General features: G+C 44.2%; 4 protein-coding genes and 2 non-coding genes across 10 annotated transcripts; 3 read left to right on the top strand and 3 right to left on the bottom strand.

Moving 5' to 3' along the window:
- Positions 1–4,600: 4,600 nt before the first annotated feature.
- Positions 4,601–14,620, bottom strand: Taf13 (TATA-box binding protein associated factor 13). Its single transcript, XM_076933144.1, has 4 exons — positions 14,555–14,620; positions 13,230–13,308; positions 8,603–8,700; positions 4,601–5,687 (listed from the first exon to the last, which is right to left on the bottom strand). The coding sequence occupies exons 1-4, from the start codon at positions 14,579–14,581 to the stop codon at positions 5,517–5,519; spliced, it is 375 nt and encodes a 124-aa protein (XP_076789259.1). The 5' UTR covers positions 14,582–14,620; the 3' UTR covers positions 4,601–5,516.
- A 10,138-nt stretch (positions 14,621–24,758) lies between these two features.
- Positions 24,759–30,467, top strand: Tmem167b (transmembrane protein 167B). The gene is made up of 3 exons (XM_034500857.2): positions 24,759–24,917; positions 26,599–26,730; positions 27,887–30,467. The coding sequence occupies exons 1-3, from the start codon at positions 24,908–24,910 to the stop codon at positions 27,967–27,969; spliced, it is 225 nt and encodes a 74-aa protein (XP_034356748.1). The 5' UTR covers positions 24,759–24,907; the 3' UTR covers positions 27,970–30,467.
- Positions 30,468–32,274: 1,807 nt separating this feature from the next.
- On the top strand, positions 32,275–32,692 carry LOC117708062 (small Cajal body-specific RNA 2). Its single transcript, XR_004606776.1, has one exon.
- An 8,449-nt stretch (positions 32,693–41,141) lies between these two features.
- Positions 41,142–47,170, bottom strand: Cfap276 (cilia and flagella associated protein 276). 2 transcript variants are annotated; one of them, XM_034500966.2, is made up of 5 exons: positions 46,958–47,170; positions 43,212–43,328; positions 42,284–42,399; positions 41,714–41,838; positions 41,142–41,287 (listed from the first exon to the last, which is right to left on the bottom strand). In XM_034500966.2, the coding sequence occupies exons 1-5, from the start codon at positions 47,036–47,038 to the stop codon at positions 41,217–41,219; spliced, it is 510 nt and encodes a 169-aa protein (XP_034356857.1). In that variant the 5' UTR covers positions 47,039–47,170; the 3' UTR covers positions 41,142–41,216. The 2 variants fall into 2 exon arrangements, with proteins under 2 accessions (XP_034356857.1, XP_034356858.1); XM_034500967.2 differs by lacking the exon at positions 43,212–43,328 and having other exon boundaries at positions 46,958–47,166.
- A 908-nt stretch (positions 47,171–48,078) lies between these two features.
- Elapor1 (endosome-lysosome associated apoptosis and autophagy regulator 1) lies at positions 48,079–125,096 on the top strand. 4 transcript variants are annotated; one of them, XM_034500154.2, is made up of 22 exons: positions 48,079–48,303; positions 89,934–90,054; positions 92,893–93,085; positions 98,767–98,914; positions 99,379–99,459; positions 99,897–100,002; positions 100,141–100,290; positions 107,425–107,513; positions 109,575–109,752; positions 110,424–110,552; positions 111,068–111,158; positions 112,515–112,620; positions 112,850–112,987; positions 115,006–115,269; positions 117,286–117,459; positions 118,632–118,812; positions 119,467–119,563; positions 120,010–120,111; positions 121,963–122,089; positions 122,179–122,357; positions 123,458–123,623; positions 124,774–124,953. In XM_034500154.2, the coding sequence occupies exons 1-22, from the start codon at positions 48,151–48,153 to the stop codon at positions 124,813–124,815; spliced, it is 3,015 nt and encodes a 1,004-aa protein (XP_034356045.1). In that variant the 5' UTR covers positions 48,079–48,150; the 3' UTR covers positions 124,816–124,953. The 4 variants fall into 4 exon arrangements, with proteins under 4 accessions (XP_034356045.1, XP_076789257.1, XP_034356044.1 ...); XM_076933142.1 differs by lacking the exon at positions 124,774–124,953 and adding an exon at positions 124,537–124,673; XM_034500153.2 differs by having other exon boundaries at positions 48,080–48,303; positions 124,805–125,096.
- Positions 83,902–84,024, bottom strand: LOC117708058 (U6atac minor spliceosomal RNA). The gene has a single exon (XR_004606772.1). It is a non-coding gene; the product is annotated as a U6atac minor spliceosomal RNA (small nuclear RNA).
- Positions 125,097–135,696: the final 10,600 nt, after the last annotated feature.

The raw sequence follows: 135,696 nt of genomic DNA, 5'->3' as shown, positions 1-135,696 counted from the left end.
ACTAGCAGGAGGCACGAAGATCAGAAAATCAAGGCCAAACACTTATACATAGAAAGTTACCAGACAACCCAGGCTACCTGAGACTCTGACATAATTCTTTCCCTCTCACCCCAACCTCCCCCAAACAATCAAAAAACAAATGTCCATGGATCTAACCAAAGCTCCTTGACAAAAGCTTAAATTATACATGTATGATTAAATCTAGTTTTAAAAATACATCATTGTTTCAAATAAAGACATTTATATTTATATTAAGTAAATATGTGAGCATTAGTAAAAATAATTTTGTAAAAAAGAAAAATCAATATTCTAGGGTCCATAAGATGGCTCTGCAGTTTAAGGCACTTGCCACCAAACCTGATGGCCTAAGTTTGAACCCAGGAACCTACTTGGTGGAAGGAAAGACCCAGCTCCCATAAGCTGTCTTCTGATCTCCACATGAGTGCTATGGCACATATATTCACCTAGGCAAACACACACAAAATAAATAAGTATAATAAAAAATAAGGAATGAGTTTGAAGCCCTTCAGTAGAACTTTCTATAAAGTCTGGACAAAGAGTGTCTGCTGCATGTTGTAGCTGCTGCTTTTTTTTTTTTTTTTTTCTTTTTTTAAATCAGTGTGACCAAATACCTAACAAAAGCAACTTAGGAAGAGTACATACAGTTCCTAATTATGGTGGGAAAGAATGAACTCTAAACTCAATATTTAAGTAAGTTAGATATTCAAAGTCATGTTAAAGAGACAAGCAGACACGCATGGATAACTCTTGCTGATGACTGTAACACATCAAGCTACATGTCCAATGTCAGCAACAAGACAAAACATCTGAGGGCATTTCCCAGGCAACCACCCCTCTGTACTGTTCAGACCTGGTGAGCTACTGTTCCCATTTCTACATTAATGTTGTCCTCGCTTATGATGCTCTAGATGAATATTGCTAGAATTTCCCTCACGATTTACCCTCACACTGCTGTTGCTGTTTCTGTGTATGTCTGCCTAGAAGCAAGAAGACAAGTTTTACTTACATTTGAAAGCTGGTATTCACTCCCTTACATCAGTCTTCTACAGCTGCTCCACTTTGTGAGATGGATGTATTCTGCATTCACTGATGAAGTTGATTTAATACTACTCTCAGAAGACAAGTTGGCAAAGAACTGGTTATTTGTTGAAGCTGTGGCCCATTATGCTTTCCTATTATACTGTGTGTGTTTTAGTTGTGGTTTCACTGTGGTGAAGAGACAGCATGAACAAGGTAACTCTTAGAAAGGACAACATTTAATTGGGGCTGGCTTACAGATACAGAGGTTCAGTCCATTGTCATCAAGGAGGGAGCATGGCAGCATCCAGGCAGGCCTGATGCTAGAGAAGGAGTTGAGAGTTCTACATCTTGATGGAAAGGCAGCCAGGAGAGACTGTCTCACAAACAGTTCCTAATAGTGCCACTCCCTGAACCAAGCATATCGAAACTACCATACTGTGTTTATGCAAACAGAGGAGCTGAGGAGGGAGCACCTGTGCCCTCATCGTTCAAAAATGTTTTTTTCTGTGAAAATGGAAACCTGTTAAATCAGCTCTATCCAATGCTATACCAACTATTACCATGGGGTTGAGAACCTGAAATACATCCAGTACAACTGAGAAACTAAGTTTTCAATTTTATTTATTTTTAAGTGAAATTGCCACATGAAGCTGATGTCTAGTCTACTTAAGTAGATGTTGGAAGGTAGCTATAGTGTCTCACTATTAGAACTCAAAATTAATAAACTCTGCCTGTAACACCCCCAGCATGCGGGAGCTGGAGGAGGATCCTTGAGTTCAATCATGGGCAGGTGGATAATAGGCTGTATAGTGAGATTGTCTTGTAAAGAAAAGCACAGTTGTGAATCAAATCACTGTTCATCTGTTGTCTATCCAATCTCCCTTTCTTTTTGCTTTCCAGGCCTACTCTGTGCCATTTTTCTTGGTGTGTGTGTGTGTGTGTGTGTGTGTGTGTGTGTGTGTGTGTGTGTGTGTGAAGGATCTCACGTATCCCAGGCTGACCAACTTAGTACTTCTGATCCTCCTGCTTCTATCTCCCCTGATCCAGATTATAGATTTGCACTATACTAGGTTTATGAAGTACTGTGGACCAAACCCAGGGCTTTGTGCATGGTTGGTAAGCACTCTACCAACTTAATGACATCTCCACCACAGAGGTAGGGCAGGAGGTTCTGGATACCACACATGTCTTTCTGGCCAGAGCCAAAACAACAGTTAACTCTCACTTGGAATTTTCTATTCAGTCACTTATTGCTGTGAGGACACACCATGACCAAAGCAACTTTTAAGAGAAGAACATTTTATAGGAAGCTAGCTTACAGTTTCAGAGGGTAAGTACATGATCATCACGCTGAGGAGCATGGCAGCAGGCAGGAAGACATGGTACTAGAACAGCAGCTGACAATGTATATAAGACCTGAACAGTGGAGGCAGAGAAACAGAGACAGAGAGACAGATGGAAATAGGAAGGGAGAGAGACAGACAGGGCAGCAAGGAGGGATGGAGGAAGGGATGGGAGAGAAGAGGTAGGAGGGAAAGAGGAAGGTGACTGGGCCTAGTGTGGGCTTTTGAACTATCAAGCCCAACCCCACTGACACACCTCCTCCAACGAAGCCACACCTCCTAATCCTTCTTAAAACAATTCCATTAACTGAGGACTAACCATTCAAACATGAGCTTATAGGGACCATTCTCATTCAAACCACAACTAAGTAGCACAACATTCTCAAGTTAAAAATGGAACTCTGGGGCTGGAGGGATGGCTCAGTGGTTAAGAGCACTGGCTGCTCTTCCAGAGGTCCTGAGTTCAATTCCCAGCAGCCACATGGTGGCTCACAACCATCTGTAATGGAATCTGATACCCTCTTCTGATGTGTCTGAAGAGTACAGTATACTCACATACATTAAACAAACAAACAAACAAACAAATCTTTAAGAAAAAAGAATGGAACTCTAGAACTGTCAGCCATGTTTAAGACCATCAAGAGTGTAAAATCCAGGTTAAGATACAAGATGTAAAATCCAGGTTAAGATACAAGATGGAGATAGTCTTGATTCTCCTTAAGTACCCGGGACCAGTCAAGCCTGAAGTTAGCCCCATTCCTTCTTTCCCATGTTTCAACTAAGTAAGCCAGTAAGATCTTTTTCTTCTTATACTAGCTTAGCTTTACATTCTATCACTTGGCACCTTAAAAGGAGTTGAGATTAAAGACACAACAAAAAGCATACAGTGACATTGGTACATAAATGTAATCCAGCACTTGGCAGGTGGAAGCTCTAAGATGAAGTCCAGCTACAGGGTGAGTTGGTTCAAGGCCAGCCTACACCGTAAGGGACCATCTCAAAACATCTCCTTCCCCCAACAAACAACAAAAGCCCAACCAGTGCTAGATTAGTTCAGCAGTTTAGAGTGCATATAGCACCTTGGGTACATGTACTCTTGTGGGCATACTTATATACAGATACACAAATACACACACACACACACACACACACACACACACACACACACACATATATATACACAAATATATATAATTTATTTATATATATTTATATATATTTATATATATTTGTGTATCTGTATATAAGTTGTATGTGTATATATGTGTGTGTGTATATATGTTATATAAACACTAAAATTATCACATGGGCCTGGGTAGTCAGCAGGATAGTAAGACACTTAAAATGACTAAGACACTGGGTCAATTCAGGGTGCATACAGTTTTCTACATAAAGTGGGTAAAAATTGAGTAGCACTCAGTATTTATTCTTTAGCACACTTTTCAGAATAAAACAGGCCTTGATTAGCAAAAATAGTGACAGGCAGCTACTGGTATATGCCTTTATTCCCAGCACTGGACAAGCAAAGGCAGGTAGATCTCTATGAGTTTAAGGTCAGCCTGGTCTACATAATGAATTCTAGGACAAACAGGGTTATGTAGAGACCCTGTCTCAACCCCATCCCCTCCCTAAAATAGTGTCAGATATTATCCCACTGCCATGCTTTTTTTGGTTTTTTTTTCGAGACAGGGTTTCTCTGTGTAATCCTGGCTATCCTGGAACTCACTCTGTAGACCAGGCTGGCCTCCAACTCAGAAATCCGCCTGCCTCTGCCTCCCAAGTGCTGGGATTAAAGGTGTGCGCCACCACTGCCCAGTGCAGCCAATATTCTTAACCTCTGAGCTATCTGAGCTCTCTCTCTAGCATCAACTGTTTTGTTTTTTTAATAAAATGATCAGCCCAGTTATGCATTAAGTCTCATCAACTGAGGTGTAATATAAAAATAACATTTAAAAAAAAAAACAAGAAAAAAGAGCTAGGACTATCATACAGTAATAGATGCAGTATCCTGAGAAGGGGTATAAATCACAAAATCAGCAGGGTGTGATGGTACATGCCTTTAATCCCAGCACTCAGGAGACAGAGGCAGATATATCTATGTGAGTTTGAGGCCAGCCTGGTCTACAAAGTAAGTTCCAGGACAACCAGGGCTATACAGAGAAACCCTGTCTCATAAGAACCATACACAAACAAACAAACACAAACTCAAGTATAGGTGTGTTTAATTCCTCATTCTTTATTCCTTGTATCAGTAGGTTAAACAGGTAGTATTTCCCCAAGTACTGATTTAGAGATGTTAAGAAGCACCAGTAAGTTTCAGAGTAACATTCTAAGCTCTTTAAATGCAATTTTAATCCTTATTGTAAGCTAAGCAGAATAATAATTTACTGCAGTAAGCGAACTACACACAAAGCCTGCATATCCTGAACTATGAAAATGGTTTGCACAGTCACACATGGGTTTAACCAACTATACATTCTCATAATGAAAGGACTTAAATTGACGTCACTAGAACACAACCGGAAATACCTGTCCTGCATCAGCTTTGTAAGCCTTGCCATTCCTACTACTGAAGGCATTTGGTTTTGGAAGCTTTACAGTCAGTAAGGAAGACAAGGTCTGTTAACACTTAGCAAATATAAGTTTCTTTTTTAAAAAAAAGTGTTCTTTAGAAAATATTAAAACAAATGATCTATTAAGACAAACATTCTGACAAGAATTTAGTTTCTTAAAAAAAAAAAAACCACCACAAACCAGCTCATTATCTTTAATAACTTCTCCCACCACAGTCATCTAAAAACTTGAGATACATAAAGCACAAGCCTCACATTCATAAAATCAAAAGGACATTAAGATTGCATATTATGCAGCAATGGTATACAGCTAGGAACACACACGTCTACCTGAAGAATAAATACTACTTCCCCCCTTTCGGATGGAACTGCATGGTTTGCAATACTTTAAGTTAGGAGTTAGGCCAGTAATTAAATATGGTCAGATAAAGACAGGCAAGGAGAGGCTCAAGTTAAAGACCTCTTTCATTGCATGCCTAGCTATTATGATATTACTGCAGACAACAACAATGTATGGTTTCCACAGAAAATACCAAAATCTCAGGAATTAAAAACGGTGTCAAGATCCATAGTTGGCTTCGTCAAAAGCTTTTCTAGCCCGTTTCAATTCTTCATTCATAGTTAGTAAGTCTTTAACTCTAGCAAACTTCCTTGGATCCTTTCGGATTAGGAAGACAATATCTTCAACTTGCACTCGACCTTGTCTTCCAATCGACATTGCCTTGTGAGTCTATGACAAGGAAACACATTAATTTTTAAAGGTTAAATATTTTTGTGTTTTAATTTGCTATTAGTCATGCTGGTGTTTACGTTTGTGAACCATCTGTCTGGTCATCTCCTTATCCTTTTTCCTTTTTCTTTTCTTTTCTTTCCTTCTTTTTTTTTTTTTTTTTTTTTTTGGTTTTTCGAGACAGGGTTTCTCTGTGTAGCCCTGGCTGTCCTGGCACTCACTCTGTAGACCAGGCTGGCCTCGAACTCAGAAATCCGCCTGCCTCTGCCTCCCAAGTGAAGTGCTGGGATTAAAGGCGTGCACCACCACCACCCGGCCCTTTTTTTTTTTCTTAAGGATTTATTTCATGTATGTCAGTTCACTGTTGCTCTCTTCAGACACACCAGAAGAGGGCACTGGATCCCATTACAGATGGTTGTGGGCCACCATGAGGTTGTTGGGAATTGAACTCAGGACCTCTGGAAGAGCAGCCAGTGCTCTTAGCTGCTGAGCCATCTCTCCGGCCTCCTTATCTTTTTTCTTTTGCATAATTAGCAATATTTCTTTATTTCTTTATGCTTCATAGGCTTTTTTTTTTTCATTAAAAACATTAAAACTACGAAAGTAAGCTGGACAGTCAGAGTGATGCATGCTTTTAATCCCAGAACTTGGAAGACAGAGACAGACAGATCTCTGTGAGTTCAGGATAAGCCTTGGTCTATAAAGCAAGTTCCAAGCCAGCCAGGGTTACATAGTGAGACCCTGCCTTATAGATAGATAGATAGATAGATAGATAGATAGATAGATAGATAGATAGATAGATAGATAGATAGATAGGCAGATAGGCAGATAGGCAGGCAGGCAGGCAGGCAGGCAGGCAGGCAGGCAGGCAGGCAGGCAGGCAGACCAAAACAACAAAACCTAGCAAATTTGAAGATATTTCTGTTTTGCTGTATGATATATGTGAAGTTTTTTGTTTTGTTTTGTTTTGTTTTGTTGAGGGGTTGTTTTGTTAAGTGCGTTTTAGGGTGGCTAATGAGAGGGTAATAGAGTTTAGGCAAATAACAATTAGGCTTGTAGTAGCATAATTTTTATTATTAATATTATTTTTGTTGCTGTTTTGTTTTTGAGACATGTTTTTGAGTCTCACTATATAGTCTAGAACTCACTATATAGACCAGCCTAGCCCTAAACTCAGGCCAACTTATCTCTGACTGTTTTTTATTGAGACAAGATCCCGGAATGTAGGCTGGTTTCAAATGAGGCAATCCTCCTGCCTCTGTTACAACTTCTAGAATTAAAAGAATGTACCATTATGCTCGGCTTTGTTTTTGTTTGTTGAGACAGGGTCTTACTATGTAGCCTAGCTGGTCTTAAAACTGGGGTACGCCTACCACAGCCTCCTGAATGCTGACCACACCAAAATAACATCTTCTTGTGCCTGGATGATTTGTGTTTGTTTGTTTTTTTTTTTTCCTGGTTTGTTTGTGAGATGTATTTTCTTTCTTTCTTTCTTTCTTTCTCTCTTTCTTTCTTTCTTTCTTTCTTTCAAGTCAGAGTGTTGTTATGTAGCTCTTGATGGCCTAGAACTTGTTACAAAACCAGGTTGGATTTTTTAACTTGTAGTAGATCCTCCTGTCTATCTCTGGAATTCTAGAATTACAGGTATGAGGCAGTATGCCAGACTCTGCCATTTAATGTAGTGTGGGGACTGAACCCAGGGCCTTACACATGCAAATTAGCATGATTTAGCACTGCTATGGCTAATGTTTCCCTTGAGCTGAGTTAAACTGGATTAAATACTTGTCATGTGTGCAGGCCCTTACACACACACCAAACAGCCTTTGCCCTTGCTGAGTAATCTTTTCACTTTTATTCTGTAGTAAGGAGATAGTCCAAAGTAAAGAGTGAACACTCATAAGAACTAAAACAACCAAACTCAGTATCCCTGCTAATACATCCAAACAAAAGAAAGGAAGAAAACCATAAAAGCGGTCATTCAAAATGTTAGACTAAGGGCTGCAGAGATGGCTCAGATGTTAAGAACACTGGCTGCTCTTCTAGAGGCCCCAGGTTCAGTTCCCAGCACCCACAAGGCAGCTCACAGCTGTCTGTAACTTCAGTTCCAAAGGATCTGACACCCTCACACATACATACATGCCGGTAAAACCAATGCACATGAAATTTACTGTACTGTACATACTTGAACCGTACATACCTTTAAATAAATTCTGGAAGGAAAAGAACTTAGGCTGGATGAGATTATGGGCAGTATTTTTAATTTTATTCAAGGATATTACGTTTTTACAAATAAAACTCAGGGGCTGTAGAAGTATGCTAGTGCTTAAGAACATTGGTATCCTTCCAGAGAACTGGAGTTCGGTTCCCAGCACCCACATGGCAGCTCACAAGCATCTGTATCTCCAGTTTCAGGGAATCCAACACCCTCCTCTGGCCTCTGAGAGAACTAGACACACATACCACACACAGACATACTTGTAGGCAAAACACCTGTGCATACCAAGTGAAATAAAATAAACTAACTAACTAACTAACTAACTAACTAACTAATTAATTCAGAAGGACTGGGATACATTTATGTAATATCCAGGAACTTGAACAAAGCAGATACTCTAACGGATAGCTTATTTCAAAAGTTCTAGTGTTATCTAAAGCTTAAGATTTCAAATCTTCGGCCGGGCAGTGGTGGCGCACGCCTTTGATCCCAGCACTTGGGAGGCAGAGGCAGGCGGATTTCTGAGTTCGAGGCCAGCCTGGTCTACAGAGTGAGTTCCAGGACAGCTAGGACTACACAGAGAAACCCTGTCTCGAAAAAACAAAACAAAAAACAAAAACAAAAAAAAGATTTCAAACCTTCAATTAACAGTTACAAAAATAAACACGACAAAAAAGTTATAGTTACAAAAGTGTCTTACCATTTCAGTGATGAACTCTATAACAAGGTCTTCAAGAATATCCACAGACTCTGTATAAGGATTCTGGTCATCCCCAAACCCATACATCATACAGCGCACTGTGAGAGAGCAAAAGTGTTGACTCAGAGACTGATCAATGTCACCAGTATACTTTCCATACCAACTAGCACTAAACAAAACTATAACCAATGGTTTAAACACAATACGGCTGAGCATGGTACTACTTGGTTTTTAATTCCAGCGGTCAGGAATCAGAGCCAAGTGGACCTAGTTTGGTCCAGGCTAGTCTATGCAATAAGACAAACAAAATATCACAACTGTGTCTGCAAGTATGGATTTTGGTATAAAAGGTCTAAGCAGTCTTAGTACTGGTCTTACTACTTAGCCTCCATAAATCTCCCTTCCTTCCAAGCTACTAAGCCTAATGTTATTATACACACACACACACACACACACACACACACACACACACACACACACTTTTTGAGACAGGGTTTCTCTGTGTAACAGCCATGGCTATCTGAGGTAGAGCTCACTTTGAAGATGAGGCTGACCTTGAACTCACAGAAATGCACCTGCCTCTGCCTCCTGAGTGCTGAGATTAAAGGTGCCCAGCTAAATTTTTTTTTTTTTTTAAAGAGGAAATTGAAGGGATAGCAAGATGGCTCAGTGGCTAAAGAGGCTTGCTGCGCAATCCTGATAACCTACTTCAAGCCCTAGAATCCATATAAAGGTGGAAGGAGAGAATCAACTTCACAAAGCTATCCTCTGCTCCCCCATGGGTTGTGGCAAACACACACCCACACATACACCAACAGCTTTTTAAAAGACAGGGTCTCACTATATAGCCATGGCTAATCTGGAACTCAGTAAGTAGACCATGCTAACCTAGAACTAGAGATCCACCTGCCTCTGCTTCCCTAGTGCCGGGGTTAAAGCAAGTAGCACATGACCAACTATAATTGTTTTTAAAGGAACTTAGAATATACTTATAAAAAAAAGAAATAAGTACATTAACAATTCCTTTTACATTGTTTTTCTTTTTATGACTATTATCATTATCTAATTAATAATTAACTACTTGAGAAGGAAGGGACTTGAGACAGTATCTGTCCATGTAATCCACACTGACCTCAAATTTACAACCCTCTTGCCTTAGCCTCCTGAGAATTGGGATTATAGCTATATATCACTATATTCAGCCTTAGAATAATTTCTTCTTTAGAAGCAAAAACTGTCAGAAACAACAGAGAATGAATGGGGTAACTTGGAAGCCATTTTGGAGTACAGCTGTCCTGTGCATTCACAATGCCAAGAGACTTTAGGTTCCAACACAGAAGGAAGAAAACAACGATAGGAGCCAATATTCTATATATAGTTTTAAAAGAGACAATTTTAGACTTACAGATGAGTTATTTAAAAAACAAAACAAAAAGAAAGAGTTCCCATATGCCCAGTTCATTTATATAATAAATATTCATCAAAACTCAAAAACAATGCCGGGCAGTGGTGGCACATGCCTTTACTCCTGGCACTTGGAAGGCAGAGGCCTGAGTTCGAGGCCAGCCTGGTCTACAGAGTGAGTTCCAGACAGCCAGGGCTACACAGAGAAACCCTGTCATAAAAAAACTAACAGTAGTACCTTATTCAGATTGTCCTGATTTTTCTACTTAGGTCCATTTTCTGTTCAGGTTCCTTGTTTCTACCCCATCCTCCACCAGAGCATCACACATGCTAGGTGAATGCTCTTACCACTGAGCTACAGTCCCCAGGCCTCCATTTCAGACTCCCATTAGACTCCAGTCTGCTTACTTGTTACACCTCTATAGTTTGCTCCGTCCAGCCTGTGGCAACTCCTTAGCTCTTCCCTGTCTTTTAAGACCTCAGCAAGAATCCTAGTCACATGTTGCAGACTGTTCTGTCTGTTTTCTTGTGATTATACTGAGGTTAGAATGCTTTTACACGATACTGAAAAAATTCCAAAGTCAAGACGCTCTCACATCAGGGGTATATGCCAATGAATCACTGATGATGCTAACTCTGATCATTAGCTAAAGTGGTATGTTATAAATTCCCACTATGAGCTGTTTTTTCCTTAAATAGTTGGGGAAGATACCCATCACATTTTAATGGGCAAAATTCACCTATCTCATTGGGAGTGGAAATTTTATGTTATATATGATGCACATATTTGGCCAAAGGGTTGATAAAGGCATAGACAAATGACAGTAGATGCTTTGAAACTCCATGTTACAATAAGAAAAAGAAACCTGTAAAAGCTGGGGATATGGCTCAGAGGATGGTCCTACCTAGCACTCACAAGACCCTGTATTCCCAGCACTAAATAAAACTGGTCATGGTGGCACACCCTTGTAATCTCAGCACTTGGAAGGAAAGGCAGGAGGATCAGAAGTTCAAGTCCTCTCTGGTTACAAGGCAGCCTAGGCTATATGAAACTCTGTCTCAAAAACAAACCAGCAAGCAAGGACAAACAAAATCAGATATGCTAATGTGGAGCTGAGGAAGCCCAGAAGGCTTCAACTCTGTTCGAAGAACTGCAGGCATAGGCAACTAAGGAATGCTGGGAAAGGGTGTAGTAGTCTTCCCAGAGTTAAGTACACCAACTAGTTGTCCAAACCAATGGTAAGCCCTTGAAAACAAACAGAGCAAGTTGTACTGATATATTTAGGGGAAAGAGAAGAAAGAGGGAGAGGGAGGGGGGGAGGAGGGAGAGAGGGAGAGGGAGAGGGAGGAGAGGAGAGGGAGAGGGGGGAGGGGGAGGGGGAGGGGGAGGGGGAGGGGGAGGGGGAGGGGGAGGGGGAGGGGGAGGGGGAGGGGGAGAGAAGGCGAGAAGGAGAAGAGAATGTATGTACGTATGCATGTATACAACAACAATTAATAAATAAGGAGCCCATGAATTTGAAAGAGCAAGGAGTAGTATATGGGAGGGTTTAAAGGGATGAAAAGGAGAGGGGGGAATGATGTGATAATTAAAAAAGGCCCAGGGAGCCAGCTCAGCACATAAGGTCACCTGCTGCCAAGCCTGAAGACCTGAGTTCCATCACTGGGACCCATGTGGTAGAAGGAGGGAATCATGGAGGCAAGAGAAACAGTAGTTTAAGGCCATCCTGGACCACAAAGCAAGACCCTGTCTGAAAAAACAGCAAAAATGGAGGAGACATGAAGATTCTATTAAGTCAATGAGAGAAGTCTGTGAAGATTCCAAAGTTTTGCCATCACAAAAGTAGAGCAGTTGAAACTGAACTAAAGGTTTGGACAAGCAGCAGTGTCAGTACCATTTCTAGAGTGCTTTGGTGTAAGGACCCTTTTCACATGTCCACATGACAAGAAGTAAAACCACCTACAAATCACATAACTAGCATCAGTGAGATGGAATGGGAAATGGTCAGACTTGAACAAAACCTAAAAGAATTGGAAAGGATTTTCTCTGTTGTTGAGAGACAGTGTCTCATACAGCCCAAGCTGGCTTCAAATTCTCTGAGGATGACCCTGAACTCCAAATCCTCCTGTCCCTATCTCTCCCAAGAGCTGGGATCAAAAAAAGATTCAGACAGTAAAGGCTTATCTTGCAGTTTCTATAGAATGCAGTAGGATCAAAAAATTCTTGCTGCTGCACTTCTCAATGCTCAGTCAAGGAACCTGGGTACAGGGGTGGAGAGTACATTCTCATGGTGCCTTTCAGGAATTAGTCCAGTCATGACAAGAGGAAACAGCTCATCCTGCTGCTGTCCCAAGGGTTAACTTGTCTGCTTAAGGAGTATGATGGAAGGCTAGTGCATTATCATCTCAGTGACACTGCTAGTACCCCACACTTCACCACTTTCTTGCCCTGACTTAGTCCAAAGCCTCAACTTACATCATTTGAAAGATGGACACGAGGAATACAATGGCATGATCATCCTCAGCTATGTAATGAGAACAGGCCAGTCTAGGATACATGAGACCCTGCTAAAAATGAAACAAAAGGGAAAGACAAGAACAACGACAAAAACAGAAAAAGGGGATGGTGATGCAATGAACGAAGCTTAGTAGCAAAGCAGTAGCCTGACACACACAACTAGGGTCAATCCAAAATGTAAACTGGGAATCATGACACATGCCCATACACCTAGAACCTGGGAAACCCGGGAAACCGCCAGTAGAATAGAAGTTCAAGGTCATACTCATCTGCATACCAAGTTTGAAACCATACTGGAATCTAAAAAAAAACCCTGCTTCAACTGGGTAGTGGTGGTTCACAGCTTTAATTCCAGTACTCAGGAGGCAGAGGCAAAAGCATCTCTGTGAGTTGTAGACTATCAGATCGTGACTTATTCTGATCTGCAGAATGAGTTCTAGGACAGTAGGGCTACACAGAAAAATCCCACCAACCCAAAGCTAGCGTGGGCTAAATAGTGAGCACCAGTATAGCCATGGCTATACAGAGCCTATCTTTAAAAAAAAACCAAACCCAAAACCAAACAAGAATAAAACCAGACAATCTCATAGGCTAGTCTGAGAACACTGTCCCTATATGCAAACATACGCAGAACAATATATCTACTCTGAAAGGACATGTTCAAAAGCTCTCGCCACCTTTAATAAAAGCATTGGAAGTACAACTTACGTTCTTTTGAGAAAAGTCTCTTTCTCTTCCCCTGGCCACCTTCTGCTCCTCCTCCAATTTCTTCATTTTCCTCCTCAAACTAGAAATTTAAAAATATGGACATGTCAAATGATTGTAGCGCATGTGATAACTCGCTCAAGCCTCCTCCTACTCGTCATCTTTCTTTTTGGAATGCTGTGAGTTGAACCCAGGAGCTCACGATTCTAAACAGATACTTGATCACTGAGCTATACTCCAGCACCCTTTTCATGTCATCTTTTTTTTTTTTTTTTTTGAAAGACATTTATTATTTACGTGCATTGTGTAGGCCTACATCAATGTACCTACAGTTGCCCGTAGAGGCCAAAATAGGTTTAATCACTGAAGGTTGCCAGATATGACAGTAAATGTTCTTAAGCACTAAGTTCTCTCTAGACTTTTTTTTTTTTTTTAATTTTTTGAAACAAAGTGGTCTCACTATGTACGCTTGTCTACCTGGAACTCACGGAGATCTACTTGCCTCTGCTTCTGAGTGCTGGGATTAAAGAAAGGTGTGTGCCACCATACCTAGTGCCCCTTTTCCATTTTCCAAAGCGATAAGCTAAAGCAAACAGCACAAAATCACGAAAACTTAGCACCAAAGGGCTCTTAAGCCCTAGTCCAATTTTCAAGCCGTGCAAGAAGATTTTTTTTTTTTTACGACTCCTAATAACCCTACACCGCGTGTGTGGTGTGTGTGGGTGTGTGTGTGTGTGTGTGTGTGTGTGTGTGTGTGTGTGTGTAAAGTTCGAACGACCTCAGGTTCTGGGTTTGGTTTTAGCCAATTTAGTTGTCATACTGCTAAGCAATACTACTGTAAAAGATCTGATAGTTTAAAGTCTACTCTCTGCTGTCATCAGAAGCAACATTTACTAAGCACCTGTCAATACAGGGCTAAAAACTTTCCTTCACTGGGCTTGACCCTATCTCACGACAAGAAAACCGAAGCCTTCATAACGCCAAAGGAGAATTTGGATCCCAAGCTTCCTGACTTTAGTCCATCGTTTCTCCGCTATTTTCACTAGTTTTGTTCGCAGCTGGGCGGCTGGTTCCGCGGTATTAGCTTTGACCTCCTATGACCCTCTAGACGTCTCAGTGTCGGGAAGATCCAGATCAAAGGGAGACCCTTTCTACTCTTCCTTCCCGTCCTGCTCCACGCACTGACTTAGGTAAACCAGAAAAGAAAAACACCGCGGAATCCCCGAACTCTCGGCGGGATTCCCTAAGGCACAGGCGGGTCAGACTCTGCCTCCTCTAGTGAGACGGACGGAGTGAGAAAACAGGCTGTGTGACAGGCGCTCACTCACGGTCGGGTCTTCCTCCTCATCTGCCATGCTAGCTGCCCGCCAGCCTTCTGAGCCCGCCCACGGGCGGCCGGCGAGATTTATAAGATGCATGCGTCACTTCCGGCCGGGCCGGAGCTGCGCAGATAGGCGTGCACGCTTGTTCTCCTCAGGCTTCGAGATTGGCTAAAAATCAGTGACGCGCTCTTACCCGTGGAATCCTGAAGAAGGAATTAAAAATTGCAAAGCCAGTCGTGGTCTACTACGCCGGAAAATCCCTGCACTTGGCAGAGACCAGCTCACGCTTCATGAGCCCACGTCTCAGAAAACATAAATGATAAATTTGTGCATACTTATAGACACAAATGCCTGTCATTGCAGCTCCATGGGAATATGATGAATTTTTGCCTCCGGGGCTGATGCACTCAAGTACACAAGCCCACATAGATATACTTTTTAAAAATATATGTAATTTTTATTTTATGTATATGTTTGCCGGCATGTATATGTACCATGTGTGCGCAGCGCCAAAGAGGCCAGAAGAGAGCAACCGATTCCCTGGAACTGGAGTTAGACGATTGTGAACCGCTATATAGGGGCTAGGAGATCAAACTCAAGTCTCTGGAAAAGCTCTTAATGGCAGAGCAATCTTTCCTGCCCCCTCCTCCGTTAATACACATAATTTAATATATATACATATATATATATATATGTAGTTTGGGTTGGGGGGTTGTTTTGTTTTTTTAATTACAAAAGATGTGCTGGAGAGATGGTTCAGTCAGTAAAAGCTCTAGCGGAATAAGCCTAGGCTCATTCCCTGGGACCTATATAAAAAGTGAAAGTGAGAAGGCAGACTCTGCAAGGTTGTCCTCCATACACAATGATAAGTAAAACATTTTTAAATTACAAAAGAGCTAAGTGTGGTGGCACACGCCTTTAATCCTAGCCTCAGGAGTTTGTGGCCAGCCATGGGGCTACATAGTCAAAACAAGAAAACCAAATAACAAACAGAAAAGCAGAGACACTAAATGTATCGGAAAGGTGGCAGCCCAGAGACGGTGGGAATAGGGCATAAAAGAATAAATAAAAAGTAAAGGACTGTGGACAGGACACATATGCTAACAGGCTATAAACTATGAAGCGTAGATAATTCAACCCTCTTAACTCCAACTCCAAAACAGAACCTGGGAAAAAAACAAGCGATGTAATGAGCTAAACAAACATAAAGCACAGTAAACAGATCTGGGAGTCTTCTACAAGTTCAGAGTGGACTCCAGAGTCCAGTCTTGTGTTGGAGGAAAGATGTCAAATGACAGAAAAAAAACAGCTCATAGCCAGTCATTACTGAGGGTGGACAGGGCTCAGAGGGTAAGGACCTAGGGAAATTAGTTTTAGATATTACCACTGTTTAGCCAAAATGAGGGACCTTTACAAAATGGAGTGGCCATGGCTGACAATCATTTGCTATTCTGTTGTTTGTCAGTTTTCTCTGGTTTGAAATATCCCATACAAGAGGGAGAGAAAGGTTCACGTCTCACATATCTGGCAGAACAGAAATGCAGATGATTTTTGAGGGCCTGGCCCCAGCAGCTTAAAGCAGAATCATTAACACCTCAGGGAGGAGACTGACCAGTCAAACTCTTGGAGAGAAGACAGTCACCGGCAGTCCAGCTCCCTGCCAGCTGCACACAGAGTCTCAGGAATGCAGATTTCGTGAGTTACCATCTGTGTTGCAGTGGGCTTTGCTGTGATGCAGCTGCTTTTGAGTCGTCTCCATCCCTCATATGTGACTCCTCACCCATACTCCTGTTAGTAATCCCAACACAATTCAGTCAGGTTACCAGGTTAGACACTGGTGCAACTGTTACTTGGGTTTGTTGGTGGCTCCCTTTCTGACCTAATAGATATGTGAGTCTGCATGAGTTTGTGCCTGTGAGTGTGTGTGTGTGTGTGTGTGTGTGTGTGTGTGTGTGTGTTATTTCCCCAGGAAAAGTGCATCACAAAACACTCTTCTTCACAAATTCTGACATTCTAGTTCTACATGGCCACACTCGGCTATTCATGTAACACATTTTCAAGTGTTTTACACTTACTTGTTTGTTCATTTGCAGTTTGTTGTGTGCATCTGTACATGTGTACCATGGTGCTATGTAAATACCAGTGGACAATTGGCAGGAATTGGGTCCCTCCTCCCACCATGTGGATCCCAGGGATTGAACTCAGGCTGTCAACCTTGGCAGCAAGTGCCTTTATCCACTCACTGAACCATCTCCCAGCTCCCCCCCCCCACCCCGCAACAAATAATTGACAAGCAACTGCCAAATATCTTCAGCATCTATGAAATGACCAATAATGCAAGTGAACATTACAGTGTAACTGGCTAACGAATTTGGTGGCATACACTTTCTAAGCATCTGTTGGGGTAGGAGACCTGATGTCAGAGGAAGCCTCCTTGGAGCAGGCAGAGATTCAGCTAAGACCTGAGGGATGCGTGGAGTGAGCTAGTAAAGAAAGAAGTGCAGTGTGCTCTAGACTGGACTTGAGCTTTCCCTCTCCAGCCTTTGATCACAGCATCTTTCCCACTGGAATGCCTTTCTTCCTATTGAGATGCTGCATGCTTTTCAGGCCCAGTGAATAGTCTGTTCTTTCATAAAGCCTTCTCTGACTGAAGGCAGTGTCTCCTTCACCCTCCGGTGGCACTTGGTTTTCATTTTTGACAACTCCCACTTTTTGCCTCATTTTCTGCTTGTTTCTGTATGTGGCATACCTATATGCGGTTTCCCTAAACCTTAAACTTACTAAGAACAGTCTGTTTCTCATTTATCTCTTGACTCCCTAAGGTTAGCTCATTCCTTACACTTAGACGTCTGGAAACAAATGTGTGTAGCATCCATGAATGCCTGTTTGACGTCCCTTTTCAAATAGTTTTCATTCAAATGAAGCTATTGTTGCAAGCTGTGCCTTCAGGACCGAACTTATTCTTAGGTTAAACCAGAATGCTCTGGTCATGGTCTCAAAGACTGATTGGCATTTACCACAATGACCACAGTGATTCTAACAAACAGGCTACTGTTCTGGACTTGACAGGCATTTGGCAAGAACTGGCAGCTCTCCAGTGTCAGCTGAAATGAACTGACGGAGTATGAATTGAGATGCCCCAGTCCAGCGGGGCTCTATTTATTCCTTGAATTCGTGCTCTAAGAGTCAATGACCCAGGTATTAGCCTGATGAGAAACATGTCTGTTCAGGATGGATGGCACTGAGGCTATCCGGGTGTTCCAGCAAGACAGAAGCACAATGCTTGAGACAAAATCACTAAAGATGGATATGCGTGGAGAGCACAGAACTTGAAGCAATGTGATACCAAACAGAAGGGAGCTTTGAAGCTCCATAGACTTACCTGGACCCCAGCTACCCATAGGCTCTCATCTATGTACCTACTTTCAGACTCTCACTTAATGTTCTTATTTAAAAATAGTCTGTAGATATTCTACAGAATCAAAAATAATGTCACATATATAATGTATATTCTTAAATTTGTTTATTCTTCTGTCTTACCCAGTGTGTTTTGTTCTCTTGGGGGCAGGGACTTATCTTTGCCTGCAAAATCTAGCAAGTGTTCAGCATGTCATAGATACTGGTAAATACTTTGATTGTTTGATTGATTTTGAGACAGGGTTTCCTCCTGTCACTTTATAGACCAGGCTGGCCTCAAATTCACAGAGATCCACCTGCCTCTGCCTCCCAAGTGCTGGGATTAAAGGCGTGCGCCACCACCGCCTGGCTGGTAAATACTTTTTAAGCAAATGAACATCAACAGTGCTAGCAAGTCTTGATGGAGTAATGCTTGCTGTCAACAGTTGTTATAAATAGTAGTTCACTTAATCAAATAACCCTAGAAAGGATCTACCACTTTAATGCAATATTTTTTTAAAGATTTATTTATTTATATTATGTATGTGAGTACACTGTCACTCTCTTCAGACACACCAGAAGAGGGAATTGGATCTTATTACAGATGGTTGTGAGCTACCATGTGGTTGCTGGGAATTGAACTCAGGACCTCTGGAAGAGCAGCCAGTGCTCTTAACCACTGGGCCATCTCTCCAGCTCCTTAATGCAATATTTATACAGGAGAAATCGATCTATATGTATAAACTGACAACATGACTGCTTCCTGGTATGGAAAGGTTTTAGTGTAGATATGAGAGAGAGAGCAGCCAGAGGCATCTGGAAGAGTCCAGAGCAGAGAGAGAAATTAGTAGTCTGAACATGGTGAGCAGACTGGACATAGCCAGGGCAAGGCATGTGGGAGAAAGTAGAGAAAGCATCTTGAGATAGCAGGAGCAAGAACCTAAGAGGAGAATAGTGAAAAATGCTGCATCTCAAGAAGGATGAGTAGCTGTCAAGAGGGAAGATCGTGAGCTAGAGGAAGTTTAGAGAAGGGGAGGTGGTGAGAAGAACTAGGATGTTAGAATGGACTTTGAAATATGTAACAGGTACTTTAATACTGAAGGAGCTTGGAGGCCTTTATGTGCTTTGATTGTTAGGAAATGACTCCCATTGATAAACAGTAGCAGGCTTCACAAGTTTCTGAGGAGGAGTGCTGGCTTTTACCATGTGACTAGAAATCCTCTTATAGTCCAGATGGAGCTCATCTCTAGATATTTGGATTGCCTTTTGGAGTTTGGGGAATTTGGGACTGACATACATATATACATATATACATATATACATCATATATACATCATATATACATATATACATCATATATACATCATATATATACATCATATATGCATATATACATATATACACATATACACATATATATATATATATACTTATGTGTGCATGTACACACACACACACACAATGTTGTTGTTGTTGTTGTTGTTGTTGTTGTTGTTGTTGAGTCAGGATCTACACAGCCCTGGCTGTGTAGACCAAACTAGTACCGAATTCACAAAGATTGCATCATCTCCCAAGTACTGGGACTACAGACATGAGCCACCATGTCCAGTTGGCAAAGAGATAAAAACTAGTTAGGTATTTTTAGGGTAAGACCCCATGCAAGACATTATTCTATTGCTATGAAGAGACATGACCATAGCAACTCTTATAAAGGAAAAGCATGTAATCAGGGCTTTGCTTACAGTTTCAGACTCTTTGTTTATCCTTGTCATATGGGAAGCATGGTGGCAGGGAGCATAATGGCAGACAGGCATAGTGCAAGAGAAGTAACTAAGAGTTATACCCTGATCCATAGGCTGAGAGAGAGACTGTGCCTGGGGTTAGGGCACCTTTTTAAGCCTCAAAGCCCACCCCCAATGACATACTTCTTCCAACGAAGCCATACCTCCTAATCCTTCTCAAACAGTGCCACCCCTTGATGATGACTAAGCATTCAAATACAGGAGCCTATGGGTGTTATTCTCATTCAGACCACAACAGTCACCCAGAGCAAGTAGTTTTTTCCAAGGACCTATTGGCAGTTCCATCATTGTCTGAGACCATGTCAGAAGGGAGATAGGGTTTCCACATTATAGCTCTCCTTTTAAATGAATCTCCCATTTTGTAGACTATGCTTGAAGACCTGAATGAAGCCATGGGTGGGCCAACTGGAGTGACCCCTCCCCAACATCTCAGTTACCCACACTTTAGTTTCGGCCATGATTAAAATCCTCCAGGCTAGCAGCTTGTTGGTAGGTACCCCACTTCCTGGTGTCTGGTCCTGTTGTCCAGGAGTTCTGCCTTCTTTCTCTTAAGCTTCCTCTAATAAAACTTTACAAATCACTCTCTGTGGGCTATGAACTTCATTTGTCAAATTCAAAGGAGAAGAACCTGAAGCCACCGACCCACTGAGCTCCTGGCACCTTAACTCCTGGATTGACGCCCATCTCTGGCAAGAGACAAGGCCTCCAGGAAACTCAAGGGTAGCACTGCCCCAAAATGTTTTTATTGAACATATTTTTTAGAATATATAAATCTTTCTTGCTAAATAGGATATCAAATTATGAATTTTCTATCAAAGTGATACTTGAGGCTAGTAAGATGGCTCAGGGGGGAAGGAGGCTGCTCAGCCTGACAACCTGAGTTTGGTCCCTAGGCCCCACATGGTAGAAGGAGAAAACTCACTTCCTCAATCTGTCTTCTGATTTCTACATGAACACAGAGAGAGAGAGAGAGAGAGAGAGAGAGAGAGAGAGAGAGAGAGAGAGAGAGAGGAAGAAGAAGAAGAAGAAGAAGAAGAAGAAGAAGAAGAAGAAGAAGAAGAAGAAGAAGAAGAGGAGGAGGAGGAGGAGGAGGAGGAGGAGGAGGAGGAGGAAGAGGAGAGGAGAGGGAGACAGAATAAATAAATAAAAAGGAAAGTGATATTTTTAAGCTGTGGAGCAGAATGGGTCACCAATGGAGTTAATAATGAGAAAAATGGGTTTGTTTACATATGCATTAAGAAAAAATGAGAGCCGGGCGGTGGTGGTGCACGCCTTTGATCCCAGCACTTGGGAGGCAGAGGCAGGCGGATTTCTGAGTTTGAGGCCAGCCTGGTCTACAGAGTGAGTTCCAGGACAGCCAGGGCTATACAGAGAAACCCTGTCTTGAAAAACCAGAGAGAGAGAGAGAGAGAGAGAGAGAGAGAGAGAGAGAGAGAGAGAGAGAGAGAGAAATAACTTCTGAGAATGGGAGGAATGCCTTCTTTCTTTGATACTGCTGGGGACTGAACACATTAGGCCTTAGGCTCTACCACTGAGCCACATCTCTGGCCCTTGTTTTATTGAAATGAAGTCTCACTACATGGCAAAGGCTGATCTGAATCTCTCTTTCTCTCTTTCTCTCTTTCTCTCTTTCTCTCTCTCTCTCTCTCTCTCTCTCTCTCTCTTTTACTCACCTACCCACCCACCCAAGTTGACCTCCAACTTGACACTCCCCCAGCTCAGCCTGTTTTAATTGATTTTTATGTATGGGTGAGGGGTTTGACTGCTTGTATGTGTGTGTACCATGAGCTTGCTTGTGTGCCCACGGAGTCCAGAACAGCAGTGTGGGGTTGATGTAGAAGAAACTCAAAGTAATAAAATTGATGTTATAGAGGACTTAGTCATAGATTCTTCACACAAGTAGACTTTAGCTAGTGGAGCACTGCCTCCAAAACACTTAAAGGTACGTAGCATGCTAGCCAGCTTTAGTCAACCTTTTAGATAAATGAAATTTTGGATGTTAGGATGTAAATGTTTACTTATCAGGAATGACCAGGTCCTATTAGGTCATATCTGCCATTAGACATACCTCTAAAGGGGTTGCTCAAGGGGGTATCTCATGGTCACAACCACCACTAAGTCCTCCTGGTCTGTAAGTAGGGTCCGTGTGTTCTTAACAAGAAAGACATAATTCTGCAAGGTAGACAAGATAACCCTGAGCAACAACTATTCAAAAAAGAAAAACACTGGTATACTTAAAATAATCCTGGCAATAGGTAATATTTTTGCTTTGCTAATCTTTTATGAGCCCAAGTGGCCAGACTCGCAGTCTCTTGTTTCTATTTAAATTGATTGAAGTGTAATTTGGGGCTGGGACCCAGGATGACAGTGTTTGTGGAATGCATAAGCCAAAGTGTATATGAGTTAGTGACTTATAGTTTTCATTGCTGTCAAGAGACACCATGACCAAGGCAACTCTTATAAAGGACATTTAATTGGGACTGGCTTACAGGTTCAAAGGTTCAGTCCATTGTCATCAAGGTGGGAGCATGGCAGTGTCCAGGCAGGCATGGCACTGGAGGAGCTCAAGAGTTCTGCATCTTGATCTGACTGCATCCAGGAGAGAGGGTCTAAAAGCCCACCCCTGCAGTAACACACTTCCTCCAAAACGGCTGTACTCCAACAAGGTCACACCTCCTAATAGTGCCACTGTCTGGGCCAAGCATATTCAAACTACCAGTTAGTACAATCCTGTCAAGGCTGACTCTAACTTAGGCGTTAACCACAGTCAGCCAGATCTTTGCCTTCATCTCTAACTTTGAGGAGCAATTTTTCAGTAGGAAGGCATATTATTTCTAAAACAGGATCTCCTGGAACTAGAGGAACATACAGTTGTGTTGGGAGCTGCAGTCAGTATCCGCCATTCCAAGATGGCGCGGACATCGTGTCCCTCCACTAGTAAACAATTAACTGCACAGCTGCAAAGGCAGAAAGCCCGCCAAAGTCACTGGCCAATCCCGAGGCGTAATATTGGGTGGTGAGCAAACAACCAATCAGAAGTGAATACGTCACTCTAGGGTGTATTTAAGCGGTGCCTCTTCCTGTGTTTGGCTCTTCCGTGTCTTCCACGTTTGCTGATACAGAGTAAAGCCTCGTTTGTAGTAACTACCCGAATACTGTCTCTCGTGCCCTTTTTCGCGGGCGAAGGGGACTCGAGAGGCGCGCGGAACACAGTTGTGAGCCATCACTTGGGTGCTGGAAACCTAACAAAGGTCTTAGCAAGAGAAGCAAATGCTATCAGCCACTAAGCCATCTCTACAGTCCTGGATTGCTTTGTGGAATGTTCTGTGTGTATACCCACACATATCTAATCCAAGTGATTGTATTAGTGATTATGTTAGTTTCTTTCTATATATCTTTTGGGTTTTTGATGCTGTAATTTCTTTGTTTGTTTGTTTGTTTGTTTGTTTGAGACAGGGTTTTTCTGTGTAGCCCTGGCTGTCCTGGAACTCACTCTGTATACCAGGCTGGCCTCGAACTCAGAAATCCACCTGCTTCTGCCTCCCAAGTGTGCGCCACCACTGCCCAGCTGATGCTGTAATTTCTTAATTTGAGTATATTTTCTCAAGGACTCTTTCCTACATCAAACATTGTTGTAACTTTTGTTGCTGCTGGTGGTTTCCTCCTCTCAACTTTGTCCATTCCAAACCTGACAGTTTTGTTCCAGGTAACCAGGCAGATCACAGCCAGCAGATGGCACTGTAGCAGGAATGTATGGAATTCTTAGGTTTTTGACAACCACTCTCATGACTGAGTGCAGCACTTTCAGCCAGACTCCAGTAAAGCAGACCCTACTGTCTATAATTAAAGGTCCCAGCTTACAAAGCAGAATCTAAAGCTCTGTCCCCTGCACCCCTACCCCATCATTAGACTGTCATCATCTAGTCAGAACAAAGAAGCCATGGTAAGGCAGATTTCTAAAGAGGTGAGGCCAGCTCAGGAGATAAAGGAAACTATCCTGTTAGTTTAAGGAAAAGAAAAAGCCATTCTAACGAACAGGAAGTCGTCTGAATGCTTCTGACAACCGAAAGCCTTAGGATCTGAAATATGTGGCTTTTGTTATAAAGTTTCTTATTTCGTTTACAAAAGTCAGACTCAGCTTGGCTAGATTTCCGCCAGAAGAAGCCACCTAACAAGGACTGTCCCAAAAGCCTGAGCAACTACTGTGGTATTGCTCAATACCTCCGCACTCAACTCTCATTGGGTTTCAGGTATTACAGGACATAGTACTACTGCAGAACATGGAAGAAAAACAAGACAAAACAAACAAACCGTGTCCCCAAGAACTATACTGGCAGTGGTGACGTTTTCAGCTTGGTGTGGTGAGATAAAGTGACCCTGCTGTAGTGTTCACATGTGTGTCACTTTATGTGCAATTCCTTCGCAGTACAGCCTGGTACCTAATTTCATTACCAGTTGTCATCTAAATAAGTTGGAGGAAACAGAATGGTTTTCTTTTGTTTCTTGGTCATGAATCACTTGAACCTTAACGTTCTGTTCTCAATAAGATAAGGCGGGGAACGACGTGTTTTGGCACACTGCGTGACAGAGAAAAAACATAGTTACTCTCCCTCCATTGAAAGCGGGCTGCTGCACGCGCGCACGCACACACACACAGAGAGAGAGAGAGAGAGAGAGAGAGAGAGAGAGAGAGAGAGAGAGAGAGAGAGAGAGAGAGAGAGAGAGACAGAGAGAGAGACAGAGAGAGAGACAGAGAGAGAGAGAGACAGAGCAACACCCGCAGAGCAACACCCGCAGCGCAAACTCTACAGCCTTTATTTTTCAAACACACTGTCTCGGTCCCATACGTCTAGTTAGACAGGGTCAAGCAGGCAGACATTCGGTTGCCATGACCACAAAGGAAGCCTCGCCCACCACGCTCTCCTCACACTACGTAGGGACGCAGACGCTACGCAGGTAGGGTGGGGCCTTGGCTCGACGATCGGCTAATTACGTCTGACTGAGTTCGGCCTTTCGCTCTCGGCCCTCGCGCTTGCGTACTACGGCTCGTTTCCGTCACCACTGCCCGGATCGGGAAGTGTCAAGTGGGAGCCAGGTTTCCCCGCCTTTGCAGCCGCTACAGCTGAACCCGGACCCCTCACCCCGGCCGGGCACTATCGCCATGACGAACGGTGAGAACTGGGGCTCGGAGCGGAGGGTGACGGTAGAGGACCCGGACCAAACGTGGCGGGCGGGGCTAGACTGACGTGGCCGTTCCCCCGCCCCCTCCCAGCCCGGCCCCCCTGGACCTTGGGGAGCCCCTAACTCCTGTCTGGGATGCTCCATGCAGTTTCTCTTTTCTCAAGCCCATCAAGCTACCCTAGTACCCACACCTGACTTTTCCGTTATCACCCTTTACTCTTTTCTTTCCTAGAAGTTCTGGCCACTGGGGAGGTCGGTCACTATAGAATTAGGCTGTTAGTCCCCAGGGAACAGAAGCTATTATCTAGTTCCCTAAGGTCTGGTTGAGAGGACCTAGAAATGATATCAAATCCCACAGTTTGATGGGGAAGTGTATGTAGACAATCCCCAAAGTTTTTTTTTTTTGTTGTTGTTGTTTGTTTTGTTTTTTTGATTTAAACGACAAAAAAACCCTTCACTTGTTTGACTCTAAAGTCCTAGCTGGGTGGCTTCCATCTGGAGCTTCTGGCTAATATCGCAAAGGGTGGATTTAGAAGCTGCCTTTTATTAATGATGGAGCACTTATAATTTTTCCAGGTTGCCTCAAACAAGTTTATAGTCATGATTTTCAGGTTCTAGAGGATGAATTAAGACCTTTATAGTCAGTCTTACAGGACAGGAAATAAGAAAGCCTTTTTAGCCACTATGATTGGAGAGGCGCAGGAAAGTATTTCTGATAGACTTCCATAGACTCGACACTGAAGACTGAAATGTCATTTCCTTGTGAATTTTGGCACTGTCTATAAGAATTTATAGGAGCAAAACAGTAACACATAAAGGCGTCCATGAAAACTGTCTGTGTGTTGACTGATACACTGGAACTAGCTGTGAAATAGTGTCACTGGAAGGAGATAGTGTGGTCCAGAACTGGCAGAAACTGGCAAAGACCCTGGTTGTATATAATATCTATATGAAGCTTTCTGGGTAAGTCAGTTTTACCACAGTGCGCAAAGTTAAAGAAGAAACATCACCCAGAGGAAGACATAGTGTAAACTAGGAAATAAAATATTCCAGCACAGTGATTACGGAATAAAGTCTGCCTTTATGTAATTCATTTTGCTTAACTGAATAGCACACATAAGAAGCAGAAGCAAGAGCTATCTGTGTTATCTAAGCATCAAATATATTTTTGTTTTGTTGCTTTTGAGAGTGGACTTTGCAGGATGCATTTGGCATGCCTCTAATCTCAGTGTTGAATAGAAGGAGGCAGGCAGACCGCAAGTTTAAGGCCAGCCCTGCCTACACAGCAGAGCCCTGTCTGGAAACAAAAATAGGACATGGTTTCCCTTTGTAATCTGGGCTTTCCTGCACCAGATGAGTGATTTATATCAAGAACAGATGTAAACCTTTATGCTCAGACTCTAAGACTCGAAAGCCTAGTACTAGCATCGGTTACTCCCAAGAGCTCGGCACAAATACACTCATGTTTTCTAGTTTGTAGTGAGGGCAGGGGAGTGGAGTGGTAAAGGGGCTTTTTACAAGCAAGATGAGGAAACAGTGCCAAGGTTGTTGGACCCTTCCTGCTCACTGTTGGCACTGCCTTTGAGGTGATCTCAGCACCGAAGTCTGGGAAGGATCACCTCCCTGGGCTAGAACAGCATCAAAGACTCTCTCTCCTTCTTTGTGCGACAGTGTACTCCTTGGATGGGATTCTGGTGTTTGGTTTGCTCTTTGTTTGCACCTGTGCCTACTTCAAGAAAGTACCTCGTCTCAAAACCTGGCTGCTTTCAGAGAAGAAGGGAGTTTGGGGTGTATTTTACAAAGGTAAGGTCTTATCTGAATACAGAGAGAGAACATAGCTATTTCTGAGCAGTGTGGTTCTGTAAAATAGAAGGCGTAGGGCTGGGGCTATATTTGGACTCATCTTTACTATATGAGTGTGTGCATGATGTGTTGTGGGTGTATGGTTGCTGCTATGCACACCTGGGTAGCTGGGCTGTGAGCTTCTAGCCACATGCCTACTTAGCCTAGAAGTACTGCGAGTACAGATTTGTATTACTCTAGCCATATTTTATGTGGCTTCTGGGATGCTGACTCAGGTCCGTACAATTGTGTGGTAAGTGCTTTGCCTAGGGTCTGCTAATAAGATAGTTAAAGTCGAGGGAAGAGGTAAATTTTAAATTAGCTGTTACTTAAGGCATACTTGTTTGTTTTACTTTGTGTAATTTTGGTGTTCTAGGATTAAATAAAAGACTGATACAGTGCCAGCTGTGGTACACACTTGTAGTTCCCGCTACTTGGGAGGCCAAGAAGTGAGCATGTTCTTGTCCAATGTAGTAATATTTGGTCTTGTCAGGTGAGGTGGAGGTATTTTACAAGTTAAATCTTTTTTTTTTTTTTTTTTTTTTTTTTTTTGGTTTTTCGAGACAGGGTTTCTCTGTGTAGCCCTGGCTGTCCTGGAACTCACTCTGTAGACCAGGCTGGCCTCGAACTCAGAAATCCGCCTGCCTCTGCCTCCCAAGTGCTGGGATTAAAGGCGTGCGCCACCACCGCCCAGCTATAAATAATTTTTTAAATGGGGTAAAATAAGAGCAGGCATGGTGACACATCCATAGAATCCTATTGCATAGTGAGCCTTTGTCTTTGAAAAGGTTGGGGAGGACACAAGAATGGCAGCACACACCTTTAATCCCAGCACTGAAGAGGCAGAGGCAGACAAACAGGCAGATTTCTGAGTTCAAGGACATTCTTGTTCTAGCTACAAATTGGAGGCCAGCCAAGGCTACACAGTGTGATTCTATCTCAAAAACTAAAAAGGGGCCAAGGCCAATTCATGTAGAGCCCAGAGCATGAGGGTATCATTTAAGAACATTTCCAGACCCTTGAAACCCTTGGTTCTCTTTAGAGATTCAGAACGTGGTTCAAAAGCAAGGCTTTTGTGGAGAGCCTGGTATGACGCCTCTTTCTGTTTATCCTCTAGCTGCTGTGATTGGAACCCGGCTGCATGCTGCTGTTGCAATTGCCTGCATCGTAATGGCCTTTTACGTCCTGTTTATCAAATGAGTTCCAAACCATCCAGCTCATCAACTGCCAACCAAGGGGATAAAGATGAAGAACTTGTCGGAAACCTGGACCCAGTATAGGAGAGTTGAGCTAAAACCATCAGTGTCTCAAAGATGACACTGAAGCATCTGCCTGCCATATGTGGGGAACACTCATGGTCACAAACATTATTTTTGCTTCAAGGGATTCCAGAAATCCAAACTTTTTTTTTTTAATCTCTTCGTTAATCGGCCCTCAGCAGCAAGTCTGTATGTCCAGATAAATTACACCCCCATTGATATGATTATGTGTCTCCTGCTTAAAAACCTAGGCTGGGTGCTAGCTCAGTGGTAAAGCATTTGATTAGCATTGACAAGGTCTTGGGGTCATTCCCCAACACTGATAAAACAACCTACAATTGATCATCTATTTTGCTCTTTAGTCCCTCATCAGAATCTTTGAAAACTGAGACTCATTGGGGGGATGATATAGGCTTTGTTCAGACTTCCCAGAAGGGGAGAATTTTTTTTTTTTTTTTTTTTTTTTTTTAAAGAGAGGCACTCTGCATAGCCTTGGCTGTCATGGAACTCTATGTAGAGCAGGCTAACCTCACACTCACAGAGAGCTGCCTGCCTCTGCCTCCTGAATTAAAGGCATGTGCCAGGAGATAACTTTTAAGGCTTCATTTTTTTTTCATTGGCTAACTTAGACCTGGTGGACTGCAGAGAGAGTGTGGCTGGAGGAGAACTAGCAGTTAGGAAAGGCAGAACAATTGTTTGGCTTTTGAAATGTGTTCTTTCTGTGCATCTGGGAACTTAAGAGAGGGTGGTTCTCACTGCAGAGAGAACAGATTGCGGCGTGCTGGCAGCTTGAGGGTTTTCCTAAGAGAACTTGAGTGCATGTGAAATCCAGGGTTATCAGTAAGAAGCAGTGACTGAGCCAAGGCAGCAGACTTCTGCTTACCGGTGTCCCCAGAGGAGACATCAGTCAACCGACTGACAGAGAAAGTGAACCAACTCTCGATGTTTCCTAAGGCTTTTAAACACTTTCTAAGTTACCTAGTGCTATAAATACTGTCACTCAGTGTTAAATACGAATGCTGGGGGAGGGGACTATTGAACAAATAATTGATTAATATATTTGAGGTTCTGGAAGAAGAGATAAGTAAATTAGTATATCCATATACTAGTAAGGTCATCTAGTATTAGAGTTTATTGCAATGAAAATGTATGTAGATGGAAGTTTCGTCATGTTATAAAAGATACAAGCTTGTTCTTCAATCTGGGTTCCAGCAGTTTTTAGTTGTGTCTCTGCCAGCTCTTAGCGTTGTTTATACTGCAGTACTTCACTCTCTGAAGACCATGAGAAACTGAAAGGAGAAAAGCCACCGATGCTAACATTTGGTCAGCTTGTAGAATCCATTAAGAAAATGAGTGTGTTTCCAAAGAAAGAAAAGTGAAGCTCTGCGAGGGAGTGTTGAGGGCTTTTCTGTGGAGTGTGAGGACTCCTGAGCAGGCCGTGTCAGATGACTCAGCATTTGAAGGGAAGGTTTCTCCCCTCCCTCCTTATGCCTGCAAAAGAATCAGCTGGCAAATGTGAAGTCTACAACAGTGGAAGAAAAAAGTAGGTCTGATATTACAATACACACGAGTACACACATACTCAATTGAACTGTGGGTCATAAAGCTTGACAGGACAAGTGCAGGGCTCACCCTCAGAAGTTAAACTCTCCTTGTCTGCATACTGCACCGGAGCAAATGCTGCCTGTAAGCCCAGGCCCTGATGCAGTTGAGTGCTGTGAGGGTCTGCAGCAGTTTAGAACGTCACCAAGTACACGCTACTGCATGTGTCAGCCTCTAGGAATCGGTCCACAGGCAAATTGCAGTGATTGCTGTTTTCTGGTACTTCCTAGGATCCTTCCTCAGGAGAGATAAAAACTTAATGGGTCTGGAGAGATCTTGTGGGTGGGAGTTTGGGACCTGTTGACCAACTGGGTGTCCCTTGGGAAGGAGGCACACCACTAGTTACTTTGTATTTAATGACTTGTTTTCAAATAGGGCTGGCTTCTCCGACTGTGGTCTCGAGGACAGCTTCACTTCCTAAACAGCTTTCCGTCTTCAGCTTCCTTCATGGGTCTTCTTGGCCCAAATGTTTTGAGTTGTTATATTTTGAGACGTTTTCTTATCAGAATGTATCAAAAAGTACGGGAAGAAGCAAATGGCTTATTTCATTTTTTGACTTTATGTAATCAGGTAAATAGAAACCTGATGTACTTATTATTTAGGATGATGTGTTTCAATTTTGGCAAAGAAAATGATAAATTGTTGTAGGGGAGGTCCTTCAGGGATGGAGGTCTGAGGGTAGCAATATTATGACTTCAGATTCAAGCTGGCATCACCGTCAACCCTGTGTACCAGGGTTAGAGGAAGTCGGCTCCTTTTCTATAGTTGAATCAGCTCCTTTTTTATTCACCATTGTTGCCACAAATCCGTGAAAATAAACTTTTTCCCTGTGGTTTTTGCCTGCTTCGTTATGTGTGTTTATTGAACTCTCCGATGCTCTCCCCATGCTGTAACATGCTGACTCACTGGAGTGAGCTGGAGGACACTTGGCCAGCAGGCCCATGACTACTGTTAAAAGACAAGTGTTGCAGCCATGGCAGCACCCGCCTTTAATCCCAGCACTTGGAGGCCACCCTAGTCTACAGATAGTTCCGGGACAGTCAGTGAAACCCTGTCTCAAAAAAGCAAAACAAAACAGAGAAGAAGTGTCATTTGGCATTATTGGTAAAGTTCTTCATTCTGACGTTATCAGGTTAACCACCTAATCCCTTAGGGAGCATCTGAACCAATGGGAATCTGGTGCATACGGTGCGTTCTCTCCTCAGTATTTGTTTATTGAACAGCCAATTAGGACTGGCAAACATACACATTACAGCTTCAGAAATCATTTTCTACCAATTTTTTTTTTTTTTTTTTTTTTTTTTTTTTTTACTTTGCCACCCCTCATCCCTTACAGAAAAGGGACAGGTGGTCATGGAGTATTAATATGGTTTCTATGGTGAGAGGCACACCTACCTAATTGTTATTTCACTCATGGAATTTGAAAATTAGGTTTTGTTTTTTGTTTTGTTTTTTTAAATTTGGGTCTGACTATGTGGCCTTGTCTGGCCTGGAATTTATACTATGTACACTTGGAACTCAAGAGTTTAAACCTGCCTCTGCTTTTCAAGTGCTAGGGTTAAAGGAATGCACCATCAAGCCTGGCAAAAAATCCAATATATTTTAATGGAGTGAATGTAAGTGAAGGCTCAACAGTATGACTTTCAGCATCAAGTTCTGGGCAACCAGGAGGCTCTGTAAGTGAGGCTAGAGATATGCGGTCCCCATTTTACAGATACCCTGTCTCTAAGTACTCAAAAATCCTTTGATTAAATGATACTGTGCTACAAAGTGGTTAGTGGGTAAAGGCGCCTGTTAACCCAAGCCGCCAGACCGCATTTGATTCCAAGACTCACATGGTGGAAAGAGAAAACCGACTTTTGTAAGTTCGACCTTCATGTGTGCACCATGACACACTCCTCAGACTCTACCAATAAATAAATACACATGATAAATGATATTTATCGTCAGGGAGAAGGCACATTTGTAAGAGTGTTCCTTTGATGCTCTTGTTAGTAATAACCTAGGGTTGATAAGTCCATGGTAAATAAGTCAACACATATAAGTCTGAGACTGGGTCATTTCATAGCAACAAATTGGATATCTTTTAATATAGGGCAAAGCAAAGGTCAAATCAGGGAAAAACTACATGAGAATATAAACATTTACACTTTATATAAAACTAATACAGCCGGGCAGTGGTGGCGCACGCCTTTAATCCCAGCACTTGGGAGGCAGAGGCAGGCGGATTTCTGAGTTCGAGGCCAGCCTGGTCTACATAGTGAGTTCCAGGACAGCCAGGGCTATACAGAGAAACCCTGTCTCGAAAAACCAAAACAAAACAAAACAAAAAACAAAAAAAACTAATACATAATAAGGAAGCTAGGCTTTCTGCCTACTTGTAATCGCAGCACCCGCAGGCTGAAGCGGATCTTGAGTGGGATACTAGGTTGGACAACTTAGACTTTCAAACAAAACACAACAAAACCCAAGTCTATTTATGGAAATCAGCCTGTGTGCTGGGACCTCCCAGCCACAAGGTGGCAGAAGAGAATGAATGCTCTGGCTAAACAAGGTGTGTGGGGGCCGCCTGACTACTCTGTGGTTCCTCCCAGGATCCTTTGAGACAAGACCGAGGGTTTAAAAGAGGGTGCAACGGCCACTTCCTCGCGAGAGGGAGCGCGGCTGTGGTTGTGGACTGTGCTGTGTGGTAATTGTGCGGCGTGTATGGTGCATGTGGGCCGAGTGCGAGTACGGATGTGCGAGTGTGTGTGCGCGCGTCTGGGGCGTGGAAGGCGAGTGTGTGTGTCCCCCCACGCCCCTCCCCCCGCCTACACCTTGATCTTATTTGATCGGGTCGTGACCCCCGCCCCGCCGGGCCGTCCCGAAATGAAAAGCAGCCCTCCTGCGAAGCCCCCTCGGTGGGGCGCTGTGCAGCGAGGCCCTCTGGGCGGTGGCGGCGCCGCGGTTCCCGGGGTTCCGGGGTCGGTCCTGCGGGCCCGGCGCTCAGAAGTGATGAATTGATCAGATAGACGAGGCCGGGTCTGTCCCAGCCACTGATTACCGAGGCGATTCTGATCTGAGCCCGGCCCCAGGACCCCGCCGCCGAATCCTGGCTGCGATCTGTAGCCTCGTGTGCTGCTGGAGCGCAGAGGCTCTGGGTGAGAGCCCAGAGCAGACGGCACGCCGCCGCTTGTAGGTGGAGGCTTTGTTCCCGCTGCAGTTCTTCCCACCGAGTGTGTGTGTCTGTGTCTGTGCTTGTTTGATCTCTTTCTACTAACAAGTTTCACCTAGGGCTGTAAGGTACCATGCCCTGTACAGACTGTTGAGGAATGTGTCCGTTGGAGAGCATACATTTACAAACTACAAGAGGCAGGGACATGCTCCATATATAGAATTAGAATGAGCTTAAGGCTTTAAGAGTGGATGTATTATTTTGTCTTAAGGCGAGGTCTCTTTCTATCTCAGGCAAGGGAACTTGACTAGTAACTAAGGATAACCTTGAATACCTGCCTCTACCTCCCGGGCTGCGATTACAGCCACTTTATTAACACATTGAGCTAAAAGGAAAGACTTTTGCAAGTGTGTGGGTCGTGTTTATAGGTGGTTGCTTGTGAAGGCTTAAGGTTAGCGTGATGTCTTTTCCTTACCCCCCCACACACACATAATTTTCTGAAGCAAAACCTCTCCTTGAATGACAAGCCAGTGGCGCAGGCACACACACACACACACACACACACACACACACCTATCCCAGAATTACAGATGCACCCACTAGCCTTTGGAAATCTGAGAGCCTAATCCTCAACCCTGTGGCACTTTATCCACTGAACCACTCTCCTAGCCCTAAAATATATTTTGTTATTTGTTTTTTTCTCAAGACAGGGTTCCTTTGTGTAGTCTTGGCTGTCCCGGAACTCATTCTGTAGACCAGCCTGGCCTTGAGCTCAGATCGATCTGCCTGCCTCTGACTACCAAGTGTTGGGATGACAGGTGTGTGTCACCACCGTCCAGCATCCTAAAATAATTTTAATTGGCACACAAATATACTTAGAGGCCTTAGGTACATTTGCACATTGTGTAATGACTACATAAGGAAAAGGTACCTTAAAAGATACATCATTGTTTGTAATAACCTCACCTTGCAATAGAAGTTTTCCTGACGCACAGCAGTTGGCCCACCTTTCCCCCATGCCCCATCACTATTCTCCCGGCCTGTGGTACTTTACTGTTATACCGACAACCTGTAGGAGAGCAGCTTGTTTAGATGCTCTCCACATGCGTGAGATTGTGGTTTTTTTTTTTTTTTTTTTTTTTTTTTTCTGTGCTCGGCTTATTTAATGGTCCTTAGTTCCGGATATGTTGTATAAAAGGATTTCATCCGTTTTTCATGGGTGTATACTCTTATATTGTGTTGGTTAGTTTGATGTCAACTTTACAGAAGCTAGAGTCATCTGAGAGAAAGGATATCTATTTGAGAAGATGGCCTTCGTTAGATTGGCTTATGGGAAAGCCTGTAAGGTATTTTCTTAATGAGTGCTTGATGGGGAGGGTTCAACCCAATGTGGGTGGTGGTGCTCTGGGCTGGTGGCCCTGCATTCTATAAAAAAGCAGGCTGAGCAAGTCACTAGGCCCCTCCATGGCCTCTGCATCATTTCCTGCCTTCAGGAACCTTCCCTGTTTGATTTCCTGTCCTGATTTCCAGTGAAATGTAGAAATGTCAGCCAAATCTTTTTCTTCCCAAGTTTCTTTGGTCATAGTTTTTCATCAAACCAATGGAAATCTTTTGTTTGTTTGTTTTTTGAGACAGGGTTTCTCTGTGTAGCCCTGGCTGTCCTGGAACTCACTCTGTAGACCAGGCTGGCCTCGAACTCTGAAATCTGCCTGCCTCTGCCTCCCAAGTGCTGGGATTAAAGGCGTGCGCCATCACCGCCTGGCAAACCAATGGAAATCTTAAGACAGTTTGTACATATATAGCACATTTTCTTCATCACACTTGGAAACATTTTACAACTGAACTGTTTCTTCCCACTTTGTTGTGTTTCTATGTGCACACAAGTGCTCATGGGCATGTGAAGGTCGGGTAGCCTGTGGAAGTCATTTCCAGGGATCAAACTCCAGTTGCTGCTGGGTAATTCACCAGACAACTGCTTAGACGTAGGTTTAAACCAATAGGAAGTCTTTGCTAGCTGGCCAACTACTACTCTGGGTGTTCCTCAGTGTAACCTGAGCCTTTCTCAGGGTGAGCTTTTAAGTACAAAAACAAAACAAACAAACAAAAAAACCCATGTCCTGGCTAACAAGAACAGTTAGCCAGAAACAGAATTACAGAAGCCACAAAGCAAGGTTAGTACATTTAGAGACTTCCCCAGAACTATGGACTTTGATGGATTAACTGTTTGTTTTCATTTTTAGCGGGTGGTGCTGTCTACATGAGTCTTTTAGCCTGAATGACACTTCCATCATGGAGTCAGTTGTGCTAAGATCTGGGAGCCCTGTTACATTTGCCAGGCTTTGCAGCAAGCGCTTTTACCTACTCAACCATCTCAGCCCATGTATGATTTTTTTTTTTTTATCCATTAATTCATTGATGAACATTTAAATTAATTCCATTTCTTAGCTGTTGTGAATAGTGTTACAGTAAACGTGGAGAGGTGGATATCTCTTCAAAATACTGATTTCATTTTTACAGACACATAAGTTATAAACTTGCTGGATGAATCCTATGGCTTGGCTTTGTTTCGAGACAAGATCTCTGTGATGTAGTCCTGTCTTGGAATCCCAAGAATAGCTAGGACTTCAAGCAAGCCACCAATCCTGACTGGAGGTTTTTTTTTTTTTTTTTTTTTCTTTTTGAAATAGTCTCACTGTTATAACCTTGGCTAGCCAGGAACTCACTATGTAGACCAGGCTATCCTTGAACTCACAGATCAGCCTGCCTCTCCAGTGATGAGATGGAAGGTGTGTGCCACCAAAGATTTGATTTTAAGCATGCACTTTCACCGCTCCTAGTTTTTATTCAGTGCTAGAAAGCAAGCCCAGAGTTTTATGCATGCTGGACAAGCACTCAACCAACTGTGTTACATCCCCAGACCTGCTACTGGTACTTGGAATTTTTGATTGTCTTAATCCTGTCTGAACTGAAGTGGGGTGATATCTGATAGTGGTTTTGGTTTGCACTTCTCCATGATTAGTGATACCAATCTTTCATATACTCACTGGTCAATTCTATGTTGTCCTGTATTGCCTTCTATGGCTATCATAAACACTAAGACCAAAAGCAGCCTGGGGAGGATAGGATTGATCTCACATTCAAATCACAACAATACCTGAGGGATGTCACAACAAAAGCTCAAGCAGAGCCTTGAAGGTAGGAACTGAAGCAGAGCCCATAAAGGAATGCTGCTTACTGGCTTGTTCTCCAGGTACACATTCAGCCACCTTTCTATACCTCCCAGGACTGGCTGCCCAGAGGTGGCATTGCCCACAATAGGCTGTGCCTTCCCTTATCAATAATCGAGAAAAACACCCTACTAGCCAGACAAAGGCCTTTCATCCCAGAACTTGGAAAGCAGAGGCAGATGGATCTCTCTGTTTGAGGCCAGCCTAGTCTACACAGCAAGTTCCAGAACAGCTAGAGCTATGTGATAGACCCTGTCTCAAAAAATAAAATATCCTACAGATGTGTCTATCTATAGGCCAATCTGATGGAGGCATTTTCTCCCTTGAGGGTCCCACTTTCTGATGATTCTAGTTTGTGTCAAGTTCCAAAACAACCCAGCACAGGGTTTTGTTTAATTTTTAGGCAGGGTTTCATTCTGTACCTCTGGCCTGGAACTCAACTGGTCTGCCTGCCCCTGCCTCCCACGTGCCAGTGCTAAAGCTGTATACCACCACAGTGGCTACAGTGTGTTTCCTTAGCAGCCATGTTGAAGATCAATTAGTTGGAGATGTGGAGGCATTTCTTGGCTTCTTTTGTTGCCCCATGGGTCTAGGTATCTATATTTTTGTCAATACATGCAGTTTCTATTGCTACATTTATGATGTATTAAGACAGATACCATAAGCTCGGGATTTGGCAATGATGTGAGTACATGAGTGTGGATGCATGTATGGGTGTATACACGTGTATGGGGACCAGAGGCACGGTCCACTCCTCCTCCCCTTCTCTTTTTCATCATCTTTTTTTGTTTGTCTTTTGAGCCAGGGTTTCTCTGTGAAACTCTGGCTATCGTAGTACTCACTCTGTAGACCCAGGCTGTTCTCAGAGATCACCTGCCTCCGAGCCCCAGTGCTGGGATAGAAAGCATACACCTCCACACTCTACTTCTGTTTGTTTAAAATTTATGTGTATGAGTGTTTTGCCTGCACGTATGTCTGTGTACCACATGTATGTGGTGTCTACAGAGTTTAAGAGAGGGTGTCAGATACCCTGGAACTGGAGTTACAACTGTTAGCTGCCGTGTGAGTGCTGGGAACCTAACACCCTGGTCCTCCCTGGGAGAGCAGCCACTGCTCTTAACCACAGAACCGCCTTTCCGGGGCCCCCTCCTCAGCTTTTTGAATATGAGATCTGGGATTGAACTCAGGTCCTTGGTTTTGTAAAGCAGCTTGCTACTGAGACCTCTCCTTAGCCTTATTTGGAGGGTTTTTTGGTTTTGTTTGGTGTTTTTTTTTTGTTTGTTTGTTTTTGTTTTTGTAGTTCTATGTGAATCATAGCATTGTCTTTCCTAGGTCTATGAAGAATGTTATTAGTGTTTTGATAGGGATTGCACAGACTCTGTAGAATGTTTTGGACACTTTAACAGTACCGATTCTTCCAATGCGTGAACATGAGATGTCTTTGTGTGAATGTCTGTCCTTTGCAGTTTCTCAGTGTTTACAGTTTTCATGATAGAGACCATTCACATCATGGTTTAAATTGATCACAAATGGGATTGCTTTCTTGATTTCTTGTTTGCACAACTTCCTATTGGTACACAGAAATGCTGCTTTCCCCTAGCCTCCCTTGCTGAAGATCAACCCAGAGCCTTGTACATACCAGGCAGTTGTTCTACCAACTGAGGTACATCCCCACCTCTTTTTATTTTGAGACAAGGTGTAAAATGCTCAGGCTAGCCTGAACTCATTCCATAACCCAGGAAAGCCTTGAAATTATAATTCTTGTGTCTCAGTCTCCTGAGTAGCTGGTTTACTTTCATGTTGATTTTTGTCCTGAAACTATATTGAACTTATTAGCTCTAATAGATTTTGTTAAAATCTCTGATGTTTTCTACCTGTAAGATCATAAGTTTGCTGGGTGGTTGTGGCATACGCCTTTGATCCCAGCTCTTGGAAGGCAAAGGCAGGCAGATCTCTGAGTTTGAGGCCATTCTGGTTTACAGAGCAAGTTCCAGGACAGCCAGGGATACACAAAGAAACCCTGTCTCAAACAACAAAACAAACAAAAAAGAAAGTAAGGAAGGAAGGAAGGAAAGAAAAAAAGAAAGAAAGAAAAAGAAAGAAAAGAAAGAAAGAAAGAAAGAAAGAAAGAAAAGAAGAGAAAAGAGAAAAAGATCATGCCTTTTGCATCCAGTGACAGCTGGATTTCCTACCACCCACCCTGACACCACCCACCCTGACACCACCAGTTTGGATGCTCTTCATTCCTCCTGACTTTCTCTTGCTAGGATGTCAGCATCATACCAAATGTAAGTGGTGAAAGTGGACATCCTTCCCTAGTACAAGATCTTAGAGGGAAAGTTTTCAGATGTCTCCTATTTGGTAAAATACAAAGAATGGGCTTGTGATATATGAACTTGATGTTGGGTCATATCCTTTGTCTTAGTTAGGGTTACTATTGCTGTGATAAAACACCATGACCAAAACAACTTGAGAAGGAAAGTGTTTATTCAGCTTACACTTCCACTGCACTGCTCATCCTTGAAGGAAGTCAGGACTGGAACTCAAAAAGGACAGGATCCTGGAGTAAGAGCTGATGCAGAGGCCATGGAGGGATGCTGGTTACTGTCTTGCTCTCATGGCTTGCTTTCTTCTAGAACCCAGGACCAATAGTCCAGGGATAGAGCTACCTAGGACACCAACCATGGGCAGAGCCCTCCTTCATCAATCACTAATTAAGGAAATGTCTTATAGCTAGGTTTTATGGAGGCATTTTCTCAGTTGAAGTTTCTACCTTTCAGATGACTCTAGTTTGTGTCAAGTTAACATAAAACCAGCCAGGACATCCTCCCACACTTGATTTCTTCCATCTTTATCCTGGGGGGATGTTGAATTTTATCAAATGCCTTCCCAGTCTGGTGAGATGATCAAATGGGTTTTTACTTTCAGTCTGTTGACATGCTGTCTCCTGTTTATTGCTTTTCACATATTGAACTGTCCTTGGTATGAGTCTTATTTGATCACAGAACATAATCCTTTAATGAGCCACTGGGCTTGGTTAGTACCTTGCTGAGTTTTACATTTATGTTTGTCTTATTAGTGTTCCATTGGTGTGAAGAGACACCATAACTAAGGCAACTTTTTAAAGAAAACGTTTAATTGAAATATTGCTTGAAGTTTCAGAGGGTTAGTCCATAACCATCACGGGAAGGAGCATGGCAGCAGGCAGGCATGGTGTTGGAGCGCAGCTGAGAGCTTACCTCAGATCCACAAGTTAGAAGCAGAGAAAGAGATGAGACTAAGCCTGGTGTGGGCTTTTGAAACCTCAAAGCCACCCCCAGGGATACACCTCCTAATTCTTTCAGACCAGTTTCTCCAACTGGGAAACATTCAGTATATGAGCCTAGCTGGAAGAGATGGTACACACACACCCTTAAACCCAGCCTGTCTTTATTCAAACTACCATAATGTTTCTTGTAAATATAGGCCTTTCCTTTTTCCTGATTTAAAAAAAAAAATGTGTTCGAGTAATTGTGAGTGTGTGTGTGTGTAAGGGTATGTGTTTGTAATATATATTTAAGTGTGCATAAGTGTGTGAATGTGTGAGCGTGTATGTGCGAGAACATTGTGGGTGTGTATGTATAAGTGTGAGTGTGTGTTTAAGTGTGTAAGTATATGTGTGTCTTTATCTGGTTTTGTTATCAGGCTAATACTGCCTGAGTAAAGAGATTGTAAGAATTGCTTGTTCAAATTTTCAGAATAATGTTAAGATTTTATTTAGATAGTGCATCATATAAGATATATTAGGCTGGCCCCAAACTCACTATATAGCCAAGGATGACCATGAATTCCTGATATTCCTGCCTCAGCCTCCCAAGTGTGGAAACTTCATATTGTTACATGGCAGCAAATACTATCTGAGGAGACTGGACAGTTTCAATATAAAGGGATACAGAAGTTCCTGGAAGAACCCCCTTTGTATTTGAGTTATAAATAAAGTAATACTGTTAGACTTAATTAAAAATGGGACTTGGTAGTACAATATTTTTTGTTTGTTTAAAATATTTTTGAGACAACATTTATGTAACTCAGGCTGACCTTGGACTACCAATTCCTCTGTGTCTACCTGCTGAGTGCTGGGATTAAAGCTGTATACCACTATACATCTCTTATGGGCCAATATTCAAAAAGTCATTGGGCCATTTCTTGTTCAATCTTTTTTTTTGACAATGGGTTCTTATCAGTGCTTTTTAATTTTTAATTGTTTTATTTTTGTGCATATTTGTGCAGATTCACATTGCCTTTATGTGTACACCTGTGGAGGTCAGAGGTTGAAGTTGGGTGTCTTCCTCTGTCTCTGTCTGACTTATTGTATGTTTGTTTGTTTGTGATGGGGTCTCTCACAGAGCCTGGAACTCAGTTAATTCAGCCAGACTGGTGGCCAGCAAGCCCCTCGGATGTGCCTTTGTCCACTCATCCCTGCCTGCATAGCCCCAGAGTTACAGATGTGCTGGGGATCCAAACCTCAGGTCCTCAGCTTGCACAGCAAGCACGTCATCCACTGAGCCATCCCCCAACCCTATGCCATGTAAGATTAGAAATCATCTTGCTGCATCAAATTTCAGGGACCTTGAAATCTGAACACCAAGTTTTTGAGTGACGATTATGAGAATCGGGTCTATCTGCCACAGGCAAAATTAACACAGAAGAGACAGTTGACTTCCAGGAAGTGGCAGAGTCAAAGCTGAATGGTGGCAAGGATCAGGGCCAGGAAAACGAAGCTCTCGGAAGAAAAGCATCGGATGAAACCCAAGAGACCTCTATTAATGTGATGTTAGCTGTTAGCTATGGAGTATGTGGTATCATAGTGATAACTTGCTCATTAGAAGAACAGGCTGTGTCTATTTCCTGTTTCCCTGACTCTTAGGGCCAAATGTGCCGAATGTGGCTCTGGGTAGCTGTGACTTTAGTTTGTGCACACTTGTACACTAAATACTTGTGTTTCATCCAAACCAGTGTGCTTCTGTCCTTATTTCTGGCAAAAAGACTTCCAGGTCGAAAATTTACCCCACAGAACTAGTTTCTAGAGTTGGGGGATTTTCTTCCTTTTAAGAATAGCCAAAAATGCCCTAGGTAGCAGACACATCAGGCTTCATCTTGAACAAACCTATTTAATGAAGATATGCTGAATGTTCCACCATGTTGAAATTAACCCAGTTGTCACCACTAGGTGGAGAAGAAGCCACCATCATTTTTTCGGGAGTAACCTCCATTGGTGGCTGCAGTGTGAGGAGACACTGTGAAGAAAAGAGAACAGGGTAAGCTGAAATTTCAAATGAAATTTCAAAGACCCTTTTCCCAGCCCCCTTTTAATCCTTTAATCAATGCATTTATTGATGCCATAAGAAAATTCTTGTTAAGGTAGGAAACTGAGATATGATGGACTGATGGAAGTGAACCAAGGTCTTCACTTCCACATTCATGTCTAGTGCCTGCCCCGCCAAAATCCCACCTAGACTTAATCTAAAGAACGGGATCCCCCAGTTCTACTGTCAGCAGGTCCCCTAGTATTAGTCTGGTAGGTGACAGCCTAATCGCTAATTCCTACCCTCTATAGTCTCTGAGCTTTTCTCTTGGTCAGTAACCACCAGCCTCTGATCCCAGCCACTCTCTAGCAACACCACCGCTGCTGCCACGAGCCCACCCCATCATCTGATCCTCACCGATGGATCCTTGAATGCTATGGATGGATTCTTTCTTAGGGTTGATCCAGTGCCTGATGGTAGTCCGGGAAGTAATGGGGGCTGGAGGAGAGTGGAAACATTCTCCAGGAAACTGGATCTTGGTTCTAGACAATGGTGGAGAAAAAGCAGAGAGAGAGTCAATCAGAAAGGAGGTGGTGAGAGAGGAAACATGATTTCTTAAGACCTCAAGGGCCCCATTGCTCTTCTAGAATCATCAAAGCATGTATTTGTTTATCTACATGAACTTAACTGGACAGAGATGAACTATCGAGATGAGGACTTCTGCTCATGTTTTAAAAATGAAACAGATATGAGGGCTGAGGATGTAGCTCTGAGGTACACAGCACTTGCCTAGCATGCATGAGACCCTGGGTTTGAAACCCAGCATAGTTAAAACAAAGACAACAAAACTATGTTGCAGATAAAAAACAAACAAAACCCCTTGAAACAAACAGCTATGGTCTCATTCACAGCACCAGGTGTCATTTTGCCTTATGTAATTGATGCAGTGCATCCTTTGGGTGGAGGGGCTCTGCTTCCATCACTTACCCCTGGATATCCTCAATCGTCTCTTGGTGTAACAGTATCTCAGTTTTGGTCTTGAATGCCCCAGTGTGGTGGTCATACAAGGCTGCTAAGCGGAAATCCAGATCATCCTTTGGTATCTGTAGAGGAGTCAGTCCTCCCATAGTTAACCACTGCTCTGTGCCTTGACTCTCCTCAGATTGTATCCAGCTATTGTACTCAGATCAGATTCAGCTCTATTCCCCAAAAGTCCACCAGCTCTTAACGCTGCAATGTGCACGATGAGACTTCTTGTCAATAGGAAGGGTCTCTTTTGGTTAAGGCTATGTTACTGGTGACATGGAAAAATTGTCTTTGATTTGGGTTTAATAAACCCTACCTCATTCACAGTTATATTCAGCCTTTGGTTTATTTTAATTTTTTGAGACAGGGTTTCTCTGTGTAGCTCTGGCTGTCCTGGAGCTTGCTCTGTAGACCGGGCTGGCTTCTAATTCAGAGATCTACATACCTCTGCCTCCCAGGTGCTGGGATTAAAAGTGTGCACCACCACAGCCTGGAACAGCCTTTGATTTGATACAGTGTGTGAGAAGAAATTTGATAAAAATGGTTTGGACCAAGCCTTGTGACTTACTAGGTTGGTTTTGTATGATAAGATTTTGAATTGGGAACAAAAGGAAAGATGCTGAGGCACTTCAGACTATCTTTAGAAAAGGATATGAATGCCAGGTGTGCTGGCATGTGCCCGTAATCCCAGTACTTAGGAAGTTAAAACAGGAGAGATTGAGAGTCCCAGGCCAGTCTGGGCTAAATACTAAATGTGAGGTCACCTTTGGCTATGTAGCAAGGCTGTATCTTAAAAAAAAAAAAAACAAACAAACGAAAAGAAAATAAACTTATTTAGGCCTAAATAGATGCAAAAAGAAGTAGTATTTCATATTTCAATGCTAAGTACCTTAGGATCAAAAAAGTAGGCATCTCGCCTTATGGACGTGACTGTGGGGGTTGAGCTGAGCCGACTCCAGGGATCCTGCTGCTGTGCGAGGTGCGTGGGGTTCTTATATGGTGATTTCTGCAAGAGAAACCACATGCAGGACCTGGTCACCACACACCTTGCTGATGCAGTGTGCGTCAGCACTGTGCTTCATCCCATTGTATGGAGAGGCACAGCAGCAGGGGCAGGCTCCCTGAGCTTTCCGAGTAAGAAATCATTGAAATGGGCCATGGAAACAAGAAACGGGTGGATCAGGATCCTGGAAACAAAGAGGGGGACTCAGGGAACAGGGCGTAATGATGATGGGGTCATGTTTAGAAGTCCCAAGTTCGGACTTGTGAGTAACAGAAAACTGGAAGTACGTGGCTCGCTGGACAGCTGGAAACAAATAAGTTGAACCAAGTTGTCCACAGGCAGTAACAGTTGAGGCCTGCAGAAAAGAACTCAACCAAAAGGCTCTGTGAGGATAGTATTTTCACTAGGACAGGAAAGGATCCGTGAGTGGAGATGGAGAAGAAAGAATGTGTGCTGACTAGGTGGGAAAAAAATGCAAGGAAGAATAACTCGCTGAGGAGAGGAACATTAGAAAAGACATCATTGGACGCCCAGTTCTATAAACCCCACAGACATAAGTGAGAAAAACGGTTGCTTTTTCTTGTATATAAAAATAAATATTTTCACCATTATGTGTGTCCTCAGTACCAAGTACACTGGCCTAACACATGTATTTAAAAACTAGGGCCTGATCAAACCAATGACCGAATTCTAGTGAGCCTACTGTCTAGCCTCCTCTCCTTCCATGTAGCAAACTGCTGTGTGGTTTAACTCAGATAAATCTTAGTTGAATGGCAGGATCAGACAAATACGTAAAATATGTATATGCGATGCAAACACAGGTTCAGCTACTGTGTTTGCTCTGCTGTGTCTCCGAGTGGCTTTGCCACATTCCTTAAAAGCTATACAAGGCTCAACATCTTCTCTATCGGTACAAGGAGATTGCCTTTCACTAAGGCCAGGTGGTGATGGTGCAAGCCTTTGGGAGGCGGAGTCAGAGGCGGAGGATCTCTGAATTAGAAGCCACCCTGGTCTACATAGCAAGTTCCAGGACAACCGGGGCTACATAGAGAAACCCTGTCTTCAAGACCAAAACCAAACAACAACAACAAAATCAAAGGCTGAATATAAGTATAAATGAGAGGAGGCAGAGGCAGGTGGATCTCTGTGAGTTTGAGGACAGCCTGGTCTACAGATGAATTCTAGGTCTACAGAGAGAAACCCTGTCCAAAACAAACAAACAGAAAAAAAAACAACTATCAACACTGATGTCAGTCTGCAGACCCTCTCTCCTTTGATCACAGGGAGAAGTCCCTTCACAGCTGACCACTGCACCTGCTTCACAGCTGACCACTGCACCTGCTTCACAGCTGACCACTGCACCTGCTTCACAGCTGACCACTGCACCTGCTTCACAGCTGACCACTGCACCTGCTTCACAGCTGATGCACTTCTGTCTCACTCCCAGCCTATCCAGTCCACTGCTCTGTGTAATTTCTTTCTTTTTATTTTTCAAGCCAGAAAAGCTTGTATTTATTGGTCACCAGTTCTGTGATAGGTGTCTCTGAACATTGACAAATGTAATCTTTTCTCATTAGCACATACTAACTATACAAAAAACAGGCTTCATGGTGATATTGCAAAAGGCACAAAACTCCAATCATATTTATCTCCCATTATCCTCTCCCGTTCCTCTTCCAAACAGTCCCCTTTCTAGGTTCATGTCTGGTTCCCACTTGTTTTGCTGTCAAACTCGTGCTAGGCAAGTTCAAACCCTTAGGTACTCCAGTCTTACATTCTTAATATAAGAGTAGATTTTACACATGCCACATCTGCTTTTCTGCATCTGCCTCGTCTTCCTTATTATGTTGCACCCAACTCCTGGAAAATACAGCTGTTCTTTATGACTAAATGACACTTGGTTGTGTGTGTCTCCCACATCTATGCATTCATATGGGCAGGTACCTAGGCCATTTTTTTTTTTTTTTGAATTGGGGACTATGACTAGCAGAGTCATAGTAAACACGCACAGGCATCCTTCTGCTAACTCAGTCCCTCTGGGTGTCCAGGACTCCCACAGCAAGCTGTCTTGAGACTCTAATTTCGCTTTCACTGCAGCTACACACAGCTATTCACAGATGTCAAGGATGTAACCAAAGTACATCGCTAGCAGCAGTGACTTATTTACAATGAACTTACGGAGCTGAGCATATGATACTCGTAAGACCAGTCCCATAAGTGTTAACAGCATCCTCTCTTGATTAAGTTTACCCACATAGGCCACCACTTTTGGCATTTGGGACAGTGTCTCATATAATCTGGGCTGGTCTCAAACTCACTATGTAGCCAAGGCTGTAGGCCCTCCAATTTGCTTGTCTGTATACATTTAACACTCATTTACTGAAAGACATGTCACAGCTGTATGTGATTTCTAACACTCTATGACACTCCAGTACCTGAAAGCTGGTGATTCCCAACAGCTGCGTGGTGACCCCTAGCCCACTAACACAAAGCTCGCAGCTCTCAGCCACCGAGGTCATAGCTGGCACCGAGCAATCTGTGTCTCTGTTTCACACTGACATTTGGCTTTTCTGAAGTTAGCAGTTCTCCAGGCCACTCTGTCTCTCCTTCCCACACACCTGCACCTACTGCTTCCTTTCCCCTCAGGAGCTGGTTTTTCTTTCCTTCTTCCTAACTTCACACACACACACACACACACACACACACACACACACACACACACACACACACACTTTGCATGCGTCTCAGTTAACTTATCAGATGTCATTCACCTTCTTTGAGAAACCCCTCCTTCATGTTCCTATTCTCAGGCACTCTGCCCATGACCCGACCACAAGGCATGGTATTTGGTATATGGCTGGTATTTGGCTGTCTGTTTGTAAACAGGTTCTTATAGCTCAGGCAGGCTTAGAGTTCATGGTCCTCCCCATCAGCCACCAAATCCTGGGATCAGTTGTGTTACCCACTAAGTAACTGATGCAGTTGCTTGCCTGTCTTCCCTACTAAGCTAGCTGGACCAGTGGCTATATCTAAATTTAGGCTATGTGCCCTCAGGGTTTTGCAGCATGTCTGGCATATAAGCAACAAATACTGAAGAAAAGGAAGTTCTTTGTTGTGTTATCAAGCTCAAATTACCACTTAATTCAAATATCTCAAATACGTAGACTAAGAAAAAGATGGTTTATATTTCCAGACCACTGAACATAATTAAGTTAAAGCCACACATATACATATAAATGTGTTTTTGCATCAACCAGAGGCCAGAGGTATCGTGGAGACTTGCTTGAACTATGACCCGGTGTCTTTCAGAGATTCTCTTCCATTCTACCTCTCATCTGTCTTTGGAGTACAGATGACAAAACAAGAGAAAAGGGAGGCTTGGTGGAACCCAGACTATTATATTTGCCCATCATTTATATTCCCCATCACTACTTTGACGGACCTTGTTCTTCTACATTAGACTTCAGTTCCCTCTGCTCAAAACCACTTCCAAAACGTTATCAGGCACAAATAGCGGGCCTATGAGACAGGCAGAAAATAGATTTCTTTGGTACTTGGTGATCACCAGAGTTAGGTTACCAAGAATCTGCTGGAGGACCCACTGGAAATTTGCTGAGGAAACCTCAATGTACCTTAGAAGCGAGCGGATTTCCCAAATGTGTGTCTTCGTCGCCTAAGGCAGGGTTCGAGAAAGATTCTTGTGGGTGAGGCATGCTTAAAGGCCCAGAGACGCACGCTTACTCCCTGGAGACTAGTGTAGCCGTAGCACGACCTGGCCCACCTAGGATCCCAAGTCCCAATTGTTTGGAACGCCCAGTTTTTAGTTGCTAGGCAACTCCCCCATCCAGTTATGACAGATGTATTCCCTTCGAGAGATGCGCCACCTGGCGGTTCAACTAAGAAGGCTCCTTGGGAGGAGGCTGCTGGGAATGTGGAGGGAAGGCAACCTGGATACGCACTCTGGAGTTTCAGTTGGACGCCACGGGATTTCTGCAAAAGCTGATGAAAGAAGTACTAAAAGATGACCCAAAGGTTTCCTTCTCGCCTTCACCTAAAAGAACGCTTCCCCATTTCAAATCAATGAGAGTACGAGAATGTCAAAAAATCAAAGATCTCACGTGTCCTTCTTGGAAAATTGTCGATTAGGTCACTCTCCTTGCTATACAGACGTCAGGGTTGCTCACCGGGATGGCTGTAAAAACGTGGATGGATTTGGCCGGGTGGAAGGATGGAACTAGCTTTTGCGGTTAGTGCCAGGGCCACTCCAGGAGACGATCCCTGGAAGACAACGAAGACATCTGTCTTTCCCTAAATTGTTTTACATGTCATGTTTACAAAATAGAGATGCGTAGAAATAACCCCCAGCCCGGAAGAGCAATAGGTGCGAAATGAACTGCTGCAGATGTTTTGGAGGGTTCTTCTACTGCGTGCTTTACGTAAGGCTGTTCGGTTACTTGCAAACCCTGGCGCGTGCCCTCCCACGCCGCGCGCCAGCGGTGGCGGCTGCCATGGAGACCGGCAGGTGAGCGGCACAGGCGCCCGTGGTCCCTGCCCCACCCGCGCTGAGCGAAGAGGATGCGGTTGTCAAGGCGACATGGATTGGAGGAGAGGACCGAGGGAGGAGGAAGGATGGGCGGCCTTGGCGTAGCCGCAGGGAGGTGACTGAAGCGAGTCCAGCCCCTTGCATCCTCCCCCTGTGTTCCCCCCTCCCGGGGTTTTTTTTTTTTTTTTTTTTTTTTTTTTTTTTTTTTTTTCCCTCCTTCTGCCAGCATAAGCAGCCACCGCACCACCTGAGCTGCTACAGCTGCTGGCTCAGGACAGCGCTATGGCTGAGCCTGGTCACAACCCCCATCCTTCTGCCAGAGACGGAGGAAGAACCGAAAGGCGCACATCCCGGCTTCTGTGGCTGTTGCTTTGGGCTGGGACCACCTTCCAGGTGACCCTGGGAACCGGACCCGAGCTTCACGCCTGCAAAGAGGTACTGTCCACTTCACCGCCTTGACCTCACTTTAGAAAGAAAGAAAAAAAAAAAAAAAAAAAAAAAAAGCTTAGATCCAGACATCCAGTCACAATTGTTTCAGGGGCCACAGAGTTCAATTTTTTTTTTCTAGGAATGAGTAGGGGTTGGGGTGTGGGGGGGAGGAAAGTAGGCTGGTGTCGTCATGGGGGAGGCCAGCCCATTGGAGGACTCCTAAAATAGATCACCCGCACAAGCTCTCAGCAGCTCTGGCTCCAGCTCCGTGAGTAAGGTCCGAAAAAGTGACAGTTCTCAGAAAGAAAGAGAAAGAAGACAGGATTGCTTTCCAGATGGGTGAAATCACCTAGAAAGTGATTGAAAACACTCAGAGGCCAAAATGAAAGAGGAAAGGAGAAGACTGGGATAAAAGTAAAGTTAGGGACCGGTAGTAGACTGGGGTCAGAAGCCCTGGGGTTTGAGGGTGGGAAGCTTGGGAGCCGACCATAGTATCTTAGTAAGTGCCCTCTGTGTCAACATCCAGTTGCCCTCAGCTGCTTCCTGGGGCCCTGCTGGAACACTTTGCCCGTTCCTTTGCACACTTTGTTTAGTGTTTAGCATACGTCCCACCTTTTCTTCATTTTGAATTCTTTAACATATTTCTCCCACTCTCTCCTTTGAACTTTTGTTAACATATGTCATAAGTCCTTTTCAAAGTGTCTCTAAAATGTTAGCAACATAATTCACACAATAGGTAGTGAATGTCCTCTAACAACAACAACAAATGCTTTTTGGAAATTGTTTTTTGGGGACATATGACATTAGGAATAACAAAATTGACTAGTTTCCGTATTAGTGAAATAATGATGTTTGGTTTGTGTTCTCAGTGGCTTTTAAAAAACATATGAAATATTTACAAGAACTATATTGGGGAAGGCAGAATAAAACTTACCTATGCAGAATGAGAGATCTGAAAACATGTCAAGTCTAGCTCTGAAGGAAGGATACTAAATATCAAACCTAGCTAAGGTTTTGCGGGGTTGAAATAATCCTTTTAAGTCACCAGTGTTAATTAACAAGGCCAGTGCAGTCCCATAAATACAAGTGTTATTATGTAGGGTCCTAACCACTAGCCTGTCTACAACATAGCAAATCACAAAAGAAGCAAGTGGGACTCATTAATATTTGCGTGACCCATGCATACCAGGCTTGGTGGCACATGCCTTTAATCCCAGCACGTGGGAGGCAGAGGCGGTGTGAGGCCAGCCTAATCTACAAACCGGGTTCTAGGACATGGCATGTTCCACAAAGGGAGGAGAAAAAAAAACCATGGCTTTGGCTCATAGTTAAGAGAACTTGCCACTTTTTGTAGAGAAACTGAATTCAGTTCTCAGAACCCATATGGCTGCTCATAGCCATCTGTAATTCCAGTTTCAGCGAATTTGGCTCTCTCTCTTGGTCTCTGAGGGCACTGCAGGTGTGTGGCACACATATATGCACACAGGCAAGCATTCATATATTTAAAAAAAAAAAAAAGAAGTAATTCCATGGCTGGGACCTAGCTACAAGGACTATTTTAACCCCTTAGCACCTCAACTATGTTTGACCTTTGGCATTCCTCCTACAGTGCTAGACTTTTGTTTTCAAATCTCTCACATTTTGCATACTTGACAAAGTGCTCACTAAGCATGTATAAAGCCCTGGGTTTGATTCCCCAATACTGAAGAAACCAGATGTGGCGGCACATGTCTTTAATCTCAGCACTTGGGAGGTAGGGGCAGCAGGGCCAGAAATCCAAGGTCATCTGCAGCTACATAGTGAGAAACAGGATCCACAGAGTCACCCTCTGACCTTCACGTGCACGAGGTGGGATGTGTGTACCCATATTCATACACATAATATGAACACACTCACAGGAAAAAAAAAACAGCAATCACTGGAAAATGGCCCCAGTCAGTGGGCCTTTTAGAATTTTTACTAGTCCCAGTTATACCCTGGCCATGACCATTTATAGTTTTACCAAACTACTTCATGATAGATTTTAACAGTGACCAAGAACAGGATGATCTTCCCAGTGGTTCACTGTCCTTGGTGGCCTGTGGTCTAATTGCCTTGCCTGAGAGTTAAACACTGCCATTTCCTTTGTAGAAGATAAGAAGTCTACCATACAACTGCCACTTGTCATCAGATCTTTGTCCACTGTGACATATGAGACACTGAATTGAAGGCCTTGGACACTTACACCATCTTGGTTGAGCAGGAGGGAAGAATATTAACATAAGAATTCTATGTTGTGTGCATATTCTCTTTAGACCTATTTAAACAACCCATATTTGCTTAAGAGTAAGTGAGCCGAAGGCAGTGGAAAGGCGTTCAACACTCCACAGTTTTGGGAGCTGTGGAGTGGGCATTCTGCTAACGCCAATCTCAGGGAGATTGAAGGTAGAAAGATAAAAATGGACCTCAAATACAAGATAGAATTATTTCACCCCTACTTCTTGGCTCAGCTTCTTTAACTAGACCCACACCTCTTGCCGTGTTGAAATAGCGTTGGGGGTATGCTCATTTGCCAGGGGCATCAGCAAGCTCTGTTTACATGATCCTTGAGCAAACAGCCTCTGAACACCCTTGACTCCAAAATAATAAGGAAGAGAATGAGTCCATTATTACAAAGTTCTTCATTAAGCAATATGAACTGATCCTATGGGTTTGGGTGTTCCCAGCCCTAAAAAAGTGAAAGTCTAGTCCAAGGGAGACTGTCTCTTCTCAGCACTTGATTTTCTTATGGATTTCTCAGAAGCCTATGTAGGGTATTAATGCCAGGGCCTCAAATCAAACCAAGGCTGATCCTAGGGATAGTATTGCTGTCACGGACTATGTATAAAAACTGAGACCTCCAACCGGATTGAAGCAGGAGGAAGGGAGACTTGGCTCGAGGTTTTATTGAGGTGGCAGAGCACTGGGAGAGGAAACTGTTGGATGAGTGCCAGGGCTTGGCACTCCTGTCTCAGTTTCACAATAATCAGGGTCACCAGTGGAACTAAGCATCCTGGATGATGTTTGTCCACATGAGTCACTCCTTTAGTGCTGTGCTGGCCCAGGCTAAGTTCCTACTGAGACCCAAACATTTTTTTTTAAAACATAGTGCAACAAATCTAAATGAAAGGAAAGGAGCAGAAAACTGCCTTTGATGTGGTCTGCTTTGTCCTCAGGCTATTGTGCTAATAGCCCCCAGAGGGATTTCCCAACCCATGATGAAAAGCCCAGGGGGCCTCTAGGACTCTGGCAGACATGGATTGGAATAAGATTTGTTGAGTGAGTGATAACTCTGCCATTTAGTACAGAATCAAGATCATTAACTTCTGACAGCCTCAGACTCCTGTCCTATAAAATGGAGGAAGGCATGTCTATCTCGAAGGGTTGTTGTGAGGATTGAATTAAATTAGTCAAGTTCTTAGTACATACTCCCAGAGTATCATAAATGCTTAAGAAACATTGGCAGACAAACAAATCATACACACAAATAATAACATATAAACTTTGACCTAAGGTTAATGTGTGTAGTCAGTCAGAAGGGCTGGAGTAGTGAGGCATGTGAGGAGAGATCGAGAGAAAAAAGAAAAAAAAAAGAAGGAGAAGGAGGAGGAGGAGGAGGAAGAAGAAGAGGAGGAGGAGGAGGAGGAGGAAGAGGAGGAGGAGGAGGAGGAGGAGGAGGAGGAGGAGAAGAAGAAGAAGAAGAAGAAGAAGAAGAAGAAGAAGAAGAAGAAGAAGAAGAAGAAGAAGAAGAAGAAGAAAGAAGAAGAAAGAAGAAGAAACAAAGTAACCAGAACCAGGGCTACTTGGCCTGCCTTGGGAGTAATCATTGCACTCACTAGGCAGACATGGAGGCAGGGAGGCAGAGTGCTTTCTGGATAGAGGGAGGAGACTGAGGAAAGTTCAACAGATGGAAAAAACAGAGTCAGGGAATTGAAAGTAGACCAGTTGGCTGAAACATGAAATTGTGTAAGAATGGTAGAAAATAAAGTCAGTATGTCAGAAGTCAAGTAGAGAATCCATGAAGGATTTCTGGTCAGGACCGCAGCCTGCTCAGGGGATATTCACATGGATATGGTTGAGGGTTAGGGCTATATCTCAGTTGCTAGATTATTTGCCTAACATTCAAGAAGCCCTTTGTTTGAATCCCAGCATATGTAAACCAGGCATAGTAAGTCACATCCTCCTCTAATTAATTTTAAAAATTGTACTTTGTGTGTATGCGAATGTAAATTCCTATAGATGCTAGGGTTGCCAGATGCCCCTGGAGCTGGAGGTTTAGGGCATTATTGTGAGCTGAGTTTGGGACCTCTGCCAGAGCAGTATGTTCCCTTAGCCAATGAGCCATCTCTCCAGTGCCATTACCTCCTGTCATTCCTGACACTCTGGAGATGGAGAGAGAAGGAATTCAAGGTAACCTTCGGTTACACAGAAAATTCAAGAGCAACCTGGGTTACAGAAGACCTTGTTTAGAAAATAAAAGGGGAGGGGGGCAGGGAAACGACTCTTACAGTTAGAAGCCACTGAGGCTGGATGTTTAAAGCGTCTGTCACTAACAAAGAGGAGGATACCCGCTATCGGAAGGAACTAAGGAGCAGGATCTTGGTTGGGATCTGGACATTTAAGAAGCAATTTTGTGTATTTGCCTGACTGAAATCATACCAGAATAATAAGTATCAGACTTAAGACATTTAGAAATTGGTACATATCATGGGCACATAAACTGGAATACACTGGCAAGAAGGAGAGGAGATTTTAAAACAAAACAAAACAACCAAACAAAACCAGCACCTCAAATTCCATACCTGTGTGTCTACCTGCGAGAGAAGTATATACCTATCAGTGGCCCAGAGTGTGAGGAGTAGATCAAACTGGGTTCAGCTTTCTAGCATTTCCACTCCGTAGCTAGGAGGCTATTTGATCTCAGTCACTTCTCTTTGATATGGGGATGTTGGGAGCTAGGGATACAGTTTGGTATAAGATGTTTGTCTGAGCTGTGTGAGGCCATGAGCCTGATCTCTGGCACTGAAAGAAAAAGAAAAGGAAGATACTAGTAACAGTCCTTTCATTACAACAATTTAAGTGAGTTAATCCATGGGCGGAACTTAGGCCAAATCTTGGCATAATAAGTATTCAGTAACTGTTAGTGGTTACAACTGTGTTTCAGAGAAAGTCAAGCTGACCCTGGCTTATGATAATAACAAACTGTTAAGTGCTGAGGTTGGAGTGATGGCTCAGCAGATAAGAGCATTGTCTGGCCTTCCAGAGGACTAAGGTTCAATCCCCACAATGTGGCTCACAACCGTCTGTAACTCCAGGTGATGGAAATCCAGTGTGGTCTTCTGGTCTCCAAAGGCACCAGGAACACACTTGGCTCACAGACATACATGCAGGCAAAATACCCATACACATAAGAATAAATTAAAAAGGACTCACTACGGACCTAAGGGTGATGGAGGTGGGTTGACCTGAAGGCTGAGTGTGATGTCACTCACCTGCAGTCTTGGAAAGCAGAAGTGGGGTGGGGGGTGGGGGGGAAAGGGGATGGAGGGATGAGGGGCAGGGGAGGGAAGTAATTACAAAAGGTTTGAGATCCTTGCCTCAAAAGCAAAAGCAAAAAAAAAAAAAAAAAAACCACCACTGACAAAGAACGTGTGGCTAATGTGGATAATCCCAGCCCGTGGAACAGAAGGTCTTTTTCAAGTTACACAAGAGCCTAGGCCACATTGGGAGTTTTAGGTCACCTTGGCTACATATAGAGTTAAACCCTATCTGAAAGCAGAGCAAACACATTTAATAAACAAGGAGAGGGAAACAGTTGCGAAAGGCACTCTGGGAAAAAGGTGGTGGAACCTGGCAAAGAGTCTAGAGCTGTGGTACGCTACTCTGTGGCCACCAGCTGTGGGAGGCAATGTCTAGGAATGTTTAGGACCCTGAGGAATTAGATCATTAATTTCGTCTCATCTTAATTAAGTGAAAGTTAAAATAGATACTCAACTACTGAAAACCTTTCAACTCAGTTTAAGATTACTTGGGTACATGAACATATTTTTGTTGCTGCAATTTTTTTTATAAAATCAACATGGATATGAAGAACTTTTGAGGAATATTTGGTGCTGAAGTGAGCCATATCTTAATACCTGTCAATTTTGAAGACTGAATACAAGAAGAACACCACAATAGTTTATAATGGCTATAAGATGACATGGCCTAGATAGTATCTAAATGTAACCTACTATTAAAATTAATCTCACCCTTTTCATTCTTTACATTTTTGAGAAAAGCCGAAAAGCCCATAGGAGGCTCACATTTTTCTGGGACGTTGCTGGCCTGCAGATAGCAGATTCAGCCCGTTCTCCTATTTCAGCCACATAACCTTGCTTGGCCTCTCTCACCTTCACCTTCTTGTCTGGAAGATGGGAGTAACTGGGTTCTTGCCTTTTCACAGTTGATTGGAGGATTAAGGAAGATGGCTCTTGAAAGTGTTTGGTGAAAGGCATTGCAAGCATGCCTCAGCAAACCTGCTTGTTGGTGGTTACGAGCTACTCTTAACTGTCTTTACAGGATGGTTCAATGGTCCTGTGTGATATCACAGGGGGGATGAGCTGGAGGTGCTTGCCTGGCCAGTCTCTAATGCCAAATTCTCACGGTGACTGTCCCTTCTAATGTCCCCTCTCTGGAGTCATTCCTTCCCCTTCTCTTCCCATCTTTTATTTATTTATTTATTTTTGGATCACGTTGCTACGAGGCCCAAGCTCTTCTCAGAGCCTGAGGTCCTCAGGTCAGCTTCCCTAGTGCTGAGGTTGAGCTGTGCATCGGCACATCCACCCAGGTGACTCTCACCCACCTCCAAAGTATTATTATTTCTTTTTATTCCAAAACTAAAAGGAATGCTACAGGGAAGTGGTGGTGCATGCCATTTAATCCCAGCACTTGGGAGGCGGAGGCAGAGGCAGGTGGATCTCTATGAGTTCCAAGCCAGCCTGATCCACAGAGCAAGTTCCAGGACATCCAGGGTTACATAGAGAAACCCTGTCTCAGAAATAAAGGAGGAGGAGGAGGAAGAGGAGGAAGAGGAGGAAGAGGAGGAAGAGGAGGAAGAGGAGGAAGAGGAGGAGGAATTTTAAAAATCATAAATAAGTGGTTGGAATAAAATTCAGAAACAAATAATTAAAACTTTAAAATAAAGGCAAGCATAGTGGCTTAAGTATGCAGTCCCAGCACTGTGATGGCTGAGGTGAGAAGCTTGTCTTTCTAGAAGTTCAAGGCCAGTCTGGCTACCCAGTCAGACCTTGTTAAAGAAAGAGAAAAAGACAAAAGAGGAATGGAAGGAAATAGAAAGAAAAGAGAGACAAGAAAAGAAAAAGGGTTGGGCATGTAAGTCAACAGTAGAACACTGACCTAGTATAAATTTGATTCAGGGGGGGGGCGGGGGGGAAGACTTCTTTTGATTGTCTCCATCTAGTTGCTTGTCTGTGTAGCTGCTCCTCCTGATGGATAATCCTGTCTGACATCAGCATCTCTAGACCTTGCTCCTTACTGAATACATTCCACATTGGTTTCACCCCCAGTGTTTTCAGGAAAACTGCACTTGTTCCATCCCATGGTAACCTCTCTGTTCCCAACAGGCTTCCTCTACCAGCATTTGACAGAACTCTGACCGCTCCCACCGTCTACCTATGCTTTCTGGACACCAGACCCACTGGAGATTTTGCTTTGTTTCTGCCTCCCCGGTGGCTCCTTCTCTTGTCTGCTTGATTTTTAGCCTCCTTGTCCCTTGTCCTTGAACTGTGAGTCTGTCTGTTCCCAAAAGTCAGTCATCAAACGTCCTTCTATCCCTCCATCTCTCTCCAGACTTTTCGAGCTTTACTCCCTAGGCAACCTCAAACAGCAGCATGGTGTGAAAGGCCACGTATGTACCGATGGGTCTTGAATTCATACTTCCATAGTCTGTACCTTGCCCCTGAACTCTATAGCTGTATATCCAGCTGCATCTGGATATGCATTTGATTGGCAGTTTAGGTTCATAATGTCCAGACCAGTAGCACTTTGATGCTGATCGTTTCTTTGAGGTCCGGTGCCTCAAAGACACTTTCTCCTCTCAGCTCCTAGCAGCCCCTTCCCTCCCAACACTCAGGCTGCAAATCCTAACTTGCCTCTCAAAATCCTTCCTCTATCAGAATTCATTAGAAAAATTTTACCAGCCCTGCTTTCAAAATATACTGAGTGTGATGGCTTCTTGTCCTTGTCCAAGATGCCGTCTCCAGGCCTCCTATTGAACTGCTTTTCTTCCACAATAACTTCTTGTTTTATCCAGTCTGAGTAAACGTACCAAACACAAGCTTGATTTCTGTCCGCTTGTGCTCCAGCCTTTGAAAGTTTCCTTGTCAAGAGCAGGAAAGATGGCTCAGCGGTTAAGAACACTGGCTGCTCTTCCAGAGGACGGGCACCCACATGGTGGTTGACAATCATTTTATAACTTCAGTTCTAGGGACTCTGACATCCTCTTGTGGCCCCTGAAGACACCAAGGTAAACTTATGTGGTGTATAGACATAAGTTTAAAACACCCATATACATAAAATAAAAAAAAAAATCTTTTCTTAATGTTTTTCTTGTTAGAATGAGAACCACTGTTTTTAGTGGTCCTGGAAGCCCTGTGCACAGGTAGCCCCTCTTCCTTCTTCCTCTCCAGCTGCATCAGTCTCCTGGCCACTTCTCAGACAAGAGGGTCGGCCTCCTGCTGTTTTGCCTGAGTAATTTGTTTCTTAGTGCCCTTCAGATTTCCACATAGTCAATCCATAGCGACAAAATCTCCTGGAGACTTAACTCCCAGTCCCTGTCCCTGTCCCTGTCCCTGTCCCTGTCCCTGTCCCTGTCCCTGTCCCTGTCCCTGCAGTGAGGTGCATATTTCTCAAAGCTGTAAGCCTATAGAAGCCTGATGCTGGGTCCTGGAATATGCAGGTTGATCTTTGGGAGGTGCCAAATTGTTTTTTCAAGGAAAGGAACTGATCATGATTTCTTTTTTAAATTATTTTAGAGTGTAAGTGATTAAGATTCATATATTGATTCCTAATTCCCAAAGCAAGAATATAATCCCCACACTTAGGAGGAAGAGGCAGGAAGACCACTACCAGCTTAAGATCAACTTGGGCTACAATATTGAGTTCACAATATTGAGCTATAGAGCAATATTCTGTCTCAACAAAGGCTGAATCTTCAACTGATATAGCTCAGTTGGTAGCAGCGCACACACAAGACCCTGGGTTCAACTCCTAGTACTGAAGGGGACATAGAAGGGTATGGGACTTCTTAATACTGTCTTGACACTACAGGAATTCCCAAAGAAAGGACATTAACAAGAACTCTATAGCCCTAAGGAATAGGGATAATGTTTGCAAATATGGATCAATAATGAAGGGTATCATTGCTGTTTAGAGAATAACCAACAATACTCCCAAGTCCCACCCCCATACTGTGGATTTTGAATGTAGGGCCTCAAGCATGTTGTATCTAAAGTGTTTCTCTGGCTGGACCCTTATATTTTCATCTCAAATGTAGCATTTACTTAGATAACTCTTCAATAGAAAACGAGGAAGAGGAAGAGGAGGAGGAAAAGGAGGAAGAGGAGGAAGAGGAGGAGGAAGAGGAGGAGAATCTATGTCAGCTTTTGCTATGCCATAAACTTCCCTTAAGACTTAGTGGTTGCCGGGCGGTGGTGGCGCACGCCTTTAATCCCAGCACTTGGGAGGCAGAGGCAGGCGGATTTCTGAGTTCGAGGCTAGCCTGGTCTACCGAGTGAGTTCCAGGACAGCCCGGGATATACAGAGAAACCCTGTCTCGAAAAAACAAAAAAAAAAACAAAAAAAAAAAAAAAAAAAAAAGACTTAGTGGTTTAAAGGAGTAACTATTGCTTGGCTCAGAACTGTGTAGTTTCTCCGGGTTGATTGTTGAGGTCTAGACAGGATGACTAATCGCTGCTAGGCTCCCATAAAAGATTGTGGTCAGCTGGTGGTTGCAAGTTTACTAATCTCAGATGCCTTGCCCAGCCAGGTGTCTGGCAGGTGGCAGACTGTTAGTGGGACACCTGCGTTCCTTTCCTTATTTCTTATTTTTCAGTAGGCTAGCTCAGACCCGCTTATACTATGGTCTCAGAGTTACAGGTAGTGAGACAGCACGCACGTGGCATATACCCAAACTCACACATAAGCAAAATTAATCTAAAAATAATGTTTCGTTGCTGTTGTTTATAAAGACCAAAAGCAACTTAGGATAAAAGGATATACTCTAACCTATAGGCTATATATAGCTCGCCGTTAAGGAAAGCCAAGGCAAGAACTCAGAGGAACAGAAACCATGAAGCAATACTCCTCATTTTCTATGGCTCATTCAGCTTGCTTTCTTAAATAACCCAAGACCAGCTGCTCAGGGGTGGCACCATCCATAGTAGACTGAGCGTTCCTACATCAATCATTAATCAAGAAAATGTGCCACAGTCCTATGGAAGCATTTTCTCAGTTGATGTTCCCAGCTGACTCTATAGTGTGTGGCCAGTTGACAAGAACTAACCAGCACAGTGGCCCAGGTTGGTTTTGAACCTGCAATCTTCCTTCCAATTTCAGCTATAAAGTTCAAATACCGAAATGAACATGCGCATACATATTTTAGATGTTTGCTCCATCACCATTCAGGTAACTTTGCCCCTGCCTTCCTCCCCCTGCCCTCCCCCTTTCTATCCTGTTCCCTCCCCTCCTCCCCTTCCTTTTTTTTTTTTTTTTTTTTTTTTTTTTTTTTTTTTTTGAGACCAGTGTTCACTGAATGGCCCAGGTCCACTAGATAGAAAAGCCTAGAACCGCTTACCTTATGCCACAACTTCAAAGTGCTGGGATTACAGGTGTGCACTACCACACCCAATGTGACATTTCTTCAACTTTTGAGACAAAGAGTTTTTCTATGTAGTCCTGGCTGTCCTAGATCTCGCTCTGTAGACCAGGTTGGCCTTGAATTTATAAAGATCTGCCTACCTCTGCCTGAGTGCTGGGCTTAAAGGCATGTACCACCCCCAGCTGGCTCATTTCTTCAACCCTTAAATTATGTTCCTAGAAATGGGAGTCTCCTAGTCAAAGGACGGATTATATAGTTTATATTGCTCAGTTTTTCTCAATTTCTCTTTTGGAGAAATTCTATCAGTTTTATTTCTCATTAACCTTGGATAGCCTCATCTTCTATCAAGTTGAAATTTATGAATGAAAAATGGGAGATTTTAATCAAAGAGGGAGGGGGGAGGTTGCCAATTTTTCACTATAAAAAATGGTCCATACCCATGTGTGTGTGTGGGGGGGTGCCCACGAGGGTCAGAATGCTTGTGAGCCATTTTGTGGTTGCTGGGACTGAACTCAGGTCCCCTGCAAGAACAAGATGTGCTCTTAAATTCTGAGCTGTCTCTTCAGTTCTATTTTTATTTTTATTTTTTAAAAAAAAACTTTTGTGTGTATGCATATATGCCTGTTTATATGCTTCTATGTGTGGGTGTGCAAATAACATGGAACACTGTGGAGGTCAGAAAAGGGCTTGTAGAAGTCAGTTCTTTTCTTCCACCATATGAGTCCCAGGGAATTGAACTCAGGTGATCAGGTGTGAAGACAAATGCCTTTGCCTCTGAGCCATCTCAGACCCAAGCATACAGTTTAGTTATTTATCTCTTCTGGCTAGAATGCAAACTCGGTATAGGATAATATCTTCATGTGCTCTATTCATTTCTAAACTTTTAAAGCTCATCACATTGAAAGTACTTCACTTTTTCACTGAATTAAGCCCCATTTTGTAGATGATAAAATTAAGGTACAAAGAAATATTAGCTTGTCAGAAGTTCTGCAGCAAGTGAAAGGGTAGGATCTCAGGCAGCTGTGTTCACAGCCACCATGCTGTCTGCCTGTCCTTGCCCCAAATCCAAACAACAGTCCAAATGGTATAAGCAGCAAAGAGAAAGTTTTCAGTTTCCCTTTGTGTCTACAAGTCACCAAGGACAAACATCTGCCAACACTTCCACATGACATTCTTTTTGTCTGTTTGTTTTTCAAGACAGGGTTACTCTGTGTATCCCTGGCTGTCTCGGAACTCATTATGTAGACCAGGCTGGCCTACATAGAACTCACAGAGATCCTCCTGCCTCTGCCTCCCAAGGGCTGGGATCAAGGCATGTGCCACCACTATTTGGACACTAATTTTGAAATATTTTGTTCCCAAAGAAAAATATATGCTTTTTAGAAAACTTTGTAAAAGTTGCATCATCATATCTGTCTTTATTTATATTTTGTTTTCATTATGGTGGATCTCATTACTGGATGTGTATGATGCGTGTTTGGCCATCAGAGGACAACTTTGTGGAGCTGGTTCTTGCCTTCCACCTTGACATAGGTTCTGGGAGTTGAACTCAGGTCATTTGGCTTGCATGACAGTTACCCAGCTGAGCCATCTCCCCAGGCCTGATCGTAATATGTTGAAATTAGCTTCTCAGTGATTGATTCCAGTCATGTATAACGATGCTTCAGGGAATAACCTTAGAGGTTGATGGAGATTTGAGTCTATCTCTAGAATAAATTCTTTAAAAATAAGATGTGCTGTGTCAAAGAGTATGCTTAACATTTCTATAGGAGTCTAGTGTCTAGTCAGCAGCACTGACTTAAAGACATCATTAGCCTTCTCTGTGACAGGCTCAGGGGAGATGTTGACTGTGAGAACAGCCAGCAGAGCTCGTAGACCTCAGGGGATTACTGAGACATGAAGGGCAAGGCTGGAAGGCCTGTCAGCTTTACCAGTTGTCTACATCAAGGAAGTTAAGTAGTGGCTAATTAAAAAAAAAAAAAAGCATATGTCAAGCTCCAAGGTTTTGCTTAGTCTGTACTGTTGTCTGTTTTTCTTTCTTAAGCTCCTGCTGTATATTGTCCCAGATTAAAGAACAGAACAGATCATTATAGTCAGGGCTTGACAGCTGTTGGAGACAAGTACATCTCCATGCTCCACTTTGCAAACTCCTTTTAGTCTGAAACCTAATGTACAGTTATCATCCATTCTTTACTTTCTGCTTGTCGTGGATCATTAAATGCGTTTTTAAAGGCGTAGGCAGCGATGCATCCTGAAAGGGAATGAAGCAGATGGCTTTCCACTCCTTTTATTTTAGTATATATGCATGTTCGTGCACGTGAGCACCTCGTGCTCTGGTCCATGTGTGGAGGTCAGACAGCTTGTGAAGGTTGGCTGTTTCTGCCATGGGGGGGTCTCAGGGATCAAACTCGGGTCTGCCATGCTTGGCAGCAAGTGCCTTCACATACTGAGCCATCCTGTGTCAGCTCAGGTTAAAGGTACTGATATGAGGTAATAAAGCAAGAATTAGACAATTTTCTAGTGCTTTCATAGTGAGATGATGAGGGATGAAGGATGTGGACCCAGGTGTGAGCAGCAAAGGTAGGACCAGCTAGACCAGCTAGAGTGCACAAACAGGAGTTACTAGGAGTCTTTCCCCATGAAAGAAGACACTCCTTCCACTTTTGGATAACCTTGAAATCTAAGATAAAAAAGAAAGTCATTGATACATTCCAACTTACTATTATTATTTTGTATATGTGTATATATTTGTAGACATGCCAGACATGTGGAGGTCAGAGGACAACCCTTGAGAAGCTGACTTTTTCCTTCCACCATGTGGAACCCTGGGGACCAAACTCAGATCCTCAGGCAAAGCAAAATGTCTTTGCCAATTAAGCCATCTAGCTCTCCACCCTGATTGCACTTATTAGTTGCATCTTAATTTTTTTTTTTTTTAACCGTGCAAAACCTAAGGCCAAAGGGGGTCAACAGGTTTGCTTGTTCAAGGGAGCATCAGCCGCACAGTGCCTTTAGAATGGTGAGGATGTTGAGGGGGCATGGATGCAGGGATCCCTCCTGTCCTCACCTTCTTAAAAAATAGGCTCAGTCAAGATATGTAGACCATTTAAGTTTATTTAGCAAAAACAACAGAAGCAACGCAACGGAAAGCAGGTGCCCTAAAGTGATTGTAGTGGGTGCCTGCAGTGGGGAGCAGCTTGGTCAGTTCTGTGTTGTGGATCTTAAAGCTAAGACAGGTAGCACATTCCTGAGGTAGGATGAGCCTTTTTCTGTCCCAAATTATGGTGGGCTAGATCTTTAAGTATTTCCTCTCATACTTGCCACAAAAAGGAGGGGTATCCAAGTCACAATGCAAGCACCGTTGTGAGTCAGGTCCTTTAAGGGGTCAGATTCTTCATTAGTGTGCATGTGTGGGTGATGCCCCGGTGTGTTAATTGTTGATAAAGTGGGAACAACCCAACTGCAGCTTCAAGGGTTTTAATCACTTACTGCCTCTCTGATTGTCAGCAGCCACCAGACACAGCTGCAGTTTTCTTTGGTAACCTCATATCTAAATCCCAGCCTATGGCATGCTCTAGGGTAGACTCCTGTTTTTTTAAAATAAGTGGGAGTTTCTTAGAAATCATCCTTACAACTCAGTCTGGGCCAGGCAGGGTGGTGGATGCTTTTATTCCCAGTACTCCAGAGGAAGGGGCAGGTGGATCTCTATGAGTTTGAGGCCAGCTTGGTTTACATAGTGAGTCCCAGGCCAGCCAAGGCTGCACAGTGAAACCCTGTCTTCAACTAACTAACTAACTAGTCAGCCAGCCAGCCAAACAACCAACAACAAAACCAAATTTGTCTGTTGCAATTAGATGTAAGGATATATGGAAGGACCATGTGCCTGTGTGTGTTCCCTAGGAGAGGCTTCGTGGGAGCCAGCGCAGCCTCCCAAGGACTGCTTTGTTTTTCCTTGAGCCCTGCCCTTCCTCTAACCCGTCAACTGGGATGGCTTAGACTCAGCTGCAAGCTCTTTTGCTTTGCTTCTCTATGGGCCCAATCATGTCCTTTTAACCCTAACACTCATTTTAACTCACACACACTTGTTTTCATTGTATCAAGTCTGGACTTAGGGTAGCTCTTAGGGGAGATCCAGTCACAAGGCATGTGCAGTTCCTAAGAGTTTTTAACCTCTGGTCCTGAGCAGTGAAGTGCTTGCTTAATGTGGGGGGTGTGTGTGTGTGTGTGTGTGTGTGTGTGTGTGTGTGTGTGAGAGAGAGAGAGAGAGAGAGAGAGAGAGAGAGAGAGAGAGAGAGAGAGAGAGAGAGAGGAGAGAGAGAGAGTTTAGAGTTTATGGGTGAATACACCAGTGTTTGTCTATAAGAAGGTCAGAGGAAGACATCTGGATTCTTTCTCCAAATCCCTCTCCACCTTATTGCCTTGAAGCTCTTTGTTTCAGTTAGGATGAATAGTTGGCACACAAGCTTCCAGGACTTGCTAGTCTCTGAGCCCTAACTGCTGGATTACAGCCACACACAGCTATAACTGCTTTTTACATGGGTTCTGAAGATTAAAATTCAGGTCTTCATGCATGCACAGCAAGTGTTCTGAGCCACTGAGCCATCTTTCCAGCCCCATACGTTTCAAAATATTTTGAACCAAAATGTGTTAAGCCCCACCCCCTCCTTTCTATATTTCACATTTAGAATTCAGAATTTTCTCCTAATTTGAGACAAGGAGCCTAAATAGATCCAAGGAAGGGGTCATACCCCACTCCACAAATTCTCTTCTTTTGTTCCAGACCAAGGGCACTTTCCCAAAACTCCATTTTCCAACTTACATTATAGGATAACTGATCAAGCTTTTGTTTTGTTTTGTTTTGTTTTGCTTTGCTTTGAATTTGAGACAGTGTCTCAAACTGGCTTTTGTAGCTTCAGATGACATTAAGTTTATAATTCTTCTGCTTCCACTTCCCAAGTAGGATTACAGGAAATCTAATTTAGGATCTCAAGCGCAATAGGCAAACACTCCATCCTTCCCCACCCACCCCACCCTTTCCCCTTTGGATCTTTTGAGACAGGGTCTCACTTTGTAGTTCTTGCTGTTTTAGAACATGCTATATAGATGAGGATGGCCCTAGACTGGCATGATCCTCCTGTCTCTGCCTCCCATATGCTGCTGTTATATGTATGGGCCACAGCGATAGACTGCTAGGTTCTTAAAGTCTTGGTTTGACTGAGAACCTGAACTCTGAACATTTGGGGAGATTCACTGATGGCTTACTCTGTGAAAAGAAATCAGAGTGTTATATGTACGTATATAATATGTACATGTGTGTGTGTGTGTGTGTGTGTGTGTGTGGTTAACCTCTTTAGACGCTGCACTCTCAGAAAGTGCAGGTTTTTCCTGATACATGACTGAATTGTTAACACATGAAGAAGGCTGTTAGACTCTTAGGAAAACATCTTCAATTTGGTCCGCATAGGAAGTTCCAGGCCAAACAGGGCTACCTAAAGGGACCTTGTCTTAAATAAACAACAAAGTGGACGTTCTTCAACTGGAGTTCCTTAAAAATATCCTACTAATACCTGTTGATCTTGATTAAGGAGAGATGGCTACATGAACCGGGGGGACCCTTTGGGATCCACACATCGGATGCCGCAGAGGAGATGCTTTTCCTCTGAGAGGTTTCACCTTTGCCAGCCCATTTAACGTTCCCTTTGCTTAGAGCTCTAATTTCCTCCACAGTATACAGCCTCTGGATTTTATTTATTTACTGGACTTCTTTGGACTATCGAGAAATATTGTCCATATCAGCACCAGCTCCAGAGAACAGACATATCGGGAGCACTTCGCATTTGAAAATATCAGTAACAAGTTCTCTCTAGAAATTGTGGGTTGTGGGTTATTATTGTTTATTCTATAAGATATTTACCGCCGGGCAGTGGTGTCGCACGCCTTTAATCCCAGCACTTGGGAGGCAGAGGCAGGCGGATTTCTGAGTTCGAGGTCAGCCTGGTCTACAGAGTGAGCTCCAGGATAGCCAGGACTACACAGAGAAACCCTGTCTCGAAAAACAAAACAAAACAAAACAAAACAAAAAAAAGATATTTACCTTTTCTCTGATATTGAAAAACTTTTTTTAAGAGTTACATATTTTATATATGTGTGCAGGTATGCGACAGTATGTGAGGTCTGAAGACAGCTTGCAGGAGTCTCTTCCTTCCACCATAAGGGCCTTAAGTTGACAGCAAGCACCTTCACTCACTCAGCCATCTCACTAGTCCCTTAGATTTAATAACTTTTATTTCCAAAATTTTAAAATAATTTATTCACCAAGTTATCTCCTGTTTGTTTGTTTGTCCGTTTGTTTGAGACAGGCTTTCACTATGTAACCCTGGCCGTCCTAGAACTCACTGTGTAGACCAGGCTGGCTTTGAACCCACAGAGATCTATACCTGTCACTGCCTCTGGAGCGCTAGTATTAAAGTTGTGCTCCACCACACTGGTCTCTAAGCTATTTACTGAACATGATGGGCTAAAACCAGAAGGATATGGTACGAACTCTACAACCACAAGTATGTGGCTGTCAAAGGAGCAGGCAGTTGCAGGAAGTTACAAAGAGAGATGAAAGATGACAGAAAGGGGTCAGATGGGAGCCAGCAGCAGGCAAAACAGCCTCTGGGACCCAGCCTCAGATCCTACCCAACAGAGTCCAGACTCAGGCAAGCGGCAGCATCTCAGAGGTTCATTTATCCAAGAAGCTGATGAGCGTTCTTTGAAAGTTGGTTGCAAAACTGAGGGAGGAAAAGGCGCTCATGGTGATTGGCTTCGCTGACAAAGTGCTATAAATTGAGGGCTTTAAAACAACCAAATAGCTGGAGAGATGGCTCAGTGCTTTAGAACATTTGTTGCTCTTCTGTAGGTCCAGAGTTCAAGTCCCCATTGTCCGATGCTGTCTTCTGGTGTATAGACAGACCTACATGCAGACAAAATGCTCATGTACATAAATAAACAAACCTAAAAACAAACAAGATGCAGGCTTTAGATCCCAGCACTTCAGAGGAAGAGGCAGACAGATCCATGAGTTTGAGACCAGCCTGATCTACCTACTGAGACCCTATCTCAAAAAGCAAAACTGGAACTTCTAGGCATGATAGGTAGTACAGGCCTTTAATCCCAGCACTGGGGGTTTGAGGGGGGGGGCAGAGTTCCAGGCCAGCCAGGACCACATAGTAAGACCCTGTCTGAAAGAAAAGAAAAAAGCAAAAAAAAAACTGGAATTCTCTTGCCTCTTCCTTGATGCTGGTGTTTGCTGGCCATCCTGGTGTTCCTTGGTTCGCAGACTCTATTAGGCCCGTATTCTTCTTCTGTGTGATGCTATTTTCTCAAGAACTAATGATACCAGGCAGTGAATTTAGGGCTCATCCTAATTTAGTTCCTTTCTTTCTCTCTTTTAAGACAGTGTTCCTCTATGTAGCCCTGGCTGTCTTGGAACTCATTCTGTAGATCAGGCCTTGAACTCTGAGATCCACCTGCCTCTGCCGCCCAAGTGCTGGGAATAAGAGCATGTGCAACCACAGAGTTGGGCCCATCCTGATTTAATATAACCTTAACTAATTATATCTTCAAAGATACTATTAAGAAAAATAAATGCGGCACACTAGAGAGATAGCCTAGTGGTCAAGAGCACTGGCTGCTCTTCCAAAGGACCCAGGTTCAAATCCCAGGACCTATATGACAGCTCACAGTATCTGTTATTTCATGTCCACGGGGTTTTTAATACCCTCATACAGACATACATGGAGGCAGAACACCAATATAAATAAACTAACAGAGAAACAGAGATTGAGATTGATTATTTTTAAGGGATTAAATGTTTTAAAAAAGAAAAATAATGCAAATAAACCAAAAAATTCATTTCCTTAGGCTAGAATGTTAAGAGAATGTTACAGAAGTAAGGATCAGGCAGCTGGAGAGATGGCTCAGCAGTTAAAAGCACTTGTCGCTCTTGCAGGGAGGACCAATGGTTGGTTCCTAGCACCCACCTGGTGGCTCACAACCATCCATAATTCTGAGTTCCAGGAGACTCAATGCCCTGTTCTGACCTCTATAGGCGTCAAACACATAACATGGTGCACACGCATACAGACAAAACTCATATACGTAAAATATTTTTGAAAAGATCATTCAGGACTTAATTGGTAAAGATCAGGTTAGAGGGATGGCTCAGTGGGTAAGGTGCTTGCTGCTCAAATGTAAGGACCTGCATTAAGATCCCTAGCACCTAGTGGGGAAGCCTGGCATGGCAACTCTTGGAGAGGTGCAAAGGGCTTGGCTTGGGTTCCTAGTACCGCATAGCAGCTTACAACCATCTGTAACTCTAGTCCCAGGGGATGTCATCGTCTGGCCTCTGCAGTCACCAGGCATACCCACAGTGCACATACATACATTCAGGCAAAACACTCATACACATAAAAATAAGTACTTTTTTTTTTTTAAAGTTTGACATGATCATGCACACCTGTGAACTCAGAGCTGTTGGAGCAGGGGCAGGAGAATCACGGGGGCTTGTTATTGACTAGCCTACCTCTAGGTTCAGTGTCACAAGACATAAAGTGGAGATGGATAGAGAAGACCCAACCTCTTTCTCATGCACACACATGTACATGTATACACAAATGCATACATGTACATGCACACACACACACATACACACGAGCGCACGTGCACACACAGTAAAATTTTGATAAGTTCTGAGGCTGTAGCAGAGCATCTCAGGTGCAGAGAGAGTTGGGTATATCAGTGTTTCAACAATGGAATTACTAATTTCACAAAACCAACTATTACTGAGGCAGAAACTTCCTTGTTCCCACCAGAATTCAAAAGTACAATTGTCCTTTTAACAGAGCTTTGGAAGCTGGAGGAATGGAGCATCATTTCTTTTAAACCACTGTAATTTCTTTCGTCTCAAATCTAAGTAGAAAGGACTATGGTACTTAATTACTATCTGTTAACCATGCTGAATGCTGGCAGCAGGGAAACCTAGGCGGCTTATTTATGAGTGGTCATAAAATAAAGGAGTACCTTCTGTTCTCTCCGGTGACTGCTAAGCCTTCCTCTAAACCTTCCTGAAAATGAGGCATCCTGTGTTTGGCATCCTGCCTTAGTTTCCCCTACCAGATTTCATTCTTGGACCTATGCCACTTGTGCTCCCACAAAGTATGAGGTGCTCATGTGCACTCAGTCCTGGTGGGAGGGGGACATGGGACACAGAAGCATTGGGATGTGCTCTCACCAGAGTCAGCACAATATAAAGGGACATTTCTCCTAGTAGCAGAAGCCACAGAGAATGTAACTTTGGAGGAGGGTGTGAGCTGAGGATCTCGTGTCAGGCTCCTGTTTGAGTGAGAGTGGTGGTCCATACTTATAATCCCAGCACACAGGAGGCAGAGGCAGGACTTGACTAGGCAAGTTTGAGACCAGCTAGGTCTAAATAGTGAGTTATAGGATACCAGCCAGGGTAACAGAGTATTCTATCTTAAAAAAAAAAAAAAAGAAAAGAAAAGAAAGAAAGAAAAGAAAAAAGAAAGAAAAAAGTCTTCAAGAAAAAGCTGGAGAAGAAAAGACAGAGGACTCCTGGGGTTTACTGAGCAGGCAATCTAACCCAAATCAGCAAGCTCCAGGTTCACTGGCAACTCTGTTTCAAAAAAATTCAGGTGGACAGTGTTATGAAATATAATGTAATGAGGGGTACCTGGCAGGCCCATGCCAAGATGTCCCCATGAGTAATTATCCCATGCAACAGATCTAGTGATTGGCAAGAGGGAAGAGAAGGGAGGGGAGGGAAGGGGAGGGAAGGAAGGAGAGGGGAGGGGAGGGGAAAGTGAAGGACTGGAGAAGGGATAGAGGCAGACAGACAGGAGCACAGCCACGAGGGCAGAGAAAAGGAGACAGCGAAGGACAGAAAGGGGGAGAGAGAGACTGGCAGGGAACATGTGGAAACAGAGAGAGAACTGTGGTGACAAGCAGTCCTTGTATGCTGCCTGCACCTGGCTCCAGCAGGTAATAGCAGCAGATGATGGCATAGCCTCGCTAGGTCACTGGACTGACTCTCTCTCTCTCTCTCTCTCTCTCTCTCTCTCTCTCTCTCTCTCTCTCTCTCTCTCCATTCTTAGCTCTTTTCTACAAAACTGCTTTCACCAGAGGTACCTCTCCTTTGCATGGTACTACAGTTTGCCGCGGAAGACTGAGGGTGGAGCAAGGGCAGGGCTCCTTCCTGTTGCTTTAGCCTCAGTCGCTTTCAGGTTTTTGCCCTGAAAACTTCCTACCTTTCTCCTTAAGAGGCCAGTGTGCAGATCTGGCTCTAGGTCTTGAACCAGGGTTGGTTTTTTTTTTTTTTTTTTTTCTTGGTTTTTCGAGACAGGGTTTCTCTGTATAGCCCTGGCTGTCCTGGAACTCACTCTGTAGACCAGGCTGGCCTCGAACTCAGAAATCCACTTGCCTCTGCCTCCCAAGTGCTTGGATTAAAGGCGTGCGCCACCACTGCCCGGCGAACCAGTCTTTTAAGGACTCTGACTGCTCTTCATTGCCTGCAGTCTGGATGTTACTGTCTTCTACCACCAAAACTTCCAAGAAGAAAAGTGGCATCTTTCAACACTCAGGTTGTAGGCCACGCCTGGTGGTGCATGCCTGTAATCTCAGCTCTCATGAGTCTGGGGAAGGTTAGGTGTTCAAAGTTACCCTTGACTGCTTTGCTAGTATAAGTCCATCCTGCGGTACATGACAGCCTGTCTTTAAAACAAAATGAAAGGAAGGAAGGAAGGAAGGAAGGAAGGAAGGAAGGAAGGAAGACAAAGAAAGAGGAAAAGAGCAACCATAAAATGAAACCTTATTTTTCGTGGGTTAGGGATACAGTTCAGTGGTAGAGGCCTTTCCTGGCAAATGGTGTTCTCCCAGTTCCTAAAAGAAACAAACAAACAAAAATCTTGTCAAGGCTCCCAGAGCCCAGCCCTCTGTATAACACAAAGCAAACATCTGCCCAGTGAACAGCTGGCATGCATGACCCATCCTGTTGGCTTACTGATAAGACAGGATGACTACCCAGCATCTGCTGCTCTCAACATAGGTGATCTGTGTAGAGCCCAGTCTGTCCTGCCTCCACTGCCACAGCTTGAAGGCCTATACCAGCTTTAAAAGCATCATCGCTGTTTTTATTTTATGTGTATGGCTGTATTATCGTATGCTTGTACATCTGTGTACCACATGTATGCTCCTGCCGGAAGGATTCAGATCCCCTGGAACTGGAGTTCCAGATGGTCATGAGCCACCATATAGGGTCCTGGGAACTGAACCTGGGTCCTCCCATCTCTCCAGCCCCATACCCTGGCTGTCTTATCCTAAGCAAAAGCTGTGGCTGGATGGGACCTTCTCCTCAGGGCCGCCACCCAGGAGGTCTCATTTCATCATTTAGAAAGAAACCTGGAGGACTTTCTGATTTAAGGAGCTGTCTTTAAGCTCTCTTCTCTTCTTCCCTTCTGTTTCAGAAACAGTGCTGTGGTGGGACTGAGGGTGTATGTCAGAGGCAGAACTGCCGAGTTTACAAGGTGCCAGATTCATCCCCAGCTCTGGGAACAAACAAACAAACAGTGGAGGGTAAAGCCTAGGCTCCGTATCCAGTCTGAGGCCAGCTGGGGTTTGTGAAACCTTGTTTCCAAACAAATGAACATAGAGGAGTAATGTATTTCTAGCATGAAAAAGACAACCATGGGGGCTGGGGGTGTAATGTAATTGGTGAAGTGCTTGCCACAAAGCTCTGGGTTCAGTCCCAGCTTTGAATAAGCTGCGTGTCTTGGTTCAGGCCTGTGATCCCAGCACTTGGGAGATGGAGGCAGGAAGATTAGGTCAAGGTCATCTCTAGCTATGTGATGAGTATGGCATCATCTTAGAGTACCTGGAAACATCCATATATGTATATGTTATTATAAATTATATATATATATATATATATATATATATATATATATATATATGAAATTACAGTAGTTGGAGAAGGCATAGAAATTCCCAGAAATTCTGCAATTCAAACAAAAGAAAACAAAATAGGACCGTGTCAGTTTAACTCCACTCCCACTGTCAACCCCAGGCAGGCAACATTCCATGTCCTCTTGCCTCTGGGTCTAAATGCTGGGATTACAGCCATATGCTTGGCCCTGCTTTGATCTTTTTGTTTTTATTTTTTTTCCATCTAAAAAGTTCTTGCTACATCTCACAGCTTAGGACCAAGACCCTTGCTTCTCTCTGTTTAGGTAGAACACTTGATTTGTGGACAGTGTAATGAGCTCACTCATGCCCTCCAAATTCTTCTGTGAATGGGAGTATATCCAGAGTGTACCCCAGTGTGACCTGATCTACAAACGGGGTCTTTGCAGATGAAGTCCAAATGAGATCCTTAGGGCAGGACGTAATCTGACTCATGTTCTTAAAAAGAGCTGGAGAAATGTGGGTTTAGGGGTACACACACAGTGACAGTACCATGTGAGGACAGGAGTTTTGGAAGGTACAGCACCACCTGTCTGTAATCCTAGCATTCAGGAAGCTGAGTCAGAGGGATTATTAGTTCTAGGCCAGCCTGGTTTTATAGGTAGACACTGGTTTTAAAAAAGCCAAAGCACAGTGAGTGTTCTGCTTTAACAAACTCAGGAATACCCCAGATTGCTGGTGGTCACCACAAGCTAGGACAGGAAAGTAGAACATATTCTCCCTGTCAGCTTCAGGCATATCCCCCGCTGAATCCTTCACTTTAGGGACACCTGAACTGTGAGACAGCAAAACCAGACTGGGGTGGTGTACAGCTTTGGGAGATTCCCACAGGCATGGTGAAGTGTTCCACGGCACAGAGAAGAGGTTAACAAGTGTGTATGTGTGTGTATGTGTATCTGTGTGCATGTGTGAGTGTGTATGTGTGCATGCATGCATGCTTGCTTGTGCATGTACAGAGGGCAGAAGACAACCTCAGGTGCTGTTTGTTCCCTCAGGCAGTACCCACTGGGTTGTTTGTATAGTTGTTTACTTGTTATTGTTGTTATTGTTGTTGAGACATTGTTTCTCACTGGCCAGGAACTTGCCAAGTTGGTTAGGTTGGCTGGCCAGCAACCTCCAGGGTTGCTCCACATGTCTTTTGTCTCCCCAGGGCTGGGAAAATAAGCACAGGCTGACACATTCAGTGTCTCTGCAACAGGCCAGCAGGGATTGATCATTGCCATATTGGTTTTCTGCTTCTCGGGCCGGGCATGGGCTTAGAAAGTGGTGCCGCCACGTTGATTCCGGTTTCTGATTGACAACCTTTGAACATCTGTGCTTGGCCTGCAGCAGATGCTCCACAGTTATTTTGAAACATTTCACATGATTTGGGAACTGAATGAGGCTTTTTTATCCACTCCGACTCAATGCAGATGTTCTTGGTATAACACTGCTGCGTCTAAGTCAGTGGTTCTCAACCTGTGGGTCAAGACCACCTACAGGGACTGCATATCAGATATCCCACACACTAGACATCTACATTACAATTTAAGGAATAGCAAAATTACAATTACAAAGTAGGAGCAAAAATAATTTTATGATTGGGGGCATCACCAGAACATGAGAATCTATATTAAAGGGTTGCAGTGTTAGGAAGGTTAGAACCATTATTCTAACAGATTAAAAATATTTAGAGGGCTGGCTGGGGGTATAGTTGAAAAACAGGACACTTGCTTAGCATATGGAAGGCCCTGAGTTAGGTCCTCAGCACCATAAATGCTAATTAATTAATCCATTTCAAACAATAGGGAGTTATATGTAACGAAAAACAGAAGTTGGGCTGGACAGAGAGCTCAGTTGGTAAAGTATCTGCCTCACGAGCATAAAGACCTGAGTTAGATCCACCTCAGGGTCTTTTTTGTTTGTTTGTTTTTTGGTTTGTTTTGTTTTTGGTTTGTTTTGGTTTTTTAGAGACAGGGTTTCTCTGTGTAGTCCTGGCTGTCCTGGAACTCACTCTGTAGACCAGGCTGGCCTCGAACTCAGAAATCCACCTGCCTCTGCCTCCCAAGTGCTGGGATTATAGGCGTGCGCCACCACCGCCCAGCTGCACCTCAGGGTCTTATGTAGCCCAGTCTAGCTTCAAACTCAAACTGTGTGATACAGGATAACCTTGAACTTCTAATATTTCTGTCTTCATCTCTCCACTGCTAGGATCGTAGGTACCTCCATGACACCCGGTGGTTGAACCCTATTTGCCTAGCATCCTTGTTTGTTTTAGGCAAACAATCCACCAAGCCACATTCTCTGCCCTGAGAACTTATAATTGATTTTAAAAAATAAAAAATTTTTTAAGGTTTTGAGGAAACTTGAAAGCACATATGAGTGTCTTTGGGGATTTAGAGGAATAGTCTTCTATTGTAGGGTTGTAGCAACTGGGAATTATTTGCTATAACTAGTGGAATTAAAGCCCCGTTCACTTGTATCTGTAAATATGCATCCTCCATGTTGAGATTCTCAGTCTCAGACATGTGACATCCAGGCAGGCCATGTCCTTGGACAGGTTTGCTCAGGCCAGGCCCTTGATGACCCAGTGTTCTGGAGTCTGGTTACAAGCTCAGGCAAAAACAATCTAATGGAACACATTGCACTCATTAAAAAGCAAGAGAAACCCATCTCTGAAGTACAGTCTCCGAGAGCCCCACCCCCTGGACAGATGTGCACCCTCCCCTCACCTGTCAGAAAATCATAAGGTTTCCTTAAGTGGCATTTTGTTTCTTGGTGACAAAGCCCTTTCAATCCCAGGAATATTTATGGCTGACGCTGAAAAGCCCTTTGCACCTGACCACCTGGCCCGCAGTTACTGAGTGTAAGCAGCCAGCCTTCGTCTGTGGGAGATTAGCTTTGGGGGGCTGCTGGGGTGAAAACCTGAGCAAGAGGACAGATGTTATTCCATATGCATGAGAAGACTTAGATTAGCCAAGAGGGTGAGTCGGGGCAGGAAGATCCAGTGAGGCAGAGGAGGCTGTCACCACAGGTCTTCACTGAGGCAGCACTGTCAAGGGCTCCTTCTCTTGCTCATGCTGCCTGACAGGGTCACCAGAAGCCTGAGTGCCCAATAGGGTTCCCCCTCAGGTAGGTCCTAGTAAGAGGAAGCTTTTGCTTTTCTTTTCTTTCTTTCCCTTTTTTCTGTACTTGAGGGTTGAACATAAGCCTCACACCCGATGGGTGGACAAGGGTTCTGCCACCCATGAGCTTCGTTCCCCTCTTACTACTTTTGAGAATTTTGCTTCCAAGAACTTTCCTGAACAGCCTATCACAGTCATCCTCAGAGACGGCTGTTGCCCTCTAGATTTTGGGGTGTGAAGTGGGCTGTTTTGTCCTCTTAGCCGAGTGTGCGACATATCCAATTCATAGGAGATCTGATGGACCCACAAGCCTGCAAGGTCACGGTGGGGTAGGACAGGAGCAGGGTCCAGACCTCTAGGCTCTGATCCCATCACTGTGCACAGCTCCAGAGATGCTCTGTCATTCAGGCATTCAACAAATCCTTATGGCGAGCTGCTGTGTCTGGTGCTGCTCTAGACATTTGTGCAATACCAGGGAACAAAATAAATGGCCATGTCCAACGGAACTCACAGCTGATCTGGCCTGGGGCTGAGGCAGCGAACAACTAGGTTATAAAGTGTGTTTGAAGGCAGGAGACTCTATGAAGGGCGTGGGGAATCACTCTGGATTTGAGGGAGCAATAGTTCAGTGAGACCCAGGGGAGGGAACTGTCATTGTTAATAGGAAAGTGTCTTAGTTAGGGTTCTTCTGTCTTAGTTAGGGTTTCACTTCTGTGAACAGACATCGTGAACAAGGCAACTCTTATAAGGACAACATTTAATTGGGGCTGGCTTACAGGTTCAGAGATTCAGTCCATTATCGTCAAGGCAAGAGCATGGCAGCATCCAGACAGAGCTGAGAGTTCTGTCTTCATCTGAAGGTTGCTAGTGGAAGACTGGCAGCTAGGGTGAGGGTCTTAAAGCCCACACCCACAGTGACACACCCATTCCAACAGAACCACACCTTCTAATAGTGCCACTCCCTGGGCCGAGCATATACAAACCATCACAGAAAGTCAGACAGCAGGACTAAAATTAGCAAGACTTCAGGATAGCTGTGGGGACTAGTGATGCCTAAGATGTCACCAAGTGCCCAGCATATAAACTCATTGGTCAGTGCTTTATTACCACCCCAAGTGGTTCTTCCTTATGAGACTGTGCAGTGTCTCCTAGGAGCCAAGGCTATGCTCAGGACAGATAGTCCATACTACTACAGACAGATGGAACAGCGTCAGCCTGGCCTGGGGCATGGAGGAGCCAAATGCCTGCTTTGTGTAGTGCATCTCTGGTGTGACGGAGTGATCTCTTGGGTTTGGGAAACCCAGAGCAGAGAAGAACAGTGCTAAGAATCAGTAATCTAAGGCCAGGATTCTCCCAGACTCCTTAATCTGGGATCCCCAGTAATCCTGGCACCGTGTTGCTAGGCAACCTCACATTGTAGAGGACAGCTAGCTGGGACCAGCTAGTTTGAGGCCTTTTGTTTGGTAGCTCCTGGGTCCAGTGCTTGCTGTAAGGGGAAGAGGCCTAATATGTTAGCAGAAGAAACAACTGGTCACTCAGGGCACTCAGAGGAAAGCCCTAAGGCTCCCTCAACCCTGTGAGTCTCCTTTAGTGCCCAACATTAATGTAAGACTCTGGTACTCTGGGATGAGATGTAGCTCAGTTGGCAGTAGCATGCTTGCCCAGCATGCTTGCCCAGCATGCTCGAAGATGGCTTTGCTCTCCAGCACCACATAAAAACCAAGCATGAGGCTCAGCATTCGCTGCCAGGCCTGACAAGCTAAATTTAATCCCTGAAAACTACAGGGTGGAAGGAGAGAACTGACTTCCCCAGGTGGCCCTCTGACCTCCACATGGACGTCATGGCAGATATACTCTCCCATCCCACACACACATGCACAAACAGAGATATAAAATCTAATTTAAAAATGGGCATGTTGGTACATGCCTATTCCACTTGGGAGGTGGAGACAGGAGGGTCAGAACGGAGTCCGTAGTCAGCCTGGGTTACACGTGAGCTTGTCTCAGAAAGACTCCGGCATCCTAATTGTTCTGAAGTGTAAAACCTTCAGTGTAAAAAACTTTCACCTAAGAAGTATAAACATGAAACCCCACTAAAAGGACAGCTTTCTGCTTCCCTTTACGGGGCTATCTTTTTAAATCCTTGGGCTCTTGGTTAAAGCATTATAGTCTTGGTATAGTAAAATATTAAATGACCTCAGACTTCTCATCCATCATTACACATTTAGATGTTTTTCTGTGTAGAGAGGAGGTGGCAATAAAGGTAATGGAAAGTATGCTGGCCCAGGAAAACACACACGGCTGAGTTCTGTACCCTGTCATACACAGAAGTGATCTATAAACCACAGGCTAAGAACTATATCCTGTAGGAAATTTGTTTATCACCTAACAAATGGAATAATGTATTATTTAGATTCATTTATTTATTTGTGTATATGAATATTTTGCCTGTGTGTATATTTCTATGTATTGTGCTTCTGACTGTTACCCTCAGTGGACAGAAAAGGGCATCAGATCCCCTGGAAGTGGAGTTACAGATGGCTGTGAGCCATCATGTGGGTTCTTGGAATCTAACTCAGGTCCTCTAACCAGTGCTCTAAACTCTGGGCCTCCTCCCCAGCACCAGTGCTTAAGTTAATACTTAGAACACTAAGCCCTGAAAGAGGAAAGGTAATGGAGAGACCCAAACACACTGTCCAGGAAGGTTTGATGAGCAGACAGATAAAGTACAAGAAGTCTAGTACTGATGTATAGGTGGTCCTAAAAGGGTGAGGATGGGGAGGCAGGTGGCTGCCCTTTCTCCCCCACTTCTAGTCTGGCAAGCTAGAGAACAATAGGGAAAGATTCTAACCCCCACCACCTTTGTAATGGACAAGGGAATTCAGGTTGCCTCGCTCCAGAGCCTCAACTCATCCAGGCACCACAACTCAAGCTGGGTCAATCCCAGTGTGAAAAGAATAAAGAACGTCATTAAGAAAAACATCCAGCTGGTACTGTGCTTGGAAGACTCATGGTGAGGACTGATGTTTCAAACCGTGACATTTCTCTGATTTTCTAAGCTTCTGAGCAGAGTAGAGTTTATTCCTACTTCTCGGTAAACAGCAAGTCCTCCTGACAGAGAGTGGAGGGACTGAGAGGAAACAGAAGGCTGCCATTACCTGACGTTATCCACGGGATCCAAGAAGGAACTACTACCCACTGACCTGTGTCCCCAGCTCAATGGCACTTGACACTTGGAACATCTTACTACTGTGTCGGAAGGAGCTTCTTTCCAGGAGCTCGGGGGCGGGGGTGACAGGAAGTGTCCTTCCTCAGAACCCAAGGCTGTAGTCACAATTGTTTCCAGCAATAATTCAGGTTTGCTTAAGAACTTGTTCTTGAGAACTCCGAGGCCAGCCAAGACAAACCCTGGCACTGCCGGTCTGCTTCCTGGTGTGACTGGGACCACACAACCTTGGCTTTGGGATTCAAAGACTCAGAAGGGGAGACTCCTGCCTGGTTCTAGGCTCTCTCTGAGGATAGAGAAGACTCTTTCACCGACTTCTCAGTAGCTGTTAATGTGTTATAATGAGTGTTAATAACACTCATTCCCTAAAATGACATGGTTGGGACCAATGTATCACAAATGTATGTATGTACATTTTACTGTAAAGGAATAATGGGATGTGTATAAAATACTCTCCAGTGGGGAGAATAGAAGTTAATGGGAAGTAGATGAAGCAAGAACACCAGAAACTGGAAAGTATTAAAATGGTAATGGGCACACAGGGCCCAGCGTACTATTTTGATGTCTGGAAATATATATATATTTAAAAGCTTGACATGGTGCATACATTCATACTTAGACCACTAGGAATCAGGAGGTAGGTTGATGCCAACCTAGGCTTCATACATAGCAGGACCTTGTCTCAAAAACAAAACAAAACAACCTACAAAGACATACATTTGGATCTTACCATAATGAAATTTTCATATCTTTAGCTAAATCACAAGTCTAAGGCCAGCCTGGGCTACATAAGACACTCACAAACAAACAAACAAAACAACAAACTTTTAAAAGGGATGTCTGTTCCCTCTGGCAAGTTTCCCTTCTTGAACAGGAGTCTTAAAGGGACTCATCGCCTCGAACCGGATCATCCCACTCCTGGGAATCTATCCAAAGGCAACAGCAAGAGAGACTCAGGCACCATCACTGGAGTGCAGAGGATGGAAGTCACTGTCCAACAACAGAAGAATAGGTTAAGGACCATGCAATGAATTCATTCAAGACATGAGAAAACACTCAACCGCCTGAAAGCAAACGGAAGAGTCTCAATGCCTGCATAGTGCATGACATTACTTTGTACTTGTTTGTGGTTCTAGGGACAACCCCAGGGCACTGGGCATGCCAAGCACCTGCTACTGAGCCTCACCCAGCCCTTCAGTTTGTTTTTAAAAACTCACACAGAAGACTGGAAGTGTAGCTCACTGGTGGAGCATATGCAAGACGCCCGAGTTCAATTCCTCACCACCACCTCACCCCACACAGCATACGCATGTGCAGAAAAATAATCTGGAAAGAGAAACAGACAACAAAAATATCAAAACTAATTCTCCCAGGTGTTGAGGCCCACACTCTGCCTCAACACTTTGCTTCAACACTTTGGTTGCTAGGTGCTCTGGTCAAGAGAGAGTGTGGCTTTTGGGGCAAGAGACACGAAGAATGGAGACAAGACAGGGTATGATTCAGTCTCTTCTATTTTCTCAAGTCTCTCTTCTATTTTCTCATGTCTCCCTTATTGAAGGGAATTCTGAGGTATTTATATACACAAGCAGGAGAACACAGGTGAAAACATTTTACCACGTGCACCATACAGCTGAGGTCACTAAACAGCAAAACAAGCTATGTGGGATAAACAATATATTTATCAGAGTGTGCTTCAGCTGTTATAGGCTTTTGACAACCAAGTCTTTCATCAGGGTATATGGTTCCAGATGGCTGCAAAGTTGATCTAGCCACTTTCTACTAAAGTCGGCTCCCAACAGGTCCCCCTTTTTAAAAATTTTTTTTCAAAAGGGAAGGCTGGGAAAACTTACGGAAACCGTGCCTGTCCTAGGTTGGAACAAAGGACCCCAGCCTCACTTAAGATGGTGAGGCCTCCCTTATTTTAGGGGCAAGGGTCTCGATATGCTCTCTTACCCGTCATTGGCTAACCGGCTTAGCACGCAAGTTAGGGGTTAATCCTCATCAGTCTTGATGACAGAGGTTTCAGAGTCCCCTACTTCCAGCCTGTAATATTGGACCTGTATGGGTTTCATTTGTTATCTGTTGCCGTACCAAAGCCATCAGTTTGTTGAACAGCATGAACCCGAGAGACAAGAGACTTAATATCTAAACCATTGATATAAAAGCAACACTCTTTAAGGCAACACACAACTTCCCCTGTTGGAGAAGTGAAAGGTCTAAGCCTTGTACCCACAAATTTATACCAATGAAATCCTTGAATTTTGCATCAGCTTAGTAACAATTATACAGATAAAGACAGTCTAATATTAACCACCTCAGTCCCCAAGTCCAGGGAATTGGGGCGCCGACTCTTCATTAACTTCTTCAAGCTGAACATGGGCGTTGAGATATTAGAAGAGGGATGAGGGGAAGGGTAAATTGATAAGCATCTGAAGTCTGTCTTAACTACATCCAGCTGGAAGTCCAGGGCATCAGTGAACATGCAGGTGATAAGATTCATTCTCCAAAACTGTGTATTCTGCAATATACAAATCTCAAAACAAGGTTTAGTATCAAGATAATTATTTTGATTCTCTGAAATCTAGTGTTCTGGAGGCCTACCTCTGTCATGTCTGATCCATATAATTCTGGAAGACATTACTACCTTAATGATCTCTTCAGAAAACTCATAGAAAAACCTTTTTTTCCAAATTAGCCTTTCCTTAAGCCAGTAACCAGAAAAACCTTTACATTGAGTTTTTATCCAGAAAAATATTATACAACTCAGAATCACACCCACTTTGAAAGTTAAATCAATTAACATTATCATTCTGCTTAGCTCTCTGTCTAGAGCAGCCTTCTATTTATTCCTTGCGTCTTTAAAGCCTTTTTCATCTGTTTTTACTCACTTATTTCTTGCCCCATTTTCGTTACTATAACATTTATTTATTTATCTGTTTGGCTCTCTTGACTCAGAGCAGCCTGCAATTTACTCCTTGCATCTTTAAATCCTTTTTCATCTGTTTCTATTTACTTATTTCTTGCCCCATTTTTGTTACTATGCAATCACCTTTGTTTCACTTCCGAATTCAGCCAGCTCCGTCAGTCGACTGGTTCTCCAGCGCAGGGTGTCTTCCACTGTATCCCGCTTACTGGAGTTCTAACATTGAGACTCTGTCAGTCCACTGGTTCTCCAGCACAGGGTGTCTTCCACTGTATCCCGCTTACTGGAGTCCAAACGTTGAGGCTCTGTCAGTTGACTGGTTCTCCAGCGCAGGGTGTCTTCCACTGTATCCCGCTTACTGGAGTTCTAACATTGAGACTCTGTCACTCCACTGGTTCTCCAGCACAGGGTGTCTTCCACTGTATCCCGCTTACTGGAGTCCCTGTTCGGGCGCCACTAATGTTGAGGCCCACATTCTGCCTCAACACTTTTGCCTCAATGCTTTTGGGGCTAAGTGCTCTGGTCAAGAGAGAATGTGGCTTTTGGGGCAAGAGACACGAAGAATGGAGACAAGACAGGGTATGATTCAGTCTCTTCTATTTTCTCAAGTCTCTCTTCTATTTTCTCATGTCTCCCTTATTGAAGGGAATTCTGAGGTATTTATATACACAAGCAGGAGAACACAGGTGAAAACATTTTACCACGTGCACCATACAGCTGAGGTCACTAAACAGCAAAACAAGCTATGTGGGATAAACAATATATTTATCAGAGTGTGCTTCAGCTGTTATAGGCTTTGACAACCAAGTCTTTCATCAGGGTATATGGTTCCAGATGGCTGCAAAGTTGATCTAGCCACTTTCTACTAAAGTCGGCTCCCAACACCCAGGCCACCTTTCACCCAGCATGCAATGCACATCTGTGGGAACTTGATACATTGATAGATGACCCGCTTCTGGGTCTCAGATAGGGTCCTTGCTGTGACCAACTGAAAGTCAGCTTTGGCTTAAAGGTTTATAAATACAGGAGAGAAGTAAAATTGGGAATGGGATGAATTAATGTTTTCTTGGTGGGCTTATAGCAAATCTATTTTTTCTTTAAAAATTTTTAATTACATTCTATTTATCATCTATGTATCTGTCTATGTATGCATGCATGCATGTATGTATGTATGTATGTACCTACCTGTACAACATGTGTGTACAAGTGCATATGCAAATGTCTATGCATGGGCATGGCCAAAGACTGACACTGGCATCTTCCTTGACTTATCTCCATCTCCGTTTTGTGAGTCAGGCCTCTCACTAAACCTGGAGCTCACTGACGCAGCTAAATGAGGCAGCCAGCAAGCCCAGGCGTCTTTGTATTCCGTCTCCCCAGTTCTGTGATTTTAAAACAATATACAATATTTTGATTGATTCTTTGAGTGTTTCATACTCATGCCTGGATTTTAAGTGGGTTTCCTGGTCTCACATTGGACGCGGGTCTTCATGCTTGTCCTGCGAATACTTTACTGATTAAGTCATCACACCAGGCCCCCTGCCTGCCTTGTTGACTCTGCTGCCAGCCCAGGCCATCTGTAAACAGCACCCTTGGCAGCCCTGCTGGAGGAATGCCCTGGCAGGAAGAAGGATAGGATAGGATGCCCCACTGTCACCAGGCCAGCTAGTCTTGTCCCTTTAGGCATCTCTGCCGGCATCTGTCCTCTCTATTTCTAGCAGCAGAGCTAAGTGTTTTTGGAGGCCTGCTTGCCACAGCTTTCAAACCTCTCTTAGTCAGAAAAGCAGTGTTGTTCAGTGGTTAGCGTGTCACCTTGGTCTTAGAGAGGTGTTCCTGTCTTTGGCAGAGTCCTTAGATATCAAGAGCTTCTGCTGAGGAAATGGTGGAGGGAGTGGGGGAGGGGCTGAGAGGCAAACAAGAGCATGGGATGGCAGTTACGTTTCTTTGTATATATTTCATGACCTGTCTCCTCTCCACCTTATTCTCATCAGCACACTGTACAGCTGTCATCTCTGTGAAAACTGGGACCCTTTCAGATCCTGGGCTTCAGACTCATACTGACTGCTGAGAGAGTGTCTCCCTAGAATGTAGAAGACCTGACAAGGCCCACAACACCAGAATCACCAGAGTTTAAATAGTTTAATTGTAAAAGAACAGACTGCTTGAAAACAAAATAATTTTTAGCAGTTAATTCTCCTCCTCCTCCTCCTTCTTTTTCACAGTTACAACAAAAATGCTTTAAAAATTTCTTAATAACGATCTGGTAAGCCTCAGGGAGTCACTACTACAGGGGCATAGCCAGGAAGACCCCATGAGGTGCAGCACGCCGTTTTCCACTGTTCCTGCTTGGTGTCTTTTTGAGATCAGTCAATAGACTGAATGATAATTGAAAATATATTTTTTTTCCTAAAATAATTGAAGCTGTTTCTTGCATTTAGACTGCCAGATAATCAGATTTCCATTGGAAGACCTATTTAATAGACTAACTCTGGGGTTGGGAGTGTTCTCCAGGCCTTATGGCATAACCCTTTTAAAATTTAAAGTTTTTAAAACATACCTCAGACTAGTCTTGAATTTGCGATCTTTTCCCCTCTACTTCCTTAGTACTGGGATTACAGGTTTGTGCTACCACACCCGGTCATTATATCTGCCCCCCAGATATAATATGTACTTCTTATTTATAGTACAGGGCTGATGAGATGGCTCGTCAGGTAAAGGTGCCTTCAGCCAAGCCTGAGGACCTGAGTTCAATCCCCAGAAGAGAACTGACTCCTGAAGATTGTCCTCTGACCTCAACATAAATGCACACGGTGTCACACAAATAAGTTACTTAATGGAATTTATTTTAAGATGTAGTTTTTTTTTAGTTTTACACAAAACAAAATTTACCATCTTTACGTGTGTGTTTTCCGTGCATGTGTGTCTACGTACCACTTTTATTCCTGGTGCCTGGAGAGACCGAACAGGGTGTCTGATCCTCTAGAACTGGAGTTACAGATGGCTGTAAGCCGCATGCGGGTACTGGGATTCAAACCCAGATCCTGTGGAAGAGCAGCCAGTGATCTTAACTGTCAAATCATTTCTTCAGACCCCAAATTAGCCATTTTCCCATTTATTTATTTATTTATTTATTTATTTATTCATTCATTCATTCACTTTGTATCACAAGTGCTGATCCCCCCCCCCCCACACACACACACATATACATACACAGTCCCTCCACCCATCCCCCCTTCTCCTCTGAGAGGGTGAAGGCCGTCCTGGGTACCCACACACACACCCTGGTACATCAAGTCTCTGCAGGGCTAGGTGCATCCTCTCCCACTGAGGCCAGACAGTTAGAGGAACAGGATTCATAGACAGGCAACAGCTTTAGGGACAGCTCCCACTCCATTTGTTTGGGGGGGGGGTCCCACATGAAGACCAAGCTTCACAGAAGCAGGGGTTAGATGCCTTAAACGATGGTGGCAGTGGCTTAACCGCATGCTTGTCGTTAGGCCCAAGGGTCTCTTCCATTTTCATCTAAGGGAGCGCTAACCTTCAGTTCATACAACACCCAGTTACCCGTTTTTGTTTGTTTGTTTGGTTGGTTTGGGTTTTTTTGAGACAGGGTTTCTCTGTGTAGTCCTGGCTGTCCTGGAACTCATTCTGTAGACCAGGCTGGCCTCGAATTAAAAAATCCGCCTGCCTCTGCCTCCCAAGTGCTGGGATTAAAGGCGTGCGCCACCACTGCCTGGCCCAATTACCCATTTTTAAGTGATCTGATCACTAGCTTTAAGGACACACATACTGCTGCAGTGTCATCAGCACACCACAGATCTGTCTTGTGAAACTGTCTCCATGAACACAACCCCTCCTCCTCTATCTCTTCCCTCGACAGATGCAGATTTGCTGCCTCTCTGGTCCCAGCTACTCAGGGCACAGCGTAGATTCCAACTCAGACAGCATTCTTCCCTTTCTGACTGGGCTCCTGCCCTTAGTATGGTTGTTCTACCTCTGTGGACTCAGGTGGGCGGGGCCAGAACTGGGAAGGAAGGAGGGCTTCTGGACAGTGGCTCCACTTCTCTGTCCCATCCCTGACTCAGTAACAACCCACTTCAGGCTCCTACTCAATGACCAGATGTCCTCGATTCCTTCATCTCATCTCTCACTTATCCTAGGAGAGTGTCTGATGGCCTAGCATGGGCCATGTGCAGTCCCATGGCAGGCGGGCCACCTCACTCAACAGTCCCATCAAGGCTGTCCACCCAGTGCCAAGTCCTCCTAAAGGGCCACCGTTTCCAGAGAAGGGGGCTATAGTGGGCACCAGCATATGTCCACTGCTGAGATGGCTCCCTATAAAGGTACAGCGTGTGTCCAGCCCTCCCGTTCCACACTGCTATGGCCCTTGTCTGAGAGATCTGTGAAACACCTTCCTTGTCAAGTCCCCAGCATCTTGAGAGCCAGTGTGGAGGCTCAGACACACCCATGAGTGTGATAGGAGCAAGTGCTGGCTGCTCTTAACCACTGACAGCCTTACACATAGACTGCAATTCAAATGGCTGGGTCCAATCCTAGCTTGGTCATCTCCCGCTGTGTGGCTCTGAGGAGCAGGTGACTTCCACCTTTCTGAACCCCAATTCTTTCTTCTGTAAGACTGTTAAGGGGTTGGGAACATTGCTTAGGGTAGAGGACTTGCCTATTGTGCTCCAGCCCCTGGGCTCATTCCCTAGCACCACTCTGATTGATTGATTGATTGATTGATTAAAATAGTAGTTTCTACCTTGTCAGAAAATATTTTAAAATTTTTAAAATTATTTAATGTGTATGAGTGTTTTGTCTGTATGTATGAATGAACACCACATGCGTGTGGTTCAATCTGCTGCCTCTGCCTCCCAAATGCTGGGATTAAAGGTGTGTGCCACCACTGCCCGGCTCTTCCCTTCTTTCGTGGGTGCCCAGGAGTGTTACTTGGCAGCTTGGTGTGGGATAGATGGAGCATGGATTAATTAAAGGTTTAGAAAAGAAATCCTCTCACTGATTTCCTAAGAACAGGGAATAGTCAATTCCACTGTGCCTAACACTGGAGTTTAGATGTGTGTCATACATATGCATGGAGGGATGAAGAAACTGTGTGCTGAATAGATTTCTCTCTCTCTCCTTCCCTTCCTCCCCCCCCATGTCTATGTTAATCTGTGGAGTATGCTGGTTATACACTTTCAAAAGTAGATGATTGGGTAATTGAAATATTGTCTGTTTGATGATGAATTGCATCAAACTGATGGAATTAAGAAAAGCCTAGGACATGGGGCTGGAGAGACGGTTCAGTGGTTAAGAGCACTTGCTACACTTATAAAGGACCTGAGTTTGATTCCCAGGACCTACATGAACTCCAGTTTCATACACCTAGCGTTAAAAACAAATCTAAAATGAAAAGAAATGCCTAGGACATGAGTGAGGTGCACCTTTGAGTGGTACATCTGTGAGGATTTTTCTAGAGAGAATTATTAACTGAGGGGATGCCCACATGAGTACATGGACCAGGGTCCTTGACTGAATAAGAAGGGGGAAGGAGAAAGCCAGACGAGGGATGACATTCCCTTTTCTGTGCTTTCTGGTCCACTGAAATGCAAATAAGCCGTCTCACGTTCCTACTGCCATGTCTTCCCAGAACACAAACTGAAATCTACCCTTTCTCCTTTAAATTGCCTTCTGTCAGCTGTTTGGCCAGAGGGACGAGAAAAGTCACTAGTATCCTTGGGGAATTGATATCCTCATAAGATGGTGAGCAGAACTGGGTGAACCTGCCAGGTCTTCCCTGCTCTACCTCTGCCTAAGTTTGTCTTTCACGATGTGATCTTAAAGCATAGCTCAGTTTTCGGACAGCTGCACCAGAGCTGTCAATGGATGCTGTGACCCTCCCCCAAGTGGCACGGAGCAAATTAACACACATTAGGAGGGAAACTTTCTAAGGCTCAGAACAAACATTCTCCCAGAAAATCTCTTAGCCTCAGAGCACCTGGAGACACCAAATGAAAGCCAATGAAAAAGGAGAGATTTGGCCCATGTGCCTTCGAAAGGCCAAATGCAATTAGAGTGAATTAAAATTATCTGCTTGAGCAGATTAGCTATTTTCACACCAATTCCCAGGCCTCAGGAGCGAACCTAGCTTGGCTGCTGACAGGCCACTGATACCATCATATTTAATTTTTAGACTTGGCTGTGAAATTTGGCTCAATGTGAGTCTATGTTTTGTCAGACCCACAAAAGTGGGAGAGGGTTCCTGCTGGGCAGTCTGAGTTGGGGCTCAGTGACTTACAGGTTGTGTGACCTTGGACAAGCAAGCCATTCCACCCCATGGACAGCCAACTCCACAATGAGGAAAACAACCTCTGTTCTGTGTGCCTCCTAAGAAGCTTCACCTGAAACTCAGAGAGATGGGGTTTGGGAACCATGAAAGCACCATATGAACAGCCAGGACAATTGGGTTCACAGATAGAATCCTTTCTGCCTCATTACCAAATCTGTGTTGAATATGCATACTGTGGATTTTACTTAACCCCCATTCTTGCAACATGACCCTTTTGAAAGTGTCAATTTTAGAACTGAAAACAAGATATGCTTAGTCGGCCTACTTACCTCCCAACAAGAAGACAGGCTAATTATCTCTGAGACAAAGAAAGGACTGAAGTCATGAAGAAAAGGAGGGCCATTCTCATCCTGATGGCCTTTCTTTCCTTAGTGAAACCGACATTTAAACCCAAAGCCACAGATTCTGGTAGAAAGTTAAGCTTCAGAAGACAGGTGTGGTGGTGCACATCTGTAAGTCCCAGCATTTGACAGAGGCAAGAAGGTCAAAGAATTTAAGGCTATATTTTGCTACACAGAGAATCCAAGGCCAGGCCCAGAGGTGGCTCATTCAGTGAAAGCATCTGCTGCCAAACCTGACAACTCGAGTTCAATCCCTGGGACCTTGTGCTGGATGGTTTTATGCCAACTTGACAAAAGCTGGAGTCGTCAGAAAGGAAGGAGCTCTCGGTTGAGAAAAACACCTCTGTAAGATCAGGCTTACAGCAAACATGGGGTATTTTCATAATTAGCGATTGATGGGGGCGGGCCCTGCCCATTATGGGTAGGGCCATCCTGGGTTCTGTGAAAAAGCATGTTGAAGAAGTCAGTAAGCAGCATCCTCCATGGCCTCTGCAAGAGCTCCTGCCTCCAGGTTCCTGTTTTGAGTTCCTGCCCTGACTTCCTTCATTGATGAACAGTGCTATGGAAGTGTAAGCCAAATAAACCCTTCCCTCCCCAAGCTGCTTTCTTTGGTCATGGTGTTTTATCATACAAGAGTAACCCTGACTAAGGCAGATTCACATGGTGGAGGGAGAATTTTTCAAGTCTTCTAACCTCCACATGTTCAGCATAGTACATGCATCCACACATAAACACACACAACAAATCAGTGTGGTTCTTAAAAACAGTTCAGGGCTGGAGAATGGTTCAGCAGTTAAGATCACTCACTGCTCTTCTAGAGGACCCAGGTTCAGTTCCCAAGCTCACACCCTTCTATCTGTAACTCCAGTTTCAGAGGACCTAATGCCCTCTCCTGGACTCTGGGGGTATGAGGAATATGCATGGTACACTGAGGAGCATACAAGAAGAACTCTCATATACACAAAAATACAACACTCATATACACAAAAATAAAATAAAAACACATATACAGTTCGAAACTCAACCTGAGCTGTGTGAAACCCTGTCACAAACAAACAAACATAAACTTCTTCTGTTCATTGTTTTTCTGAAGGTGATGTATCAAGTTCAGGTTACTGCCCAAGCCAAACTTACTGGTCCAGCTCGAACTTGTACATGCTGGGCTGACAATATGTATTCAGCAAATATTTACCAGGGTGGGAAAGGAAGATGTAACCTACAACTGTTCTTTCCTTATACTAAGTTTCTGGAGTCCCAGAATTGGAAAACACCATGCTCAAATTTATATCTCAGCAAATCTGAGATCCCTCTGCTTTTGAGACAGGCCATTTTTAAAAATGTAGCATATAAGCAAAAGTTCTAGTCAGTTAAAATATGACACAATGCCTTTTTAAAAAACCATCTCTACACTTTGATTTTAGAGATGTTAAGTGGAAAGATACATATCCTAGGATAGATAAGACTGCGCCTTTTTTGTGCTTTTTTATTTTTTTATTTTTTAAACAAAAGTAAAGCTTTTTCCTCCTGATAGGACAGATTAGCAGACTTCAGCCTGTCTCATGGTCAGCCTCAGCTCCTTGCAATCACGCATGCTGTAGAATCCGTCTTTTGTGTGGATGGAAGGGGGACATTCTGCTTTGCTTATAGATACAGTAGCACAAACTATAGGTGTGGACTTACAACTTGGACCATGAAATACTTGAAGAGCAAAAGCAATCAGTCCTGAGGTTTATGGGGAGGCTCTAAGGTGCCAAAGGCGCTCGCCATATCAGCTGTGTCTCCTTGTGTAAGTAGTGCTTTTGCTTTTTCTTCTTTTACTTCATCTTGATTTGGCGACTGTACTTCGGTTATCCTGTTGTTCTAGTTCAGGGAAAGCAGCTGGACGGCGAGGGCCCCTTGCACAGGGAAGTTAAGCGTGGGCAGGTGCAGGCACGTGTGATGGCAGTGCCTCACCTGCTGGGCTAAAAATGACATTCGTGTGATGCAATGGGAGCTTCTGAGTCTTTTTTAAGCAGAAGGAGAGCTAGAAATAAAGCTTGTGTGACAGTTGTAATTGGTTTTGGGGGGCAGGCAGTCTCTCCATTTAGAATATCTTTATTCTTTTAAGAAAATTCTTCTCTCCTACAATACATCCTGACTATAGCTCCTCCCCCCTTCCAGTCCCTCACTATCTCCTCAAGATCTACTCTTCCCCACTTCCCCACTTCCCAACCCCTGTCTCATCCCAGAAAAGAGCAGGCCTCCAGGGGAATGTCCTTGTTCATAAATTCTATTTGAACTAGAACTCTTCCTACTTCTAGTTTTTTGTTTGTCTGTTTGTTTGTTTGTTTGTTTGTTTGTTTTTGGACACTCTTATGTAGCCAGGGCTCACCTTGAGCTCAATATACAGCCAAGGATGACTCTGAGAACTGTGAGTGTGGTATGCCATGTAAGCACTCTACAGCTGAGTTACGTGGCCAGCCTTAGTTTGTTTAATTACCCCATTCCTACCATCCATTGGGACATTATATATACACAACAGCGAAGAGAATCACACACACACACACACACACACACACGTTCTAAGTGACTAGACCACAGGTGAGGGAAAAAATGAATTATTGTAGTTATCCTAGGGGCCTTGTTATCATGGGATACCATGATGCCTTGCTCTTTGCCATGGTCCTTGGGTCATTACTGAAATGAAGGGTGTCGGTAGCCCTCATACTGGGCAGAAAACTGTCAGTGTTTGATCTCTGATGATGGACTGTTTGCCCACTGTTCTCTCCCTTGCAGTCAGAGTACCATTTTGAGTACACAGCGTGTGACAGCACAGGTTCCAGGTGGAGGGTCGCCGTGCCACACAGCCCGGGCTTGTGCACCAGCCTCCCGGACCCCGTCAAGGGCACCGAGTGCTGTAAGCAGCCTTCCTCTTCCAGGGTCTCCCTGATACTTAGCTCTGACCTCTAACCTAAGCCTCTTGCCGTCCAAGCCAGGCTCTTTCTCACAGCACAGACATCAGATTTTTCCCCTAGTTAGTTCCACTCCTATCCCTTCTGAAATGTGGTGCAGCTGCAGAAATTTTATTTAGCCACGAGTGGTGGCACTTGCCTTTAAGCCTAGCAGTTGCAGACAAAGGCAGATGGATCTCTGTGAGTTAGAGGTCAGCCTGGTCTACAGAGTGAGCTCTAAAACAGCTAGGACTACATAGAGAGACCCTATCTCAAACACGTGCGCTCATCCGCGCGCGCACACACACACACACACACACACACAAAACACAGAAGGAGGACGAGGAGGAGGAGGAGGAGGAAGAAGGAAAAAAGGTTGCTTAATTCAAATCCAGTATCTGAATTTGATTTTTTTAAAATTCAGATCCAATGAATACAATATAAACAATCCTGAATGTCACACACACACACACACACACACACACACACACACAGATGCACTCTTTAGTGCATGCTCATGCACACACCCTTCATTTTTCTTTTCTGCCTGTGTATTTCTCTCTACCAGCCACAGCAGTCACTAGGCAATATTCCAGTTTGCTTTTGTTCTTGGAAGGAAAAACCAAAGAAAATGAGCTTGTGCAGATTCAGGCTTTAATAAGCACTGGGCATCATTTCAGGGAGCTAGGTCCTTCTGACCAGAAAGGCAGTGAGTTGTAACTCCAACCCTGGCTCTCTGACTCTGTCTTTACAGCTTTACTATCCCCACTGCCCTGTTTTTAGGATGCAAAGAGAATAGCAATAAATAACAGGGACTAGATTTGAGGGATTATTTAAAGATTTTCAAAGGAGATTAAGCACATTCAAATTCCGATATCAGTTTAGCCTACTGTCTAATGCAGGGAGTTTGAGCATTGAAAAATGGATGTGACTGAGATCTGGGCAGAGCTGAGGCTTGACTAATAGACACAAAAGAGCCATCCTCAGTTGACTCAGTAGACATTAGTGAGCCCCTAGCATATGTAAGCACCTACTATGTGTGCACATGATGGTGTACTTATTACGCTGGGTGAGTCCTACCTACAAGCACTGAGGATATAGAAGAAGAAACAGATATCCAGTTCATCTCTTCTGCAAACCTTTATGGTGCTCCTGTGATGGCATTGCCCTCTCTGAACCAGTCACTTCCTGGGGGAGTCCAGAGCCCCAAGGATACCATGTAGATAGAACGTGTTAGTACAATTCGAGAAAGAATCAGAATTAAGGGTATTTATGATAAGGAGTAGCTAGGAGGACCAAAGCAGGTGTTTGGAGGTGGAAAAGTAGAGACACATCGGGGCTGGGGCTCAGCATGAACTCAACACAGAGAATGCATCAGGAAGGCAACAGGAAGCCAGGCTAGAAAATTAGGATCCAGGAAATTTAGAAGGCAGGATTCCAGGCCAGAAGCTCAATACCACAACCTAAAAGCTGCACCACTCTGTTTGTTGTCTAATATCTGTATCGTTCCAATCTGACTATGTGCTATCAAAACAAAACAAGCGCTTCTTTTAAAAGAGAGACAGAGAGACAGAGAGACGGAGAGACAGAGAGGCTGGAGAGATGGCCCAGCAGTTAATAGAACTTCTGCTCTTCCAGAGGTCCTGAGTTCAATTCTCATCAATCACATGGTGGCTCACAACCATCTATAATGAGATCTGGTGCCGTCTTCTGGCCTGCAGGCATACATGCAGGCTGAATGTTTTATACATAATAAATAAACAGAGAGAGAGAGAGAGAGAGAGAGAGAGAGAGAGAGAGAGAGAGAATATTAAAACAGGAAATCAAGCAAACAGGTTTAACAGATGCTGATAAACTCAGCTCCAATGACAATAGTAGAATCCAAAAGGAAGAGACACAGGCCATAGGATAAGGGGAATGAAGGCTGAAGAACCTTACATGGTCCTGAAGGCCCAGCATCCTTCTGGCTGGAGTGCTTTAAGAGTAGCTGAAGCATCTTCAAGGAAACAGGTCATCAGAGATGTGCAGAGTCAGCCTGACCCCCAAAGTCTTTGCCCCCCTCCCCCCCACACACACCAGGTCCAGGATTACAGGAGAGTCACCACCTTGCCTGACTTTAAATCCTTTCTTTATAAAAAATATTAGCTTTATTAAGACACAACTATTTTTTCAACGATGTTTTATTTTTCTTAATTGAGATAGGATCTCTGGGTAGCCTCGGCTGGCCTAGATCTTGCTGTACAGACAAGGCTGATCCCAACAGTCCTTCCTCTGCTTTCAAAGATACTACTTCTTACACACAGTGAAGTTCACCCCTTGTTGGGCAAATTTCAGGGCTGTTATAATCTTCACAGTAATTCTTTTTTTGTTTGTTTGTTTTGTTGTTTTTTTCAAAACAGGGCTTCTCTGTGTAGCCCTGGCTGTTCTAGAATTCAAGAGATCCACCTGCCATTGCTTCCCTGAGTGCTGGGATTAAGGTGTGTGCCACCACAGCCCAGATGTTTGCAGCAACTCTTAACCACTTAAGTTTCGAGGCATTAAGGGTCTGAAAAAAAAAAGATCTTAGTGACAATCTCTCTGCAGTCTCCTACCTCACCTATGGTAACCACAAATGTGCTCTGTTTCTATGACTATTTTGTACAAATATCATCACACAAGATATTCCTTAGCCCTGAGCTTTAGTGGTCCAGACCCCAAAGTCCTGAACCCGAGGTCCTAGCTTTAGGTTGCCTTCAGCCCCATCACTCCTCCAGAGACCACAGTGATCTCAGCACTACCTCCCTTGTCCCTGCTCTGCTTTTCAGCTTTCTCTTGCAATGCCGGGGAATTTCTGGATATGAAGGACCAGTCCTGCAAGCCCTGTGCGGAGGGCCGCTACTCCCTCGGCACTGGCATCCGATTTGATGAGTGGGATGAGCTACCGCATGGCTTTGCCAGTCTCTCGGCCAACCTGGAAGTCGATGACAGCATCTCAGAGTCCACTGAGAACTGCACTTCGTGAGTTTGGGAAACATCACACAAGTCTCCTGGGGAAGGGGCCGAGGTGCACTCTGGGTGGTGTTCTGTGGTGTTTCTGAGGCTGGAGAGAGGACGACACACCCTCTGGAGCCAGGGGTGGGAGTAAGGACTACTGGATGTGATGACTACTTTGACCCATTCTGCCCTAAGCTTACCATTGACTGACAGACATCTGTGAGAAGGAAACATAAAAGGAATAGAGGCAGGTAGACAAAGGATGACAAGCATCTAATGGCTCAGCAGGTTTTTTTTTTTTTTTTTTAAAAAAAACATAATTGTATTTTCTCTGTGGAATCTTGAGTGACCATATAAAATTCATCAACCTGATTAGAACGCAACATATAAAGTATTGGTTGCATCGCTGACTTTGGTGCCAAACTTCTAAAACTGGCTTTGCCTGACATGCTGTTGTGGGTTTGGAGAGGACAGAGTAGGGTTAGAGCTTTGACTTGGGAATGAGATCCTCTAAATCCCTTGAGACTCCATGTCTTAGTTACTTTCTATTGATGTGAAGAGATGCCATGACCAAAGCAACTTATAAAAGAAAGCATTTCATTGGGGGTTTGCTGACAGTTTCAGAGTGTGACTCCATGCAGCAGTCAGGCAAGCTTGGCCCCGGAGCAGTAGCTGAGATCTTGTATCCACAAGCAGGAGGAAACTGGGCCTCGTGTGGGCTTTTAAAGCCTTCTCCTACAAGGCCACACCTCCCAATCCTTCCCAAACAGTTCTACTAATTAGGGATCAAGGGCTCAATTTTATGAGCCTATAGGGGCCACTCTCATCTGAATGAATCTCAACTGAATATATATTTCAGATGTGCTTTTTTCAGATTGGCCCTATGCTGGATGTATACATGGAAGATTTGTCTTGAACCTACACAGGAGCCCAGTAAAATTGGCATTGTGATTTCCATTGCAGAGTGAAAAACTGGAGGCCCAGTGAGGTTAAGAATTCCACTTTAGTTTCCTATTTTGAACCTGAAGAGATTGGTACTCAAACCCACTCCCAAGTTTTTTATTGCTCCACACCACCACCTTCAAATAACACAATTTATTTGCTTATTTGCTTACTAACTTACTTATTTTGGTTGTTCACCATATGGTTTCTCTGTGTAGCCTTGGCTGTCCTGAAATTTGCTGTGTAGACCAGGCTGGACTCAAACTCCCAGAGATTGATCTGCCTCTGCCTCCCAAGTGCTGGGATTAAAAGTGTGAGCCAGCACACCTGGCAAGTAGTACTGTTCTTAAACAATGTGGTACTGATTAAATAAGAGTGTATATATAAAAGTTGTAGCCAGATGTTCTGGCATATGCCTCTGATCCAGCACTTGGGATGTTGGGGTAAGAGGATAGAAATTTTCAGGCCAGCTTGGGCTACATAATGTGGCCCTGTCTTTAAAACAAAACCAAAACCAAACAAAAAGCAAAGGCAGGCTGCAGACATGGCTCAGAACTTAAAAGCATTGACTTGCTCTCCCAAAGGATTGGAATTAGATTCTCTGCACCTACATAGTGGCTTACAATTGTCTATAACTCCAGTTCTAGGATATCTAATGCCCTCTCTGGTCTTTGCAGGCACCAGGAATGCATATGGTGCACAAAGATACATGCAAGCAAAGCACCATACACATAAACATAAATACATCTAAAAGAAACTTGGTTTTGTTTTGTTTTGAGACAGGGTTTCTTTGTATAACCCTGGCTGTCCTGGAACTTGTTTTGGAGACCAGGCTGGCCTCAAACTCAGAGATCCATCTGCCTCTGCCTCTCTGCCTCTCTGCCTCTCTGCCTCTCTGCCTCTCTGCCTCTCTGCCTCTCTGCCTCTCTGCCTCTCTGCCTCTCTGCCTCTCTGCCTCTCTGCCTCTCTGCCTCTCTGCCTCTCTGCCTCTCTGCCTCTCTGCCTCTCTGCCTCTGCCTCAGTACTTGGATTAAAGGTTTTTGTCACCACCACCCAGCAAAAATTTTTAAGAAGAAAGCAGACCCGCCTAGGGTGTGTAGCTTAGTGGTAGTACACATGCCTAGCATGTTCAAGACCTTGAGTCCAATCCCAGATCCCCAACACTGGTCAAGGAGTCGAGGAGAAGAATCTAGAGCGATGCCTCTGGTACTAGAAATCAATCAAACATGTTGTGATTATGGAACATAAAGTGTCTTCAGCAGGGACAACACTAGCAAGCATCAGAATGCGAATGTGACCCACTTATGGTGTCCTTTTAATTATTCATCAAACTTCAAGAGTTATTTATAGCTGATACCGTGGAGTACAACAGCATTAAATGTCTCTTTCAACAAGCTTGTAAGACTATGTAGTTGGGGCAGACACAGGAGGGACCCTTAATGGCCATTGTTAAACAGTTGCAGGTCTTGGGCTAGTCTCAGAACAGAAACACCAGAACTGTCTCAACTTGTTCTTTTCTGGAATCACCCTGAGGTCCTTGGGTGCCGGAGCTAGAAACTGGGGGGATACATTATTCTGTAAGACAAGGTTGATTTCGTCCTCCCCAAATCTACAGGCTAGCCAGGAAGAATTAAAGTATGGCCAGAAGAAGATACCAGATTGCAATAAAGCTTCAGAGATCACAAGAAATCAAGGAAATGAGATTAAAGCCCAACTAGCCACCCACTGGCCTATTGCATTAAATAGCAACACTTCCCACCACATCATAGGGCAACCATGCAGTCTGGTCATTCCAAATTTGCAGAGGATGTGGAGCAACAGGGGACTTCTTAAATTGCCAGCTGGGATAAATTGGTACACATTTTGGGGAACAAGGTATCAGTACCGGGTAATACTGGGAGTTCCCATACCCTATGAGCCAGCAACTGTCCCAGGCACTCTGCTCAGATGTGTGTACAGATATAGGAACAAGATCAAGAACAAGAATGTTTGCATCAGAATGTGAACAATTATAAAAACCCTGGAAGCGCTCTACATGTCCAATAGTCGTAAACAAATGTGTAAATAAATAAATAAACTAGAACCACACAAAGAACACTAGACAGCAGGAAAGATGGAAGGAAAGACTAGGAGTGTATGAGTCAGTGAAAGAGTACATATAGAGCATAGATTAGACATGGGTTTCATCCCCACTGTGTGTGTGTGTGTGTGTGTGTGTGTGTGTGTGTGGTGTATGTGTGCATGTGTGTGTACTCACACCATTGTATAGCAATCTCCATCCTAAGTAAGTTTTAGAAAATTAAGAATGATGCCATTTATATGGCATTTCAAAACATGTAAAACAACATAAAGATACAGACATAACATTTCATGAGAACATTACCAGAGTCAAGAATTCAACCCCACTTGATAGTTAGGGAGAGAAATGCTAGAAGAAAGGGAGGGGCTTACAAAGGTGCAGGGTGGCTTCTGCTGCATTTGACTGCTCTGTTTTGCTTTTAATAATGTTAATTTAGTCTTGACAATTTTATGTATACAGTGTATTTTGAACACATTCGTCTCCAGTGCCCACCTCACTCCCTTTGGAACCTCTCGTCTTCCCAGCATGTGAGACAGCAGAGCCTATTATATCTCCAGCCATGAGCTTTTGACCAGATTTACAGTGGCAGACATGGATTACCTCCTGTGGAACAGGCCTCAAGTTAGAAATTGTTTGTTCCCCACATTACCTCTCATGCTGCTATCGCACCAACCGGGCACACCTTGCCTGTTAGTTCAGTACTATAGCATTGTGGGTATATTGCTGGGTAATACTATTGATGACTTTTCTCTCCCAACAACCTGCATAGCACCTTCCAGTACTATGAAAGCTATTCTGTGTTGGATTTTTTAAGCTATGTGGTAGACAGACATATGCTCATTTTACCTATGCATAATTCTTAAATGGTTGACAACATATTAGAATTTTAATATAGAATGAAATTGTGGAGATAAAAAAATCTCAGGGCATTCTTGCAAAAGCAGGTAAAATCAAGGGAGGCTTTTATCTGTCTGGACAGGGTGTTGCTATATATTCCTGGTTGACCTGGAATTCACCATGTAGACCATGATGGCCTCAAGTTCACAGAACTTCACCTGCCTCTGCCTCTGAAGCACTGGAATTAAAGGTGTGCGTGACCATGCTTGACACAAGGCTGACTTCTTAACATTAAGTGGCATTATCTATCTATCTATCTATCTATCTATCTATCTATCTACTATCTACTATCTACTATCTATCATAAGACTGGAGTAAGAAATAAAGAGGAGGAGGAAGTTTGTTTGAGGAAGATGGCAAGTCCAGAGGCAGAGAAGTTTGACAAAGGAATTGAGAGAAACCCTACAGATTTGCCTTATAAAGTACAGGCCAGGGATGAGAGCCCTATCCCAAGAGCATCGGGAAGTCATTGCAAGGGTTTAGAGCACTGAAGTGATGTGGTCATGTTTTCCTTCTGGGTGTTTCTAACCATGGTGTGGAGAAGGATTGGAGGATGCAGGGCCAGACACAAAATGAGTTTGAAGGCTGTTCAAGAGACAGTGTGGTAGGGAGTGAGGAGGAGCCATTGGGCTGGGTAGATAGAGTGAGCCTGAACAGACAAGACTGAACATTTCTAGCTCTCCTGCCACTTCTTTCTGATAAAATGTAGCATTGTAAAGCAGATGTTTCTGGAAAAACAAGTGGGATTAGATTGGATAAACTTCTGAGTTCTCAAGGATATGTTTGCTTATGGATTTGAGAACTTTGGGGATAAACAGTTTTGTACTTGAATCCTAGTCTTGTCAATTGAAGGCTTCCTGATGTTGGCCAAGGTACTCTCCATGCCTCAGTTTTCTCATCTGTGATATAGTCCTCCTTCTTACCGATGAGCGTAAAGCATGAAGATGAAACATGCCACTCAATAGCTGGTTGATCTATAGCTTCCCATGCCTGACTCTACCTACCATCTACCTCCAGTCCAGTGGGAAGAAGCATGGAGCCACACCCAACTGTCTTCCTCTAGTTGGCTGTACCTTAGCCCCCTTGATCTTCCTCAAAGTGCCTGTTGTTACTCTTCCTTGAGCATGTTCAGGTCTTTCTTAGTTACTATTTTATAACTGTGAAACAATACCATGACCAAGGAAACTTTTTCCCCCTGAGACAAGGTTTCTCTGTGTAGCCTCGTCTGTCCTAGAACTAGCTCTGTAGACTATGCTAGTCTCAAACTCACAGAGATCCACCTGCCTCTGCCTCAGCACTGCAAGGGTGCTGAGATTAAAGGTGTGCACCACAACTACGCAGCCAAGGTGACTCTTAAAAGAAGGCATTTAATTGGGGGCTTGGTTAGGCCTTGACCATCATGGTGGAAGGCAGACAGGTAAGACACTGGAACAGTCACTGACAGCTTTACATCCTGATCTGAAGCCTAGATAGAGGTGTTGTGGAGGGACTGACCTGGTGTGGGCTTTTGAAACCTCAAAGCCCACCCCCAGTGACACCTCCTCTAACAAAGCTCCACCTCCCAATCCTTCCCAAACAGTTTCACTAACTGGAGACCAAGCTTTCAAATCTATGAGCTTCTGGGGGCCTTGCTCATTCAAACCAGAAGAAACAAGTTTCAGCTTTTGACACCTAAGTCTGGAGTTCCCCCAGAAATCCTAACAGGAGGACATGGAACCTAACACATGGCACGAAGTTTTGTGGGGGTGTACTGCCGTCATAGCACTTAGTCCCTGTTCTTTCACAGGTCCAAGTGGGTCCCCCGGGGAGACTACATCGCCTCCAACACAGATGAATGCACAGCCACGCTGATGTATGCTGTCAACCTAAAGCAGTCTGGCACAGTTAACTTTGAGTACTACTACCCAGACTCCAGCATCATCTTTGAATTTTTTGTAAGCTCCCAGGTGGGAGGGAGGGAAGAGAGGGTTAGGGGAGAGGTCAAGATTCCCCGAGGCTCGGATTCATTTTGTAGGAACCAATCACAAGGGTAGCCATGTTTGGGATGTTTGTTTGTTTGTTTGTTTTCTCTCTAGAGAAAACCATGAGCAAAATGAGCTGAGCCTGGGGATCTGAGGAAAAAAGATACAAGGCAAAGAACACTGATGGGGGAGGACAGAGCCTGTGACGTTCCTGTTCAGACTTGTTAGGACATGCAAGGGGCTGAGTTGCAAATTATTTCTCTGAGGTCAATGTTCAGCCATTATTGTGTGTAGCTTTCTTGTTCTCAGTTTGTGCCTGGAGGGACTTGGCTGCTCTTCTCCTGTGAGAACAGTGTTATAGAACATCACACAGGATGGAGTAAGGCCCTCCTTTCCTCAGGAAGCTGAACCTCTCCTCCAAACCCCTTCTGCCTCAGGTCCAGAATGACCAGTGCCAGCCCAATGCTGATGACTCCAGGTGGATGAAAACTACGGAGAAAGGATGGGAATTCCACAGTGTGAGTATCACACCAGCCATCCCCGAGATCCCAGAGGAGGGGGCTGAGGATCCTAATGGAGAGATTCTACTCTAGTGCCCATGGAGGGGGCAGTCTGAGACATGAGTAATTCCTCTCTTTGTGGTTGATAGATAAAGCTATACAGTGGCCAGTTTGCTCCTATGACTTTATCCCAGGAGCCAGAGCTTTTTAGCTTTGAGGCTGTGTTTTCTGGAAAACCATAGAGGAATGAGCGAATGCCAGTCTCCCTTACTGCCAGCCCCCTTTGGCCCTGTTATGATCTCTCCATAAGAGATGCCTATAGTATATGATGCAAGGATCATATATGGAGGATCAGGGAAGAATGGGAGAGGGTTAGAAAGACAAAGCTACAAAAGGCAAGTTAGCAATGCCCAATATTGTGATGAACTAACAACTACCTTATGCCTTTTTTTAAGGTTGAGCTAAACAGAGGCAATAATGTCCTCTATTGGAGAACCACAGCTTTCTCAGTGTGGTCCAAAGTGTCCAAGCCTGTGCTTGTTAGAAACATTGCCATAACAGGTACAGAAAACAGCTTGGATCTGGGGTCTGCTGCTGGCTTCCTGGACTCTTGGCTTCTAGGGGACAATGGGCATTGGTCCCCAGGGCCTTGGTGTCTGGGCTTAAGCTTTGATTGTCTATACCATTCTTTCTTCCTAGGGGTGGCTTACACCTCCGAGTGTTTCCCCTGCAAGCCTGGCACATACGCTCCTAAGCAGGGCTCCCCTTTCTGCAAGCTTTGTCCAGCCAACTCTTACTCAAATAAAGGAGAAACTTCTTGCCATCCGTGTGATGCTGACAAATACTCAGGTGATGTTTTGGGGGGTAGGATATGGGGGAGGAGTGGGGTACCAGTGAACACACAAAGGAAACCAGGAGGCTTATCCTATTGGTCGCCCGAAGATGATAATTCTTTGTTGTTTTGTTGTTGCTGTTGCTGTTGTTGTTTGGTACTGGCTTTCCCCTCGGTGTGGATGTGGCCGAGGCTAAGAGCCTGGCTTTCATATTTGTTTTTGTTTGTTTGTTTGTCTGTTTGTTTTCTGAGACACGGTCATCCCATATAGCCCTGGCTGTCTGGCACTCACTTTGTAGATCAGGCTGGCCTAAAAAAACACACAGAGATCCATTGCATCTGCCTCCTGAATACAGGAGTTAAAGGTGCGTGCCACCAGGCCCAGCTTGACTTTGAATTTCTGCTCCCTCTGTCTTTACCTCCGAAGTGCTGAGATTATAGGCAAATGCCATCATGCCTAATAGTTTAAAAACAAAACAAAAAATCAAAACAAAACAAAAAAAAAAACCCTATTACTATACTTAATCTATAAGAACCAAGAAGCTGTATTGGCAAGCACAAACTTTCAAATTTATTTTCAATAACAAATAGTAATTACATATATATTGATGAACCAGGCTGCCTCCATTTTGGGCTTGAAAGCCATCTTATAATAAAGACAAGCTAGGTTCATTCCTGTTTACAATTAAATCTCTGTTTCTCAAAGATTGGGCTGTGCCCCACCTGCAACCTTAACTACAAATGGTTCTGTACTGCCTGTTGCAGGGATGGCAACCACACCTTTGTTTCAGGAGGTTATCATCACCGCCTTGCAACCCTACCTTTATTTCAAAAAGTTATTATGACCACCTTGTCATGTTCTGCTCTTGGAACTCCACCTCACCTATTTGCCTGCCAAATCCCCACTTGGAAACCCCCTACCCATGAGCTATAAAAACCCTTATCTGGCCCATGTTCAATGCCAACCTCTTGAACTCTACCTTAGGTGGGGGGGGTGGTAATCAGTCCATGTACACAAATTTAAAAAAAAAAAAAGGTTTGTTTTAATTAATTTGGCCATGCTGATTTGGGACAGTGCTCTTTCTCCTTAAATCTTTGGGGTTAACAGTATGCATCAATACAAACCTACCTCGTAGAGCGGTCAGACCAGGCTATGGGCATAACCATTTGTTGTTGTTGCTGTTGTTAAGACAAGTCTCAATGCTCTAAAAGAAACTAGAGAGACGCCTCCACAAACATTCTGATGTGGACAAAGGGACTGGAGAGATGGCTTTAGTGGTTAAAATGTGTTCTGCTCTTGCAGATGACCTGAGTTGGGTTTCCCAGAATCCATGGCACTCATGTGTGGCAACTCACACCTGCCAGCTCACACCTGCCAACTCACACTGCCTGTAACTCCAGCTCTAGGGAACCTGACACCCTACTCTTCTGGTCTCCATGGACACTGCACTCACATCACATGCACAAGGCCAACCACAAACATACTTTTTTTTTTTTTAATTTTTTTTTTTTTTAAGAGAAGGAAAAAAAAAAAACAAGACCTGGTCATTTAAGAACATGTCAGAACACCTGTGTAAGAGAGGTAATGTCACCAGCGTGCTGCTCAGACAGCCCAGTGATGGGTACCAGGTCTAGACATCAGAGTAGGCTATGAAACAAGCAAGAAATAGGAGAGTTCTGCTCTGCCCTCTCCCTAGGAACCCTCATCACGACCCTTTTCCCCCTTCTTATACAGAAACATGTACAAACCCAGCACAAGGCCCATGCGTATAGATCCACATCCCTCTGTAGACGGTCCCATGTGTCGCACAGGTAGCATGCGGTTGCTAACCCAGGACCAGCCATTGACCTGTGGCCTGCTTGCTTCTACATTCCTAATACAAACGCCCTGTTTTTCTACCCGGATCTTGCCAAACATGGATAGTTTTTCGGCCAGACAAGAAAGTTTAGATCTGGGAGGAAGTTTCTAGCTAAACATCTAAATTCCTGTTTTTCCACTTTAATCCGTACGCCTCTTCCCTGCTCCACCTCTTATCAATGGTGGCCTTTGTTAGTCTTTCTTTGGCTCTAATTCTAACTCTGCAATTGTGCAAGGGTTTGAATGACAAGGCAGTCGTAGAAAAACCGTGTTTCTGTCAATGTTGTATAAACTGATTTCTACCCAAGAGTTGTCATGAAATTGTTAATCAAGGAGCTGAATTCATAGAACTATTCTTCGGTCGCCAATTTCTCAATCTGCCCCTTTGACTCAACCTCACCAACTCGCAGTACAAAGAAAGTCACATTTATTGGAGATGTAACTCTTTAAGGGGAGAGGCTGGGAAAGATTCAAAGAGTCGAATATGAACCTAGCATGGAATGCACTTGAAGGTAGTGACAGAAGACCAGGTCACACACACATATACCTTGAGTGCTTACAAGGACTTGCCTTGGTGCTACAGTCAGAGTTGGTGCCTGTCCTCCAGGTTGAACCAAAAAGGAGAAAAAATCTGCCTCTGTGGACACACAAATGTAGAAACTCTCCATGGTGCAATAGGGACCTTTGGAGGCAGAAAAAGAGATGTGGTTGGTCTTCCTGGAAAGGGGACAAGCCTCCGCTGGCTGAGATCTTTCAAGGTGAAGCTGCAGTGTCATGGGGACAAGATATTTGAGGTGGAAACGATATAAGCCAAACTAGGAGACTCATGGGGCAATTTAGCATGGCAGCTCACACCAGCCCTTTGTGCTGTGTTAAATACTAGCAGTTTGTTTCCTAACAGAAGTGCATACTGTTCAGGAGCCAGGACTCCAGAATACACTCACCAGGTTCAGATCTCAGTTTCACAGACCTCGTTAGATGTGACACCTGGGGCGTGTTGCTTGTTCATGCTGCAGTTTTTACACACGATCTTAGTGGAGGCCCAAGAAGCAACTGTGCCTCCATGTCTTTACCTCTAAAATATTAATGATAATGATCATGTCTGCCTCGTGCAGTTACCGTCGGGGATTGGCTAATGCAGGGAAGGATCCAGAAATGGGCCTGGTATTTTGTAATTGCTTTTTTTTATTGTTTGTTTTGTTTTGTTTTGTTTTGTTTGAGACAGGGTTTCTCTGGGTAGCCCTGGTTGTTCTGGAACTCACTCTGCAGACCAGGCAGGCCTCAAACTCACAGAGATCCACCTGCCCCCGCCTCCTGAGTGCTGTGTAATTTCTGTTTTAAAAAAATGTTCCTTGTAGTGTTGGGGATAGATCCCAGAACCCTTACACACGGTGGGCAAGCTCTCCCCTCAGAGCTTCAGCTCTAGCCTAAGCACTAATTATTATTACACTTATTTATTTTATTGTGGGGGGAAATGGGGGCTTGTGCATGAACATGTGTGTATGAGAACAACTTGCAGGAAGGAGTCAGGTTGTCAGGCTGGGGACCAGGACCTTTACCCACTGAGCCATCCTGCCTGCCTTACCCCTTTAGCGTTAGTTTCATTAATTCATTTTTTAATGAAGGACTATCCAGATACCACTCTTACAGAATGAAAATGTTCTCAGTATAGTTTACAATAATAGGTCATGTGTATAGAAGTTTACACTCAATACATTATCTCATTTATGACTCAAGGCATGGTGTGGGAGTGAGCTCTCTGTTTACAAGTGAAAGGTAAGCTCGGAGAGGCCCAGGGGCCTGCCCAGCTCCTGAGCTGCTGCTATGAGCTGTCCTCTTATGTGTATCAGGGTCCTATGCCTGCTGAGGAAATGTTTTCTTTTGATAAAATGGGTCTCAGAGAACAATGGACTATAAGTGGGGGAAAGATACTGGCAGGCGAAGGGAGGTGCAGAAAAAGGACCTAGGGCCCGGGGATAAACGCCTTCTTACATTTTTTTTTCCCCAGGAGCAATTCTCCTCAACCCACACTCAATCCCTCGCCCTACCAAACATCTAGGTGACTTTTTCACACTTAACTAATGCTCATCTTAAGCCTCTTGCTTAAACCAGAGCTAGGAAAGTGAGGTCTGTCTCAACACTCCAGTTACTTACTTATTAGAGCCATTTTCACTGTAGTCTGTGTGTAAACAGCTGCACCATTTCTGCTAAAACTTAGACCTCAGGTTAAGCAAATGTTTAACTAGCAGAACAGAGGTCCTTGTGCCAAATACATTTTCTAACACTTGTGCTCTGCCAGACCTGATACACAAGAACTGGGAACTGGCAGGTGTTCAGCACCTCCCTCCCCTCCCCGCCCCCCCAAAAATCTCTCCTGGCCAAGTCAGTCACCAACAGGAGTTTCTAGTTCCCTCTCTGAGGAATTGGGCCTCCTGCTTGTTTACCAAGTAAACGAGCTGAGATGATTCCAGATGTTTCACAATGCTTTCTTCCTTCTTGCCCAGCCTAATAAGACAGGGACAGAAGAGTGGGGAGATACTCAGTCTCAGAACCCCCAGTGCAGGCCAACAAGGCATCCTTACAAGAGTCTATGACAGAGGAAGTCATCTGGGAAAGGAAAGGGACCTGTTGAGAAGTAAATGCTTCACTAAAGGGAGAGGAAGAGACACTAATCTATTAAATCTCCTGGGACAGTTACCAAATAAAAAGAATGAACAAGCTTACAGGCATAATGGTGACTGACCTCTCTCTCTCTCTCTCTCTCTCTCTCTCTCTCTCTCTCTCTCTCTCTCTCTCTCCCTCTCTCTAATGTATTGTTTACTTCTGTGTTTGTGTGTGTGTGGCTGTGGGTGTATCTGCACACGTAGGTTCCGAAGGAGGCCAGACGAGAGCATTGGATCCCCTGCAGCTGGACTTAAAGGCAGCTATGCACTGCCCAATGTGGGTGCAACTGAGCTCTATTCTCTGAAAGAACAGCAAGTGCTCTTAACTGTTAAGCCATCTCTTCAGCCCCTGTAACTTCCATTTTGAGTCTGTGAGTGTGATGGGCCAGGCACTTGCTGGTTCTGGCACTGTAGACACTGTTACTCCTGCTCCTTGGATGAGGAAACCGAGAGAGGTTAAATAACTTGCCTCACATGACCAGCTACTAAACGGTGAATCAGCACCCAAACCTAGACCTGCCTAGCTCTCAATCTCATTTGATGATGCCACACCGTATAGCAAGTAATAAACGGAAGAAGAGATTGCCTCCCCTTTATAGATGCTTATCTGCTGAGGACACAATGTTCCTATTAGAAGTAGCAGGCACAGCAGGTGGGGGCATTACAATGGGGAATTCCATGAAGCCATGTGTTTTTACTCTTTGTGTGTGGGTGTGCATGACTGTATATATGTATTCCTATATGTATGGGCACACATGCATATGCAGTTGCATGTGCATGTATGTACCTACATATGGAAGCCTGAAGTTTGACCCTGGGAATATTCCTCCATTGCTTTCTACGTTGTTCACTGACGCAGAATGTCTCACTTAAACCAGAGTTCACTGGCTGAGTTAGTCCAGCTAGCTAGCTTGTTCCAGGGATCCTGCCTTCTGAGAGCTGAAATTACAGGTGGGCCCTCTCATCTACCTGGCATTTAACATGGGTTCGGGGATCAGATTTCTGGTTCTGATGCAAGTTTGGCAAACCCTTGAACCACAGAACCACCTGCCCACCCCAGGTGGTTTTTATTCTGGACCAAAAAAAAAAAAAAAAAAAAAAAAAAAAAAAAAAATGTGGGAATTTTTAAAATTTAAATTTGCATGAATTATACATATTTTTCTTGGTAAAGGAAACAGCTTTGTTTTTCCTTTAGAAACTTTTTTCAATACATTTTGATCATACTCTTTTCCCTCTCCAGCCTTTTCTTTTTCTTAATTTTTCCAAAAAGGATTTATTTTGGCATTTGAGACATTTGTAGCCCTGGATACCCTGGAACTCACTATGTAGACCAGGCTGGCCTGGTTGGACTCACCGAGATTGGTCTGCCTTTGCCTCCTGAGTACTGGGATGAAAGTTGTGCACCACCACATCCTTTATATGTATACACACGGTGGCATACCCTTGTTTTCCTAGTACCTGAGGCATTGAGACTGGGAGTTTCAGGTTAGCATAGGCTATGATATGGGCTACAGTTGTCTCTAACATCAAAACAAAGGGAAAATATGACACACATTTCTTTAAGGAGGATTCATTAGTTCTTCTGTAAAGGTCCATGGTACTGAAGCAACATTCTATCTTTATAAGGGGAACACAAAAAAACCTGATACAATGGCTAAGGACCTGGGGTTCAGTGGTAAAACATGCCTGGAGCCCAGGGTTCTATCCCCAGCACTCCCAGACTAGAAGAAAACTAACTGGGTTGAAGTCGCACTAGGATGCTGAGGCTGAGGCAAGTCAGAGGCATCTTCATCTTGAGTTCATGGCAGTTCCAACTTCATCTGTGTGGAGTGGAGTGTTCTCATGGAGAAGGGAGTAACAGACGGCCTTATTCATGTTTGTCATAGGCAAGAGGACACTCAGACAAGGTCCAAGGAGAGAGCCTGGAGAGATACTCAAAGGTCAAGAGCGTTGGCTTCTCTTGCAGAGAATCTAGGTTTGATTCCCAGAACCCACACGGTGGCTCACTGCCATCTCTAACTCCAGTTCTAGGGGAATCTGACACCCTCTTCTGGCCTCCTTGGAAACCAGCCACACATGTGGTCCAAAGATAGACAGACATGCAGGCAGGCAAAACAGCATTACACATATAAATAAAAGTAGGTTTAAAAAAAAATTTAATCCTAGCACTCAGGAGGCAGAGGCAGGTGGATCCTGAATTCGAGGCTAACCTGGTCTACAAAGGGAGTTCCAGGACAGCCAGGGCTACACAGAGAAACTCTGTCTGAAAAAGCAAAACAACCACAAAACAACAACAAACAAACAAACAAACGAATAAAAAACAAACTTAAGGCAAAAGAGTAAAAGGCCATGATGGCTCAAACTTGTAATCTTAGCCCTCCAAGAGGATGAAGCAGAAGAATCACCTTGAGTTTGAGGCCAGCCTCAACTGCATGGTGAGTGTCAGGTCAGCCCGTCTCAAAAGACCAGAAGAAGGCAAATAAATGGAAAAAAGAAAGCAAAAGCCTTCTGGACGTTTGTGTGGTGACACGCCATGGGCTTGGAGTTAGTTACAGGTCACTCTGGTCAGTGGCTAAGAGCCTGCTCTCTTATGTAACTTGAAATATTTTTTTCTCATTTTGGTCATTTAGAAAAAGGATCTTCCACCTGCAAAGTGCGCCCAGCCTGCACAGACAAGGATTATTTCTACACCCACACAGCCTGTGATGCCCAGGGAGAGGTGGGTAGCATGCTCTGAGCACCTGTTCCTTACACTTGACCACCGTTCAGGCTCCCGTGGTCAATGAACTGATGAACTGAATGGAGGAACCCCCCCACCCGCCCACCCCCGAAGACCTGCGTGGTGAGCCCAGACTAGTGGGAGGCCAAGAACATGGTTATGGTTTCATTCATGTTCTGAGCAGGCTTACTTTTGCCTGTGTGTTTTACCCAGTATTGATACATTCTACTCCATTTTATTTTTCTGGGTTACTCCCGTTTGCTTAGTCCCAGACCCCACCTGCCCATCCGTCCACATCTGCTGCGTTTCATAATGATACTCAGTCTCAAGTGCTAGCTGCTTCCAAGGAGAACAGAGGGGATCTTTTCTTACCCCCAAGTCTCTGGAAAATGGCATAAGTCAGTGTTTCTCAACATGTGGGGCTTGACCCCCTTGGAGTCAAATAACCTTTCACAGGGGTCAACTGTAGTTGGTCCAATTTAAATTTATCCCTGACTCACTTACAAATAAATGAGACTTAGACTATAGTTTCTTATTTGGCTTTAACGATTACTAGGGGCTAACCCCTAATCTACTTGTCTAGCTGCTGGCCCGGCTGCCTCCCCATCAGTGTTCCCCAAATACTTGCTGTTTCTCCTGGCCATGTGCTCATGATCCATCTCTTCTCCTGGGACCTTCTCCTCTCTCCTCATTCTTCCCCTTTCTCACACGTTCAACCACGAAACTAAAAATCCCACCTACCTCTGGTACCCTCCAGTGATTGGCTGTAGCCATTTTTATTTAACCAATAGTTTTAAATTAAGGAACGAGGTTTGCACAACGAAAGCTGGTACATGTGAAAATTGCATTACAATGCATAGCAACAGACCAGACCTCAACATAGCAACATTGATATTCAACCTCAACATTGGAAAACATAGATATTCGCATCACAATTCATAGCAGTAGCAAAATTACAGTATGGATTTGAATTACTATAGGAATTACTACTGTGAAGTAGCAATGAAAATGATTTTATGGTTGGGGGTCACCACAACATGAGGAACTGTATTAGAGGGTCACACTTTAGGGACGGTGAGAGCCACTGGCCTGACTAGTTTTGGTTCCAGTTGTCTCTCTCCAGCTCCCACCCACACCAAACCTTCAGTCTCAGACAAAGCCTTTGTAGTTCTCTGTCTCTGGGCTGACAAACAATGCCTATGTGAACTGTCAGGCAGGGATCAGAGACCACCGAGATGCATCTCAGTTCTCCCAGAGCTCACAAGGGCAGCAGGGAGTCTGAAGAGGAGAAACAGGGGCTGGCCACAAGGCAGTGGAGGTGATAAATAGGGCCTGGGAGAACCCCAGAGAACAGAACAGGTCTGAGGAGCTGGAGAAAGCCTTTTTGAAAAGACTATTCAACAAATAAAAGACAATCAACAAATATTGAGGGGGTGTGTGAGTTTTTGTTTTGATTTTTTTTGAAACAAGTCTTATTATGTAGACAGTGCTGGCCTAGGATTTACAGAGATCTACTTACCTCTGCCTCCTGAGCACAGGGTTAAAGGTATGCACTACCATGCTCAGCTAATAAAAAAAAAAAATTTTTTTTTTTTTTTTTGGAAAGAGTCCACATATGTTGTCTGAAGACACCTGGTCACCCATTTTCTCTGTCATCAGAGACACCCTTCCTCCTCTGACCGATGTTATTTGGCAGTTACTGTGAACAAATGTGTGACCAAAACTGTGTGACTACTTTTTCTGGAATTCTCATCCTGGTCCAGATCTCTGGTGTCCTCCAGCATTCTTGGTAGGGTCTGAAACAGTGGTTCTCAACCTTCCTAATACTGCATGCAACCTTTTAATACAGTTCCTCGGGTTGTGGTGACCTCCTACCACAAGATATTTTATTTCATTGCTATTTCATAGCTGTAATTTTGGTACTGTTATGAATATAATATAAATACCTCACATGCAAGACATCTGATATGTGAGCCCCAAAGGAGTCTCAACCCACAGACTAAATCCATGTGTTGAATCTTGCTTAATCCGTTTTCTTCTTTTCTTTTTATTTATTGTTAGACACAGCTCATGTACAAATGGGCCATGCCAAAAATCTGTGGCGAGGACCTGGAGGGCGCAGTGAAGCTTCCCGCCTCCGGTGTGAAGACCCGCTGCCCACCCTGTAACCCAGGTTTCTTCAAAACCAACAACAGCACCTGTGAACCTTGCCCATACGGCTCATACTCCAACGGCTCCGGTAACAGCCCGGGCGCTCTGCTCCTTACATCCTCCCCGTCCTAATGCTTGGCTGTCGGGTGGGCCACGTGAATACCCAGAGTAGCTATCAGAATAGACTCTGCCAATCCACTGAAGGCAGTGAAGAGCAGGCCAGTTCTGAGGACCAGGGTCAGGAGTCTATAGGTTAGGGTCAGACTTAACAACTGCCCTGCCTTCTTCTTCATTCCGTCTGCAAACACGACCCGGGCCTCAAGAGTCTCAGTCTTCAAAACAGAGATGTCCAGTATGTGGATGCTAAGTAGAAAGTTCAGGAGGCTAAAAAGGCTCCCTGGACAGAATCAGAACCTTTGCTGCACAAAGGAGTCGGGGTGGGGAGCCGGGGTGGGGGGGGACTGTGTCCATGCTAACCCGAATGCAGTTGATGGCTATGTGGGAATCACGTGAAGTACATGAGAAAGATTAAAAGGGACGTCGAAATGGATGTTTTGGTAAGTAAGGACAGTTGGCGTACTGGCCTGTGTGTCTAATTGGAACGTGTTAAATATAATTTGAGTCCCTCTGGCACGTCTTTGTACCACAGCACTGCGCCATCCACTGTTTGGCTGCCGCTTGTCTGTCTGGCAGCAGTCAGCACTTTCTGACCATGGCTGTAGATTTCCTCCTGGGTAATGGATCTTGTGCTTCCCCTAGATTGTACCCACTGCCCAGCAGGCACCGAACCTGCAGTAGGATTTGAGTACAAGTGGTGGAACACACTGCCCTCCAACATGGAAACTACTGTTCTCAGTGGGATCAACTTTGAATACAAGGGCCTGACAGGTGACTGCCTCTCCCCACTTACCCTGCACTGTCACTCCCTGCACTCCCACGGGGAGTGACCCATCCCCTTGAAAGCATCACTCTTTACAGCAGACATGCCACCACCGATGCTCAGTTTCAGAGACAGCTAGAAAAAGCATGGACGGTTCATGCCTGTAATTCCAGCGCTCAGGAGGCTGAGGCAGGAACATTGCTGCAAATAAGAGGCAATAATGAGGTCCAGGCTGACCTCTGGGTGAAATCCTTCTCAAAACAACAAAATTATTAAAAATAAAACAAAAGGGGTCAAGGCAGAAGGATTGCCTCAGATCTGGTCACCCTGGACTACAGAGTGAGAGAAAGGGGGTGGGGGAGAAAGAGAGGAAGGTGGCTAGGAAGAAAAGAAATGAGTAAGTTATTTGCTGGGATAAGAAAGGTCTGAAAACCTTAAAGGACAGGGCTGTTATCTCTAGAGCGCCACCCAATATACATTTGCCAATACCTGAGGGCATTAACCCTTTCCTCTCCTTCTCCAGGCTGGGAGGTGGCTGGTGACCACATTTATACAGCTGTTGGAGCCTCAGACAATGACTTCATGATTCTCACTCTGGTCGTGCCAGGGTTTAGGTGAGGAAAGCCCAAGACAACCTGGCCTCATCCCAATCCCACATACTCAGGAATGTGGTAGAGGAGAGGGCTCCAGAGCTGAGTCGGTCCAGACAAGAGGAGCACACACAGTGGCTATGCTAACTGGACAGTAGCACATTTTCTTAGTTATCACCAGTGGCCGTTACTCTTTTAAAAATTTATTTTTATTTTGTGTGTGTATGCATGTTTGCTCGAATGTATGTATGTATGTATGTATGTATGTATGTATGTGCCCCCATGAGAAACCAGAGAGGATGCTGGATTCCCTAGAACTGGAGTTACAGGTGACTTGCAAGCCACCATGTGGGAGCTAGGAATCAAATCCCAGTACTCTGCAAGAGCAGCCAGTGTCCCCAGTCTCTGAGCAGTCTCTCTGAGCCCGGCCCCCACTCCTCCCCCACCCTGTGATGAATGGCATCGTTTGAATATGTCAACTTGATGATATTCGAAATCACCTAGGAGACATATCTCTAGGTATGTCAGGAAGGGCATTTCCAGAGAGGACTGGCTAAGGAGGAAAGATCTCTCTCGGATCTGGAGCCACCTCACGCTCCAGCTGCCACACTGCCCCAGGAAGTGGACTTTATCCCCTCAGACCATGAGCCAAATAAACCCTTCTCTCTTAAGTTGCTTTTCATCCATCATTTTGTCACAGCAATGAGAAAAATAACTCTGCCCGTGCTGTATCGGCCCACCTAGCTTCTCTCACTGACAGACCACTTGAATCCTTCCTCTTCACAATAGCCAAGAGAGTCTCTAAAAAGAGACTTAAAGTCAGGGCCACAGTGCCCTTTGCAGTTCATTTTTTATGCATTTACTTCTTAGACTAATTTCTTTTACTTTGTGTGTATGAATGTTTTATGTGGGTATGTATACGCACCTTGTGTGTGCCTATTGGATCCCCTGGAACTGGGGCTATGTATGGTTGTGAGCTATCATATAGGTTCTGGGAATTGAACCTGGGTCCTCAGCAAGAGCAACAGCAGCTCTAAACCACTGAGCCATCTCTCCAGCTCATATACAGTTCATTTTTACTTGTGGCGAGAAGATTGAACAGGATTGTCCCTATTATAAAGCATATGCACATTTGGTGTATTGTTAGACATCAACACTATAATGAGATATAAATATTTGTCACCTCCATTTCATAGTTGACGGAGCTAAGCTAGGTCAGTGTCATATAACTTGGGTGGCATAATTGGACTTAGTTCCCACTTCTTTCCTACAGACACCTTATCTAGGTCCCCCAAACCTTCAACTAACCCTTTCTGCTGTCTAGACCCTTCGAATAGCACTTCTTGGCCTCTGAGATGACTTTCAATGTTTCTCTCACAGACCTCCGCAGTCAGTGATGGCAGACACAGAGAATAAAGAGGTGGCCAGGATCACATTTGTCTTCGAGACCATCTGCTCTGTGAACTGTGAGCTCTACTTCATGGTGGTATGTTTCTTCTCTTAGCCAGATGGGGACTTCCACGGGAGGGTTGTCCCAGCATGTCCCAGCAGTGAGGCAATATCCTGGACACCCATCACAGTGATCCCACAAAGCAAAAGCCAAGAGTGACTGCCAAGTAGTACTTAACATAGGTCTGACCAGTGTGCTAGCCCACAACGTAGCACTTGCCTCACGTAGCAATCACGCCTTCCTCACCTGCCTCTCCTGGTCTCAGGGCATGAATTCCAGGACCAATACTCCAGTGGAGACGTGGAAAGGCACCAAAGGCAAACAGTCCTATACCTACACCATCGAGGAGAATGCTACCGTGAGCTTCACATGGGCCTTCCAGAGGACCACCCTTCATGAAACAGTGAGTCCTTCTCCTTCCCGGGTACAGACTGAGCACAGGATTCCTGCCATGAGCTCACGCTTGCTTCTGAGTTCACAATCTGCAGAATGCTCAGCATGGCTCTCAGGGCTTCTAGCCTTTTCTAAGTGACTTCCAGGGAAGATGACATTGAATACCTTCACTCATCTGTCCCCTTCCCCTTGTAGTCTCTACCACAGGTGAAGCCAGACCTGTGGCTATTTTCAAGAATAATTAATCTGCTTTTCTTTTGGTTTTGAGACAGGGTCTTGGTATGTAACCCAGGCTGACCTAGAACCTGTAAATCCTCCTGCCTTAGCCTTCCCAGAGCTAGACTAAAAACTTGGCTTTATTTTCTTTCTTTTTTTTTTTTCCCCAAACCCAAAGCCAGCTCTAACTTTTAATAGAATTGGGACCACATAAAGACCATTTGCCACTTATGTCTGGAGAAGGCAGAAGAGACAAGAGGGAGGTGGGTAGTACTGCTTGGCCACTGCACTCTTTTTCTTGGGACATTTTCTCTTGATGATTGTTCTTTTTCTTTAGATATTTCATTTGTCCCTGTAGTCTCTGGATTCCTTAGTTGGATGCTTTTATTCTCCAATTCTGATGGAGTCTCAGTTTATCTGCAGCTGGGGAGTGCTTTCCCTGTCTGTGGAGTCATGCAACAAACTGGAGTGACAAAATGTTTTTTTTTTTTTTTAAAGCAAAATTCCAAATATTTGATTTACCAAATGAAGACTGAGGAGTCAGACACTTTGGTGGAAGCCTGCTAGCTCAGAGGTGCAGACAAACCACCTAGCTGATCCTTCTATCCTACCAACCTCCCAGGAAGAGAAGGAAAAAGCCTGGCTTTATTTTCTTAACTAAAAAAAAATGCAGATGTATTTCAGAAAGCACAATAACCTGGGCTATAAAGTGGACCCTGTCTCAAAACAAAACAAAACAAAACAAACAAACAAACAAGCAAACAAATCCCCCATAATCTTGTTACCTGGAGAAACCCAGCAACTATCTGGGAGAGTGTGCATTCTTTGTTTCTATGTCTCTCTGTCTCTGTCCCTCTCTGCATCCCACATGTATAATAAGTAGACTCTCACTTTTAATCCCCACTTCTCAGTCTCTGGTTTTTAGAGACAGGGTCTTATGATACAGTCCTGGTTGATTTCCACCTTGAGATCCTTCTACCTCTGCCTCCTGAGTGTTGGGATTGTAGGGTAGTAAGACTACATCCAGTCCTAATTTTGATTTTTTTTAAGTACGTGGATTTTTTTTCTTTGACAAAGATCCCCACCCATATATTAGAATCTCTTATAAATTCCCCATGGTACATAACATTTTTACATGGAACTTAAAATAGGTTAGTCTTGTTGTTAGTTACACAAAATATACCTTAAAAGCCACTGTTCTTTTTTAAGTTAAACTATTTATTTATTTATTTATTTATTTAACTTTGGGTTTTTTGAGACAGGGTTTCTCTGTGTGGCCTTGGCTGTCCTGAACTCAGTATATATATATAGACCAGGCTGACCTCGGACTCACAGAGATCCACCTTCTTCTGCCTCCCAAGGGCTGGGATTAAAGGTACATGCCACCACCACTCAGATTACAATTTATTTTTAGTATCGTTCATTTTTAATTATTATATAAGGAGCCACTGCTAAATAATATGAGAAAGATGCTTCCAGTGGTTCAGTCAGTACCAGCTGTTGCCGTGGAGCCCAGGGACCTGGGTTTGATCTCCAGCATCCACGTAAAAACCAGGACATGAGGCAGTTAGTTCAGTGAGAGACCCTGTCTCAAAAAAATGAGATGGAGAGTGATAAAAAGAAATCTGATGTCCATGTCTGGCTTCTACATGCATGCTCACATTCAAATGCACATATACACATGTACACACACAAGTAAAGTGAAAATAAACACACATTTTTGTAAGATACAATTACACAGTACTCTGCTCTTCCTATGGCTGCTGCTGCTTTAGGCCTCTCCTTTCTCTGCTCTTGTTTCCTCAACTCCAGGGCAGAAAGTATACCAATGATGTCGCCAAGATCTACTCAATCAATGTCACCAACGTCATGGGGGGCGTGGCCTCCTACTGCCGTCCCTGTGCCCTAGAAGCCTCTGATTTGGGCTCCTCCTGCACCTCTTGTCCTGCTGGCCATTACATCAACCGGGATTCTGGGACCTGCCACCTCTGCCCCTCTAACACCATCCTGAAAGCTCACCAGCCTTATGGCGCACAAGCCTGTGTGCCCTGTGGTCCAGGAACCAAGAACAACAAGGTACCACCAGTCTGCCAGACTTGCACGGGTGCTGTGTTCTTAATGGGATTCTCCAGGGGCTGATACCCACATGCCTCCTCTAGAGACCCCCAGCCCATTCCCATGCTCAGGTTGTTGTGAAGGACACTAGCCAGGAGGTGACCGTAGGTGGTGAGTTCTTAGCAGGAGGTCTTGTCTTCCCTCTGTAGTAGGCAACTCATATCTTCAGTTGGTGGAGATTAGTGACCCTGTGGTCCAGAGGTTTGGCATCTGTGGAAAGACCTGAAGGGAAAAATTAGTGGGGTCTGTGGCCCAAATTTTGCTCATTTCCGCAGTATCCTGCCCCCTCTGTTTTAGGAAGGCGAGTCAACCTTTGCTGGTACTTAAAATTAATCTGCATGGCTGCCCTCCATCCAGGGGGCTTCTCAACTCTGTGGATATAAAAATCTAGTGTGGCCAAACAGTGATACTGCTCCCAAGTAGTTTCGCATCCAAGAACAAACAAGTACAAGCAAGGCATGGTGGGTGGCACCTGTCAGTAATCCCAGCACTTGGGAGGTAGAGGAGAGAAAGTCAGGAGTTCAGGATTATTCTTATCCTACACAGCAAGTTTGAGGCCAGCATAGAACTCATGAGACCCTGTCTCAAAAACAAAAACAAAACAAGATAAAACCCCAAAGAGAGTACATTAGATAGTTGTTAACATTTAGAATTAATTTGTATTTTACTGATCACGTGAGGGAGATACCTATCAGACTTTATTCATTTATTTAAATTTATCTATGTATTTATGAGACCAGGTTCCATATAGTCCAGACCAACCTCAAACACTATATAGTCTTGCTCTAGTTATCTGCAAAGTGTGTACATTCATTGTACAGACCCCTGAAAATCTTTTAGGGCAGTGGCCTCAACCATTGAGTGGGAGTCGCACGTCAGATATCCTGCATATCAGATATTTACATTACAATTTATAATAGGAGCAAAATTACAGTTATGAGGTAGCAATGAAGATAATTTTATGGTTTGGTGTCTTAAAGGGTCTTAAAGGGTCACAGCATTAGGAAGGTTGAGGACCGTTGTTTTAGGGGATACCTGAGACATTCTCCATAGTCTTCTTCCCCTGGCGCTCCCTCTGCTGCTGGGGTAGGAGGAGGGGACGGGAGAGAATGGCCATAAGTCAGACTGCCTCTGACTGGGTCCCTAACACAAAAAAACAGGAAGCAAAGCTCCTTCCACAACTCAGTTTCCCACAGAGAACTCCAGCAAAAGGAAGCGAGTTTCAGTGAGTTTAAAATGACCATGTGTGCGCTGCATATGCGGGGAAGAATGGAAGTCTCCTTCTTGCCACTCTGGAACACTTACTTCAGTTAAGGCCCCCCTGTCTTCAGCTTGTAAAGACAAGCTTGGTCACAGAGCACATGCCCAGCCTGCACAAGGCTCTAGGTTTGATCCCTAGCGCTATTAAAAACAAAATCAGACAGGGATTCTCCAGTGAGTACTGACATCTGGGAACCTCAGAGTCCTGTAGTGTGACACATGTGCCACAGTAAATCATAGGTCTATTCAAAGACTGAGACAAGAGGACATTTAGCGGACATGAATGGAAAGTGTGTCAGACATATTGGAACACAAGGGATCTTGGCCACAGTGATTAAAACGAGAGCGGCATCAGTCCAAGGCTGAGTGGACAGTTGCCGGGCAGATGTCCTTGTAAAAGTCCTTTGTGTATGTATAGGGGCATCCTTGTAAGAGTCTGCACACTGGTGCTTCTTTCAGTCTTTCACGATGGCCAGCACAGGCGATCGTATGTGAACCCACTTCAGTCATGTTCATCTTATATGTGCCAATAATCAATCAATCAATAGCAAGGTAGATCCGATCAATGTCTGCTTCACTTCTTTTAATGTACGTCAGTTCTTCCTTCCTCCTCTTCCATTTCATTCCTGCTGGAGCAGGCTGTGGGGAGGTCTGCTGTACTCCAGTGCAGCTCTCATGGCCTGAGATTGACCATTGACTGGACCCTTTCCCCCTCAGATCCACTCTCTCTGCTACAATGACTGCACCTTTTCCAGAAAGACCCCCAGTAGGATTTTCAACTACAACTTCTCAGCTCTGGCAAGCACCGTCTCTCTGTCGGGAGTGCCAAGCTTCACTTCAAAGGGGCTGAAGTATTTTCATCATTTCACCTTGAGTCTCTGTGGAAACCAGGTAAGCAGTGTGAGCTCTGAAAAGTGGACTAGAGGCCATATATAAACACAGGAGAAAAACAAAACAAAACAGAGAACACCACAGAATCTCTGAGGCAGTCAGGGAAGTTGAGAATTAAAGAGGTTTAAATAGTTGCAGCCAGCCTCCCACAGGGAGCTGAGAGAGGTAACCTTGGGGAATCTAGGATGTGTGTCCTTCTATTCCTGCTTCAGCCTCCCAGGTACAAGGTGTACACTCGTCTCCACGGCTGGTCACGATAAGGTTAGTAAAGACCAGAGGTGCCAGGCATGGTGGCACAGAAACAATCCCAGTCCTCTGAAGGTTGAGGCAGGAGGATCTGGAATTTGAGATCAGGCTATGCAGAGCAACTATCTCAAAAAAACAAAAAAGCCTGGCGGAGAAGCCAGTTTCCTTCTGTCAGCACACAGTTTGCTTTGTTTTATTTTGCTCTTTCACAAAACAGAAGGGAGAGGCTGAGAGTACGACTGAGAGGCTGAAAAGTTTGGCAGGCTTAAGGCCCTGAGTTCATTCTCCCAGAACCTTCCCTCCCTCCAGAAAGGTTATCCAGTCCTTGAGTACCACGTATTTGGGGTGAGGGGATGAAGCAGGGTAATCTTTAGTACTAGGTCCCACTGGGCTACTTATCGAAATCTCATCAAAACAACCAACCAACCAACCAACCAAAGAAATAAAACAAACTCAAAGCTCCATGTCTGTTTGAACCCCTGGGAGTCTGTCCAGACATTGCTCCCAAGACAGACAGTGGAACCACAGCACCAAGGGAGACAAGAAGGGAGCATAAGCCAGCCCTAATGTTCCAGTAAATGTCACTGGCCTCAGGGCTCAGTTGCATAACCCAACTTCAGTCTAGAGGATGCACCCAGATACAGAAGGGCCCTTGATCAGTTGGTTAGAACTCCAAAGCAGCTGCTACCAGCACAGTCAAGGTGACCACACGGAAGTACAAGGCTAGTGTCTAGAAACTGGGACAAATCTTTACCTTCTCCCCCACCTCCACCCCCTCCCCTTCTTCAGTCTTCTTGTGAGAATCATTCTGCTGCAGCATGGGATGGGAAGCTTACCTTTTAGATGTGGGGGCGTGGGGAGTGGTCCCTGTTCCCTTCTGGGACTCTTCTGTAATCTTGTGCTATCTTCCACATGTGCCCTACCAGGGGAAAAAAATGGCTGTGTGCACAGACAATGTCACTGACCTCCGGATCCCTGAGGGTGAAGCTGGTTTCTCTAAGTCTGTCACAGCCTATGTCTGCGAGGTGGTCATCATCCCCTCTGAGGTGATGGGTTACAAGGCTGGGGTGTCCTCACAGCCGGTCAGTCTTGCTGACCGACTTATTGGTGAGTAATCCAGTTACCCCAGACTTGCTTGAGTGTCTGTGTCTGTGTGTCTGTGTATATGTGTATGTGTCTCTGTTTATGTATGTGTCTGTGTGTATCTGTATGTAGGTTTGTGTGTCTCTGTGTGTCTGTGTGTATCTGTTTGCATGTGTGTCTGTGTGTGTTTCTCTCTGTGTGTGTATCTGTGTGTGTTTCTGTTTGTATCTGTTTCTGTGTGAATGTCTCTGTATATGAGTATCTCTCTGTATATTTGTGTTTGTATTTGTGTGGGTCTCTGGGTGTCTGTGTGTGTCTTTATGTGTCTATGTGTTTCTCTCTCTCTCTCTCTCTCTCTCTCTCTCTCTCTCTCTCTCTCTCTCTCTCTCTGTGTGTGTGTATGTGTGTGTGTGTGTGTATGTGTGTATGTGTATTAATGAATATGAGGCTGATGGCTGGAAGGTACATGGCCCCATGTGAGAAGCCCAACCTCCTGATCTTTTTTGAATTCTATTCCATGTGCCCCTGACATCTCTGATAAACCCGGGGTCCGAGTTTGCATGAGCCACTCGGCAATATGATGAAATAAAGGTTGGTTGTTGACAGGCCTTGAAAGCATTGAGGTAGTGACCAGCTAACACTATGAGCAAGAACTAATCAGGAGCTCTGGTTTGACAGGAGTGTCAACAGACATGACTTTGGATGGAATCGTCTCCCCACTTGAACTTTTTCACCCAGCGACCTCAGGGATCCCGGACGTAGTCTTCTTTTTTAGGTGAGGATGAAAGACCAGGCTAAAGCAATCTCAGACTCTTCCACAGAATTGCACCCCACCCATCCACTTCCTACTTGTCAAGCCTAAGCAGGATTGATGGAAGTCTAAGGCTACCCAATCATCAGAGTAAAAGCCGGCTGTGACTTGACATGAGCTTTTTGCATATTCTTGGGGCCATTATGCACTGGGTCAGGGAGAAAAATGGAGGATCTGCTGAAGGAGGTCCCAGTATGTGCTAGCCCTTTCTTTCTTAGGCCAGGGCGTTGCACCCTTGATTAGATTTCCCTGGTCTCCACTCTCTCCACATAAGAACCAAAGTTTGTGCCTTCCCTGTCTGTCAAAGAGAACCTGAGACCCATACGTGCCCAAATCACCCCATGTTGACTCCATACAATGGCTCCCCAGTGACAGCAGGGTGAGCCCTTCCCTCATGGCTCTCACTGCAGATCCAATGATGTAACTCAGTCCTGCAGTTCTGGAAGATCAACCACCATTCGCCTCAGATGCAACCCAATGAAAGCTGTTCCTGGCACCCTGCGGCTACCCAGGTAATCTCTGTAGGGGGGAGGCTGCACCAGCCACAGCCACTCTTTCTGAAACTCACTCCATCTCAAGACGCAGACATTATTTTTAAAAAGAAGAAAAAAATCATTTTAGATCCATTTAAGGACTCTTGGGGGCATAGTCATGGCCCCTAGATCTTAACTCAAAGTAAAAAAAAAAAAAAAAAAAAAAAAAAAAAAAAAAAAAAAGCAGGGTGTGGCCATGTGTGCCTTTAATCCCAGTATTTGGGAGACAGAGAGGCAGATGAATCTCTGAGTTGGAGGCCAGCTTAGTCTACATATCAAGTTTTAGGTAACTAGGATGACATAGTGACATAGTGACATTGTCTCAAAGGGGGAGAGGGACAGAATATTTGCTCTACCAATAGCATAGAAGTAGAAATAAAAATTGCTTCTTTTGGCTAAGATCAAGTGTAGAAGTAGAAATAAAGCCTCCTTGCCATTGTAAATATCACACAAGCTAATCCAGAAATCAAGCATGGGAGTGCATGCCTGTAACCTCAGCACTTAGGAGGTGCAGACAGAAGAACCAAGACAATTTTGTGTATTCCAGGGGGCCATTATAAACCGGGGCAGAGAGAAACATGGAGGATCTGTCACAGACTTCCCTTCCCTGAAGGATGTCCCAGGATTTTTGTTTTGGCTAGGCCAGTATGTTGCTGCCTTGACTTGCCTCAGTCTCTTCACATAAAGACCAAAGTTTGTGACCCAGTCGAGATTGATCTCAGCAACATAATGAATTCAATGCCTGGATTTCAGGAGACACTATCTTAAAAAAACAAAACAGAACACACATGTGCGTGCACGCACATATACACACATACACACATGCACACACCTGCACTGGTGTTCAAACAGGCATGCGTGCATGCGTGCGTGCGAGCACACACACCTGCACTGGGCTGGGGAAATAGCTCAGTAGCAGAAGTGCTAGGTGCACAAGCATGAAGACCTGAGTTTGCTCCCTCGCATGGCGTCACACTTGGAGTCCCAGTGTTGGAGAGCTGGAGACAATGGATCTGGACAGGCCAACCTAGCCTAATCAGCATGGCCCAAGTCCCCTCCCCCCCCCAAAAAAAAAAAAAAAAAACCAAAGTGGACATTTTCTGAGGAACAACACCCAAGGACAGGCATAGCACATATCTACATCTGAACTCCATCTCAACTGCAGTCCCACAACCAGGCAGTTGTATAAAAATAGCCATTGTGGTGGCGCACGCCTTTAATCCCAGCACTTGGGAGGCAGAGGAAGGTAGATAGATTTCTGAGTTCGAGGCCAGCCTGGTCTACAGAGTGAGTTCCAGGACAGCCAGGGCTACACAGAGAAACCCTGTCTCAAAAAAACAAAATAAAAAAAAACAAAAAAAAACAAAAAAACAAAAAAAAAAAAAAAAACAACAACAACAAAAAAAAGAATGTGACACATCCATGGGGAGAACAGGGGAGACCCCCCCCAGGGGTCCTAGAATCTGGATATATTAGGTTGAGCCTTCATTTGACATCAGCAGAAACAGGCAGGGATATTGGAGAGTAAGCTGTTAAGATGGCCGTGGTGACTCATCCATACATTTCCAGCTCTTGGAAGGCCAGGACATGGCATTACTGTGAGTGTAAGGCCTATGTGGGTTACAGAGTGAGACCATGTCTCAGAAAGAAAGGGAGGAAGAAATATAGAGAGGAAGGAAAGGAGGAAAAAAGGAGGGAAGGGAGGGAGGGAGGGAACATCAGAGTTAAAGGCAGGTTGAAGGAGGCATTTGGGGGAAAAAGAAGACGAATCAGGCATGAAGTGTCACGGGCATCCAGTGTGACAACTTGGTCTCCTTTCTACTTTGCTAGCATGTGCTCTGATGGCACCTGTGATGGCTGTAACTTCCACTTCCTGTGGGAGAGTATAGCCGCTTGTCCACTCTGCTCGGCCTCTGACTACCACACTTTTATCAGCAGCTGTGTGGCTGGGATCCAGGTAGGCTCTCCTCTCCTATGCTCTGCTTGGAGAACACCCAGGAGACAAGGGGTTCTGAGTTCTGAGGTCCTCGTTTTTCTTTCCAACAGAAGACTACTTACATGTGGCGAGAGCCAAAGTTGTGCTCCGGAGGCATTTCCCTGCCTGAGCAGAGAGTCACCATCTGCAAAACGATTGATTTCTGGTTAAAAGTGGGCATCTCTGCTGGCATCTGCACCGCCATCCTGCTCATCGTCCTGACCTGCTACTTTTGGAAGAAGAATCTAAAGTACATGGTGGGGTGTTGGAGTCTGAGGGAGGTCAGAGTTGGATCCTTGAGCCAGGGTATTACTGAGAATTTTCTTCAGAGTTGACTATTGAGTCTGCAATTGACCAGAGACTTTTAAAAAGATACTCATCCACTGTAGGTCTTGGTTATTTTTGTTCTTGAGCAGGGATGGCTATCTAAAAATGGCTATAAGATTCTCTAAGGAAAAACCAAACCAGGTGAGGTGGTGCTTGCCTTTAATTCCAGTACTTAGGAGGCAGAGACAAGTAGACTTCTCTGAGTTCAAGGCCAGCTTGGTCTATATAATAAGACACTATCTCAAAAACAAAACAAAACAAAAACACCCCCCCCCAAAAAAAAAAAGAAAGGAAGGAAGGACTGAAAGAAGAAAGGATCCTTGGGCCGAGGTTGTAGATCAGTGGTAAATTACTTGCCTAACATGGATTCAAAGTCCAGCAAAAAAGAAGAATGTTCTTAATTTGTGGTTTTTATTAACAATGAAACCACAGGGTATGGTACATGCCCGTAATCCCAACACTTAGGAGGTAGAGGCAAGAGGACTCAGAGTTCAGGATCATTCTCGAGGATATCAGTTCTGGGACAGCCTGGGCTATATGAAACCCTGTCTCATAAACCCCAAAACCAATCAAGCAAGGCATGACTTTATTTTTTTTTGTTTGTTTGTTTGTTTTTGTTGTTGTTGTTGGGTTTTTTTTTTGGTTTTTTTTTTTTTGAGACAGGGTTTCTCTGTGTAGTCCTGGCTGTCCTGGAACTCACTTTGTAGACTAGGCTGGCCTCGAACTCAGAAATCCGCCCGCCTCTGCCTCCCAAATGCTGGGATTAAAGGCGTGTGCCATCACCGCCCGGCAAGGCATGACTTTATAATTTCAATATTTCTGTTAACCTTTGATATCACACAAGCAGCCTTGAAAAAAAAATAAAAGATCACTAAATTGAGAAGCAAGATCCCTTCTCTTCACCTGTCCTTCATGCCATTTCACAAGGCTTTGCTATGACAGGCAGTATCTGTTTGCAGCCCAACCTTTCCCCCTTACTCCCACATTCTCATCTCCTGCCTCTTCTGTTCCCTTATTTCACAGATTAGAATACAAATACTCCAAGTTGGTAATGAATGCTACTCTTAAAGACTGCGACCTGCCAGCAGCAGACAGCTGTGCCATCATGGAAGGAGAGGATGTGGAAGATGACCTCATCTTTACCAGCAAGAAGTCCCTCTTCGGGAAGATCAAATCCTTTACCTCGAAGGTAGGGAGGGACAAGAAGTGGACTAAAACTCAGCTTAGAGGGGTGGTGTGGACACTGGGATACTAAGTGGCCCTGCTCCATACAAGACCTCTACTCTGATCCCCACTCCCAACACTCTTCTGGCCTCTCCTAAAAATATCACCTTCTTCCCTTCGTAGCTCACATCAGTACTCTCTTCCCTGGAGCCCAGCCTGCGCTTGACCAGGCTTCTCCTTCCCAGTGTGTATTCTGGTGGGTGGATTGTTAGGGCCTTTTAACTTCCAGATGGAGTATTGAACCATTTATGTTAATAGTTACAGAGAGAGAGACAGAGAGAGAGAGAGAGAGAGAGAGAGAGAGAGAGAGAGAGAGAGAGAGAGAGAGAGGAGGAGAGAGAGAGAGAGAGAGAGAGAGAGAGAGAGAGAGAGAGAGAGAGAGAGATCTCCCTTTTCTTTTTCCTTTGAGTGAAGAGGAGGCCATCTCTAGGTTTGATTTCTGATAGATGCCAGGGCCTCAGAGCCCTTAACCAGCAGAGGGTGCTATCCCCAAGGTGTGTGGGCCCTGTCCTGAGTGGCTGAATCACAGCCAAGCGTAAACTGCAGCTGCTATGTAATTCTGAACTGGGAGGGCTGGCTCTGTGTGGGTGTGTGGGTGAATGTGAAGCTCATAAATGCAATACAGACACCACTGTCTCTGGGCATAGGGCCAGCAGAGGGCATCCAAACAGTTTCTCCTGACTACTTACTGCACAAGGGAGTCTTTCAAACAGGTGTGAATGAGGTGGGCACTAGAGGCTAGGAAAGGGCAGGGAGCCTGCAGAAGAAGGGGTTGGCAGTCTGTTCAATGCCTGGCTCTTCTTTCCTTTGTGCTGACTTGTCAGGGTGACACCCTTGGCCAACGTGGGTCTTGATTTTGGTTTTTTTTCTCCCACCAGTGAGAGATAACCCTGGAGACCTCTTAGGGCTGTCTGAGGCTTCTAGAACTCTGCAAAGATGCAAACCAAGAATCATAAGTCTCACATTCTCTGACTGAATCTGTAGAGAGCAGGAAGGGACAGAAGATAACTCGTTCCTATGTTCCCACAAAACCACCAGAAGCAGGAAGTCCAGAGGGTTCCTCTGTCACCCATTTTCCATTTCTCTTCTTTGTCCCTAAATTTGCCCCTGTGCAGCAGGCAGCTCCTGTCACCGTCTCTCTTTCAGAGGACTCCTGATGGATTTGACTCGGTGCCGCTGAAGACGTCTTCAGGAGGCCCAGACATGGACATGTGAGAGGCGCCCCTCCTGCCACGCCTGCCTCCTCACCTGGGCACATCACCCTGCAGGCCTGTGGCAATTTAGGTGCCAGCATCCTGTGCTCCCCGCTGCTGGGAATCTCTTTATTGTGGCCTTATCAGAAGTTTGGATTTCAGACCCTTGTTTTTTACAGAGTACCCAAACCTTTCTCTCCACTTGCCTCAAACCTACCAAATATACCCACATGTCGTGTATTGTTTCCTTGCTTATATTTTGTTTTCTAAGACAGTCCACTCACGGGAGCCATACCATTATCTGCCCAGAATTCTTAGAGTTTTAAAAAGCAGTTCTTTTTAAGTACAAAATTGGCTTCTGGTCTCCAGTTTGAGGGCAGGAGCAGCTGGGAGGTTTTTCGATAAAGGCTTTCAGCTCATGATGTCTTTAGAAGGGAGGCTGTGGCCTGAGGGACAGTTGTCATGGCAGTCTCGATTCATTTCTCCTGGGTAATGAGTTTAAGTAGGGAGCAGTGGACAATCTGAGGGCAAGGTGGGTGAAGCCTGTGTAAGAAGCGACTGGAAAAAAAAAAACAAAGGCAAGAAAAAAAGGGGGGGTGTTCATTCTGTTTTATAACCAGGCACCTCATTTCCTTCTCTTTAAATGATATTTTCACTAAAGACAAAGGAAGTTATTTATCAAGAACTTGCCCAAAGTCTTAATAGAGCTATTCCCCATGACTGTTTTTGTCAAATCTCCCATCTCTTTATGACATTAGAAAGAACCAGGTAAGTCTAGCTATATCTTCTATTGGCTTTACTGGAAGTTAATAAACACTTGCCAGTGAGGAACACCCCTATCTGTGAGTGCCTCAGTCCTAGAGGCCTAAAGCATCATGGGATGGAGTCCTAGAGCATCATGGGATGGAGCATCTTGTTTAGAAAGAACACAGGAGTGGGGGGGTGGGGGCAGGGGCTTAACGGGGCAGTATTAGACTTCAGCCCACTGTGACATGAACCAGCTATGGTCATGATATCTTTCTGACTTTAACTTACTTGCTAGGTTACAAAGTTAAAAACTTCTAGACGGACCAGAAAGGAGCTGAATGTCAGGCAGATACAAACCAATCTTCAGGGAGGAAAAGTAGGGATGTCTTACAAGGCCTGCACCCAACTGGGGCATTTGTTGCCCATAAGCCTCTGTCCTGGCTCTGGTCCATTCTCATTTCATTTGTGCACTAAATATCTAAAAGACTCCTGGCCTTCATTTCTGATGACACTCCTCTGAAAGGTAGATTAGGTACCAACTCACAAGTAGAGTGGGATTCCTCTTCCCATTTTCCTTTTACTCCAGCTATAATCGGAGAAAAACCTGGAATAGAAAAAGCAGAGAATAATTTCCAGTTAATTTTTTTCCTACTACTGGGAATTGATTCTCTTTCATTCCATGCCAGAATAGCCACCCTTTGGCCAAGCCTAAGTTACTCATGGTCTTCACCTGTGCCCTTTCCCCAGTGATAGTTGTTTGGTATAGGACAGGGAGGCATTTCTGACTGGTTTGTCAGCCACAAAGTGGCTTGCTCATCTGATTGGTCATAGCTGCCCTGGTGATGGTTTCTAAGAATCAGAAAGATGTAAAGCCATGCCAGGACTTTTGGCCGTCAAAGGCGTCGATGATAGCTAGACAAGCCTAGAAGCTCTTCTTTGGGTGTCCAAGTTGTCCTTCATTTTGTGGCTCTCAGAACCTTGATCATACTGGAATATTCTTAACTGGCTATGTACATCCAGGCCATGTGCTCATAGCCAGTCTCCTGCAGCCTCTTGGATGTCTGCTTCCCAGGGAATAACTTCTTTCTGTGATGAAGACCACAGGAGATACTTAAGACTGTTCTGGAAGACATGGGGAAAAGTTTATCTCTTTGGACTTTTTTATTCTGACATCCTGGAACTGAGTGCCCTTCTCCCAAGCATCCTCAAACAGCACTGATTAAATGATAGCATCTTTCTGGACCTGTCTCCTACGCTTTACAGGGATGGTTCCAAAAGGAAGAGGCTCACCTGCTGCTTCTCTAGCAGCTCAACGACTTCAGATAATTTCAGGATCTCTACTAACACACAGTTCACACACTCCATAAGTCGCCCTTTCAAAGCATACAATTCTGTGACTTTGGGTATATCAATTTTAGTTTTCTGTGCCGAAGATGAAACCCGGGCTTTCTCACATGCTAAGCAAAGTGTTCTACCACTGAATTACATCACTGACCACAAACACAGTTCAGAACACATACACTTGGTCTACACTTTAGTCTTTGAGCCAGGACTGTGGTAGTTTGCACAAACTTTAGGGCCATAGAGTTGGCTCAAGAGATTGTATTTAATCTCCATTTGGATATTTAGAGTCCTAGAATACATTGTTTCATCCTGTAGTTAGTTATCACCTGCATTTGGCTGGGAATACATATGAAGATTATGGTATATCCAAGGCCCAGGGGATTTCTTATGCCATCAAAACTTTTTTTTTTTTTTTTTGGTCCAACTATATTAAAGATAAGACTGACTATATTTATACAACAGGAGCTTTGTAAACGATTTTTCAGCTTTGTGAAATCATATTTGTGTCTCATCAAGACAGTTTGGATTCCCGTTTTATTCTGTATTTCCAGCATTTAGTTTGTTAGGGATGGGTGTTGCATGTCTTTTTTTTTTTTTTTCCCCAAAATAAAAACATATCTTTTGAGCTGTCTTTCTTGAATTACCAGGTGGTAAATGGTGTCTTTGAAGCCTAAGAAAAGAAGAGAAGAAAAAGGAGCATAGATTTCAGAACAAGAACTAAAAAGTTCTTGACACCTATTGGGGAATTAATGCCTAACACCTCAGTTTCTATAATAATAATGCATTAAGTGATATAAGATTCGGAGAAGGACAGAAGATGTGATAAGCAAAAGATAGCTTGTTAGATCCCTTCCCCAGGTAGGCTTCTCTCAAGTGGCATTAGCTAGCCATACAGCATTTTCATAAAATACAAGAGAATTTAGCTTCTCCTGGTAGGAAGTAGATTATTGCAGAGTAGATGTGGAGAAAGTTCTAGAGGATATTAAGGACCTACCATTTCCCAGGGCAACTGGATTCTTCTGATTCTGTACTTTCTTTTCTTTTCTCTGTGTAGCCCTGGCTGTCCTGGAACTCACTCTGTAGACCAGGCTGGCCTCGAACTCAGAAATCTGCCTGCCTCTGCCTCCCAAGTGCTGGGATTAAAGGTGTGCACCACCACCGCCCAGCCTGTACTTTCTTTTACTGTAGTTGAGTACACTTAGCACCCCAGGAGAATTGAATCTGTCAAGTGAGTTTAGTGTATCACCAGGTTTTGAATATAACAGAGCACTAATGTTCTACATCAATCTTTGGGGAAATTATTTAATATCCAAGTTTTTCCTCTAGCCCCTCCCAGTTCTCTATCACAAGAGCCTTTTATATTCTCTTCCTCCTCCTCAGTCTCCTATTTGTTTTGGTTTGTTTTTGAGGCACTGTAGCTTAGGCTGGCTAGAACTCATTGTGTAGCCCAGGCAATCCTGCTTCAGCCTCCCAAGTACTGAGACTATAGGCATGAGTAACCATGTCTGACTATGGGTTTTGGTTTTGTGTATTCATACAGGACTGTCATAGTGCTGTTATTGTATATAAGGGTATTTAGTCTGCATGTATGTTTGTGCATCACATATATGTCTGAAACATGAGGTGACCAGAAGGATGTGTCAGATCTCCTTGGACTGGAATTGTTGGTTTCAAGCCAACATGTAGGTGCTGGGAATCAAACCCACGTCCCCTGGAAGAGCAGCCAATGCTCTTAACTGCAAAGCCATCTCTCCAGCCTGTTGTTGTTTTATGTTACAAAATAAAAAGTACATTTATTCAGCAACAATGATACATTTTAGAATTATAGCATACAATGTAAAAGGGCAAGTTTCTCAGTGTTTTCAAATTCCTTGCAGATTACTCTTTGAGATTCAGGAACACGAAGTCATTACTTAATAGTGTTACAAAAATGGCAGCCTGTTGTTTTGAGATAGGATCTATATGGTCTAGGTTGGGCCTGAACTGTATGAAGCCAAGAATGACATTAACTCTTGACCTTTCTGCTGTCATTTCTAGAATGTGAGGTTAGGTAAATTCCCTGACAGGCAGACAGGGAGAGGGGCCATGAATAGATAATGAACATGCTGAACTTCCAAGATGGCTGACTTCTTCATGGTCTGGACCTGAGACCAAAACCTGGAGATAAAAACAAAGGCCGAAGGGGCTTTTTTATCCTCCTTGGAGGGCTCCTGCCTGTAGACCGGTTTAACAAGTTCAAAGCTTGACTAGGGTGTGTTTACTCCAAACAAGTGAACTGTTTTCTTGTCTTTGTTCAAAATGACCAACCCTTAACTGGGAGAGGAAGACCCTCTCAAAGACCCTTAACCACACCCCAAACTCAGCTCTCCCCATTCCTGTCACTCACTCCTCATTTACCCACCTCCACCCCCAAGGAAGAGACTGGCTTCCTCCTGCTTTTCAGAGGGTCTTTTTTTCCCCTGTGTGTCTTGCTGGGTAGTAAAAGTCTTTCTTTCATTCTTTTTGTTGTTGTTTTGTTTTTTATTTTTGTTTTTCAAGACAGGGTTTCTCTGTGGAGCCTTGGCTGTCCTGGAACTCTCTCTGTAGACCAGGCTGGCCTCAAACTCTCAGAGATTCACCTGCCTCTGCCTCCTGAGTGCTGGGATTCAAGGTGTGTGCCTCTATGCCCAGCAGAAGTCTTTACCAGGTAATTTGTTTGCTGTCTGAGATTTGCCAAGCTGCTACTTGTTGTGCTTGAGACTTCCTGCCTTCAAATTCTTTAACTGGCATAGAAAAAGTAGGGTATTCCATTGCCAAGGTGCACCCGTGGAGGTTAGAGGACAATTTACGGGAACTGGTTCTCCTTTTCCTCTTCACAGGGCCCTGGGATTGAACTCAGGTCATCAGGTTTATCGGCAGATCTTTACCCACTAAACTCTTGCAGGGTTGTTTTGTTTTATTGAGACAGGGTTTCAGGATGCAGCCCCAGACTGGTCTTGAACTGTGCAGCCCAAGCTAGCCTCAAACTTGAGATTCTTCTGTCCCTGCTTCCTGAGCATTGGCCTTACAGTGCTGTGAGTGGCTCGGTGTTCTTTTTCTAACTCATGTGGCCTTTAGATGAGCAAGAGTCTCTGTGGCTCTCCTGTCAGGCAGGACAAGCTGATTGTATTTTGACCCACTTCTTGACTGGGTGATACAGTTATGGAACTTAGGGTCCCAACTTGTGTTCCAGCTCATGTACTCAGGTCTAGCCATCCTCAGTAGGCCAATTTAAAAAGTCAAATTAAAAGTGAAAATCAGGCCGGGCGGTGGTGGCGCATGCCTTTAATCCCAGCAATTGGGAGGCAGAGGCAGGTGGATTTCTGAGTTCGAGGACAGCCTGGTCTACAGAGTGAGTTCCAGGACAGCCAGGCTTACACAGAGAAACCCTGTCTCGAAATAAAATAAAAATAAAAATAAAAATAAAAAAATAAAAACCAAACACAACCTCAAAATCCCAAGGTTGAAGAGATGGCTCAGCAGTTTAAGAGCATTGACTGCTCTTCCAGAGGTCCTGAGTTCAATTCCCAGCAACCACATGGTGGCTCACAACCATCTGTAATGAGATCTGATGCCCCCTTCTGGTGTGTCTGAAGACAGCTACAGTGTACTCATATACATAAAATAAATAAATACATCCTTAAGAAAAAAAAAATGAAAATCAGGCCTGGCAGTGGTGGTTTATACTTTTAATCCCAGCACTCAGGAAGCAAAGGCAATGTCAGAATGATCTCTAAGTTTGAGGCTCTACAGAGCAAGTTCCAGGACAGCCAGGGCTACACTAAGAAACCCTGTCTTGAAAAATAAAACAAGCCAGGCAGTGGTGGCTCATGCCTTTATCCCAGCACTTAGAAGGCAGAGGCAGGCAGATTTCTGAGTTCAAGGCCAGCCTGGTCTACAGAGTGAGTTCCAGGACAGCCAGGGCTACACAGAGAAACCCTGTATTGAAAAACCAGAACCAAACCAAACCAAAACAAAACAAATAAGTGAAAAGCAGAGCTGATGTAGTGGTGAACATATTTAATCCACCATGCCAGAGACAGAGGCAGGCAGGTCTCTGTGAGACTGAGGCCAGCCTAACCTACAGAGTGAGTGCTAGGACAGCCAGAGTGAGACCCTGTCTCAAAACAAAACAATACAAATCTATTAGGAAGCAGAAAAAAGATATTCTCAATGTAACCACATTAGAAAGAGGGGCAGAGAGAACCAAGGAGAACTCTCCAAGTTTCTCTTCAGGGTCCTGAAGTTTAAATAGAAGGCCAAGGAGACAAACATGTAAGCGGTTCCAGTAAATGTATGTGTGGTGGGCTATTGAATGAGATCCTGTTCATTCAAATGTGTGTGTGTGTGTGTGTGTGTGTGTGTGTGTGTGTGTAGTTTAAAAATTCACAATCCCACATAAAGTGCAACTTCTTACATGGTGCATTGTGATAGGTATTGACTTGTCATTCTAATTCTACGGGAGAGGCTGACTCAGTGTCCCCTCCACCTCTCACCCCTCTCCCCAGGTCTGGCAGCTTTCCTTGATCCATGAGAGCTCTAAATTCCTTTGTAGGCACCTGAGGAGAGCGGTATCACTCTTTCTTTCTGATAGAAATGAGAAATCCAGAGTTGGGATGACTGTGGAAATAGTGCAATTAAAAACTAGCATGGAGCCAGGGGAGTGGCGCTTGCCTTGAATCCCCAGCATTTGGAAGTGGAGGCAGGTGGATCTCTATGAGTTTGAAGCTACACTGGTCTACATAGTTCCAGGATGATCAGAGCTGCATAGAGAGACATAGTCTCAAAACCAAGCTAGCCTGTGGGCTAGAGAGATGGTCTGGATGGCTAAGAACACGTAGTGCTTTTTCAAAGGGCTATAATTTGTAGCATAGATCTCCATCAATTCTGATGAGCATGTTTAACTCCAGCTTCAAGGGATCTACTACCCCATCCTGTCCGCTGTGAAGCAAATACACACACACACACACACACACACCTTAAAAAAATAAAACCCAAATGTCTTGGGAAACCAGAAAGGTGTCTAACCAGCCTGGGAGTCAGCGCTAAAGAGAGCTTCCCAGGAAAAGGAAAAGCTAGTCAGAGCAAAGAAGGGGAAGAGAATTCCAGTTAAAAGGAGCTTGCACAAAGAGGGCTCCAAGGCAAGGAGGGAGAGCATGCTGTGTAGTAAGGAGAGAGGAAGGGGCTGCCCTAATTCCATACAGTTGAGTAGGAAGCACTGGTCTCTGGCCTAATTTCATACAGCTGAGTAGGGAGCACCAGTGGATGGCCTAATTTCATACAGTTGTCTCTAGCTCTGTCACTTTAAATTTTTTTTCCCTCTTGAGTTTCTTCTGAGGTGACCTTGGGTTCCAGGAATTACAGAAATGATTGATAAACATCTTTATGACCAATGATCAAAACGACTTCCAAGCAGCTGCAGAAAGCTACAGAAGAGACCCCCACCCCCACCGGGTGAGGGTGATTATCGTCAATGATAAGGCTGCCCCATAAAGGAGACATCATTGTATCATCAGAACCAGACTGTTCTGGGCAAGTGAGAACAGCCATCGAAACCTCTCTAGGGCTCCTGGTAGAACCAGATTGAGATAATGAACCAATCAATCTGAGGTCTTAACCAGGACCTGTTCTTGTTTCTGTCTCCTATACAGATCTAAGAGCCTTTCTCTCCCCTCTCTTGCCCTACCTCTCTCCTTTTCAGTGTTGGAATCTGAACCAGGGCCTTGAGTTATGTGAGGCAAGGATTCTAGAGATGAACTAAATCCATGTTCCTTCTAGTCTTGGAGATAGACTTGAGGGTCACTGGATCCATTTCTCTGTTCTTCCCTAAGTGATCATATTGATGAAAACCCTCCATTTTCTGTCCTTTGTGACTACTGTCCCTTTGGTGTACTGAGCGGGTGACTGGTCTCTTGGGACTCTTGGAGCCTTGGCTCAGCAACGTGAGCACACTTAGGAACAGGCCTGTTCCTACAGTAATTTTCTATCTGAGTATGCACAGGTTTCCTGAAAGCCCTACCCCAGGCTGCCTCCAGGACACAAAGACATAGTTTTGGCAGTAACTGTCGCTGCTCTCCTTACTCATCCTGTCTTTTAATTGTAGTTTTTGGCTCTGCACTTACCAGGATGTGAACTCGTTGTATTTGGTTACAGGGTCATAGTCTTAGGATAGCTTCATAACACAGTGAGACTTGAGAAAGTATGGAAGGGACGGGGGCGGGGGGGGGAATGAGGGAGGGCGGAGGGAGGAAGGGAGGAAAGAAGGAAAAAGTAAGAGAGAAGGAAGAGTTAGCTAGTTTCCTTCAGCACTAAAAATCCTGGTCTTAAGCTGACAAATGAACTGTGCTATTCTGCTACTTGTTATGCTTCCCAGGTAGCACCAGTACTTCAATTCTATTACGTTTGTATTTATGTCATGCCTGCTTATTGAGAGGGGGTGTGTGCAACGTGGGAGCCATTCCCTCACAATTTCTGGATCCCAGGAATTGAACTCAAGACTTTAAGGTTCCAGTCAAGTGCCTTTACCTGCTGAGCGTGCCTCACCAGCCAGCCCTAGCCCAAGAGTTTTTAAAGAGACAGATTTATTTATTTATTATTTTTATTTTTCTTAAAAGTCTAGGGGCTGGTGAGATGGCTCAGCAGTTAAGAGCAATGACTGCTCTTCCAGAGGTCATGAGTTCAAATCCCAGCCATCACATGGTGGCTCACAACCATCCGTAATGAGATCTGATGCCCTCTTATGGGGTGTCTGAAGACAGCTACAGTGAACTTACATATAATAAATAAAAACTTTTGGGCTGAAGCGAGTGGTGCTGGAGTGAGCTGGAGAAAGGAAAGAAGGAAATGTCTATCTAGAATTACTTAGAAAGCCTTATTCTTAACTAATTAATTAATTAATTAATTAAATTTGTTTTTTCAAGATAGGGTTTCTCTTTGTAACCTTGGCTGTCCTGGAACTTGCTCTGTAGACCAGACTGGCCTCAAACTCATAGAGATCCACCTGTCTCTGCCTCCCCAGTGCTGGGATTAAATTAGTAAGCCATCACTGCCTAGTAATTAATTTATCTTTATTTCATACACACTGGTGGGTTTTGTCTGCATATATGTCTGTTTGAGGGTGCCAGATTCCCTGGAACTGGAGTTACACACAGTTGTGAGCTGCTACCTGGGTGCTAGGAATTGAACCTGGGTCCTCTGAAAGAGAAGCCAATGCTCTTATCTGCCGAGCCATCTCTCCAGCCCAAAGAGCAGTATTTATAAATTAATCATAAAACTAATAGTAAAAAAAAAATACCTAGAGTTTGTTTTGTTTTTGTAAGGCCAGAATTTCAAAGTAATCTCTGGAATTACACTATAAAGGACTGGTCCAGAGGCTGCCTATGCCCCACCCCACAGAAGCACCTGCCACTGTTTTAACACTTTAGATTATACAGATCTTGCCCTCACAGGGGTTCATTGACCCCAACATTATGATGACAGTCTTCATGTGTTTTCTGCAAAAACTGCAGCTCTCTATCTTTAACATTTATTATTATTATTTCTTTCAGCTGCTTTCTGTTTTCCAGCCTTCTGGCTGCTACATATTCAGAAAAGTGCACGTTTTAGGAATAGGAAAAGACACAAGAAGGGTAGAGCAGGTTTGTGGGTTCCCTTGTCAATGTTTTCTACTATATGAGGGTGGTAGGTTTTTGGTTTGGTTGTATGTGTGTTTTGTTTTTGAGACAGATTCTCACCACACAGCTCTGTCTGACCTGGAACTTGGTATGTAGACCAGGCTGGCCTTTAAAGAGCTCTTTCGCTCCAGTGTGATAAAAGGCATATACTACCTAGCCTGACTAGGTTTGGGTTTTTTTTGTTTGTTTGTTTGTTTTTTGTTTTTTTGTTTGTTTGTTTGTTTGTTTTTGAGACATGCTGGCCCTAACTCATACACCCGCTGCTCCCCCTCATAAGGGATGCACATGGACATTCACTACCATATCTAGCCAAGGGAGGTAGTTTCAGGCAAGGTCTCACTTTAAGAGTAACAGGAATGTGTTGGCTGGGCTTGGTAGCACACCCCTTTGATACCAGCACTTCCCAGGCAGAGGCAGGCATCTCTGTTTGAGGCCAGCCTGGTCTACATAGTGAGTTCCAGGACAGCCAGGCCTATGTAGAGAGATTCTATCTCAACAAACAAAATAAAACAAAACAAACCAAACAAAGAGTAACTTGAATGTTTATAGATAGCTTGGCAATGCTCAAATCATGTAAACATAGAATAGTTTCAGTCGTAAATATAAGCTACAACTTCTTACAAAGGTCTATTGGATTTAAGGGGTACGTGAGAAGAGAGGTGTGTTCATCACGTGGACTTATCTCCTGACACCCAGCCCTCCTTCTCCTGGTTTTAAACACAAAACTGTAGCCAAAAGTGCAGGAGACCGGGACAGGGCAAGCTCAGATTACCTTGCCTCTTAGTCTGCCTGAGTGTCTCATCAGGGTCTCTAGCCTTGTCCTTTTATCTCAGGGTGCTTGACAAAGGTTTGTTAGGGTTAGGGCTAGTATAAAAAGAAAAATAAAGGATGAAATGGCACACACCTTTAATCCCAACATTTTGTTGGAGGCTGGCCAGGTTTACATAGTTATTAGCCAGAGCTACACTGTGAGACCCTTTATCAAAACAAAACGCCCCAGAGCTCGAGAATCTTGAGGGTAGGTAACTGGGTGAGTACGTAGCTGTGCTCTGGTATTAAGATA

The sequence above is a fragment of the Arvicanthis niloticus genome, chromosome 4 (assembly GCF_011762505.2).
Source record: "Arvicanthis niloticus isolate mArvNil1 chromosome 4, mArvNil1.pat.X, whole genome shotgun sequence".
Lineage (NCBI taxonomy): Eukaryota > Metazoa > Chordata > Mammalia > Rodentia > Muridae > Arvicanthis > Arvicanthis niloticus.
Note: the sequence above shows the minus strand (reverse complement) of the source record. Positions and strands in the feature narration are given on the sequence as shown.

What these genes read in the sequence shown, in the direction of transcription:
- Taf13 (XM_076933144.1), bottom strand. Translation starts at nt 14,581, where the DNA reads ATGGCAGATGAGGAGGAAGACCCGACC. An exon ending in GAGACTTTTCTCAAAAGAAC is followed by an intron (nt 8,701 to 13,229) that starts GTAAGTTGTACT and finishes GCTCTCTCACAG; the next exon opens with TGCGCTGTATGATGTATGGG. An exon ending in TAGAGTTCATCACTGAAATG is followed by an intron (nt 5,688 to 8,602) that starts GTAAGACACTTT and finishes TCCTTGTCATAG; the next exon opens with ACTCACAAGGCAATGTCGAT.
- Tmem167b (XM_034500857.2), top strand. An exon ending in TTGGGGTGTATTTTACAAAG is followed by an intron (nt 26,731 to 27,886) that starts GTAAGGTCTTAT and finishes TTTATCCTCTAG; the next exon opens with CTGCTGTGATTGGAACCCGG.
- Cfap276 (XM_034500966.2), bottom strand. Translation starts at nt 47,038, where the DNA reads ATGCCTCACCCACAAGAATCTTTCTCGAACCCTGCCTTAGGCGACGAA. An exon ending in GAAATCCGCTCGCTTCTAAG is followed by an intron (nt 43,329 to 46,957) that starts GTACATTGAGGT and finishes TTTCTCTTGCAG; the next exon opens with AAATCACCATATAAGAACCC. An exon ending in TAGCATTCAAGGATCCATCG is followed by an intron (nt 41,288 to 41,713) that starts GTGAGGATCAGA and finishes TTTTCTTCACAG; the next exon opens with TGTCTCCTCACACTGCAGCC.
- Elapor1 (XM_034500153.2), top strand. Translation starts at nt 48,151, where the DNA reads ATGGCTGAGCCTGGTCACAACCCCCATCCTTCTGCCAGAGACGGAGGA. An exon ending in TGATGCTGACAAATACTCAG is followed by an intron (nt 100,291 to 107,424) that starts GTGATGTTTTGG and finishes TTGGTCATTTAG; the next exon opens with AAAAAGGATCTTCCACCTGC. An exon ending in TGAGTCTCTGTGGAAACCAG is followed by an intron (nt 117,460 to 118,631) that starts GTAAGCAGTGTG and finishes GTGCCCTACCAG; the next exon opens with GGGAAAAAAATGGCTGTGTG.